At 39.7% G+C, this 144179-nt stretch overlaps 1 protein-coding gene and 1 non-coding gene across 2 annotated transcripts; one reads left to right on the top strand and one right to left on the bottom strand.

Moving 5' to 3' along the window:
- The first annotated feature begins 5364 nt into the window (after positions 1-5364).
- TRNAF-AAA (transfer RNA phenylalanine (anticodon AAA)) lies at positions 5365-5438 on the top strand. Its single transcript has one exon. It is a non-coding gene; the product is annotated as a tRNA-Phe (tRNA).
- Positions 5439-49242: 43804 nt separating this feature from the next.
- Positions 49243-121439, bottom strand: LRRC8C (leucine rich repeat containing 8 VRAC subunit C). Its single transcript, XM_033115399.1, has 3 exons — positions 121185-121439; positions 78488-78629; positions 49243-51707 (listed from the first exon to the last, which is right to left on the bottom strand). Exons 2-3 carry the CDS (start codon positions 78623-78625, stop codon positions 49434-49436), a joined length of 2412 nt encoding a protein of 803 aa, XP_032971290.1. The 5' UTR covers positions 78626-78629; positions 121185-121439; the 3' UTR covers positions 49243-49433.
- Between the last annotated feature and the right edge of the window lie 22740 nt (positions 121440-144179).

The raw sequence follows: 144179 nt of genomic DNA, 5'->3' as shown, positions 1-144179 counted from the left end.
TCCAGGTACAGGAGCCATGCATTTGGTGCCTACAAGACACTGCCCCATAGAACAACTCTACTAAGCATCCAGGACATCCTGCAGTGACCACTACCATATCCCTCCCTAACCAAGGCAATTTGGTGGTGTCCTCTCTGTTTATTATTGAATAAATTAATCCACTGGAGATATAAGTGCTCAATAAATATTTAATAAATGCATAAAATAAGAATGAACAAAGGGGGGCGGCCGGATGGCTCAGTTGGTTAGAACATGAGCTCTCAACGACAAGGTTCCTGGTTCAAGTCCCACGTGGGATGGTGGGCTGCATCCCCTGCAACTAAAGATTGAAAATGGTGACTGGACTTGGAGCTGAGTTGTGCCCTCCATAACTAGACTGAAGGACAACTACTTGGAGCTGATGGGCCCTGGAGAAACACGCTGTCCTCCAATATTTCCCAATTGAAAAAAAAAATTAAAATTACAACAAAAAAATAAACAAATAACTTCAGGTACCTAAAATTCTTCAGCCCGGCCCAGAATGTTGTTCTGAGGGATTGCACCTATCTGATCACATGCATTTTCTTGCAATGACCACATGTTTGCACACATTCTTGCTTAGTCAATTTAACGAGTTTGCTTTCAGTTTATGTGAACTCTACTAGAAAAACACATGTTAAGGATATTAGTAAAATATATTGAAAGGTTGTCTTATAAAATCAGGAAGTATTTTCATTACAATTTTTGCCCTGGTTAAAGGAAAACATTGTTGGACCCATGCAAACCTTGCTTGTGTCCTATCTGCAAGGACGTATCTAAACCACCAATATAGTTGGCTGTCTAGAATCCAGAAATTAGTATTCCTTTCTCTCCTCTACTCAGTGATGTCTAGAAAGAATAATTGCCTCCTTCAGCTGTGTGGCTCAATGTTTGCAAGGTCCAAAATATTTCACTGTTTACCCTGAGAGAATATCTGGGAGAGTTGCTTGTGGATCTTTAGACCCTGGTTAAATATGCCACTTCAGGCTCATGGTCCCCTTACAAATGGAACGTATTCGAGGATATATGAAATCCTTCAGAAATTAGGTGTCCCTATCTTTGTTTAGGCCTAGTATAATCTTTTCTGACTTACTTCCTTTCTTCCTTCCTCCCTTCTTTCTTTCCTTCCCTCCCTCCCTCCTTCCTTCTTTCCTTCCTTATATTTATTAATTTCACAAATATTGAGCACCTACAATGTATAAGGGACTGAATAGGAACGGAGGATTCAGCTGGGAACAAGACTAAGTGACTCATACTTTTATGGAGATTATACACAGGTGACAGAGTGAGGTAATAAACAAAGAAACAAATTAATTAATAAAATATCCTCAGATTATAAGTATCAGAAAGACAGTAAACAGGGTGCTGTGATAGAGAATAACCTGGGAGAAAGCATATGATTCCTTAGCCCTGAAATATTTGTAACTGGGCAATTGTCTGCAGGTGTGAATAACACTGAACTGGTCTTTCAGGGGCAGCTCCTAGCAGAGAAAGCTCAGGTCAGTCTTCCTGGAAAAGGAGGGAAAAGATCACTTAAAATGCCACGGCAATGCTATCAGAGAGAAAGGGATTTCCATTTTGTTGGCCATAGAATGTCCTGTGCATAGCAGTGTGCTAGCACACAGAAAATGCTTCAAAAGTAATAACTGATGGAAAAACCAACGGACATCGTAAAGCATACATTTATGGGACAAGTTCTTTCTTTTGTCCTGGGTACAAGAAAACCCAGCAGTCTTGACTGACATCCAGACACCTTTCCACACATGGCAGACTTTGATGGTGCTGGGCCGGACCTCCTGGGAAGGCACTTCACTTAGTAAGAGTGGCATCTGCTTCAGGGATGCAAGAACTTTCTTCACGGCCTCAAGCAACAGGTCAGACCACAGGAGGACATCTCTTGAAAGTATCAAGACATTGGTGCTGGCTGATTGAATATTTGGGAAAGAATTATCTCTTGGGGTGGGATTGCTGTTTACTAGAAGAAAATGAACACTCTTGGCCCACCCTGGTAAGGGTTCATTAGGAAAACACAATACCCCATTTACTATCTAGTAATTTATTTAAGTGTGTACAGCTGTCTCTTACTCCAATAGACCATAAACTTCTCTTGTGGCGGCTTTAAAATCAGATGGGAAGAAAGGACTAAATCGTATCTTAAAGACAAGAAATATGCATTTTCATAATAAGCATGTGTTTTGAGATTACAGGGGTTAGATCAACAAGGATAGCATTTTCACTCTTCGTAAGACTTTACACTTTTCATGTGCTATTATCATCGTCGTCATGTTATCTGGGTGGCTTTGGGGTGGCTGCTGATTATGGTCAGGCCACCATCCCACCCCTCACCAGAGATCCCTCTCCCCAGCCTCTTTCTTGTTGATTTCTTTAAGCCCCAATGTTTAACACATAGTAAGTAATTGTTGCCTTGAATGTTAACACTAAGAATAAAAAAGTAATGAAAAAAGAAAGCATAGAATACAAGTGTTAATCTTACCTCCCCATACCTGTATTTCGAATATATTTCCCATCAGTAGATATTTTAGCATTTCCAATGTGATATACAACCAGCAGTAGAATAATCATAAGTAATTCAAAAAATTCATTTTAATGCCATTCCAAACAGGGTATATTGGAGACCACAGAGTGGAGAGGCGTAATGTCTTAGAATAGCTCATTTAAATATGTGAACCACAAAGATATCCTACAAGCTGCCTGCAGGTCAGACCTTTATAACTGCTGCCCCTATTCTCCCTCTCCCAACAAAACTGATTTGACCCCAATAGTCTCCAAACCTTCTGTCAGGCCAGGTGCAAGAGGCAGAGACTGAAGAGGCCCTGGAAGTAAATAACCTGCCATGAGAGCCCCATAAGCTTTTCTTCCCCAGGATACGGCATTAGAGAAATGATCTAAGCTAAAACGATTATCGCTGGGCCACTGCCAACAGAGACTATCATATTCCCAGCTTAATAAAAAAAGAAAATGTAAGTTGAATCCAAATGAAATATAATCCTATTTCCTTTTTATCCAAATGATTTCAGTGGACAAAAGATAGGAACTCTGCTGAGAGCAAATTAAATGAGTCCTTGTATTCATCACAGAGGCTTTTATGGCTGTGAGGAGGGTGGCTGGAGAGGGAGGTAAGGACACTCTACCTCCCCAAAGAGAGGGAGGTCAGGGTGAATTAAAGCTCTACTCTACTGATATTCCTCCCCAGGGGAGTGTTCATTCCCTGGAAAATCACTGCTGGAAGCAATGGGGAGTCACAGAAGTTTCTTGAATACGAGAGTGGCATGACCAAAGTAGCATTTAGGAAGCTGAATTTGTCAGTTCTCAATAAATATCTGTTGAGCGAATGAATGTTTCAGATAAAGACCAAGACAGAGATATGAATTTGGCCACTTCTGAATGTGGATTTCAGGAAAGCTCGATGAAGAAAGAAAGATTAGAAAATGATATCCAGTCCATACCATAATTATCACTTTAGGTTTTTTATAGAATTTTACTTACTTATCCTAAAGTTCATGTAACAAAAGTGTTGAACAGATTTGACTAGTGGAGCATGATAAAACTCAATGTGTGATCATCTTTCCTGCTCTGAAGAATTATGATTCACCCATAGGTGACATACGGTCAAGGAGGTGGTCATTTTAAGTCACAAACACAGCGTGAGACCCACATTAGAATACCAGCCCTGCCACTAATGAAAACCCTGAATTTCATTGAATGTCAAATCTCCCTTTCTTCGGCCACACCACATTTCTCCTTTGTTTCTCGCTTCTTGTTAGGCTTACCTGACGGGTTGGAATACAGAGAGAGAAATGGAAAATGGGATCTGGAAATGTTCTTACTTCTGCTGTATCGGCCATAACATGGGTTTGTGCTGAGTTAGACTTATGTTTAAAGGTGACATTCTCTTGAGAGCACTTTTGGGGGGTCTCCTGCTAGGATTCTGGAGATGTACTGATGCCGCTCCTCAGCTGGCTGCCCCGGCCCCCCTCCAAGGACCCACCTACACCAGTGGAGTCCCATTGTCCCTTCTAGTGGTCCTCTCAGGTGGATCCTAAAACTGCCTCAGGATGGCAGATGTCGAGCCTATATGCTCTCGTTGGGAAGACAACTTTTGTCTTGCCACCAGGTGGGGGTGAAGTAATTTCCCAGCCAAAGCTGCTACTTGCCTTGGCTCTACCACCTGCAGCACAGCCTACCAGTTTCTCTATCCTGCATATGTTCTGGGGCAGAAGTTAGCCCTCAGCTCACTGTGACTTCTAAACTCTAGATCACACATGTTAGATTCAAAGTTGCCTTGAGTTGAAGACCCCCAAGGCTTGGTGGGGGAGGGGAGGCGGTGTTAGGCGACCCCTGACCCCTTATTTCCTCATGGGAAGATAGGACTTGAGCTTCTTAGCACAAATTTCTCCAAAGAAATCCTTCTCACCAGAATCTTTCCTCTTGCTTCCCAATCTCCAAAAACCTTTTATACTCTTGAAGTGTGAAAGAAGCCTCTGAATAAATGTCCTAAATTTTTGAAACTGAACCTCAGATTTTCAAAAAAGATTCTTCTTATGGTTTTTCTTCTCATATATACTTTAGTACCTGAGAGCTATAATATCAGTCCCTCTGGAGAAAATGAAAAGCATTTTATTTAATGTCAGGTTACATTCACTTAACAAACTCTAGGTAGGGCATTCTATGAAGTAGCTTCAATTCTCCCACTTACTATTTTTCTCCTTTCAAAGTCTGAAGTTAAAAGAACTTCCAAGGTACCCAGACTGATAAATGATACTACAATCCTTATGGATTGTAATTATTGCCTGACCAGCAGAGGCACTCTGGGTTGTACAGATTTCATAATTTGGAAGCACGCTTTAAGAAAAAGAATACAAAATTAGGAATATGAAATTGGGTATAAAAGCAAATATTATTTGTACTGAGGAAAAAATTGACAACAAATTATAAATTTTAAAATGCTGACTAAGCAATAATCACTCAAACTGAAAAGGAGAGATTCTGTCACAAGGGAAATAGAGCTTGTCGAAGGAATTCATATTAAAATTGGGTAGACAAAATTATAGGTTAGAGAGCTTTATTTTTAGAGATAAGTTTTATATTTTGTACGGTTTCCCAAAAACTAAATTTTAAAAAATGGTTCTTCATTTTAAAAACAAGGACTAGTATTTTATTGTTCTGGACCCATTAAAATTTATATTTGTCAATAATTAAGATAATTTCTATTTTTAAAGAATTTTAGTTTTTACATTCTATTCTGCTTACTCTTGAAATTGAATAGCAATTCATTTTTTGCCCTGTAAAACACTTCATTCTTTTGATATGTCTAAAATAAGTGGTGGCCAGTTAGCTCAGTTGGTTAGAGCATGGTGCTAAAAACACCAAGGTTGCTGGTTTGATCCCCGCATGGGCTACTGTTAGCTGTGCCCTCCTTAAAAATAAATAAATAAAATGAAACAAGCTAGTGTATATAGTTTTTCTATTTAAATTCCATTTAAATTTACCACTTAACAGTTGGTAAAACTGGATTACTATTTTCATGTTGCCTTCAGTAAAATGAACATTCTCAGCACTGTTTAACTATAGCTTTGAATATATGTGTGCATATTTAAAATATATATTTGAATATTTGAATATGGTTTTGAAAATCTTTGAAAATATATCTTTGAATAGTCTAAAAAATAAGTAAAATGCTAATACTAGACATCAAAAATTCAGAAAAAATAATTCTTTTATGAATGAATTGTCTTGTACGTATGCCTTTATAATTTCTTTTGAATTTTGAAATGACTAACAATTCTGAATAAATATTAAAAATTATCTGAAATTAAGGCATACACAGAATAATTAAAATGCATTTTAAAACACCCCGTACATTGCATTAAGCTACTTGATTATGTAATCACATTATTCTTATACTACATACATTGATTTGTTTATAAATATGTAGAATGATTTTGTCACTGGATTGTTTCTTTAGGTTGTTGTGCTCCATTGATGGATAATTTTTCATCTCATTTTGTTTAAAACTGCTGATTTTCTCAGGATATGATATGATCCAATATGTTGAATGTGTAAAATATATACTAAACAAATAGATAGTCACTGTGGAACTGGCACTGGTTTGTGCCCTACAAACACAGGAATTCTGATAAATTCTATTTTGTGTGATTTACATAAAAAAATGTTATGTGTTTATAATTCCATGCATTGCTGATTGAGTATATTTGTGGCAGGATATAACGTCTGTTTTGACTAGGCATCTGCAAGAATAAAATCCTGTGCTTATAATTTTATATATCTGGAGATTGGCAGAATTTTCCACAGACTACCGTCTGGTTTCATACTTTTGAAAACATGTTTCTCCTTCAATACCCACATGCTTCCAATGCCTAGGGCAATAGGTCATGCTCTTATTGCAGCATGACCTCTGGCATTGCAAAAGCGGGCAGTAGGAATATTGCCGGAAGCCATTCCTGCACCAGAATAGCTAACAATAACTCAACTAGACATGAAAGTGACCATATAAATATAACTTTCTTAACCCAAACTCTATGTATCTTCAAATTAACTTCCTCTTAGCTGAATCCCCAACAGCCTATTGTCTAACACCACCTTACAGAAGGGCAAGTGCAACAGAGGGTAAGATGGAGAAGAAGGAGATACAGGTCTTAACTGAGTGTGGCTAACATCTTACACATTTTAAAGAGCATGTGACCATATGGGCACATTGTCTGGGCCCCAGACAGGGCCTTGAAAGGAGCCTGTGCCTGAAAGGGGCCTGGTAGAGTATGAACTTCAAGGGAAACCGGCTCTGCCAAACCAGGGAGGAGCAAGCCCTGTATGGATGAGCCATCTATTCACAGCACATTTACATCTATAGGGTTGGTACACAAACGGGGGTGCTTGTGGGCAAATGTAGGTTGGTGGAAGTCATCACCAGAGTTTAGCAGTTGACTAACCTCCAACAAGAGGAGGAAACTGAGTAGAATTTTCCTAAGTGTTAACTTTTATTCCTCAGCTTCAAGACCTGAGGAAAGTTACCACCCTCAATTAGTGTGTTCATATACCTTAGAAAATGAAGGTATTTTAGTCAACTACAAGAGGGAGACTCATGGAAGGACAGTGAAAGGGGTAGACCACGCTCAAGACACTGGGAAAATTAAAGAGAGCATGGTAAGATACCTTAATTATATTTTAAAGATTTTTTTTTGTACAGTTGTATTCTATAAGGGAATAGTCACAGGAATGATTTCAGCTGGAAGTAACAGAATCCTCAACCAACAGTGACTTAAATAATAAAGACACTGAACTCTTAGAACAAGAAGTCTGAAGGTAGGTGATTTGATAATTCTGCTATTTTGGGACTCTGGGTCTTTGTCTCAATGATTCTCAAAAGATGAGAAGAAAGATGGATTCGTCAAAAGATGGTCACCACAGCTCCACACACCCTTTGTCCAAAGTCAGAAAACAGGGGGGCTGTGAGAGAATGTATGTGCCTTCCTTTTAGCAAGGAGGAGAAAGCTTTTCTAAATGATTTCCCATGAGAATTCCTCTTTAGGCCTCATTGGCCAAAACTGGGCACATGGACACTGCTAGGTGCAAGGGGGAATTGGGAAAGTGGGTGTCTTGCAAGGGAGCATGGGAGTTTTATGATTGGCTTAGTCATGCTTCATGTTTCTGGGCTGGGCATATGGCTTCCCTGAATAAAAATATGGACTCTAACAGAGAGGAACAAAAGGGAAATGGCTATTGGGAGGCAACTAATGACATATACGCAACTGGAACGTTTGGGTTGAACATCAATAAAAATAACCTTTACTTATTAATTATTAAACTAACATGAATTGAGAACATATGTGAATATAAACTATCATTTTTTTTTTTTTATTGGGGAAGGGGAACAGGACTTTTATTGGGAAACAGTGTGTACTTCCAGGATTTTTTCCAAGTCAAGTTTTTGTCCTTTCAATCTTAGTTGTGGAGGGTGCAACTCAGCTCCAGGTCCAGTTGCCCGTTGTTAGTTGCAGGGGGTGCAGCCCACCATCCCTGTGGGAGTCGAACGGGCAACCTTGTGGTTGTGAGGATGCGCTCCAACTAACTGAGCCATCCGGGAGCTCAGTGGCAGCTCAGCTCAAGGAGCCGTGTTCAATCTTAGTTGCAGGGTCTGCAGCCCACCATCCCTTGAGGGAATCAAACTGGCAACCTTGTGGTTGAGAGCCCATACTCCAACCAACTGAGCCATCTGGCCACCCGGGAGCTGAGCGGCAGCTCCTTGACTTCATTCTAATTGCAGAAGGTGCAGCTTGCTGGCCCATGTGGGAATCGAACCAGCAGCCCCATTGCCCAAAGCTCACGCTCTAACCAACTGAGCCACCAACTGAGCCACCGGTCCGCTCCTAAACTATCATTTATTAAGCCGATATTCTGTGCCAGGAACTTGTGCTAGATGTTAGATACCATACATAATCTGTAAGTCTAGCCCTGTAAAATAGATATTATCATTATTTTCAGAGAGATTAGTTTACCTCCCCATTAGCGAAATAAGTAGTTCTACTCTGACTTCTATCACAGAGTCTTTGCCTTTCTTGAACTTCAAATCAATTAAATCATATAGAATGCTCTCTTTTGTTTCTGACTTCTCATGCTCAATATTAGGTCTGTGATTCATTTGTGTTGTTAAGGGGGTAATTCTTTTTTTTTAATTGCTGTGTATTATTCCACTGTGTGAAAATATCACAATTTATTTATACATTGTACCATAGATTGATATTTGAGTTGTTTTCAGTTTGGAGACATTATGAATAAAACTGCTATTAACATTCTTACATGTGTCTTTTGGTGGATAGCATTCCTTTGTTGGGTTTACATGCAGGAGTAGAAGAGGGTACTTTTAGCTTTAATAGTTACTTTCTAAAATATTTCCAAAGTGGTTGTACCAAGGTATACTCCCATCAGCAATCTATCAGAGATCCATCTGCCAACGTTTGGTTTTGTTATATAGAAAATGGTTAAGAGCTTACCAAAAGGAAGAATTGGGAAGGACAAAGGGGATTATTAATGCTGGGGGAAAGAAAGTGGAACAGGTTGAAATTTTTAGCCTGTGGTCAGGATAGGCTTTTTTTTTCTTTTCTTTTTGAGAAGGTGACATTCAAGCAAAGTCATGAAGAAGGTTCGGGACTGAGCAATGCAGGCATATGAGGAAGGTGTTCTAGGCAGATGGAAGAGCAAGTGCAAAGGCTGCTAATGGTGTGTTCAAGTCAAAGTTAACAGGTCAGTGTGGAAGATGTAGAGTGAGCGAGGGGATAAGCAATAATGATACTTTGAGAGAGGCAAGTTGTAATGCAGGGTCTCAGGTCCCGCTCCCCAAACCAGAACGCAGGATATGGTGAGGCCAAAAAGGAACAACAGAGCCATGGATAGAGGTTTCATGCCACTATATTCTCGATGGCAGCTGGTCGAGACATAAAAGCAAACTTCTGTCAATACGCCAACTAGGGGTCTTCCTGCACCAGTCTCGCTGGCGGCCCGGAAGTAAACATCCCCCAGTTCCCATACATGGTGGCACGTTCCCAAGCAAACAATCAAGCGGTCCATCAAATCAGGGATGGAAGGCAATTCCCCATAGTCCATAGTCATTCGCCAGGGCTGTGCATTGGCCTCACAATGTGTGCCTTCTCCTCAGGGCAAGGGCTCCAAGTCCTCCCTAACCTGGGGGTGAGGGACGACCTTGACCTCACCCACATCCTCCACCCAGGACTCAGCAAGCATTTCCTCCTGGGACCACAAGTCCCGCACCGGGCTGTCCCCGCTAGCACTTCCCAGCCCAAACGGCCGCAATGACCTTCGCTCCCTCCAGCCTATGCTGGTTGGCGACCTGTCCACATCTTCCCACCCCTCCATGGGGTCCATCTCCTGAGAACAGTGGCCACCAGGCACCACACACTGTGTGGGGGCCACATGTCCTCCTGCCCAGAGTCAGACACCATTCCTACCTGGCTGGAATCTTGCTTGCCGTACCAGGTGTCCGAGTGGGTGGTGGCCCCAGTGTAAGCTGTCCACAGCTCTAGGAGCCCACGGCAGCAGCAGACCACCAAAAGGAAGGCGATGCCTTCTACGGCCAAGAGGGCGGTGTGCCATCCGGAGGCTCGAGTCTCCCAGGCAGACTGCGCCTCCCGTTCCCGGTGCCGCTCCTCACGGCCTCCCGAAGCACTACAGTCTTGTGTCATGCAGGGTCTCAGCTCCTGCTCCCCGCACCAAAACGCAGTATATGGTGAGGCCAAAAAGGAACAACAACGGAACCTTGGATAGGGGTTTCATGCCATCATATTCTCGATGGCGGCTGGTCGAGACACAAAAGCAAACATCTGCCAGTACCCCAACGAGGGGTCTTCCTGCACTCCAGTCTCACTGGCAGCCGGGTGAGACACAGGAAATAGGATCCACACAATCCACAATCCGCCATCTGTGCTTGTTAACCCCACTTGCTAGCCACAACCCACCCTCTGCTTCTCCGCCAACAAACGGACCCCACCACCGTAGCCACGGCAGTTATATTAGTGGCTAATGGCTAACCGGTAACAGCTGATGGCCACCCAGCCACAGCAGATGGCCATCTGATTACAGCTGATGGCCATCTACTACCCGAGCCAGCACCTTTTCACGCGAGGCCAAGGAGCCTGGAAACTGCTCTCTGGGACTCTGTCCCCACATGAGTAGAGCCAGAGCATGCAGGCAGGGTCTTTTAGGACATGAGAGGACTTTGGCTTTTACTGAGTGAAATGGGGAGCCACAGCAGGGCTTTGAGCAGGTGAGTGACATAATTCGACTTACATTTTAAAAAGGTCATTCTGGTTGCTGGGTGGAGATAGATGGTAGGGTGGGGGCAAGCAGACCAGCTAATAAACTATTGCTGGAGGTGACAGTTGCTTGGACCAGGGTGGTGACAGTGGACATGGTAGGCAATCAATATCTTTATTTTGAATTAATGATACCACTTACTTGTTCCTGAACTTGCTGAGATTAGAGTATGTGTTTGCTTCTGAGATTTAAAAAAAATATTATTTTTATATTTACTTTTTGGTACATAGTTCTGTGAGTTTTAACACACACATAGATTTGTGTGACCACTACCACAATTAGGATATAAAATATTTCCACTACTCCCCATCCCCAAGAAAAATCTCCTGTTGTACCTTTGTAGTCAAACTCTTCCCCAAACCCCAAATCCTGGCAACCACTGATCTGTTCTTCATCAATGGGGGACCTCGGAAGATTCTTAAATAGAGAACACAGAAGATAACAATGCACATCTGGAAGACGGATTTGCTACAGAAGTCGGAGGCTGAGAATCCAGGAAACAGACTATTGCAGCACAACTAAGGATGGGGTGGTAAGGCCAGAGCTAGGGCAGGGGCAACAGAGAAAGCTATTGAGAAGGGAAATTGATAGCACCCGGTGGCTAGAAAGATTTGGGGGTGAGGGAGAGGGAAGAATTAGGCTCTAAAGATTTTCTGATTGTGGTTTCCTTCCTGTGTCCTCTCACAGGGCTGATTGGCCACTGCAGAGTCCCTGAGCCCTCAAAGCCTATTGTGACATCAGCCATGGCCACTAGAGGGCTTCCCACCTCTCCTGGAACCCAGACTGCTTCACACCTAGTGAGGGCAGCACTACTGTTTAAAATCTAAGTCAGGCTAGTGCCTGGAACCTTCATGGGAGCTTGGGTTTAGAACAATTGATCTTCATTGAGGCAGAACCTTGGAAAGGCTCCCACTTGATTGACAACAGCTGGAAACAGGACCTATGATGTAACGACAAATTACAGAGTACAGACATGGGTGCCCAGGCGGCCTGGGGAACAGGAATGCCGGAGGAGAAACAGCTGCCTGCAAAACATCAATAGCAGCAATGGGCTGGTTCTGGTCCCAGGAGACGGAGGTTCCAGAGATTGCAGACATCATTTCCCAGCTTGCAGTGGGTCGCTCAATTGGGCCAGCAATTGTTTATGTTTCTCCTCAGTCCCAGGTTTAAAATGGAAAGTAGATGCCCCTACTCAGCTTGTCCTCTTGCCAGAGCAGGTGTGTGTGTGCGCATGTGTGTAAATGTGTGTATGGGTGTGTGTATACATATAAGTAGTGTGTGTACATGTATGAATGCATATGTGTATGAGCATGAGTGTGTATGAGTAGTGTATGAGTGTGCAAATATGTGAGTGTGTATGGGGGAGTGCATGTGTGTACATGTGGGTGCATATGTGTGAGTATGTGTACATGTATGCATGCTTGTGACACTGCGGCATATATGAGTAGACTTCCATGTGTCTGTGTGTGCCTGCTCTGTAGGGGGAATGTTAATGTTTGTTGCTTGGCTTTGACCCAAAAGAGAAACAAATAATGAGATGAACGGAAGTGAACTGGAGTCTCTGTTTCTACACTAATTAGCCCCCATCAGTTTTGACGGAGAGAAGATACAATTGACACAAATGAGCAAAGGATGAAAATCCCAGGGACCTGGGCTGTGCACAGCTGATGGGAAGCCCCTCAGCAGTCCCCTTGGGTAGGAAAGGCCATCTCAGAAGCCTAGGTGCCTGGATCAGGTACGTGGCTCATTCCTGCCCTTGGACAAAAACCCGTGCATCATTGCATCTGGCCAGCATCTCGTTTGGGCTGGTCTTGTCTTACTAAAGGCCACTTCACTTTTTGATGGGCTGATGGTTACCTACCTCACCCTCCCTGGGGCAGTTTTCTTGTTCTATTTGTTAGGCTGGGCCCCATCCACATTTCTCAGATGTGTGGTCACAGCCCTCTTTCTCAGCAGCTGCTCAGACGGACCTGGCTCAGAACTGTGTCAGCACTTAGTCATGTTGCCTTGTCCTTAGGCTCTCCTTTTGCAACCTGTGAATGGTTGGAAGCAGAATGGTGAAGGCAGCAGCACAGACTATTCTTTGGCTTCGTGAGAGGGAGCTGCTCCTTAATGTCTAGACCTGCACATGTATTGCTGTGTGAGCGGGTGGGAAAAGTGGTGGGAGAAAGTGATGTTAGAGACACCTCAGGCAGGCCTTCACCCATCCGCAATAGCTGGGGTCCCTGTCTCTGGGTTCCTCACAGGCCCAACTCACATGCGCTCCAAAGATACGGGTTCAGTTGAGGGAAGAAGTGTCCCCCAAATTGCAAAGTCTATACCCTGCCCTCAGAAAACAGGGTCACTCCTGGCCTCTCACAATTCTTTGTGAACACTTCCCGGGGCACTATACCCTTCAAACAGCATGGCTCTGAGAACTCTTTATAAACTTCTACATACACAGCGAGTTCTTCTCATGCTTGTATACTTGACTGTGTGTGTGTGTGTGTGTATGTGGGTGGGTGGGGGGGGTTCTTCATCATTTCATTCACATCCTATTAAGTCTAAAGAGCAGAGATTTCTTAGGAAACGATGTTCAAACACTTGTGGTTTGTTGATAGTCTTTAAATATTCCCTGCTTTTGTTTGTCCCTTCAGGATACTAGTGGCCCAGTCCCAGTTTTCTTTCTACTGCGGCTCTTCCTTTCTAGTTGGCTACATTAAACAGCAGTGGGAGTTCTCAGACCGTAGTAAAAACAACAAAAGAAGTCTCTTGAGGACTTGTTTTAAATGCAGATTTCTCAGGTCCCACTCAGATCTACGGAATCAGAACTGTAGTGAAGCACAGGAATTTGCAATTACCGAGCCTTCCCCTGCCCTCCGCTATCCCTCCCCACCCCAAGATCCCAAGTCATGTGGTCCACGGAACACGTAATATAAAACATGGTGCTGAGGGATCCTTGGGTCCATTTTTTTTTTTAAGTTAGGTTTTGAGAGTTCTTATATATTCTAGACTCAGGCCTCTGTTGAATCTGTGATTTGTAAATATTTTCTCCCCGTCTGTAATTTGTCTTTTCATCATTTTTACAAGGTTTTTTTATAGAGCAAAAGTTTCAGTTTTGATGAGGTCCAATTTACAGTTTTTTCCTTTTATGGATCATGCTTTTGGTATCGAGTCTAAGAACTCTGCTTAGTCTTAGGTCACAAAGATATTTTCCTATGTCCTTTTCTAGAATTTTATAGTTTTATGTTTACATGTAGCTCACGAGCCATTTAGAGTTAATTTTTTTCTCCAGTAAAAACTTTTACTTTATTTTTGACAACTCAAATGAATCACATAAAAGGAAACTATGGGCACTTATTAAAATCCAATTACTATTAATAATAATAATAACAATAACAATAACATAACCTCATCTTGTGTTATTTTTTAAGATTTTTATTAAAAATATAGTTAACACAATATTATATTAGTTTCAGGGGTACACCATAGTTATTCAACACTTACATACCTAAAGAAGTGATCACCATGGTAAGTCCAACAACCATCTGACACTGTACTATGCTATCACAATATTATTGACTGTATTCCCTATGCTGTATGTTACATCTCCATGACTTACTTGTTTTATACCTGGAAATTTGAACCTCTTATTCCCCTTCCTCTTTGCCCCCCCCTTTAAATTTATTAATTACAGTTGATATTCAATATTATTTTATATTAATTTCAGGTGTACAGCATAGTGGTGAGACATTTATATAATTTAAGAAGTGATTCCCCTGACTAGTCTAGTACCCACCTGGCACTATATGTAGTTATTACCATATCATTGACTACATTCCCTATGCTTTACATTCCCAAGACTATTTTGTAACTACCAATTTGTACTTCTTAATCCCTTCACCTTTTTCACCCTGGCTCCCAACCCTCCCCATCTATTACCTCAACAAATCTAGTACCTATTTGACACCATACATAGTTATTACAATATTATTGACTACATTCCTTATACTATACCTTACATCCCCATAACTACTTTGTAAAAACCAATTTGTACTTCTTAATCCTTTCCCCTTTTTTCACCCACACCCCCAAGCCTGGGGCCTGCTGGACTCTGATCATGCGAAGGCTGGGCTGCGAAGGCTGGTGTGGGGGGCCGGGGTCCTTCACTCCTCCAGGGGGAACGAAGGAGGCTGAAATATCCCTCCTGATTCTCAACTGCCACACGCAGGTGTGGGGCCCATTATGCATCTCCACCCCTTCTACCAGTCTGGACATGGCTTCTTCTGTATAGTTTTATTTATAGGACTTCTATTCAGCTAATCTTCAGATGGTTCTCCAGGTTGATTGTTCTATAATTTAGTTGTAATTTTAATGCACCCATGGAAGGAAGCAGGCACAGTGTTTATCTACTCCACCATCCTGGATATCTCTAGAGTTAATTTTTATATTAGGTGTGAGGTTTAGGACCAATTATCGCAGCACCATGGAAAAGCTATTTCTCCTCCATTGGATTGCTTTTACTCCATTGTCAAAAATTAATTGGGCATATTTGTGTGGCTCTATATCTGAGTTTTTGACACTGCTGTTATATATTATGCTTTAACATTGGGAAGAGTCACTCTTCCCAGTTATGGTTTTTCAAAATTGTTTTGGCTATCCTAGAGCCTTTCCCTTTCCACACAAATTTATCAATAAGTTTGTCGAGGTCATCAAAGAAAGTTGCTGAGATATTTTTCTTAAATAGGAATTACATTAATATAAGTAATATAAGTTTTAAGAAAAGACTGTTTTTTTCTTTCCTTGCAGCAGAGTTTTTTTTGGAGCAAGGTTTAATCAAAGCAGCTCTAAAGTTTAGCTTGTTAAAGGTTTCCCGCCTGGGATATATTTTTACTTCCAGCCAAAACAACCTCTTTTCTGGTTATATGGAAGAAACTTTATGTAGAAAATCTGGGCAGCTGTAGTTGGTGCAAGATTTGCTAAAAAGAACTTTGTTCCATCACAGAATCCTGGAATCTATCAGACTCAGTGCTTTAAATTGGCTCCTTTAGGACCCATTGTACCTTTTGCGATCTATACACTATTTTTAGGAAAATAAAATAGAAGTGTTTTAAGAGAAGTACGTTGAACTTCTTGAACACTGTGAGCACCAAATATTTCCTGCAGTAAAATTGATTCTCATTTCAACTTTGCAGAGAAGGAAGATTTAATGAACTTGGGGGGGGACTATTGAAAATGCGCCTCTCACCAGCACCATCAGGAGTCATTCTGAGGGCGGGGGAAGAAGTGGTGGTGGTGAAAAAAGGATGGTTTGGTGGAAGGCCTTTCCTCACTGCTCTTCAGTCTCCTTTTGCATTTATTTCATTTTTCGAATCAGTTCAGAAGCCAGCTCTCAACATGAAAGCCTCCTGCGTTTTACTCCTTTTCTTCAGTGTCACCACTTCCTCCTAGTCACGTCCTTTAGTTCTCCAATCTGCTGTCTTGTTTTTACTCAGTGACCCGGATATTTGGCGTGTTAACCTTCACTTCAGTTAACACCAGATGAAGTGAACCCGGTTTCACTTCTGTCCTCATCCAAAGTTGGCCCTCAACCAGTTCAAAAAAATCTCTGAATTCATTCTTGGCCAGTCTAAGCTATCTGTGCCCCTTTCGTGATCTGACTTATACTGGCTTTTGTGATGGGCATCATATCCTCATAGCTGTAAGCATTGTTAACGAAGCATTTGATAAGAGGGCCTACTTACCTGGAGTTTGCCTTCAGTACATGAAAATCTTGACGACTGACGACAGTTTTGTGTATTCCCAGATGCTTTATAATTTATTTAACTCTGAATTTTATAGAGAATCAGAAGATTTGTTGAGAGGGACTAACCCCACATGTGGAATGAGATTTGTATCCAGTTAACTAAACAGTTAATTGTATCAATTAGCATTTAAAAGTTATATCTACACAATAAGCTTCAAGTAGCATCCTGTGTGTTGTAGCTTTAAATGCCTCCGTATTAGGGAATTAGTGACACCCTTAGTCACATCTGGCTAAAGAAACGACATTACCCAAGTTCAAAGAAGACCTCTTCCCCAACTCCTCCCCTCATTATTTTTATTCTATACTGTTTACCCACCCTCTTATATGTCTTCTGCCATGTCACATTGGAATGGTTCCTTCTAGATGCAAACTATAGCTGATGTGGTCATCGAATCCATGTCCCCCAAGAGCTTGCTCCTGAGAGGCAAATCCAGGGCCTGAGAGTTGGAACCTAAGGACAATGAGGATGGAGAGTTGCTGGTTGCTGAGCTAACCTAGCAGCAATATAGTCTCTTCTTAGACCATGAAAGCACCCAGTTAGGTGCCTTGCTTAGAGATTACAGAAGCTTTTAGGGCAGGACTCAGGGCTGTAGAAACAATAACACCCACAGGACTAAGGCATCCACTGTCTGTTCTTCGCTAAATTCACTCCCATCACCAAAGCAAACATCAGCCATACCCCTTCTCCCCCAATAAAACAGCTCCTCTTAGCCACCCCCACCTTCTCCACCCTCTCCCCCTACTTGCTAGAGGAAGAAGGGATCTCCTTTGGTGTGCACAGAGAGTGCTAAGTTTCCCAGGTACAATATTGTGTCCTTCCTTTTCCCAAGCTCCTCCTCTTAATTGCAGAGAGTTCTCAGTTCATGGGGGCTTGCTGTTTTTTCACTGTTTGTTCCTTGCAGAAACTGGCCCAGCTGCTATTTGGAGGATGGTACCTCCCACTGAGATTTGCATGGACTCTGTCCCTATAGGTTGCTGGGATGTTAGTGGTTTATAAATCCCTGGCTGCTTTGTAGGAAGCGAGAAACTTCTAAGACTGAGTATAACCTAAAACAGGTTTTCCTCTGAAATCACCGACACTTCCTGTGTTGCAATAACAAACATCCTCCTACCTGCTGCCGGATATGGGTTTGGCTGTTTAACACCTTCAGGCTCACTCACTAGGGAGGTGGAGCTGGCAGAGTGAGAGTGGGGGTACTACCTTTTCATGCAGGCTCCAAGTACAGAACACTTCGTACAAATCCCTTCCTGCTCCCATAATCTTGGCAGTACAGAGCCACCACTATTCCTCTTTGCTGAGCCCTGCCTGAGCTCAGCACCTCCTTTGCCCTCACTAATTTCCCTCTTCCTTTCAAAATCCAGCTGCCTGTTGAGGCTTCTCTTCCTGCATTTAGAGCCATCTAATCAGCTGGTAATTTACGTTCAATCAGTGCCAGATTCATATCTCCTCTTTCCTCTTTACCATTTGTTTTACACATTAGCTGCCATGTTGTGCTGAATAATAGTCCTTTAACTATGAAGGTATAACCCAGCAGTTCAAAAGAGCATTTGTTCAAAGGTAAGACTTACATCGCAGGCAAGTCCAAATGCCTGGGACCCAGGGAGAGTCTTTTGTGCTCAGTCTTATGCCTAGTGTCAAGTTCTTCAGTTGTCAGTGTGAAATCTAGATTTCTAGAAGCTCTTTGTCATTTAAGTCCAGCCAGGAATTAATTTCCCTGCCAATTGCCTATAAGGGCCATCCAGAATGTTAGGGGTGGGGAAAGGGGGGTGCAGGGCTGCGCAAGGGAGTTCTGTCCTTAAGACCTGAGCTACACCAGTTTGGAGAGACTGCCTGATAACGTTTGAAAAACTGTAGGCCAGTAACAAGATCATGTTTGTGGTTTGTGAGGCTGGCTGAGTTGAGCAGAAGTGAAATCGGGGAGATGAAAAGCGAACAGGTGAGGGTAAAAAGTGAGAAACTGAAGGAGGGGCAGATGGGCTGAGGGTCATTTGTGGCTCATCCATCCGGACTTTCCCCTCGTGCCCATCCGGGGATGCTTTGCTGGACAGGGGATGTGCTCTTAAATGTGACTGATGTTAGTAATCTGTCGGCCTTTCCTCTCTTCTGAGAAAGACTCTCCTGGTGGGATGGGGGCGGGGCTGGGGAACCTGTGACTATCAGCATTGCCCTGCTCCATGACAAAAATTATCGATGGCTGCTTTTACACTAGAAAAGCAGAGTTGAATAGTTGTAACCAAAACCATATGGTCCACAAAGCCTAAAATATCACCTTTCCTGAAACCATTTGCCAGCCCCTAGTCTAGTAGAAATGGTTGAACTCATTTAAGACAGACGGGTGATTTTTTTTCCCTATCATTTCATCTGTAGGTGGCTTCTTTTCCTCTTTACCAATTTTGATCTTCCTTTACAATTTAACATGTATTCTTTGTAATAAAGAATTCAGAACAAAAGAGACGCCTGCTGCCTACTGTCATTTGCCGACATATATCTTCTGTCCTCATGTAGTATCTCTTCCACATTTGTTTTCTTTATAATAAAGATCATTTATTAGAAACAAAAATTAATAGTTTTTTAGTTCATTAACATTTTCTTTTCTTTTTCAGTTTTATTGAGATGTAATTGACATATAACATTGAATTGGCTATAGGCATACAACACAATGGTTTGAGATTATATATATATATATATATATATATATATATATATATATATCTCCACAATAAGTTTAGTTAATATCCATCACCTCTTCCACATGTGTTCTTTTATTGCCCTTAAAATTTTTATGAGATGCATTGCACTCTCAGCTTCCTTTTGCAGGTTATATTCTTTCTTGAATATAACAGTTCTTTATGATTCGCTAAGATAACTCACCAAATGGCTTTCTTTGCAGTCATAATAATTCCTTTCTTCAGGATCACTTCCACTTGTTATCAGAATTTTGTTTTTGAAAGTTACTTATCTCTCACATTTGGATCATTCAATTATGCCAGTGAGTTTTCCGTTTTTTCCAGAAATTTCCAACTGTTATCTTAAGAGTTTTGAGAGCATGTCAGAAGCAGTTGAGATGTCCTTCCTCAACAATTTTGGACTCTCAGATGAGAATCTACTCCACTTCCACCCCCAGTTTGCTGATGGCTCATGTGGGCAAACCATGGCTTTGGCCTCCTTGGCCCTTTGAGCTAACCAAGATTCAATGCTGTTTGAACACTGGGAGTTCTTGCAGGGAAGAAAATATGTCCACAGTTGTGCTGACCCCAGATTGATGCAATTCCAGTGGAAAACAGCAGAAGGCTAGGACCAAGGCCCACAGATGTCCTATATAATGGCTCCTTTCTTTCCTGGTGATTTTACAAACAAACAAACAAACAAACAAATCTGATCTCATGATTGCATCACTCCACCAATGTTCTCCAACCGTATTTATAATAATATCCAAATTCCATATTGTGGCTCAAATGGTCTGATTCCTGCCCCTCTCTCCAATCTCATCTCATATACTTTTATTAATATTTACTTCTTGAAGGCAGAAAACTTTTCCTGTGTCAGACTGCATCTGTCATGTTAAGAACAGTACTTGGCATATACTTTAATAATTATTCATTGAATAAATGAATCCAGACTTGACTTCCAAAGAATACTAAATTCATACAATGGAACCTGTCATGACTAAATTCTTAAGAATAATTCCCTTTTAGAAATTCCACCCCCATATCCCCATCATGCTTTGGGGATGAAAAGCATTAGTTTGATTAATAAGACGATAGCTGAAGAAGTGAAGAACAATGTCATGTCCAGTTCAAACTCCTTGAGGGAATTTGGTTGGGAGAATGGAATTACCCAAGTTGGACTCTACCCAGCACACTAAGCTTAAGTTATTGGGTAAGAGTACATTAGAAAAGTGAATTTTGGCAGCTGACAAAATATTCTCTTTATGTGGAAGTAAGTGGCCTTGGATTTAGTTTCTTTTATAGGCTGGCTTACTTTGGCAGGGGCAGAAGATGATACTTTGAAGGAGCCAGAATTTTGGAACGACAGCAGCAGTACCAGGAAACCTGTGGGTGATTGTAGAACATCCATTTCTCAGCATCCATTAGACTAGGCATGCGATGGACCAAATCTGCTTTTTGTTTTGCCAGTGTTTAGTCTCTTCATTTGGAGACTCACCCAGGACTGTAGCTGACTGTATTCCAAGATTCATGGCTTTGGCACCTGAATCAGATACTTATGGACCAAAAAAAAAAAAGAAAAAAAATATTTATTCTTCTTTCTCTTTCTTACCTCCCCCATTTAACTGTCCCAAATTGTTAGCAAATGAGTCAAATGTTTAATATTTTTTACACAGAGATTGATGTTGGAAACGCCAATACAGTCCATCATGCTGTTTCTCAACTAGTTCATCGTGACATTCTGGGATTTTGAAAAGACATTGTTTTCTGTGTCAAGTCGTCCTAGGGTAGCTCATACCCCTTCGTTCCTTTTTTACAAGATAGATAAAGGACAGGATGATAACACAGCAGGATGAAAGGGACAGAGTATCTGGATGAAGGATGCTTGCATGAACATTGGGAGTGAAGGGTGCAGACGGAGCTGAGGGTAAATGACAGAGAGTGGTAAAAGGCCTCAGTGTCTGAATAGCCCCATATCCTAGCACATCTCTAGAACTGGAAAAGAATTAAAGTACTAGAGGCCTTCTTTTAATGCATTTATATTTTCTGCTAATATGGTCATAAATAATAACCTTTATTTGCCAATCATGGTGTGATTTGGGGGAGACCACGCAAAAATACCTCCCCTTACCAGCCTGGTCTGGTGCCTACAAGCTCTTCACATCCTTTCTTTGCATAAAAGCCTCATTGCTCCCAGACCTTGAGACAATGCTGGTATTTCCCCTGGGAGTGGTGGGAGAGGCGGGCAGGCAGAAGCCATTGCTCTCATACTGGAGAGAGCTCTGGAAAGGCACGAATGGCAATAAAAGACAACTCTTTGTGGGAGCCAGCGAAGTGAGCCAGTAAAGCAGTGGCAACACATGTGAGTTACACAATGGCTATTGCTTCACTTCTCCCCTTTAGATCTCACACAAGAATATCTTATGGCAATTCTAAAGAAAATGAACAGGGAAGGGAATTCTGGGAAATGCAGTTTGGTCTCGCCAAGTTGACACATATCAAGCTACCATTCTAGGTCAGCTGATTCCTGTGGCCTTTCGACACCACACTGCCCTTCTCTAAATGGCATTTTAAGTTACTTGTTCAACGTTTAAACCCATGAAAGGCATTCTTCCGTGTTCGACTTGATTTAAGTATTGATACCACAGACCAACAGCAGGGCTGGCTAGTGTCTAGGAGGAAACATGGAGGAGAAAGACTAGGAGGCTAGCATCTTCTAGAGGAGATTCAATAACAGATTAAATTCGAGCTGCAAAGGGAAAGGGTCCCATCCTTGGGGTGTATATAATAGGGGTTCAGTCATTTTGTTTTTCATGTACTCCTAGACCTCCAAAATCTCCTTCGCACATAGCCAGCCTCAAGGTACAGTTATGCAGTTTCTGTCCTGAACAAAGATGTCCAACCAAGAGGGACGGATGAGAATGTGCTGACATATAGCCCTGCTTCTCTTACCATGCTCAGAGATGCTTCAGTCTTGAGGAAAGAAAACTATGCCATTTAGGAAGTCTGCTTTTATGTTCCTGTATGCTCATGAATTCTCTTCTCTCACCCCTTTCTCTCCTCTCTGGAACTTGATCATTCTTCCCTTTTAAAAGTTTGCAGCATGGAATAATACAAATAGTATAAAAGTTAACACGCATTGCATACTTGGCATGTGTCAGCCATTGTGCTGAGCCCTTTCCATGGGTTATTTATCCAATAAATATTTACTTAGGACTGATTATATATTAGGAAATGTTCCATGTACTGGGGATATAGAATAAAGCAGACAAAAATCACCTGTCTTCATGGAATTTACATTCTAAAGGGAGAGAAAGAGAATTTTATACGTAAAATATATGATGTAGAGAGGATGATAAATCCATTGTAGAAATATAAAATGAGGAGGGTGCCAGGAAGTACTGTTGAGGGTTGAGAGAGGGAGGGTGTGGCTATTTTTAAATAGGGTGGATGACAAAGACTTCACTGGTAACTGAGCCAAAGGATGTATCTGTAAGACAGATAAGATTGTTATCATCATTTCACAGATGAAGAAACTGAGGCTTAGACTATAAAAACTTTTTCTCAAAATAGATCTCTTAGCTATTCATATGCCAGCGTCTGTCTCTCCCAGAAATATTTGCTGTAACTTTCTTCCTAGCTGCAGTGTTCAAAGCACTTGTACACAGTAAGGAATTGTAACACCAAGGGATACGCCAAAGGTGTGAGGAAAAGGGAAGGTGACACTGCTCATAGCTCATACACCTACTTACCTGATCTCCATCTTGCGCTAGAACAAGCCTCCTCAAGATGCTAAGCAGGGTTTTGTGGTTGTAGAACAGACTTAAAAAAAAAGAGAGAGAGAATAAAATTCTTAGTCAATTTTGAAAAATAGACTTTATCTTTAGAGCAGTTTTAGGTTCACAGCAAAACTGAGCGGAAAGTACAGAGTTCCCACATACCCTCTGCTCCACACATGCACAACCTCCCCAACTATTGACATTTGGTTAGACTTTTTATTTACAAGGTTAACTTCTTCCCCATCCTGCTCCTTTCTCGTGAATTAAATCTGGGCTGCAGATGCAAATAATATTGCTCATGGATGCAGAGTTCCCCAGGCACCCCGGGCTGGCCCACCTGTCAGGGGCTTGCCATTTTCCTTTTTATAAATGGAGGACCCAGTGCCTGCAGAGGAGGTCAGAAGGACATTTGGGAAACACAGACAGACAGATGGCCAGGTTCCTGAGTGCTTGCAGGGTCATGAGCTGCTGCAGGTCTGAGGCCATCCCTGTATAGCAGCCCTGTCAACTAAAGCAACCTTCTCTCCGCCAAGGTTATAAATACTTCTCTAGGAATTTCTCAGCCCTGGATTTCCCATTTTGCTTTTTAGTTTCTCATCCTGAGTTGGCTCATTTTGTCCTCCAGTCTTGCCTAAAAATTCCTTATTTAACATTGAACCTTCAATAAATTGTCATCTGCCATGGTGTGCTGAGTCACAGTTTGTCACTCCTCACTGACTCTAAGCTGTCTTTTAAGCTGAAGGGCTTGCCCTGTGGCTAAGAGGAAGCAGTGTTCAGCCAGACACCCACACCCTACGGGCAGAGCCTCTTCTGAGAAGCAGTCTGGGTGGAAGTGTGTCATTGGCCGGGGGTGAAGCACTGGGGGATGGGCAGTGACATCAAGCACAATCTTGCCGGGTTTGAGGGGAGGTCATGCTTGATCTTGACTGTTGAAGGAAAAGGAAATGAAGTCATTGATGAGCTTTCTTTACTTGAGATTCAGGGGCTGAGGTGACACCTGGGTTTGTCTTATTTGGGAGAAGAGTGAGAGCATGCTGTTTCTCTCATTTCGGATCCAGGAATGAGAGGGTATACCGTACGGGGATCTGCCTTTTTGAAGAGGCTGGGAGGTTAAGAAGCCCATCTGCCTCCAAACAAAGGCTTGCCTTCCTCCCCGCAAAGCTTGCTCTGGGAAGGAGCCTAAGGGAGCAGCCCCTCCCAAGGCAGCACGGATGCTTGGCGAATTTTGCTTTCTGCTCAGGACACCCAGGGCCACACTATGACTTTCATGGGCGGTGGTTGTTTTTTTCCTTTATGGGTCCCTGTCATGCAGGGTGTCATGCAGGGTCTCAGCTCCCGCTCCCCACATAAGAATGCAGGACATGTTGAGGCCAAAAAGGAACACCCACGGAGCCATAGGTAGGAGAGTCACACCACTATAGTCTCACTGGAGGCAGGGTTGGAGACACAGGAAGCAGGAGCCACAGTATCCACAACCTGTCGTCCACTTCGCTCTGCCAACCAATCTCACTTGCTAGCTGCAATCCGCTCTTGCTAGCTCAGCCACCATCCGCTTGCTAGCCCCGATTTTCTGCTAGCGTAGCCACAGCAGTTATATTAGTGGCCAATGGCTCACTGGTAACAGCTGATGGGCAACTAGCCACAGCTGATGGCCATCCAATCACAGTTGATGGCCATTTCCTACCCGAGTGAGCACCTCTCCACGTGAGGGCGAGAGCCTGGAAACTGCACTCCTGGCTCTGTCCCCACAGTGCCTTTCTCCATAAAATAAATAAGTAAATAAAAAGTATATTTTATGACTGTGTTGATAATAAAGATGAATATAATCCAGGCTGGAATCATTATTATGTAAGCATTATTACATTCATTTTTCTTCTGATTTTAAAAGAAATTAAAACGTCGTGGGTGTCGTGAGGGAGACCCTGCTCTCTGGGCCATTTGTCGTGCGGGGCGGCCTGCGGGGCCTCTGCTCCCACTCCGCACATAAGAACGCAGGATATGGTGAGGCCAAAAAGGAACACCCACGGAGCCATAGGTAGGGGAGTCACACCACTATAGTCTCACTGGAGGCTGGAGTCACACGACCTGCAACCTGCTGTCCGCTTCTCTGCCTGCCAACCGACCGACTCCACTTGACTCGACTCTCCACCCGACTCCCGACTCCCTTGACTGGACTCACCAGCGCAGCCACAGCAGTTATATCAGTGGCTAATGACTAACTGGTAACAGCTGATGGTCAATTAGTCACAGCTGGTGGCCATCTAATCCCTGAGTCAGCACCTTTCCACATGAGGCCGAGAGCCTGGAAACTGCTCTCTGGGACTCTGTCCCCACAGTGGGCCCCTAAAACTATCATGAACCTTAGGCCCTCCATGCCTAGTGGATAAAATGGCCCTGAGTTCAGCGCTCTCCTCACTTCAGAATGGACCTGGGCCAAGGGGAGAGCACAGAGGATAGCCCAGCTCCCCTGTCCCCCCTCTGCCTGACTGAGGAGTTCTGGCAGGGACTGGGCTAAGAGAACCACACAGAATGGCTGCCTACCTTCTTGGACAGACAGAGGGCACGCTGTAGAAGCAGGATGGTCACTCAGGCGACAGGCTCGCCTAAAAGGACTTATTGCAGGTGACGTGCCCTTAGGCTAAGTCATTCAACCAGGAACAGACACTAGTCATTTCCCCAGGCAAAGGCAGAGAAAGCACTCTGTGAAAACTCAATGTCACAGGCAATCAACCAGTGTCCAAAAAACAATAGAAGTTGGGAGTGATCGTGTAAATTATTCATATTCATTCATTCATTCAACAAATATTTACTGAACATCAACTCTGGTCAGCACGAGGCCTTGGGGGATACAGACATGTTCTGGCTTTCGTGGAATTTACATAAATATTATATACTGTACATTTGAATTCTCCAAGGTATCTGTTCATAGCCTTTGATAAGTTAGGACAAGGGGAAGGGGGAAAAACAATTAAATTGTTAGAAGTCTTGTCACCTCTTACCTGCCAGCAGCCTGCCCGGGTTACGTCACTTGACCCTCCTAACCACCCTATGAAGCGTGAATCATTATTTCTCTTTTACAGATGAGGAAATGGAGGCTCACAGAGGTTAAGAAATACGTCCTTCATCACACACTGCCCAAGTGTGGGCTGGAAAGCAGTTCTCACTCATTCCAAAGCCTGTGACCTTTCCACCTCCCTACTCTGTCTCACTAGTTATGATTTATGTGAAACAGATATTTGATTAACAAGTAGTTATCCTAGTCTGTCTTTACCATGCAAAGTTAACTGTATCCCCCTTTTGAAAAGGTGAGGGTAAATGAGCTCGGAATAAACCAAGTTAGGAAGGATCAGAAAAGAGCCTATATTAGGAATGAACGGAGGGCAGAACCTTCTTAGTCCACGTGAGGGGTGGTGTGGAAAAGTGGGGAGTTGAGATCCCCGATGCCTGGGGAAGACCATCACAGTCAGGTAGGGAAAGGAGGGGTCGCCTGAGTTTGGGGAGATGTGTGTTTTCATTTAATGACCGAACCTCTAAAGTAAGCTATCTGTTAAGGTATGCCCAGACCTTTGGTGAAGGTATGTGCAATGGTGATTCTGAGCAGCAAGTTTCATGTGTGATTGCCTCACCCAGACCCAGACAGCAACTGGGCACAGGGGCCGGGAGAGCATTAGGAGTCTGCTGGGCAGGACAGTTCCACAAACAGAAGTCAAGTTTCAAGGAGCAAACCTAGCTGGGGTCAAACTCCTGGGATGTCCGGACAGAAATGTCAGGTCAGCTGAGTCTCCTTCAGGCGGGCACCAGGATCTGAACACACACAGGTCAGAAGCAGGTGGTTAGCCGACGGGACCTGATGCAGCAATGAATGCCAGTCCTGCAGCACTAACACTTTGCTCTTGACTTGTTTTTGCCACATGCTAAGGGGTGGGTGTGTGTGTGTGTGTGTGTGTGTGTGTGCATGCGTACATCAGCTGGGTTCCAAGCAGTCATAGGAACCAGGAATCTAGCATCTTCTGGATGAACCCTGCTGCCCCCAGAGGCAGGGTTAGACTTACGGTGTTGACCTCTCAAAAATGTGAAATTGCTCATTCGTTTTCCACTGCCTCTGACATAGCAGCATCTACTGATCGCAAATAGTTCAAAAGAAATATACGTAGTTATGATTCTTCACAGGCCTCCTATACTGTCTTTGTTTTTCCTTATATGTATACCGAGACTCACATATAACCCAGTCCTGCCCCACACAGGCTAGTCACACAATAGTAACTCGAACATAATAATCTGCTGCCATCATCTATCTATCTGTCCAACGACTGACCTCTGTTTCCACTTCTAAGCCTAAACCCCATTACCCATCCAAGGCACTTTAGAAATGAAAAATTATGTTTTCTTCTTTCCCCTCTAACTATCTGTGCAAACCGGGAGGAGAAGGAGGGGATGTCATTTTAATTACTTTAATTAGTAAACTTTACTAAACTTTAATTAGTAAAGTTTCCAAGTGCTGAAACAGAAATCATTACTGCCACCAAACACAATTGGAAGTGAAATATATGAGCAGAATTGCCGAGACAGGTCATCAGCGAATTCCAGAAGAGCATCAAGGGAGATTCCAGAGCAGCGAAATCCTCCTGCTGCGATACTAAGGTAGGGGAAGTGACGAATGGGAGAAGGAATGTCTGTGAGCCTCCACGCCACCCAGAGAAGGAGGGACGCCATGAGATACTGGGACTCTCATTCCCCAGGGGAAATACCAGACAGAGACTGATACAGTGGTTCCCCTCCTCCTACCACCAGGTCTCTCTTTTCATGGTTTCAGTTACCTCTGGTCAACCTCAGTCTGAAAATATCAAATGGTAATTCCTGAAATAAACAGTTCATAAGTTTTAAATTGCAGATGCTGTTCTCAGCATGATGAAATTTTGTGCTGTCCTGCTCCATCTGGCCTGGGTCATGAATCATCCCTTTGTCCAGTGTTCCCATGCCATATATGCTGCCTATCAATAGTCACTTAGTAGCTGTCTCAGTTATCACATAATTATGAGAGAGAGAGAGAGAGAAAGAGAGAGAGAGAGACTATATTCACTAACTTTCATTATTGTATATTGTTATAATTGTTCTATTTTACTATTAGTTATTATTGTTAATCTCTTAGTGTATCTAATTTATAAATTAAACTTTATTATACTTACGTATGTATAGGGAAAAACGTAGTATATATATATAGGGTTTGGTGCTATCTGTGGTTTGAGGCATCCAATGGGGTCTTGAAATGTCTCCTCCTCAGATAAGAGGGGACTACTGTACCGGGCCTTTGACCAGACTACACAGAGATGTACCAGACCCCTGGAAGCCAGATCTCTGACGCTGACATGGGAGTCTTTGGATGGGGTACAGTTGTCCCAGGCTGTGGAGTCACTCTCTATCCCTCCGTCCCTCCCTCTCTTCATTCCTTTTATCCTCCATTCCTCCCTTCCTTCTTCATAGTAAGTAGCATATACAGAACATAATTTAATGCTTTAGTTAATAATGAAATTATTAGTTAATAATGAAATTATTATAACTAAAACAAATCTGGAATTTTAAAGTCACCATTAGAAATTATTTTCATTGGAAAAAAATGACATACATTGATATAGAAGTTTGCAGACCATCTGAATTGGTAAAGAAAAGCTCTGATAAATATCTTGAAAGTTGATTATGAGCAATTCTCAACTTAGAGTCACTTTCTTGAGATTTCCCATTTTCTCCTAAAAATCAAAAGCAGAAGAATTTCTGATAAGCTGAAGTTTCTGGTTGATTGGTTTCTGGTTGAGGCTCTCCTTGCACTCTCCTCTCTTCTTTTCCAGATACATCTGGGTTAAAATATTAGGAAGAACCTAACAGATTCTTCCTAATAGAAAACTCCTTCTATTTATATAAACCATCCACATATCTGGCTGCCAGATCCTCTTCATATACATAATTATCTCTGGCTGAAAGCATTTTATCTTGATTAATTAAAGCACTTCTGCTGCTACCAACAGCAGGGAAGAGTTTCTGGAAAGGACTCCAAAGTCACTTAGCCTCTTTAAAAGCTCTACTGTCCACAGGTCTAGACTAGCAAATGCCTGCCACCACTTTAATTATTTTATCTAGTGTAGCAGAAGTGTGGCATTTACATACTGCCAATTATTTCTGTTACAGTTGAACACTACCGACATAATTAACAACCTCAACTTAATAAAAAATGCTTTTCTACTTTAAATGTCATAGATTTTCATTGTAAAAAATTATAAAATACAGAGAAACATGAAGGAGAAAACAAAGATCACCCATAATCACACTACTAAATGATAAACAGCATGAACATGTTGGTGAATATTCCTCAAGTATTTTTTTCCTATTACTACATTAAAAAAATATATATTCAACTCAAATCTTACATTCTAATAAGGATTTGATTTTTTTCCACTAAAAAATAAACCACACACATTTCCCCCATGCAGTTAAGTATTTATATACAACATGATACTTAATATCTGTGCAGTGTTCAGTGGTGCAGATGTATCATAATTTATTTAATAAATCTACTAGGAACCACAGTTAGGTTGTTGTCATTTGAAGGGGTTGAGAACAGGCCTCCCCAAGATGTGCTACTCTGAAGGCAATTGAGACCCTGCAGGCTCAAGAGAAACTCTGCTGCCCCGCTCCCCACTATCATCCTTAACTGTATAGAAGAATTTAAATTAGGGCCTTGCCCATAATAAGAGTTATTACCTGAGATAACATTTTATGACTTATCTATATGATAGGACAAACATCTAATTACTGAATATCTGCTCTTCTTATCCTCCTTCCCTCTGAAACCCCAACATGCCTTGTCCCATACCTTAGCTCAGGATGTCATATATACCTCATTTTACCTGTCTGTCTCTCATGTATGTGAGTCTCTGAATCTCTCATGTATACGTGGTCTCTGGCTTTCTCATGTATGTGGGGTTCCTGTACCTACATATTTAATTAAATTGGGTTATTTTTGTCTTGTTAATCTGCCTCATGTCGATTTAATTTTTGGACCAGCTAAAAGAACCTAATTACTCCCTTATGGCAATTTTCCAGAAATGGAATAGCTGTCTGATAGGGTTTAAACATTTTCAAGTCTTTTGCTAAAATACTGCCAAACTGGCCTCTAGAAAGGATATACCAATTTGTTCTCCTACAGTCTCTTAAGAGAGTGAAAGTTTATCTATAGCCTTAACAATATACAGGCTTCAAAGTAAAACTTTACTAATTTAGTTGTTAAAAAATGGGAACATCAGTTTCATTTGAAACTTCTTCTTTAAATACTAGTGAGGTTGAACACCGTTTTATGTGTCTAATTGGCCATTTGTATGTGGGCCCTAGGGAATGGACTATTAATCCTATCTACTCACTTTCCTACTGTGATGGCTATCTTTCACTTATCGATTTGTGTTGATTTGTAGTTAACTAACTGGTCGTTTCCACTGCCAGATCATTTCCAAAGGTGAATTTCATGGCAATGTTTTTTTTTATGTACTTCCTTTTTGTCACCTTCTCTAAGAAGGTCATGGAAAGTGAACACATGTTGCGTGTTAAAAACTGGCCAAATTACTTTGCTTTCAAATCTATAAGCAATGTGTCTTCAAGTTTACTCATGTCATTACTCTGTTTGATATTTTGCAGTGACTCCTTTGCACCTTTAGAATGGAAGTGTAACTTATTAGGAAAAAAACAATGCAAATGATCCAGCAGCGGATGTTGTCTAGAGCTGTGCTGTTCAATATAGTAGTCACAGTAGATCTTATGTTTTCTTATCACACACACACAAAATAATAATAACTAAAGAGGGCAGGAGCAAACTTTTGGAGGTGATGGAGATGTTTATGGCATAGATTGTGGTGATTATTTCACAGGTAATATATTTACCTCCAAACTCATCAAGTTGTATACATCAATTACGTACAGCTTTATGCATGTTAATCATACCTCAGTAAAGTGGTTTTAAAAGTATACTAGCCACTAGCCATGTGTGGCTATTTCAAGTTAAATTATAAAATTTAAATTAAATTAAAATTTTGGTTCCTCATTTGTTCAATAGCTACATGTAGCTGTGGCTACTATTTTGGACAGCACAGATACAGAACTTTTTCCATCATTGCAGATAGCGCTGGACAGCACCGCTCAATAGATGTAACTTTTTCCAGTCCCTGGATCTGCTTCCTGCCACGTCTCCTAGCCTCTGCTTAGAATGACTTTCTCCTTTTCTTTGGCTAATTCCCACACATAATTCAACATTCAGCTTAAACCTCACTTACTCTGGGGAATATATATATAATTACATATATATTATGTATATATAATTATATATAAAAAATGTATATTTGTTTCTTGTAAAAGTGAGATCACACTGTACTTAGTTTTAATTTTTTCAATTAACACATCATGAGTAAGTTTATATGTCAATAAATTTGTCAGTAGCATTTTTAATGTCTGTCTAGTATTTCGTTGTAAAAACGTATCATTTACAAAAAATTATTTTGTTTTTTTGGAAGCTAGGATTGTTTCCATCTTTTTATTATTATTATTATTATTATTATTCCACTTGTTAATAACACTGTGATGGCTCTCCTTTTGACTAAATGTTTTCCAGGATCTGTAGATCTCAATCTGTTCTCTTCCAAGGCAGAAACAAGTAATGACCTTCAGGGGCGTTCGAATGTGTTAGGACAAGTGGTCATAAACCTGCCCAGGCCAACATAGGACTAATCCAACCACGTTAATGGTCCAGAGTGTTATTCTGAGGTAAGGGGGCCACTGTTACTGGATTCCCTAGAACACATCTGAGGCAAAGCTTACCTGCCAATGCTGCTTTGGGAGGTGCAATGACAGGGTTGAAAAAAAGGAGAGAAAAGGAAAATCAAGGTAGAGAAGGAAGGAACTGAATACTCTTTAACTAGTTGTTACAGCTACGTGATAAAACACAGCTGGTTTCTTGGTGACATGGGACATCTTCTGCAGGGCATATCAAGCCACTGAACCGAGAAATGATCCATAAGAGGAAGGAAATGGCTAGCACCCTTGGGTCTCCTTTCTGTCTTTGGTCCAAGCTCACCCCGCAGGGCAAAAACTTTCACCCCTTCTGGGTCGTATCACCTGGTTCCTCTGGACAAGCCATGTGGGACCATCTTCCACTCACCGGGGCAGTGCTTGCTTTGTGTCTGCAGGTGGCTGGATGAGTGACAGGGTCCCTGGGTGGAGTCAGGGTGAACTCGGGTGAACATGCTCCCACCATGGCAGGCTCACTGGGGTCCTGCCAGAAGCTGAGTCTCACCCCGGGAGTACAGGGAGTACAAACTACACTAAGAAATGGTACCATGGGGTCAGGGTGGGGGGATGTCTGCTAGCTTTCAACCTGTATTTTTCGCAGACGGCCCATTAAAGCTCTTAATTTTGAGAAAAAAGGGATTCTGCAGAACACTGTCCATAGGAAACTTCAAGTCCCATTCTCCCCAGGAGGTAGAACAAGAATGCGGCATTTATAAGAAAGGAAAAAGGAAATTAAGTTCTGCGGCAGGAAAGCTCCACCTTTCCTCTGGGGACAGAAAAAGAGCAAGAGGTCAGACGGGGACGCTTGGCTGGGCCGAGCCACGTCCTCCTCCGCCCGCACCTTTGGTCTCGACCATCAGCCACGTGACTCGGGCAGGCAGCCTGGGCCCGCCCGGGAGCGGGCTTCGGAGAAGATGGGCAGCTACAAACCGCTAACATCCTCCTCTGCTCCGACACCAATGGCACCACCAAATGAGCGGCCAGCACCACAAGGGTCAGGGGCAGAGGGAGGAGGAAAGTTTTGCCCTCAGAAGGACATTCAGAGTTCAGTTTAGCTGAGTGGTTTCCTTTATGACTTTCCAGACTCTGAACAGGGCAAATTTCCCTCAATCATCTGGACTATTAAAAAAAAATAGAAGCAAAGGAAAGGAAAAAAATAAGGTGTGAAAGAAGAGGAAGAGGCAGGGACCAAGGAGAATGACCCTGAGGTCTCCTAATGCCAAGGACTAGTTACAGCAACACAGTCAGGTTTATGAGCCTCGTTATGCACCGCCAAGTGTGCTCTGGGCATTGTCAATCTGCCTACACTGCTCTCGGCAGCCTTTGGTTTTCAGAAAGACCAGATGGTCGTTTTTCTCTTTTTACAAGGATTTGAAAACAGAAAGTCTCAAGCAGACTCTGTAAGGTGATCCAGACTTTGAATGTACCTGAGGATGGGCTTAAATTCCTTCCGGTTCCCACTACCTGAAGGGGAAACTAAAGAGCTCCCTGATGTGGGTGGCCCAGACAGGGCACCTGCAAGCTGATCGACCGTGTCTTTCCATCTTGGCTGCCCATTACAATGGCTCCTGGTCCTTCCCTGCTCCCAAGCCTTCCAAAGACACCATGTTATCTTTCAGGCCTCTGTGCCCACCCCAAACGCTCTTTTCCTCCAGTCCTCTCATTTCTGCCTGTGGGTCATCTGCATCCTCTGAGCTCAGCTTCACCTCTTGAAACTTTTCTTATCATCAGGGGAATCTCACCGTATCTTCCTTGTGCTCATGTGTGATGCGAACAGACTTCTAGGTGAGCTCCTGGGACATATTATAGCCATGAAATATTTGGCTCTTTTCCTATTAGATCACGAACTGTTTAAACACAGAGAATGTTCATTTTTGATCCTTCAGCACCTAGAACAGTGTCTGGTACCCGGAATGTGCTCAGAAAATGCTGGTTGGTGGAGAAGGCACCTGTGTTTCCAGAGTAGTGCATTTATATTCTTGCTATACCACTTAGCTCGTTGCTCAAGGTAACTGCTTACCTATGACTCCCTGGGATGCTCCAGCTCCTTGAGGGCAAAGGTATAGGCTTATTGCATGTAAGACAATGTCTAGCTTATTCTAGGTGTTAAATAAGTGTTGACTTTAAGAAAATGTGCAAAATTCTATATTATTTTTTTATTATCCAGAACTCAGTGATCATGATACTGGCAAATTTTTAAAGTAGAGGCATAGAGCTAGGTGTGTTATATACATCACACCACTACTCATCACAACAGTCCTTTAGATGGGAATACCCAACCATTTTATAGATGAGAAAGCTATGACTCAAGGAGCTAAATGATTTGCTCCAAAACGCACATCAGGTGGTAGAGATGGGATAGATGTAAAATGTGGCTTGAATCCCAAGTCTTGGATCTCATATTACATGGCCTCCTGGATTAAGACGTTATGAGGCAGCAAGAGTTCTGGCTCTAGTCCCCCTGTATATCCAATTACCTGTCAACATTTTAATCAGAAAAAAGGGAACAAGCCATGCTTCCCTAACTCCATCCGGTTTTCATCACAGTCCTCCCTCCCTAAATGCTCCACGATATAGCCAACCATCACTTGGCTGAGTGCCTATGTTATTTCATTGCCTTTTCATTTTACTTTCTTGTTATAAAACCTTAGCTTATATCATAGAGACCTTGAAAATAGCTATGACTTGTGGCTAAGGATTCAGGTAAACGTTTAAGAGTACAGATGGTCTTTACCTTGATAAGAACCAGGACTGGTGATAAACTGTGAGAAGAAATTTGCACTTTAGTCAGCACAGAATTGGGAGTGTTGCCAGCATTAGAATACTTAACATTTTAGTACTTTCTGGAAAGTTGCCAAAATATGTATGTCTTTAAAATAAATAGAGGTCAGAGAGTTTACATTAACTTTTCTAAGGTCATATATCAGGTAAATATATAGTAAGGATTTGAATTCTCTTTGGATTCCAGGGCCTGTGCTGGAAACACAGGTCAGGTTTTAATTATGTTAGGTTTTGAAAGGCAGGCTAAGGCCTATAGACTGTATTAAGAAGACAGTGGTTGGCATAAAAACAGACACATAGATCAATGGAACAGAATAGAGAGCCCAGAAATAAACCCACAACTATATGGTCAATTAACGTGTAACAAAGGAACCAAGAATATACAATGGAGTAAAGATAGTTTCTTCAGTAAATGGTACTGAGAAAACTAAACATATGCATGCAAAAAAAAAAAAAAGAAAAGAAAAAAGAAACTGGGTCACTTTCTTACACCACATACAAAAATAAAATCAAAATGAACTAAAGACTTAAATGTAAGACCCGAAACCATAAAACTCCTAGAAGAAAACATAGGAAGTAAACTGTCTGACATTGCTCTTAGTAATTTTTTTTTTTTTTTTTTGCTATGTCTCCTTGTCCAAGAAAAACAAGGGAGAAAAAAAACCCCACAAAAACAAATGGGACTACATCAAACTAAAATGTTTTTGCTCAGCAAAGCAAACCATTAACAAAATAAAAAGATAACCTACTGAATGGGAGAATATATTCACCAATGATACATCTGATGAGGGGTTAATATCCAAAATTTATAAAGAACTCATACAACTCAAAACCAATAAATAAATAAAAATAAACAATCCAATTAAAAAATGGACAGAGGACCTGAATAGACATTTCTCCAAAGAGGACATACAGATGGCTAACACACATATGAAAAGATACTCAGCATCACTAATCATCAGAGAAATGCAAATAAAAACCACAATGAGATATCACCTCACTCCTGTCAGTTATCGTAAAAAAGTCAACAACAAACAAGTGCTGGCCAGGATGTGGAGAAAAGGGAACCCTCATGCACTATTGGTGGATTGCAAATGAGTATAGCCACTATGGAAAATAGTATGTTCTTCAAAAAAATTAAAAGGAGAACTACCTTAGGACCCAACAATCCTACTGTTGGGTATTTATCTGAAGAAATCCGAAACACTAATTCGAAAAGATACTCGTATATGCATCCCTATGTTCATTTCAGTGCTATTTACAATAGCCAAAATATGGAAGCAACCTAAGTACCCATCAATAGACGATTGGATAAAGAAGAGGTGGTACATATATACAATGGAGTATTACTTAGCCATAAAAACAAATGACAACATGGATGGACTTAGAGGGTATTATGCTAAGTGGAATAGAGGGTATTATGCTAAGTGAAATAAGTCAGACAGAGAAAGACAAATACCCTATAATTTCACTTATATATGGAATCTAAAAATAAACACACAAACAAAACACCACCACAAAAAAACAAAAACAAAAAACCCCACAAAAAATAAATGAACAAACAAAACAGAAACAACTCATAGATACAGAGAACAAACTAATGGTTGTCAAATGGGAGGGAGGTTGGGGGACAGGGTGAAAAAAGGGAAGAGATCAAGAAGTCAAAATTGGCAGTTACAAAATAGTCACGAGCGTGTAAAGCACAGCATAGGGAATATAGTCAATAATATTGTAATAAATATGTATGGTGGCAGGGGGTTACTAGACTTATGGGGGCATCACTACCTAAATTATATAAATGTCTAATCACTATGCTGTACACCTGTAGCTAATATAATGTTGAATATCAACTGTAGTTGAAAAATAAAGAAAAAGTTTAAAAAAAAGGCAGTGGTAAGGTTTTTGAGCAGAGGGGTAATAAGATCAGAGTTATACTTTGGAGAAGTAATCTAGCAATGGAGAAGAGGAGAGAGGAAGATGGAGGCATGAGAGGTTTGTGGGGAAATCTTTTAGGATAGCAGGCTGTTGCCTTCACAATAGTTATGCTTAGATGAGGTTTCCTCTCAGACATATCTCTTAAGCTTGAGATGACAGGAAAGTAGAAATGTGAAGACAAATGGCAGCGAGAGGTAGAGAAGTGCTAACTAGAGGTAGAGATCTGGGAGTTGCTACAGAAAGGCTGCAGACATAGCCCTGAAAGTAAATGAGGTCACTAAAGGCTCAGGTAAGGACATAAAGGGACAGAGGGCTGAGGATTAAACTTGGAGATTTGGCATATTCAGAGGGAAGGAAACAGGTGGAGAATTTTCAAGAAGACAGAAGGAATTAGTCAGAGAGGTGCAGGGCAGAGCAACAGGCTGATTAAACAGTTTAACAGCAGACACTAGAATTCCCCTTGTGAGATGGAAGTGTGCTGAGAAAAACTGGTAAGCTATCAGGGTGAAAGTGGTGAGAGCGAGGAGGTAAAGAGCAGGAGACCAAGAAACGAGAGAAAGTGAAACTGCCCTGCACTGCACGTGAGGAATTTAAGATTGGGGTTATGGAGCTGAGCAAAGATGGGGGCAAGAATAACTCCGTGAACAGGCTAAAGAGCTTGTACCACATGGGGCTTTAAACTAACTTGAATGGCTCTTGTGAATGCTCTGTCTCTCCAAACTTTCATTAAAGTCTCTAAAATTCATAAAAGCCTGATGTGAGTGCTGGGGGAAAACAAAGCACAGAGTAGACTTGTCTTTCAGGTATAGAGGAAGGGCTGAACATGTGGAATGGTGAGGTGATGAGTGGAAGACATTCTATAGAAACAGAGGTTCAGAGCCAGTGAAAACATGAACACACCAGAAACTGTGAAAGCTTGGAGAGGGTACTGGACTTCCAAAGGGCTTTGAATGGGGTGTACAGCCAATGTCATGTAAGTTTTAAGAGACATTCAGACTCCAGCTGACCTTTGTGGTACAACCTTAGGATGGAAGACGTACTATTAAGTCATTATTCTTTCTGAATGAGCTAACTAGGTTGGTGGATTTCGTAAGAGTGAACTTGAGGGAGGGGAGCCCTCAGTGAATTGGTTTGAAGATTTACTAGGCTGGAAGGAGAACACAGATCTTAATGCAGCATTACATAGAGTCAGTTCACATGAGCTGTAATAGGGCAGGCTGCCCAGCTGCGAGTCATTCATTTAAATTGTCTGTGGCAGAACATCTCTGGGACTTTTTGGGTCCCTTTGCTTGTGAGTAATTGTTTCCTAGAAAACTTTTTCTAACCCCCAAGTGCTCTTCCTGATCTAGAAGGATGGGACCTATCAGAGAAGGCTGAAAAGCAAGGGGTGGGAGGTTTCAGAGACCTATTCTTACTGCCTGTCCTCGAGTTGCTCTGAGGGTTTGTCAGGCTCGGGTGGGGTCAGGGAGCTAGAGCCCTGGGCAGACTCCTGAACCTGGATAAGAATGGAAGTGAGGAGCTTGGCTAAGGCACCGCTCAGGCCTCTTTATTTTTCACCACAGACACTGATGCGAGCTTTCCTCTTATTAATTTGTATAAATCACTGACCAGGGGTGTATGGTGTGTGCATGCCTGTATACACATGCATCTCTGCAATTTAGAAAATTTTGGCTGACATTCGAGAAGCATATGATAGTCAAATAAAATTTGTGTGAGAACCTAGTTTAAACCCTGTCAAAAAGTTGATTTTTAAAATGTGATTCAGTAAAATGAAATGACGGCTTTCTTCCAGTAATTTCATAATAGAAGTTCTGTCAGGTTCTCCCAGCTTGCCCAAAGAAATTAGGAACAAAGAAAAGAGGTGACGAAAACACTAGCTTCCTCAATTTTCTGGTTTTCTACAACAATCACTGGACATGCTGAAAGATTGTGTGGAATTTATAAGTGTTAGTTGGCCTCTGTGGATCCTGTATTTCTTATCTACAATTGCTAGTAAATATTAAAGAGTCAGAGAGAGAGAGAGAGAGAGAGACGCTGTCCAATGGTGGAAGAGGTTGGTGTGGATAGTGTGACAGATTGTATGTTTCACAGATGGACACATTTCCTGTTCCGCACATTCTTCTTACAATGGAACATTGACACTCCTCCCATTGAAAGGTGAGGTCTGTGTCCCCTCTCTCCAGCCCCTACATTGGGCAAGATTTACGCTTCCACAAATAGAGTGTGGCAGAAGTGATGTACCTGACTTTCAAGGCCAGCTCATGAAAGGTGATGTAGCGTTCTCTCTGTCTGTAGGAATAGCTGCGTTGGAGCCCTAAGTTATCATGTAAGATCTCTGGCTATCCTGAAGCTGCCATGCTCTGAGGAAGCCCAGGCTGCACGAAGAGGCCCAGCTGAGGTTCCAGCTGACAACCAGCATCCAGTGCCAGACATGGGAGTGAAGAGGCCTCCAAATGGTTCTAGCTCCCGGCCATTGAGTATTTTCAATGAGGTCCCAGACATTGTGGAGCAGAGATGATAAGTGGTGTTCAGCCCAAATTTCTCACCCACGGAATCTGGGAGTGTAATAAAATAGTTGTTTCACCCTGCTAAGTTTTGGGGTGTTTTTTCTTTTCTTTTTTCTTTTTACATGGCACTAGCAATTGGAACAGATATAAGACCAGGAGCCCTGTCCAGTCCCCAAGTCCTCCTGAGCTACTTTGTTGTTGAATTAGAGTTCTTTGGGACACTATTTCAGAACCTCTGGACTAGCCAATCTTCAAGAGCTCTAAATTCAATGTTTCGAATAGAGGTGGCATGTAATGGCTTCATCTAGAAAGAGAAGTATGTTGCCCAGTGTCATGGATTGAATTGTGTCCCCCCAAAAGATGTTGAAGTCCTAACCCCCAGTACCTGTGAGTGTGACCTTATTTGGAAATAGGGTCTTTGAAGATTACCAGGTTAAGATGAGGTCATTAAGGTGGGCCCTAATCCAGTATGAGTGTATCTTTATAAAAGGGGAAATTTGGATGTAGAGATAGATACATATAGGGAGGAGGCCGTACGAACCTGAAGACAGAGATCTGGGGTGAGGCATCTGCAAGCCAAGGATCACCAAAGATTGCCAGTAGTTCACCAAAAGGTAGGAGAGAAACCTGGAACAGATTCTCCCTCACAGACCTCAGATGAACCAGCCCTGCTGACACCTTCATCTAGAACTGTGAGACAATACATTTCTGTTTGTTCTCTTTGTAATCCACCCAGTGTGTGGCAGTCTGTTATAGCAGCCCTAGGAAAATAATACATCCAGGAACCGGTGTGGGTGATGGCCCTTTACAGTTCCAAGGCCCTCAGCTAATAGAGTTAGGCCTCTTGATTGATTCAGCAATATTTTTTCAGAGTCCATGTTGTATAAGTCACAATGGGAAGCACTCTAGGGAGATACAAAGATAAATCAGACTTGGTTTCTGCACTCATTGGGCCTCCAACTCCGGAAGGAGAGATATGATAGTTCCTAAAATAACCATAGTACAAGTGATAAGTGCCCTAAATACAGAGGGAGGTAGAAAGTGTTAGAGAAATTCTAAATAAGTCTTAGACTCCTTAAAAAAAAAAAGTCTAAGAATCTTAATATAAGTAGAGCCAAAATTAGATTTGGATGGACAGAACTGAAGAGAGAAGGGGCAGGTCTACGAATATCTAATACTCTGTGGGTTCCTGTCTAATCAACTCAAGTAACACAGAGAAAGTATAACTCCTTCATTGCCAGGCCAATTTAAAGCATTAGAGTCCCATATAAAATGTTGTGTAATAGATATATATTTTTTACTCCCTGTACATATAAGAAAAAATATTTATGATTCTAAACATTTTAAAACGAGCCAGAATACAACTCTTACAATAGTTTACTATGCTGTAGTCAGTGTTATTAGAATGCCATTATCAGCGCTTACCTAAGGTTTGGAGGCAGCTTTCAGACATTTTTATGCAAGGTCTTGATCAGATTTATAATTAAAGCACTCAATAATTACTAGCAGTTTCTTTCTTTTTAAAATAATTTTTAAAAAATATTTTAGCAGTTTTATATTTAGTTAGGGAAAGCTACCTGAAAATAATTGTCTAGTTGTTTTGCCTACTTGAGATTTATTTTAACATTGTTGTTGGTAGAATTTGCAGGGCAACAAATCAGCTTGAATTTTAGAAAGTGAATTGAACGTCCTTTATCAGGAGGCTCCCTGTTAAGTGTAGGGGTCCAGAATGAGTTTTCCCAGAATGTACCACCCTGGTATGTAGATTATTTCAAGCTGAAAACAATTAAAGACCAACAAACTGAAGAAGAGATTTTTTTTCTCTCTCCCTTACCTGCCTAAGAAATTCAGATAGAAAAATCTGCTTTAGGAAGGGAGGCTTAGCATATTCACTTTAGCCATATATGAATTAAATGTGGCAGACAGGTAGAAACCAAGCAAAGTCCGTTTGTTAAGTTCCCCTCTGTATCCCATTGTTTCTAGGTGGCCAAGCAAGAACTGACCATGTCTGCACTTTCTCATCTACCTGGGAATTGCCTGCTTTTCCTTTGAAATCTCACAGCCCTACTTCCCTGTCCTTAGTCCAGAATGGTATATAAGCTTCAACGGGCCAATAGGTTCTAGGGTCTCACATTCTTATGGAACCCCCTTATGTACACATGTAATAAATTTGGTCATTTCCTTCTCATGTTAATCTGTCTCATGTTAATTTACTAGTTCAACCAGAAGAACTTAGAAGGGTAGAATAAAAATTATTTCTCCAATGCCACATAAGCAAGTAGCACTTCCATTTCCTCTCTCCCCTCAACAAACAAAAGTCTTATGTAATATAAATCAGGTACTTAATCCCTATGTTATTCTTCATATTTTCCATTTGACACCAATTCAGTTTCTTTGAGAGGTTATCCGGACTTAACAAAATATTTATGTAGCTAAATGTTTAGACTGAGTAGTTCTGATTGAAGCTAAATCTCTAGTTTTCAATTTCATAAGTGTGAACTCATTTTAAATCCTTCCTCATAAAGTAAAGGCTGTCAACATCCTGCCTTTGTTTCTGGATGCACAGAACAACTAAATCTGTTAGCATCCTGATATTGTTAAAGCTCAAAATGTGACTACCCAGAAAGTCTGAGTCACACCACCAGAAGCTAGAACCTGGGGAGAGTTAAGAAAAAAATCCTGAATAAATAGTAAGTCCTGAGTAAATGTCAGTGTAGTGCAGGGACTCTGGTCCCACTCTGGGCGGGTGGACACAGAATATGGCGAGGCCAAAAAGGAACAACGGAGCCATAGATAAGGGAGTCATACCACTATATTCTCACTGGTGGCTGGTCGAGACACAAAAGCAAACATCCGCCAGTACCCCAACGAGGGGTCTTCCTGCACCCCAGTCTCGTTGGTGGCCGCGTGAGATGCAGGAAGTAGGATCAACACGATATGCCATTCACAATCCGCTTGCTAACCGCACTTGCTAACTACAATCCGTGCTTGCTAGCGTAGCCACGGCAGTTATATTAGTGGCTAATGGCTAACTGGTTACAGCTGATGGCCAACTAGCCACAGCTGATGGCCACCTACTACCCGAGCCAGCACCTTTCCACGTGAGGTCGAGAGCCTGGAAACTGCTCTCTGGGACTCTGTCCCTACAGTCAGAATAAATTTTTCTTTAACATCACTTAGAGATTATTGATGTACATGGCCTTTCAGGTTTTTGTTGAGATTGTGTCATGCGGGGTCTCTGGTCCCACTCCCCACAGAAGAACGCAGGATATGGTGAGGCCAAAAAGGAACACCAACAGAGCCATGGATAGGGGGTTCATACCACTGTATTCTCGCTGGCGGCTGGGTTGGAGACACAGGAAGCAGGAGCCACACAGTGCGCGATCTGCCACCTGCTTCTCTGCCAACTAACTAACCAACCAACGTAACCACGGCTATTATATTAGTGGCTAATGGCGAACCGGTAACAGCTGATGGCCAACTAGTCACAGCTGATGGCCATCTACTACCCGAGCCAGCACCTTTCCACGTGAGGCTGAGAGCCTGGAAACTGCTCTCTGGGACTCTGTCCCCACAGATTGGCTACATCATAAAGTAGTTTTCAGAAAGCAATTTAAATCACTAAGAAATATAACTTATACATACATTGCAATAGGCACAAATGAAACTCATTAACTATTTCATAAATTTGTGAACATTTATTCCTCATATCTACAATGAATATACCTCCATGTTTTTGCATTTGTTTTTAATTATTGTTGGACCACATCAGCCTGAGATGTTCAAAGTTGTCCAAATGTTACTTTGAATATTATTTTAACAAAATTACTCCACATAGGGTATGTGAAATTATAAGGGAATCCCAAGAATCTTTGCAATACAAATTGAAGAATGTTGTAATTTTTTTCTACACCAAAATTACTGCCAGGAAGTTAACTTTTTTTCCTTAGAACTATAGAGGAGATACAAAATTAAAAACTCACAGATTGCCTCTTTTGTGTCACTTTCCCCAAGATCTGTATTACCTCAGATTACTAACAGGAATTGAACTAAACAGTTTTTTAATGATGATGTCTAGAGTAGCTTGCTGTGAAATAAAATTAGTTCCCTAAAGGATTAAAGAAATAAACTGAAAAGAAAGTCCATCTTCTACTTGTTCCCAAACTTTATAGCAGAAGAATCCATGACTCAAAATAATCAGAATGGCCCTTTGTTTAGATAATACCATTGCCTAATGTTGTGTCTTTTATGCAAAATATTCAAACTTTGAAAATACTGCAACACTTACGGTATGCCTGACCATATAAATGTTTACTTACACCACAATTTGTTCAAATGTTTAAATATGAAATCTAAAATATAATTAATATTCAAAGATTTACACAAATTGTAGCTTATGAACAGCTTTTCACTTTCTTCCTACCTGGGTCTTTAGGATGACATTTAAATTGTGGCAGGGCTATGTAAGTACTCCACTGAGTCTACAACTGACTTGAGTGACTTCCTTCTCCACGTACTTTTCTGCCTACACAAGGGCTTATTTTAGTTTTTGCTAGCCAACAATAATAAACAACTGAATCAATTTATTCAATTTCAGTATTTATCTCAATATTCTGCATAAATGACTGAAAGACGGAACAGCGAAAGGTGACAGTGGACAGAGTCTTACGTGCAAATTGCACTGAAATCACCAGATTTCTCTAATCTATTGCATTTCTCAGCTTTTGTATCCAAAATTTCTCCAACGCGCTCCCCACTGCCTTCTAAGTTGCTGATACACACATTTACAGGGCTGCTCACCACACTCATAACCCTTCATCTTAATAGGTCTTCAAAGGACTATCAGTTAATTACTAGTAAGATAACTGAGCTGTACATGACTATCGAAAATTATGTAAAATCACAATTCAGCTTTTAAGTTACTCACCACAATTTTCTTATGCATAAATGATAGGGTAGGTAGAAGATAGAAATGAGCAGGAGAAACTTAGCCCCGGTTAGAAAGCCCCTTGCTGCAGCTCCTACCTGGCTCACAATGGCTGGCGGCTGCCCTGCAGGACTCCAGGCTTACACATATCTCTAGATCAAAGAGATACGTTGTTAAACGTCAGAGAAGTGGGGAGATACATGCTGTTTGTCAGGATCATCAGCCCAACAGGATTCCAGGTTTTTGCACACCCTTAAGGGTTGTGTATACATATCCCCCCAAATCAAGGGGATGTGTTTACCCAAGCCCCTAAATCCAAGGGGTATGTTTACTCATGCCCCTTAATCAAAGAAATACATTGCTAAGCGCCAGAGGACCAGGCACCTAGGGGGAGGGGGGAGGAGAGATAAGAGAAGGGATGGAGAGGGGGGAGGCAGTTCTACCCATAGAAATAAAAGCCTTCATGCAATGTGAGGCGAAGCTGCTGCCCTCTCTTGGGTCAGGCTCACTCCAGGTCTCCGAGTGTACTCTCTTTTACTAATAAACTTCTGCTGTTCCTGCTGCACAAATTTCTGTTTCTTGATTCAAGACGACAAGAGCCAAGGTGTTTAACATCATTTTCCCGGTAACATAAGTGGCACATAAAGTTTTCTTATAATGGGCTTCCCTAAGCCTGGAGTATACGTGGTTCAGTAGGGGAGGCCTAGCTGTGCAGAACCATTTTGCTTCCTTTAAGTAACCACAATCATTACCACCAAGTATTTACTGCAAGCTGGGCTGGACAGCAATTGTACAATCTGATCTGGCAAATGCACAGAAATTGCACTCCAGATTACATATTAAGGTACTAATTACCCAAATGAAAACTCCAGGGGCACCTTGGGTAAGATGCAGTACAGTGAATTAAGGAAGGAAATAATTAGTAACAATTGCAGAAACTGGCTAAACACAAAGTGAAAGAATGCATGCGGACCATTTCCTGCAGAGTACAGGTAGCCTTAGCAACAGAATACGCAAAACTACAACAGAAACGCAAAAGATAAACATGCTTCTCCAAATGAATAAGAAAGGGACCCATCTCAATTTTAAATTACAAAAATGACTTTATTTAAGTTATTTTCTGTTCCTATGTACTACATAGCCAAATAACATTAAGACATTTGATCATGAATTTGCACGATGACAAATGAACTTTCAAGCTTTTTCTTGACAGTCTTAGAGGTTCTGCCAGCATTTGACACAATCTGAACACATAGAGACAGTGAGAGAAAACAAGTGGCAGAAGGAAAACTGAGTGAGCACATCAGGCTTTGAGTTTCAAACCCGGTAAAAATATTCATGAAAGAGGCAGAATCAGGTGGGAGAAGGAACAGTATTCAGCAGAAAGCAAACTTATATCAAATTAAAAACATGCATAGGAACTGTTATTTAATATGGTCAAGAAATTAAGTTGTTCAAAGTTACATAACCTTTTTCAAGGTCTTCTGATTGAAAATAAAATTCTTGAGGTGGGAGGAGACCCCCTTACCTTTCCTCAAAATGAACTTCAGGATGTTACCATTATCAGTGAATGGCTTGGGAAGATGGAGTAAGAGTGGATCCCTAATTTGGAAGGCTGGTATGAAATTGTATTAGAAACATGTCACTGAGGCATAAAGCTGAAAAATCAGTGGCAGGTCTGGTCAAGACTGTCCAAGTTTTCTTATAACGTGTCTTCTGAATAGACAAGAAAAGATGAGAAAATCTTACAGACCCCTGAGGCATCCTCCTTACTAATAACTACTGTTTTGCTAACTTAAGGTTAGTGTGGAACCCTGCCCTGAGATATTGAGATCCTACCCAAATGTGAACTGCCTGAATAGCATTATCACATTCTGGATTGACAGGAGAATGTGAATTGCATCTTTAGTCTCTAAACACAAATTGAAATTATATTGAAAATTTATCTTATCTACTACTAAGTACTGCTGACAGTTTTCATAAAGATGGATTGATCATGAATGTCCACTGTTTAAATAAATATACCATTACTATTGATCAGATATTTGGTATGAAATTAAAGTAAAATAAACTATTTAAAACTGGACTTTTCTTAGAGTAGAACTAGGGAAATAAATAACAGCAAAACTCTTGGGGGAAATGGAAACAAGAGATATAAAGATTTTGTTTCCTCTTGATATCAGAAACCCTAAGATAGCATATTACAAGAACTTGAACTTTTCTCAAGGAAGATTCCAGGTTGTTTTTAAGCCCCTCCCTACAAAAATGGTTTGAGAAACAGATAAGTAGGCACCCCTAAATAAACAAAATGCTCACAGCAGGGATATTTTCCATGCCTTTCTGAAAAAGGATGCCTCCTAAATTGTTAGAGAACTCATTACAATAGGTACAAGGGACATGTAATAGCCAGGAAAAAGGTGGATGAACAATAAGAAAACTTCATGATTGTAAATAATAGGTTTCATTGCTTCAAGAAACTTTGTATTAAAAATGTTGTATTAACAAAACAAAATGAAAACACGTAACTAGTTTTCTCAGGTGAGTTCCATTGGGATATACTTATATACTCTGTTTCAACCAGACCATAAGCCAGACTGTTCTACACGTAAGCGTTAAAACTGACCAAAAAGCGTACCCGTTATGGGCTTCAAGCAGCCATAGGAGTTATGAATACATATGGTGTTTTTATGTTTACTTAAGCAGTTTCTCATGAATTGTATAGAGGTTGGAGAAATAGAGCTAGCTGTTCTTTTTTTTAGCAAGAGCACTTGTAAAATACAGAAAGGGATTAGGTCAACACCCCTTTTATATGGAGTTGATCTGTTAAAGGACTTTAGAAAAGTCAGCAGTTCATTTACCTGAGTTTCCCATTTAAAGGCTAAATAGTAATTGAACACGTTTTACTTAAGAATGTGAGCAAAAATCTACAATATCAAAAAGGGCCCGAGTCAGAAAATTTAGACTCAAGATAAAGTTTGAGAATTCTGAATTTTTATAAAGTCTAATAGAAACATCTATGAATTTTCCTTTTGTGTTAAAACATAAAGTCATAGAACTGTACTGATTTATTGGATGTTATCTGGGATATAAGTTAAGGGGCAGCCTGTGAAATCATTAAGAAAGCAAATAAAATTCTTTTGGAATTTTGAGTAAATTGTTACAAGTGATAAAAACTAATTATTAGAGACTTCAGTTATAAACCCATATGAGGTTATGAGTTAACACCAGATAAAGACTTCAGCATAAATATGATTTTTGACCTGAATAGATCCCTTTGGAAGGGTGACATAGAAAATAACTATATATTTTATACAGAAAAATAGTGCACCCAGTGTTTTGCCAATAGTTATCTCAGTTTACCTTTCAACAGGGTATTTTTGTCATGCTCAGCTATGGACAATCTTCTAGGTGTTTTGTTTGGTTGGTTGTTTAAATCCGATAGGGCTATGTTTCCAAATACAACATATTGTTCAAAATCAGGATCCTAATAATATTCTGGAATTGGATATTTTATCCTACAAGAAATATAACCATGTTACTATTTTAACATGTTTCAATTCCAGATCAAATAAATCTACTATACAAAATCACCATTCCAATACAGAAATAGTGAAGCACTTTGGTCTACGTGATTGTATTAAATAAATGAAAAGCCTCTCTTTCCCAAACCTTTCACTCCATGATGTACTGTAACATTTAAACCAGAACTGAGGGACACACATCTGCTAAGTAGTTCCTTAGGTGTGCTCCATACAGGACTGAAAGTAGCACTGAGCAACGTCACCAGGATCAAGGAGCCAATTTTAAAAGCAACATTTTGAAACCCCAAATCATCTTCCCACTTTCTCTCCTTGTTCAGTCATTTCTTAGATGAAACTATGGCTTGCAAAATGGTCAATGTAATTTGGTAAATAAAACAAAATCCCATGATCAGTAGCACTGGTCCTAGATTGAGGGCACAAATAGTATTTCATTTTCCTGTTCCAGACAGTTGAATAGCTAGGGAAAAATTTTGCCCAAGACCCATATTATGTTGAATTTTTAGGTAGAAAGATAAATAAAAGCTCTGTTGACCATCAGGCAAAAATTATTCCTAAGTGACCTCCACTTAGCAATTTATTCACACTTAAAAAGAAAAAAGAGGAACAGAACCATTTTACATGAGATACTCATTTTAAGCCAAAGGGAGCAGATGAGTTCCTGTGCTTGCATCACTAGTAATCGCAGCAAGGACAGACTTGAGGGAAATTGATTAATATATAGTATATATATATATATATTTTGTGCAACAGGCAGAATTTGAATAGATTCCACTGCTACACTGCCCAGAGGAACCCATGGGCCTGACGGGCGTGCACCAGCCCTCTAACGGAGTGCTTTAGTAGTGAAATGTTTTTCCATCTAATGTATCTACCTATCAAGATATCAAAGATGATTAAATTACTCAAAACCAGGCTTCTAATTCTATGACTTTTAAATTTAATTACCTATATGAATGAAAATAAATCGAGCTTCTCTAAGGCTGTTCACCAGTACTAGAGAGCTCTATTGAGATTTAAAGGGGGGGAAGCCTCTGTATTTAGTTTTTAAATATTTTTAAAGGTTCGTAAAAATGGAAATCAATTAAATTATAAACCACCAGGTCAAGCACGTCAACTATGGAAGATTATTGTCTTTATTCACTTACAAAATCCTTGCCTAAGGATAACTTTATCTGTCAGGTATATGAAGTAACATAATTTAGGGTTCTGTTGGAGGTGGGGGAAAATTTTAAATAAATAGTCTGTGACAATGCACTTATGTGAATTTACACTTCAGAGTTTTCTATAGAATGAAGGGGTTGGCCAATGGAGAAGGCAGCTGGTATTAAAATAACTGGCACAGATTCCTTGGTATACACACAATGACAACCAAAACAAGGAACTGTACAGGTGTAAACAAGCTAAAAATGACCTTGGCAAAATATCTTTACCTATTAAAAAAACACCAAAAAGCATGCAACTTAAATTCCCTCCCTTTTGCAAGAATGAACTGAAAAAAAATACTAAAACAACAGAAACAAAACAAAACAAAAACATATGGAACCCATCTGTTTCTGTCAGTAGAAAACAATAATAGGTACTTAGGTTCCAGGACAAATAAAACTTTAAAATATTAATATTGAAAAAATACAATTAAATTTTTATTAAAAAATACATACTCCTTACTCAGTTTTTGTGTACATTTTGTTTCGTGTGAAAAGAAAAAAAAAACAAACATAAAATAGGAAAGGCATTAAGACTACCTAATTATTTATACTGTATTTGGTAGAAGCATGTTTCAGTCAAACTTTAAACAAAAATAAGTTATTCTGTTTTCATTTGCTCCCGGATATCAGAAGGCAGAGTTTCAAACAGAGCATCTTCCACAACCAAACCAGTTCTCTTCAGAGCTCGACAGTCACCCAGTTCGGGAGGGAGGATTTCAAAGTGATTGCCTTTAACATCTAAGTAGGAAAGAAATAGTAAATTTCCAATTTTCGGTGAAAGTACTGACAGGCTGTTTTTCCCAATCTTCAGAGTTTTAAGTTTCTTGCAAAAGTAGAGTTCGTCTGGAAGGCTCTCCACTTTGTTACAAGTGATGGAAAAATACTGTAAACTTTGTAGAACTCCGATTTCAGGTGGGATAAATCGAATGTCATTGTAGGATAAGTCCAAGTATCGGATTTTGTTGCATAGGAAGAGGTGGGAAGGCAGCACCTCTATTTTATTGTGACTAAAAGACAGACGCTCCAGGCTGGTGAGTTTCTTTATATGCTCTGGGATATAGGTGATGCTGTTATGCCACAGTTTTAGCACTGTCAACTTTCTCAAGTGCTGGAAGCTAACGATTTCTTCTATAGATTTCAGATTATTTTCCTTGAGGTCCAATTCCTGGAGGCTGAGCAGGCTGAACACAGCATGAGGAATGCGCTCCAGGTCACAGTGGACCAGTTCCAGCTCTGTCAGATTGGTCATCTTCTTTAAATTGTTGAGCATCACCAGCTTGGTGCCATCGTTATGTATGCACATCTTCTGGAGATGGCTGGAAACATCAACCACTGCCTGAGGGATTTTGGAAACGTTGCTTTTGATAGAGAGAATTTTAAGGCTCTTGAGATCCCGCAGAGACTCAAGGGTGACATTTTTTGAAATATCATGACTTAGAGAGCCAACCAGGTAGAGCTCTTCCAGATTCCGGAGTCCGTACATCCAAGGGGGCAGCTCCCTCATATCATCAAACTTGACGCTCAAGACTTTGAGGTTTTCCTTTAGGAAAGAGAGTGCAGCGCTGTGGATTTTGACAGAGCACTGGTGTAGAGAGAGCTCTTGGAGATTGTCTAGCTGTGCAATGGTGGCTGGTATCATTACGTTCTTAATGATCTCAAGTTTTAGAGATTGCAACTCGGTGATTTCAAACACAGTGTCTGGAAGGCCAGAGAGCATGATAAGAGGCAACTCCAGCCGGTTATGGGCATTCGTCTGTAGCTTCTGCCTCAGTTTATCGGGAGTCCACTCATTATTTAAGTTCAGCTGCTTTAATTTGTTTTCACTTACTTCAGACAAGAACACTGCGAATCTCTTGGAATACAGAGGGTCATACTGATCTATCATATGAAGCATAAAAGCAAAGTCATTTTTCACATCCGGAATATCATCAATTCCAGTCTCCTGCCGGACATACTCAAAGGAGTACTCCCTTAGAGACCGGTAGAACAGCCAGTATAAGGTGTAAAGGCACGTCAATCCGTAGATACTTACAAAGCATAGGTAGCAGAAGGAGAGTTTTGAGAACAAGTGCGCCATGGTATGATTGCAAGAAAAGTTTTTATATCCAGTCATGTCCTGAATGTCAACATTACAGTCCACTGTAAACTGGACTTTGGAAACCAGGGCGCTGTTATATGCAATGATGATTAGGAATTTTATAACCTTAAGTACAGTCTGGCGAACATACATAGCATAGAGTATGTCTCCTTCTTCTACATGTAGCCTGAACTTCTTCACCTTCTCAAATAAGGCCTTTGCTTGCTCCCCTTCCTTCTTATCCAGAGCCCCTGCAGTGGATTTATCAACCACAAACTTTTCAGGAATTGACTTTAACGACTGAGAGTTGACCAGGCTGCCTTCTGGACCAGACTGGGTGGTGTTGGACCTGCTCATGTTGTTCTTCCTGTTGTCCTTCTCTTCTGAGTCCTCCCCAGACACTTCCGATAAAGCCCGTGTGGTCCAGGGAGAGTCAAAACACTTCCCCAGGATGGAGATGAAATGTTCTATTTTAGAGCTGGAGCCAGGGAATTTGAACCAAAAGTTGCTGCAGAGCATGAAGACCAGGGTATGGATGAGAACAAGGTAAGGGAAATACTTGGCATACCAGTGGAGGGCACGCTCGTAGCACATCTGGTTTATGAAACTGTACTGCTGAAGGTCCAGGTCTGTCTTCAGGCCTTTCATTTCCACAGTGACGGGGTTAGTCGGAGATGGTTTAGGTGGAGGTAGGGGGGTGGTCCCGGCAACTGCTTGAGAGACATTTGAAACAGAAGAGTGGTTCTGAGAAGTCTGAACTCTTTTCGGAAGGCAAATGATCTTGTCTTGCATGACCTGAAACACAGAAATAATATTTTCAAATTGTATTATTCAAAGAGCTTTCATAATAGCATTAGTGCAAAGAAAGCAGCAATCACATCCAATAAATGTCCATTTCCTTTGTCTGGAGAATACAATGTTTAATTCCAGCACCAAGATTTTATTCTTACACCACATGCTGGAAAAATAAAATATATCACTTTGTTATTCCTGTTTAAATTATGACATAAAACAGCAGTTTTGTTAAGACATAGAACAATTCACAACAAAATAAATATTTAAAGAACAGTCATACATTTAAACAAATTTTCCATTTTTTCTCTCACTGGAGCCTGGGAGAATCAGTCATTAGTCTGGGAAGTACATCCCTTTATCAGGCTCAGTCTCGAACTGGATGGCTCCCAAGATTATATTAGCTTGAGAAGTAAAAGGACTGGAAGGAGGAAATCTGGAAGAAATTCCTGTCTTTATCATTTCCCCTTTTCTTTCTACCCATATCCTGGACTACATGCATAGACGAATGTGAATGGCTTTAATATAATGGGAATTTACTAGGGTTTTATAAAAACCATTTCTTCAGAGAGAGGTGAAAGAATACAGAAGTGTTCAATAGCAAAATAATTATGTTTAAACTTGCTAGCTTTTTACATAAAACATTATGTTGAGAACTTCTATCCCTCTACCAGTACTTCAATTTGCTGAAAAGAATATTAAGCTGTGAAAATGTCCAGCAGTCTCATAAGATTGCAACTTGGGTAAGACAGAATGTATCCTTTTGAAGATTAGTATGAGGCAGAATACACCTTATATAATCCTGTAGGAATCATCCTCAGGAAGAAGTACATGTAAACGGAACTCTTTGAACAATAAGTAAACAGTTCAGAGGAGGAATAATAACCAAGGGATTGACAGCAATAAGATGTGGAACTAACAATGCAGGGAAAGTCTATTTGTACCTTAAAATATCAAATAGCTGGAAATCCCTAGTGTTTAGTGATTCTACAACAGCAAAATGTTTAGTGCTTTTGTAACAGCAAAGCCCTTTATATTGATTAGAGAAGTAGAAACTGAATCTATTGCAAAGTGGACTGCTATGGCCACGAGCTGCTGACATGGGGGATACAGCTCACCAGTCAGAAGCACAAGGCTTGACAATTGAGTGGAGCCCCCAACACTCAGTAGAGCGCCTGATACATAGGAGATCACCAGTAGCTTTTTAATGGGAAAGTAAAGGAATCCAGAACTGACACTAGTACTTCCAGTTTGGAGTTGAATAGGTCGGGGTGTGGACCATACCTCTCTTAGGGATGTAGATAGGGATGGGGATTACAGTGATTTCTGTTGTGTTTAACGTGCAACTAACCCTATTCTAAAAATGCCATGGGTATCAATTTTTTTAATTGTCACCTTACCCTAGTGAGGCAGGCACTCTTATTCCCATTTCACAGATGAGGAGACCAAGAAACAGAAATGTTAAATAACTTGCTAAGGTCATTTAGCGCAGCCCACCTGGACCTCGAACCACATTTCTATTGTATTTTACTGAATTTCTAGGATTAAACCAGAAAGATCCCAATCTGACTTTATCCTAAATTACAAATTACCTTATACAAATTATTCCTGTTTTAGGGAAAGAGCTCACTGCTTCCCATATCCTATGCAGGTAACAGTGGAAAAATGAGGTTAGGGGAAGAGAGAGAAACTCCACCCACCACAAGATTGATAAAAGCTCTGTCCTGGAAGATAAAGCAGGGGCAACTACTTCTTATGTCAATCAAAAGAAAGCAGGGAAGAAGAATAAAAGTGATTACATTCAGAGGGTTCAGCGGCTACAGAGGTGTGAGAATTGAGTAGTGGTTTGCAAACATTTTTATCACTTACCTTTCTCAGGGAAAAAAATGTTGTTTTTTCCCCACTCAGTTTATGTCTGTTTATTTCATAATTATATCCATTAAATACTGTCAATCCCTATGTCAAATACTAGAAAAGTTTAATTCCTTTCCCTTTAAGATAAATATAAAGTTTTAATTTTTATCTCACATCTCAATGGAGCATCCTTCATATATCTTGGGAGTCAATTCTACCATGGAAACTCCAGGAACAGAAACTAGTAGGAGAAGGCCTACACATATGGCAGACTATCTTGAGGGAATATAAAAGAGAGACAACCCTGTTTCCCTGAAAATAAGACCTAGCCAGACAATCAGCTCTAATGTGTCTTTTGGAGCAAAAATTAATATAAGACCTGGTATTATATTAATTATATTATATAATATATTATATAAGACCCGGTCTCATAGCAAAATAAGATCTGGTCTTATACTAATTTTTGCTCCAAAATATGCATTAGAGCTGATTGTCCGGCTAGGTCTTATTCTCAGGGAAACACGGAAGTAAGAAAGTCATTGTTTGTGTCATATTCTAGAAGTTTTCCCATTCGTGGTCTCATTAAATGCTTCGACAATCTTTGAAGTAGGCAGAAGGTGGGGGCTTAAGACCAGCGGGGAAAGGAGTGCTTCCCTGAGCACCTTCTCCAAGAGCGACACCTTGGAGTTAATGTGACATTGTTAGTGGTGGATGAAAATACAGAAGAACCAGTGCGAAAGCAAGATCACTTAGGAGGTAAAAAGGCACCTTATAAAGGTGCTGAATCCCGGCCAAGAAACCAGGCAGGCCCATTACTGTCCCTCTGCCCAGCCCTCCCAGGCTTGCTCCCAGTGGTGGAAGATGTCTGCATGGCTGGAGGTTGGATAGGTTTTAGGTTACACACTGCACCAGGGTGCCCAGCTAAAGGGCACGCATGGGCTGAAATCCTGCTTGGCTCCCCTTTCTCAGCTGTGTGCCCTTGGGGCTATGGCCACACAGTGGGGATGCCTTTTTATATTCTGCACAAAGGCACCTGATCAGCTAGCATCTGCCATGTAAGGGAGACAGGTCCTATTCTCCCCATTCTGTAGAAGAAGAAACGTAACATACCAAAGTTTTGGACAATTAAGCTAATACTTGCCCAAGGTCACACAGCTAGAAAATGATAGAGCAAAATTTAAACCTGTTCTGTTTACAGCCTAGTATTCTTCCACCACTCCACATGGTCTCCTCACTTCACCAAGCTTCTGTTAGTATGCTTTCATAGAGAATGGCCCAGCGTAGGAGAGTAATACACATATGATCTCCAGAAGTTCCTTTCAGCCTTCTAACGCCATATTTCTCTTTCAAATTTCATGAAGGTATCATTTTAAAAACGTGCCTACTTAAATCCTAGGATGGTAAAGACAGTGATCTATCTTCCAGAAACTGTTAACTACTCAGAACTGAGCAGAGAGTAGGAAAAAACCCTGAAATTTAGTCGCGAAGAACAATAGCTGCTCTTGTTGCTGAGAAAACATGTTGTAGGAAGACTCCAGAGAAACGCAGCTCAGAGTAGAATTCCCAAGGAACGTGATGGCAAGTTGTCCGATCTAGGACTATGAAAAAGAATAGGGGAGATGACGGAGTTCAAGAGTAAAGAGGGTGAAGATTTAAACAGTAAAATAGCCACAGGAGAGAGGAAGGAAGTTAACCTCCATGTTTAATAGAAACAGTATTTTGGAACACTACAAGTTTAAGAAGTGGGAGAAGGATCCCTATTTTGAAAGGTATAATAAAAGAGAAGACAAAAAAATAAGACAGACAGGCTTCCAGAAAAAAAAAAAAGTAAAAGAAAAGGTAAAGGGTGTTTTTGTGGTATGTTTGTAAATAACAGCAGTTTGTAAGAACTTGCAAGTTTTTGTGTTACCTCTTCTGCTCTTTTGAGAAGTTTGTCTAATTACACCTACATAGCAGGTCCTCATATAATGCCGTTTCATGCAGTGTCATTTTGTTATATCATTGATGAGATGTCACTGGAACTTAACTCTGTTTATATCAATTGGCCTCTGGTAAAATTGTTTTTTTTACACATCATTTCACGTAAAGTCACAAAACATATAGACGATGTTAAGTGAGAACTTACTGTATCTACCTCACTTCTCTTTACCTTTACCCAGTAATTTGAAGATTAGAGTGTAAACCCAGCATTAAAAAAGGGTTCCAGGCTGCTGGTGCAGGACCAGGCAGAGGGCTTGGGGAAGGCACAGGGAGAAAGCCCCCACCCCATCCCATTCTACAGACCCCTAGGGCTCAGACCGTCCCAGCTCGTATGCACACAGCACAATGAGGAGGATTTCCACCATTTTTTCTAGGGGCAACCCTGCGACTGCTTTTGGAGGAAAAAAGCTTGAGACGAGAGCTACATGGTGTGTTTGTGTAGGAGGAGGGAGAAAAGGAGGGAAAAGAAATTGGGGAGAGAAAAAAATTTAAAAAGCAAAATGAACAAGGGAATCTGATCCAAAATATACAAAGGTGAGAAAGTTACTATCCTAAAAGGGGCTATGAGAATAATTCTTGGATGAAATAATCTATGTTAAGGAAAATCTCTAAGTTAGTTTGGGAATGAGGAGGAGAGGGACACAGAAGAAGGTGAGTCACTGAGAACAAAGGTCACACAAAGCCACGGCAACAAAGATGGTTAAACTGCCTCCTCTATATTGGGAGAAACAGGTTTGGAGGGAGAGGAGGTGAGTCAGTAGAACAGAGAGGGGATAGGATTAAAGGAAATAAGCGACGTGGTGGGGGGCTGGAGTATACACTTATATAATTTCTATTTTGAGATGTAAATATCTTTCAATCTTCCCCAAACCTTTGGTAAAATCTGCTAAACACACACACTCACACACACACACACACACACCCCTTTTATTAAGGAATTTTCTAGAAATTACAGCAAAAAGGGGCTAAATTTCATTCTTGTATCAAACCGTACAGACAGGGACAGTTTGCCTGGGATAGTAAACATCTATAATCTAAACTGTTTCCATGGAAGCAGGAAATGGGACCATGAGAACCTAATCCTTCCAGGAGTCTGCCAGAATTTGGGAAGGGCTGTGGCCTGGAGTTTGACCCAGTGTACCCTAGATCCTAACGAGCAGCTGACATCTAGGTGACAGAACTGTGTAAAATGCTCCCCTAGTTTTTACAATTAAAGTCCTTGGAGGAATAAAAATATACATATAAATTTGTTCCATGACTATGCTAATATATCTAGGTAACATTTCTGGAAAAGAAACCAAAGGGTTGCAGGGATTAGAAAATTGGGCTCACTAAAATTTGGATTCATGAATTCTCATTTGTCAATTACTTTGACATAACACAAGAGATGTTTTTGGAAAAAAAGGAACACAGCTTCCTTAATTCTAAGGTCAATGAGATAACTGAATTTCTTGCTTTTGCTTTCTACAGGGAAATGTTTTCAAGAGAAAATGAAAAATCAAGCTCATCAAAATACCTTAAACTCATCGAAATCAGGCTCTGAAATGCTGCTCACATCCAGGAAAAGAAATATTTAAAATTGTAATTGTCAAATTTATACAAGCAAAAGATGCATTTTTAAATGAAGTATGTACATAATTTCTTTGAATTATCTTGCATAGTCAGTGCAAAATTAGGGCCTTTCACGATTAGTAAGTAACTTTCACGATTTTAAGTCATTAATATTCATGATCTTTGCATGATGTATCTTTGATGATGGTTACTTGATTTTCAGTCATTTGTTAGAATCATATTACCCATTATTACAATGTAAAAATAATATCTACTTAATTTAGGCAGTTTCCAGAAAAGCACTGCGGTATTTGCTTGAATGAGACACCAGAGAGCTGAGGTTAAAGTAAAACAAAACAAGAACAAAACCAAACCACTCAGCTTCAGAAAAACTGCTTGAAATAACAAAGAAAGAATGACACAAGTAAGGGCCAGCTGACCTATTACATGCCAGGGATAGAAATGACATGGATGCGGGTGGGGTAGGACATGTAGAACCTAAGTGCTGTGTCTCAGGGGACCATTTTGGAGGATCTACTATAGGTCATCTATTATGTTAGGGATACCAAGATAAGCCCTTCAAGGTCAAGCACGAGAAAAGACAACTACATTGGCAATTAGTGTGACAAATGCTCAAATTCAGACTTGTCTTTCACAGTGAACTTTATAATCAACGTATCTTGAAAGAAAACAAACCTTGGTGGTACTTTTATTGGAATTACACATTTATAAATTAATTAATACGAAGAACTGACATCTTTATGGTGTTGATTCTTCCTCTCCACAATGTTTCTAATTTTGTGTTTTATAGCTTTCCTTACATAGGTGTTGAACATTTATTGTTAAGTTATGCCTAAGTATTTTATTTTTTTTGCTATCATAAATCTATTTTTCTTGAAAAACACTTTTTAACACAGAAGGTAGAGTCCTCCCTTAATCTTTCCTGATTCCCATGCCGTTCCTTAGTAAGTTCTAACGAGTCTGGAGTATCTCTTCCAGATATGTATCTGTACATTTACAAAGTATATATGACATATAAACACATGAAACCTTACTATATGTACTGTTCATTCACCTTGATATTTTCATTTTCACAGTATGTCTTGGAGACCCTAACATATTGGCACATAGGGATCTACTTCATTCTAAGGACCACAGAATTACACAGTGTGGACGTGCCATAATTTATTAATCAAATTGCCATGATGATGTGCAGTTAGGCATTTTCTCTATTAAAACCAGTGCCAGTCTCAAAAAGTTACATGCTGTCCAATTTTACATGGCATTCTGTAAAATAGAACAGAGAACAGATCAGCCGTTGACAGAGGTGCACTGCAAAGGCTCAGGACCAGGGAATTCCTCGGGGTGTTGAGATTCTTCTGTATGATGTGATCATGGTGGTTACAAGAATTTACATATGTCTTAAAACTCAAATATATATCTTGTTTTGATAAAGAGTGCATTCTTGAAGATGGAGGGTTAAATGCTCTCTGATATTAACAGGGCTTCAACAGCTTTTCTCTGGTTTTTCGTATCATGTTTAATCTCTTAGGTATCTGTTTTATGGATTCAAAAACAAAAACAAAAACAAATCACCTCTTTCTTTTTACAAATGAATTTAATCCATTACATTATTTTGCCCACTCATATTTAAATATTTATTAATATTTAACTTTATTTCTGTATTTTTAATTTTTATAAATATCTTTCCTTCCCTTTTCCTGCCTCCTGTTGTATTGATAATATTTTCCATATTTTCTATTTCCCATCCCACTCAGCTCATTAGGAAGGTGTAAACTGTATTTCTATAATAGAGGTTATCTGTAATTTCTTAAAACATACACACTTTGAGATTTTCAGTATCCTTACTTCCCATGTTTTAAGTACCTACTGAACTACCCTATTTTGTTGTTCCCAGAGTTTGTTTTAGCTTTCTTTTGAAACATCCATTTTTTATTTTTTTTTGGATAATCTATATGTGATTGTTTATATATTTATTAAATCATGTGCTCAGCAGTTTTCTTAGATCCTGTATGTTCTTCCTGGGCTCATTTTCCTTTTGGTTGAAGTATATTCCTTAATTATTCTTTTAATGTGGATAGAAAACTCATATACCTGTATGTTTGAACATGTTTATATTGCGTTGTCTTGAATAGTAATAGTTTAGTAAGTTATAAAATTCTCTAATTTCCCTTCAGCACTTTATTATTCCATTCGTTTCTGATTACTAGTAGCCTTTCTTTTGCTGCTTTTAGGATGTCTTTAACCTTGGCCATTCTAATTATAATGTGTCTTGGCATGGGCCTGTTTTGGTTCATTTGTTTGGGACTCTCTTCTGCTTCCTGGACTTGTATATCTATTTCCTTCACCAGGCTAGGACAGTTTTCAGTTTTTATTTCTTCAAATAGGTTCTCAATCCCTTGCTTTCTCTCTTCTCCTCTGATACCCCTATGATGCAAGTATTGTTATGCTTCATGCTATCCCAGAGATCTCTTATTAATCTGTCCTCAGTTTTTGGATTCTTTTTTCTTTTTGCTGTTGTGATTGGGTGTTTTTTCCTACCTTGTCTTCCAAATCATTGATTCGATCCTCTGTTTCATCTAATCTGCTGGTGATTCCTTTTAGTGCATTCTTCATTTCAGTTATCCTATTCTTCAATTCTGACTGGTTCTTTTTCATGGTTTCTATGTCCTTTTTTATGCTTGCTATCTCTTTGTTGAAGTTCTCACTAAGTTCCTTGAGCACTATTTTAACCATTGTTTTGAACTCTGTCTCCGGTAGGTTGCTTGCCTCCATTTTGTTTTGTTCTGTTTCTGGAGTTTTCTCTTGTTCTTTCATTTGAGATGTATTCCTTTGTTTCCTCATTTTGGCTGCCTCTCTGTTTCTATATATTAGGTAGATCTGCTATGTCTTCCAGTCTTGGCTGGGTGGCCTTATGTAATAGGTGCCCTGGCAGTCTCCCTGGTCACCTGCTTTAGGTGCTCTAGGAGTGTCCCTTGTGTGAGTTGTGTGTGCCCTCCTATTATAGTTGAGCCTTGATTGCTACTGGTACATCAGTGGATAGGATTGACCCTCTCAGGCTATTTGGCTGTGGGGTTTGACCATGTCCACAGGTTACAGGATGCTGTGTGGGGGGCCTGCCCCAGTGAATGGGATTCACCCCAGTGGGCTCTTGTGACTATTGAGACCACCCTTTGAGTATGCCACTTGTGGGGCTAATTGGGTAGTGTTCTGCTGTGGTCTGAAGCCAACCTCCAAATATGTTCATTCTGGTGACCAGTGCAGGCCCAGGTCATCCACTGTCTGTGACTGGCCAGGGACTATCTGGTAGGAACTACAAAGTGATCCACAGTTGTTTGCTGCCTGTGCTAACCCTGGAGGCATGTGGGAGAGGCCACACTGCGAACTGAGGATGGTTTCCACCAGTACCGGGCCTGGGGTAGCACTACGAAAAGCAGGATACCCTGAGGCCTGCTGCCACCTGCCCTCTCCCTTAAGGATCAGCGCCTGATAAAGCCTCACGCAGTACATGACTTAAATGAGGAAGGGTCTCAGGCATCACTAGAGTGGGAAGAATTGTGGTCAACAGGTTAATGTAGACTCTGGTTTTGTGCCAGTGCTGAGCCTGGAGCTACTCAGCAAAAGTTGTAGAGCACACCGAGGCCAGCTGCTGCGTGCCTGGGTCCTGCGACTCTGACAGTTTTTTTTCAAGAAAGAGTGCAGGGCAAGCGGGGCTGGCTGCTCTTGGAGAAAATGTCGCAGGTGTTGGGCAAATTGGGTTGGGTGGGGTCTCAGTGAGTCAGCATGGTGGAACAGTAGAGCTCACCAGGCCAATCGATTCAGATTTGGCCAGAGGGAGCTGGCTCAACACAGGAAAGATGGCACCTGCCTGCCGGCTGCAAGGGAGAATGACCACAGACCAGGAAAATGGCAACCATCCTCCAGCCCTTAACTGGAAGCCACACATCTCAGTCTGCCCCTTGTATGCCTCTGATGTCCCCCGAGTTATTGTCCCTCTGCTGGAGCCCAAGGTGAGTGCCTGCGAGTGAGAGAGTCTGTAAACAGGCAGTTTAAGAGGATGTTTGGGTTTCCCGCAGCCTTCTGTCCCACCCGGATGGTCAGAATCCCCACTGTTTTTCACAGCCAGATATTGTGGAGGCTCCTCTTCCCGGTGCCAGCTGGGGAGGCTGGTGTGGGGTTGAGGTCTCTTGCTTCTCCGGGGAGAACCTCTGTGGCTGGTTCTCAACTGCGACATGGAGGTTTGGGGCCTGCCCACTTCTCGTCTCCACCCTTCCTACCAGTCTCGAGGTGACTTCTTTTTATCCTTAGTTATAAACAAAAGCCAGACTTCAGATGGTTCTCCAGGTTGACTGTTCTATAATTTAGTTGTATATTTAATGCGTTCACAGGAGAAAGCAGGCACAGTATTTATCTACTCCGCCATCTTGGATTTCTCTTGAGTTTCTTCTTTAGTGGGCAACCTATGTTTCTCTATGGTAGCTTTCAAGATTTTACCTTTAATCCCAGATCTATAGTTTCACTTTATTTTAAATGTATGTGGACTAATCCTGCTCAATATCTGTAGTAAGTATACAAATTTGGAAAATTTTAGAAGAATCTCTTTAAATATTGCTTCAAAAGTTGCTCCACTATTTCTTCCACTTTGCTCTGCAGTTCCTATTAAACGTATGTTAGAGCTTTTCATTCAATCTTCCATGGGTGTTGAGTGTGTGTGTCCTTTTAAATCCCTGTCTTTCTGCTAAGCTCTAGGTAAGCTCAGAACTCTTATCTAATTCATTAGTTCTTTCTGCAACTGAATGCAGTCTAGTTATTCTACCTGTTGATATTTTTATATTCAGTGACTTTTTTATTTCTAAGATTTCTGAATTTTTTATAACCAATCTTTGACCATTCCACATATATTTATATTAAATTGTTCATTTCAAAACTTACTTTCATCTCAAGTGAATCGTTTCAACTGCTAGTTTTGTTGACAGCCTTTCTTAGCATAATTTTCTTCACGTGTTCTGGGTGTTAGGCTTGTTCTGAGAAGATTTCCCACCATCTCTCACACACTCTTTTGTGGTTTCCAGCACTCAACCTTCAGCCCGCCCAGTCCACCATTACGTTTTATCATAGTATTCTGATGATCCACCATAATGTCAGAATCTCACAGATCCAGTCAGGGAGACAGTAGGCAGGTGACTCAGTTCTTGGTTGGGAGGCACCCCAGATGCACAGTTTCCTCTGAGGCAACAGATCCAGTGTAAAGGTAATTGCCATTCTTTTCAGCTTCCTTTTGGGAGTGAGCGCCTCTGGCTTCAAACAGTGACCAGGCTCCAGTCTCTTATCTTGCCCAGTGCATTTTTAGTTCGCTTTACTGGCAGGAGCTGAGCTCCTGGCTGCTACTGCCTACTTTTGGATGAAAGCCCAGCAGTTGCTAAGCCTCACTCAGTATTTCATTTGTGCTCTAGAGAAATCTGTATCTTGTTTTTGAGCCCATGTACACATTTTTATCTCTTTTTATACTTTATCTATTATGACTATATCCGTTGAACAGAGGGAGTATTTTGAAGTGTAACACTTGCTTTACTATCTTTTCCAAGAGAGTGTGGATGTGTGTGTTTTAATATAAAAATTAGTCTCAAGACAAACATTATGAAGAATCAGCATTCCTTGTGTAGTGACCCAAACAAGTAAACCTGTAATGCCAAATTCCACTCCCCACCAAAAACAGGGGAAGGGAGCTTACACATCTTCCTCTAACAGCGTATAATACTTATTTTCCTACAACCTCAGCAATTAAGTCCATTGTTCTTTTTTTATGAACTATAACCCAAAAATTATTTCTCCAGTTTAGACTTTAAATCATAATTATGACTATATTATCATTGAATGAAGTGAGAAAATTGGCTGTGTATGATAAAACAGCTGATACCATTCCAATACGTTAACTTGTGATCCAGTGGTATTCCTTAGAGTGTGGCTTATTCTTCAGACAGTGCTTTCACTTGGGTATGGCAAGTTTGATTAAAACAGGTAGATTGGAGCCATAGAAAGGCATGTAGGCCAATACAAAGGTGATTAACTTTATCCTTTACCTTCCTTCCACCCCACAGATTCAAATACATCTTGTTCCAAAGGGTTCTATCCTGAAGCTGATAATCCAGATTTGCCCCCAATCTCATAGAACAAAACAAGTTATTTCTGCTGACCTAAGAATGATCTAGCAAGAACTAGATTCCAAAGACGTACTCCCTAGGGTTTGTTCATCAATACTAGGGACAGACTACCCTTCATCACTTAAAACTAACTGAACATCTGTTATATGCTAAGCATAATAGGAAAATCAAGGAGGCATAACCAATTGCTCACTGTTCTAAAAGCACTTAGAATCTTGGTGGAAAGACATAAATAGACATGTTAAAAGTCAAACAGGAGTGCTAACAAGGAAGTGTTTGCACCAGTGAATGGTCTGATAAGTACAATGAGAGCTTGGGCTTGGAGTGAGCAGAGAAGGCTTCATGCAGTAGGAGCAACTTCATTTGGGCCTTGAAGCTACTTGACTTGGACAGTTCATTGGGGAAATGTAAGGTCAGAACCTTCTGGGTTCCGGAGAAAGGAACAAAGGGCTGCATTTTGGAAGAGCAAAGGAAAAAATTAAAAATATGAACTGTCACTCCTCCTCCCTGAGGTAGACCCATGTTTCCTGGGAAAAGAGATGGAGCTACAAAGGAAGGGAATTAACTTTCACGTCACTAAGTTATCAGTTAATGTACAAACTTAATTAATCATAGTCTCCCAGAAGCAACATGCTGGGAAATAAGGAAAGCAACTATCCTCAAGAGATGTGAGATTTATTCTCGTCAGTGATAGGATTAATTCTGAAAACGCAGATTTTGTTTCAAGGCTGTGTACTAAAAATATTTGAAATACAAAAAAAAAAAAAAAAAGATAATAATAATGGTGAGAAAGACCAGGAACTGAAAGGCAGAGAAGATAGTTGCAAAGGGGTGAACATCTAAATGCTTTCATTTTCAGAAAATGTCTTAATCACGTCTTGCTATTCTCTAATACTTGTGTATTTGGGGGCATTCACCACTGGAGCATGCAAATAGACATGCATGAATACCACAAACACAGTATAACTCTCTTCAGCACAAACAAGGTCCTTGTCTCCAGGGGCAATGGAAAAGCATAACTGCAAGGGTGTGGCATCATCATTTCCTGCCTGCTGTGCTCATGGCATCTTCCTTCTTTTTAATGATGTCTGAAACTTAAAGATGGACAGGAAGTAACACACTGTATGCAGGAAGTTTAGACCTAGATAGTAGAGAGAGAGAGAGAGAGAGAGAGAGAGAGAGAGAGAGAGAGAATCGGTCTAAAGTAAATTGCCAACTTTGAAAGTATTTATAAATCCAAGGCCTGGGTAAAAAGTCTGTTTTTATTGGTTGCTCATTGGTTGCTCATAGCAACAGGAAAAGGAGAAGGAAAAAAAAATCATACTCTGGCACCACTGAGGAATGGAATTGATGGCCAAGGAACTGGCAGGATGAACTGATTAAAACTTGACTTTTTGAAGTTATGAATTCTCTTGATGGTAAGGTATAACATTAGTACACTTGCTATAGGGTTTGTCTGTACATGATTAAAAACCAGAAACAAAAAAATCTCCTCGAGTTAAGCATCATCAGAAATGTCTATGCCTGAGGAACATTAAATGCCATTATTCTGATAGAGGAATTAAACATTGAAAAACTTACAGCATATTTCTTAAATTATTATTATACAGAACAAGAATACACACTTAAACAGAACTGGAGCAATTTTTGAAGTCCTGATTCTCTTTATCTTAGCACCTAAGAAAATACAGTATAATTGTCTATTTTCTTATCATTTTACCTCCTAGACCAGGAAGCTCCTTAAAGGTAGGCTCCATCCTTGTTGACATTGCATGGTACAAAGTACGTATGCAGTAAATATGAGATGAATAAATACTGTGCCCCCACCACCCAAAGGAAAACAAACCACAACAATAGCAAGTACACACATTTATAAAATCAGATGCCAGTGAACATCTGGAAATATTTGGCTTCTAGTTACTTTCCTTTAAGATGAAACAATTCATTTCCCACATCCTCCAAATTGTCAAATGATGTCAGCCCAGTGATTCCTAAAGACAGAGCTAAGTGCTGACTCATTTAAGATACACAAGGAGTGCCAGATTTGGGAAGCGCTATCCATTTACTCCTAAGTAAGACAGAAACCAATCACAGTTACATTAGGATCATGTCTACATTTTGATATCACTGAGTAAAGGCAATTCTACTACCACTGTAATATAGACACACTAATTTTCCATGGGTAAGGATTATTACACATACTATGAGTGTTAAGTCTTGTCACCCTTGGTGAGCCTGAGACTTTCTAACTATCAAGGATGCTTTCATTTCCTATATCTTAGTTGTATCTACATTGTATTTTCTTCCCCTTCTTGAGGAAAACTGCTCCAGGACACAAAAGGAATTAGGAAAAAAAAAAAAATGAGGGAGTGAATGAGATTCAAACTGTTTTCATTTTGCTTCATGGCACCCTTCCATAAACCAAGTGGACTAGTGAATTCTTTGACCTATGGCAATTTAAGATTTAAGTGGAAAGCATCTATTTCAAAGTCAAATCCATGTGAGAAAATTTGGTGGATTTATAAAAACTATGGATAAACATTAGGAGTTCACAGTTTATGATTCATAAGAGAAACAATTTGTTACAGTTGTTTGAAAATTTGAAATATTTATAAGAATGCTCTTGAAATAATGAAGGAAAAGCTCTTTTTGAAGCAATCCCCAGAAACTGAACTCTTATTTCTGTACTCCACTGAGTTATCTCTGGACATCCTGCAGTTCACTGATAGATCTGTGAGCAGGAGTAAGATGAAAGAAATTGGAAGAGCCCAAGAAAAACATAAATCCTCTGGACTACCCACACAAAGTGCACACATAGCACAAAGATACAGAATTCTAAACACTGGCAGCATCCAAACAAACAAACAAACAAAAAAACTGTGGTAAGTGGGTATTGTTAAAAATGATCATTTATTTTAGAAATTTACTATAATAATCAAAAAACAGTTTGCTATAGTACTCAGCAATGAATTATGTCAACTGCCAGGCTGGGGCCCAATCTACGTGAAAAATAGGTGGCACCCTTTAAGAGAGAGAATAACTGTACCTTGTTGTGACATCATTGAAGGTTTGCAGGTAAGGCAAGAATCATGGCAATTCTCAGTCATTTATATGTGCTGGATGGATGGCAGGACAATTAATTTTTTCAGTCATACGCTTTTTGGATATTAAGCTATCTGGAACCCAGAAATACCATTAATTTGGATAAGAAAAGTTCCACACATTCCAGGCAAATAGATCTTTTACCATATAGGGTGAATTTCAGTTACAGATTTTTCCTTTTCTCTGACTCATCCAGATGGATCATCTCTGGGTAGAACTCCACACTCCTTCTTGCTCCTGACTTCTTTCTAGTAGGAAGAGGGCCAGTAGAGATGGTAACATCACAGGAAAAGTATTGAAACTGGTGTTCATAGGGGTTAAGGCTCCGAGTTCAAGTGGTAGGGGCTCTCCCTTGGGATTGGTCCGTTGGACTCTTTTTAGAACTTCTCCTGGGAGTCATCACTTCAAAGGTGTCTTCCTTGGAACTGATGCGATATGGGTCTGAAGCTAGTTGGAAGTGGATCATGTACTAGGAGGCCTGAGGAGGACAGCTCAGACAAACTCTCCCTTGGCTTTAGGGAGAATCACTCATCTCCTCCCCTCTTCCCCTTCCCTTTCCTCTCCTCCCTCTGTCTGACTCTTCATGTCTGGGTTCTCCTTTTCTTGTTCTGGGCAGGCATAGATTCAAGTGCAGGGAAAGAGGATAAGAAGACTTCGTGTGCTGTCCCTCCACCCCCTTCTGGTCCAGGTCACACGGGTCTTCAGTGCTTAGCAAATTGCTTCCAAAAAGGAAGATCGGTAACTTATCTGAGATCTGGCCTAGCTCACCAGGAGATTGATAGTGAGGTTTGGTTTGGGGCCAGAGCTTAGCTTTCACTCAATGTCCTTTTGCCTGACCTTGTCCTCTGTCTATGCAGGTTCTGCAGAGACAACTGGGATAAAGAGGCAGACAATTATGGGAAGGAAGAATTGGGGCGTTGGTCCTTCATCTTAGACCTCCTTCCATCTGTTTGCCAGAGATGCAACTAATCACATTTATGACTATATTGGAAATGCCCCAAATGAAGACCATGCATTTGAAGTCTGTATCTATATTTAAAGAGAGATTCTGGCACCATTTTGGGGGACCATTTTTTTCCCCACAATAAATCTGTGAAATGGAAATGACGCCTATCCTGCTCATTTAATCAAACTGAGGCTCAGGAAACATCCATCTGTTTTACCTACAATCATATGAGAGAGTCATATTCTCTCTTTGAAGTTTTGGGGAAAGATTTAACTTTTCTCTTTAAATTTATTTGACCTAGCTGAAATTATAAAAATCAACCCAGGTTTTGCATTTCCAGTGGTCATATGAGATCTCTTACAAGGTAAAATGATGATGTAGTTGATGACCTGCTTGATAGACTAAAGATTTGTGGCTGATAGTGCAGAATTTCTAAAGATATAAAATTAAGTGACTAATCAATATATTCATGCACAAAAGTAATACAGAAGGTAAAATTTCTACAACGGTTTCTCATCATGCATTAAGCATTTTCTGAGTCCAATATCTAACATGTACATTTTAATAGTCAACATCAACATTCTAAAACATAAGGTAACACATTTGAACTTCAGGTTACATGGCCTAAGCTTTAGGTATCAGTGCAAAGAATCTCACACCAGCTTTGAAGGACTAATATACCTAGAGTAGGGAGATGTCAACTCAATGTATAACATTGTCAGTTAGTACAGTTTACTTTTTAGGAAAGTTAATGTTTTGAATTTGCTATTACATGATGAAAAGTCACTATGTACATTTAAAAGCCTTTATTCCTTTATTCTTAGAAAGAGGAAGTGCTGTTACATCAAAAAAGCTGAAAGCCTTTATTTGCTAGAAGCTTCCAAGCAGACATTTATTACATTTTACTTTGCCTCACAAGTCTTACCTTTATAATACACCATAACGTTTTTTTTTCAGGAATATAATTTAAACCATTCTATATAGAATATTAAGAAACGATTTCCCCAGGTGGACTTAACTGTTTTTCCTCTTTTTTAGCCATTGAAATATCTGGTCATTGCAATATGACACCACACACACACACACACACACACACACACACACAAACATACACACACACTGCAGCAATTATCTTACGTTTTAGAAGAATATATATGAATGTCTGTCTACAGTTTAAACATCTTCAGGACCAAGAGCCAGTTTGTGTTGTCAGAACAGCAGAATGCCTATAACATAGCATACGGAATAAATGGGTACAATGAATGAATGAATGTGTCATTTTTCCTCTCCAACTATTTCTTAAGTTTCTTTGGAACACAGATGGAATTTAAATTACTTTGGATTCCCCATAAGACTTAACACAGTGCTAGGAACCTAGTCAACATTCAATAAATATGCACCAATTTATTTGCAGTTAAACAGAACACTTCTCCCTATCTCGGATATACACAAACAGAAGCTAGGTATTAATCAGTCAAGAATGCTATAAAAGAGATTTTTATAAAGAATGGGAACATAGTCACTCTAAATTCTCTCCCACTTTTGAAATTCTGTTATTTTTGTATTTTTAAAGAATTTTACTAGTGCAGGACTACAACCATCATAGATTAGAATAAACCAATATCACGAAAATATCAACATTATTCAAGAACACTGAACTCCAATGAATTTTTAAAAAATCCCTGAAAGACTAAAGTATATTAGTTAATGAAGATAAGCAAGTCCTCAAAAGTTCATTTGAAAATTTGTTGTGTGGAATGAAGGAACCATTCTCCCACAAAATAATATGGAGGTTTTCAGACTCTCAAAGCAGCTCAGAAAATCCAATCCATGGGTACAAGGATAAGTACTAGTACTAACACTAACATTAAGTAATAGAACTTAATCAGCACCAGTAATGTGGTTTACTTTGGGATGCTGGCAACGGACTTCTCCACACAACATCTGTATAAATGGGCAATCATCTGGATAAGGAAAACCTGGTTTTCACCATAACATTCAACTAAAATTTCATTAAAAAACAACCACATACGGCGAAAACATAACTAAGACTTACTTCTGTAAAATATACTCAATTGGTCTCACTCAAAAAACTGTAACTTGTTTTGACCAAGGTGCCTCGATTTCTATAGTTTCTTATGTTTCTTTGCCGTAGCAGCATGATTTCTTTTTCTACACAAATCACAGCTATAGTTAATTTTCCGACGTAAGAATGCACATCACCATGTTCAAATCAGGATTTGCTGATCTCTTATTAGCATACTACTGCAGTACATTCTCAAAGGACTTTTCTCCCAAGTTTATTGCTCAAACATAAGGCCCTGTCTCATTTCTTTGGCACTGGATTTATGCTAATTATTCTAATAATGATGACCTGCAGAAGGCCCGTGGTTAATCTCTGATTCTACTAAAGAAAGATCATATGCTACTGGCTGCTCTTCATACTTTTGCGGGGAGATCTGGTTTTTATTACCTCCTCATTAATTACTCCACGCAGAGCTTTCCTCCATTGGTTTTACGATGCAGTTTTAAATTGTATGCTCATATAATTATTTTTATTATTAAGACAATGAATTCTTAGAGATGCCTAAGCACGTTAATGCATTCACTCAACACATTTCTTGTGTTAGGTCTAAAACACGCAGGTGGGTACAAAGATGAATGAGACACAAATCCTGCCTTTAGCAGCTTGACGTCCTGTAAGGGCAATGAGACATGCTCTTACCACTTTCTGCCACTCTGCAGCTAGATAAGCGTCAACAAAGAGGTAAATACTAATTGCTTTGGAGGTTCATAAGGTCCCAGGTTCCAAACACTGTGGGATTAAATTCTTTATCCGACCTCTGACAAGTCAGATTTTCAGCTGGAAGCATAAATCCAAAACACCCGGCATTTGTGCTCAATTTAGGTCAATACTGATGGCAAACGCTACAAAGTGGATCCAGGCAAGAGAAGACTGAAAGGGGCTACTCTCGCCCATGCTCCTTCTGTACCTGCCACACTGGCCTCTTCGTTTCCTTTGCCTGGAATGTTCTTTCTCCAGTATACCTACATACCTCTCTCTCACAGTTCCTTTAGTTCTGTTCAAATGTCACCTTTCCAGAGAGAACTTCTTTGACCACCTTATTTAAATAAAGTAGGACCTCCGTCATGCTCTCTCCTTACATTGCTTTATTTTTCTCAAAGCACTTATATCTGACTTGGATGGTTTTGGTGTGGTTGACAGAATTTAGATGCTGCCAGTGTTCTCAGTGAAACGGGAAAGAGACTTCGAGAGAAATCAAGTGACGGCAGAAGAGGAAAAGTGAGTGTTTGCCTGGTAAGATTAGAGGACTGGGGAAGACCTCCAAGTTCAGGGCCGTGATTAGAAATACAAGATCATCTCCTCTGTATCATAGCAAACCTACTTAAAAGAGACCTTTAAATACAGGTTTTGGTGATTTGCGTCCCACGATCAATAACGGAGACTAAATATATAGTGAATCTCATTTTGCTTCTTATAGGAAAAGAAACAAACAAACAAAACAAAAACCCAGTACTCTGTCAGGGCTTTGTTATTTGAGGAAGAAGATGTATTACTGAACAATCAATAGGCAACATGAGCATAACAATCCATAACAGTGAGATAAAAGGAAATTCTCCTTATTTGCTGACTGGCATTGGGCGGCATAGATGAGCTAAGAAAAGCATTTAGATTCACGCCCTGTGCTGAAGCCAGAGGGTGAGGTGAAAGGAACTCATATATTATTTTTGTGGCCAGGGATTCAATGCACATTAAATTGTCATGGTGATAGACGACAAGAAGTAAGTTCTAGGGAAGATAAAAAGTATCAGTTTGAATAAACCACCATAACAAGGAAGTCCTAACGAAGGCATATTTTTTTGTTACTAGATGTAACAGGGATTTTGAAATAGTGCTTTTTCCCTTATAGCATCCACCATTATCCCTACAGAGATGAGGAAGGCTGTTCTTTAACATTATTTTCACCATTAATTGACTTTTGTTTTATATTCCCCAAAGATCCAAGTAGAATGGTGACAGGTAGGAACATAGAAACTTGATAAAACATAGATGAGGTCTTCATTTTAAGCCTACCATTAGGGCTATCTGCTATTTCATCAGTATTCTTAAACAACAGGCTAATCTAAGTAAGAATTTCTGAGCCTCTATCTATAAATCCACATTTGGCAAAAGAAAAACATCTATTAGAAGTCCAGATAGTATGGGACAGCATGGAAGAGGGAGACAGAAGCAAGAATTCAGGACACATGATCAAAAACGAACTCTGAAATTACCCTGGAGTCTACTATTTACCACCAGAAGGCCATTTGCCATGGAGTTGACACTGATGGTTCTAAATCAGAGAAGCAGAAGTTAACTTCAGTATGTACCAAAAATGAAAGTGGTGATCAACTCCAACCAACAAGCTCAGATGTCCCAAACTCTTCTCCACTGTGACCCTGCTGGCCACTTTGTTCCTGGGGATTAGGTTAAGTTTGCAAGAATTTTTTTGTAGGTGATTTCAAGCCATTGAAATCACTCTCTTGGCTCCCCTGCTCCCCCTGCTTCCTTAATTCAGAAAGCAGGAAATGTTTTTCCTGCCCAACAGTCACTGAGCGGTCCCTCAGGGCTTCCAGGGGGCTTGTATCTTCCAGTTCCTGTTTCTGGTTTCTAAACTGCTAACTCTATATTTGGTAGCCGCCTGCCTGTGGGCTGTTTTGGATTTGGCCATTATAGGATAACCTGGAGTCACTGAGCAGAGATCTAAAGCAATCTTATTTTTCCAGGAAGCAACATGCTGACCTTTCAGGATTTGGTCTATTTTATTGAGTGTGTTGAGCTTTTGAATAGAGTTGTTTTTATAGCGCAGAGTTGGATGTTTACACTATTGGTCCTTGAGGGTGTATGACTGTACAGGAATAGGATACTACATACACTCTCCTGGTTTACAATGAGTTTATATTTGTTTTTTATGTGGGCTGATGTAATCTAAGGAATGTTCTTTATGCATGCTCTTATTCCATGGAAGCCTTGAAAATAGCTACTTGCTCAGAAATGAACAATATTTGCCAGAGAAGTCAGATAAGAGCACAGACTACTAATTCTTTTACATCAGTGCAAGAAAGAATCAACACCCTACTGCTAGATAATAACTTCTACTTTCCCCCAGTATTTTCAAAGCTACATAGGGTTAAACCTGCATGAACACAATATTTTAGGAGCACACATAACTATTATTTGCCATGAAAAGAAGTGACTTACAAAACAGTCAAAAAGCTACTGGATTATCATTTTTATCACCAATGAGTGATCTTCTCACCCTCTTAGATTTTGCTTTGTTCTGTTTTTGAACTCTAAGAGTTAACTCTTTTTGTGAATAAGACCAGAGAGAATGCATTTTCATTTTATAAAGGGAAATTCAAGGCATGAAAACATATATTAACCATTATATCACCTTGGAAATGGAAAAGGAACTTGAGCTTCACAGAGAACCTTTGTTTATGAAGTTATCAGTCGATTGAGTCAATTTCAGAGGATTATCATAGCAGAGTTAAGATAAGAACTTCAATCCTCCCCCTAAGGAACATTACTTTCGTTACATGGATGCTGGATGGTTTTACTTTCTTTAGTAATGTACATCGTATTTTATTTCCTGTTTCTTTAATGTTTACGATAGGTTGAAAGTTATTCTTTTTTTTATAGCAGGTACGTAGTGAATAATCTTTCAAAAAATTTAACTGTAAATAAGAAAATTCACTCTTTTAACGTTCTATTTTCCCTTTTAGTCACTTTGTGTTTGTTTTTATACTTAAAATCCTGTTTTAGAAGCCACCAGATGGCCACACAATTTGTGCAACTATAATGGTTCGTAATATTCCATAGCAGTGTGCAGAGGAATGAAAGACATGCTGGAGAAATCAACCTGAGACTTGAACCCTTGTGGCCTCCCTCTTGGTTTTCGGACAAGTCACTGAAGCTGCTATTCTTCAGACTTCTCATCTGAAAAATGGGACTAACCTATCTCCACAGGTTAGTTATGGGAGCTAAAGTACATACAGATTCTAGCACAGGCTCCCTTACCAGTGCCACTCAATGGAAATGCTATTTTTAGCTTTCTGGATAGGACAATTTTTGTCATGTGTGGAAATGTCCCATCCATTGCAGGATGCCCCCTAAAATGCCATCTGTGCCAATCAATGAGGGCTTTGTGACATGATCATACTACATCTGTTTACACTGATTGTTTTCCATTCCTCTTTTAAAAATATGTATTTTGATTTTGTATACTTATTCTTTGAGACTTAGCTCAATTTTTACTGCCTCAAGCCCTGAACTTCCAGTAGCTGAGATGATAACATCATATTTAATGCCCTTGAAGCCTACCACCATTAAGGCGCTTACATACTGAATGGCATTGCTTATGTATTTCTACAGTCTTTAGAGTATTCGCAATCTGATGGCAGGGGCTGTACTGTATTTCTCTTTCAGTGGCCAGCACCCCACACAATGCCTGATATGTCACTGGTGCTCAGAGTCATTTGCTGAATTAAATGGTCCACCCCATATGAATTCTGAGCCTCGTAGCCTTCGGATCCTGAAGCAATATTCCTTTGGGGTATCTCACTCTTTTTAGAATCTTGACATCTCAGACTACACTTCCTGTACCCAGTCAACTGGCATCCATTTTCTTTTTAAAGGCTGCAGGGAGAAAATAGGTGTCTGTGTGAAGGGACCAGGTTAGGTCACCTACCGGAGAAGCGGGCACTGAACGTGGGAGGTGGTGGTGGTGGTGGTGCTGGGTGGGGTACTAAGTGGGAAGAGCCGAGAGCTGCTGTACAGCAGAGGCACACGATGGGGCTGTGGTCCTGGAAGATGATTCTGACCAAGGTACAGGAAAAGAGCCTTCAATTGTGCTTGAATTCCCTCCTGCATTCACTGAGGACACATCTCCTAAATGACGTTCATTATAAATATTTCCATAGGTACACACTGTCATTTTCATTCGTTTTGTTCCAAGTGAACTGCAAGTTCTTAAAGATTTTCTGTGAGGTTTCTCTTATCTGCATTTCATCCTGCCATGGACTATGTAAACAAGAGAAACGATTCCTGTGTTTGCGAAGCAGATCCTGCGGTAGTGCTGGGTGCTATGGCCCCGTAATAAAGTAGGGCAGATGTACAGCCTTCCTGCTGATCTACAGAGGGTGCCAAAAAAATGTATATACATTTTAAGAGGGAAAACACTGTATTAAAATTGTAATACTCAACATATACCGATAACAAACGATGAGTACAAGTCATGTGTATACAATTTTTTGGCACCCTCGGTTTGTCACCTCCTTCAACTATTTCCCAAACTGGCCATTCCAAATCTCTGCCCTTCTCCTCAAGGACCCACTCCACTACCTTCCTTGTTGCCACATCCTGCTGCCTCTCTTACCATCACAACTCTGAGCAGACGTGTCACTTTCTACTTCACAGAAGCTGTAAGGCATACACTCCCATCTTTCTGTGCCTCTCTCTTCCCTTCTCCCCCATACATTGCATCTGTAGCCACCATTCTCATGTTGGTGGAAGATGCTCCCTCCATCCAAATCAAGGATAATCGCTCCACATAGATCCATCACCTCCTGCTTCCTGAAGATGACTATCCTTCACTTCCCTAAACTGCTGGGTCTTATATTCAACTGCTTACTTAACATCTCTACTTGGATACATAACACATATCTCACACTTAACACGCTCAAAAACTTTTCCCAGTTGCTTAGACCTAATGTAAAGAGTCATTCTTGACTTCTGTTTTTCTCTCATACCTCACATTCAATATTTCAACAAATCTTAGTGGTTTTCTACAAACTATATCCAGAGCCACTGCTTCCATCCTAGTCCAAGCCATCTGACTTGCCTGGATATTTGCACTAGCCTTCTAAATAGTCCCCCTGCTCTGTCCTTGCTCCTACACTGCATTTTCAGCAGCTAGAGTGGTCTTAAAACCTAGGTCACATAATGACAACCCTCTCCTCAAAGTCCTCCAAACATGTCCCATCTCACTCAGAGCAAAGCCAAACCTTTACAATGGGCTACAAAGGCCCCACCTCCTGTGGCATCTCTCAGGACTCCTTCTCCACTCCTGCCCTCACTCACGCTACAGCAGCACACCGGCCTCCTGGCTTTTCCTTCAACATGCCAGGGATGCCCCTGCGTTAGGCCTGTAACATCACCAGGGGTCTTTCTAGGTTCACCTCCACATTCAGACTTACAAGGTTATCATATAACTCATTTGGCACCAGAATCACTTAGAAAGCCACAGGCCTGGAGTCAGCTTGCCAGCAAGGCAGCCTCAGGCTTTCCCCGTTTGGGGGAGATCGTCACACTGCCTGTGTAGTGTTCTACACTACTGCCCAGGAGCTAGTCTCCCCACAAGACGATCCTCCCTGGATTGTCTCAGGTGCAAGGAAAAGAGAGCCACTGCAGGGGAATTCTGCATTTACTGGGCCTGAAAGCCCTGTGCTCCAAAGGAGCCAATATCTCTTGTGACTCAATAGATACCGTATTTCCCCGAAAGGAAGACCTAGCCGCACAATCAGCTCTAATGTGTCTTTTGGAGCAAAAATTAATATAAGACCTGGTATTATATATTATATTATATTACATTACATTATTATATTATATTATATTATACCTGGTCTCATATTATAGTAAAATAAGACCGGGTATTATATCTCGTTTTATAGTAAAATAAGATTGGCTATTTATTATATTAACTATATTATATATTGTTATATTATGTTATATTATATTATATTATATATTATAAAGACCTGGTCTTATATTGTAGTATATTAATTTTTGCTCCAAAAGACGCATTAGAGCTGATGCCTGGCTAGGTCTTATTTTTGGGGAAACACGGTACATCTTCCATGTGTCAAAGGAAGTAACACATGCTCAGTTACAAGTGTCACCACAATCACAGAAACCCCACAGTATGGCTTCCTACCGAGCATTTATCATTCCCTAGTCCAAATGCATTGACCAGACAGCAGTCATTTATACCTTAAGCTGTGTTGCCTAGTGACACTGTAACATTCTACCTTTATTAGGTCTCCAGGGAAACAGAGCTAGAAAGTTCAGAAAGTCAAATTCTCCTCCTGAAGGAGAACGGTCCTGTGAATGCTCTATGTGTCCGTTGCTCTTGCTGTTCCCTCTGCCTGGAAGGCTCCTCCCCGGACATCTGCATGGCTTGTTCCTGCTCCTCCTTCAATTCCTTGGTCAAAGTTCCCTTCCCAGTGAGGCCTTCCTTGGCCTCCTCATTCGAGAATTACAACTCCTGACCTCAGCTGCTGGGACCTCCGATCATCCTCGTATGTTTATTTCTTTTCCATTGGTCTTACTACCTTCTAATACACATAATTGACTAAATTTTCCTTATTTTGCTTGTTTTTCCCATAGGCAAGGACATTTATCTATTTTTTTCCTCCTGCATTGGTACTTCTTGGTACCTAGAACAGTGCCTGGCACACAGTAGGTTCTTCAACCAATATTTGTTTTATTTATGAATGAATTTATGCCCTTTCTCTCTTTCAAACTCGAGTTTTTCATTGGCATCCTTTTGGGGGGATGGGGAATGGGGAAGCGCAAATTTTTTTCATCTGACAAACAAAAGGCAGCATGGTGTTAGGGATTGAGAACAGGGAACTGGGGGCCAAATTGTGTGGATTTGAATAAGAGCTTTGCTACCCCAGGCACCTCAACAGTAATTAGGGATAATAATACTACCTCCATCTTAGGTTCACCATGAGAACGAAATGAGTTAAAACATGTGTAACGTGTTCAGAAGAGTGCCTGACACATAGTGTTAGTTAGTTATTAAAATCAACCTGAAAAAGCCCTTTATTTCTACTCTGTAACCACTTCTAGCTATTTCTCTCTCCCAAGCTCCTCCTCCTCTCAGCGGATTTACTTGAAAGTTACACCTACCCCCCCAAACTTCTACTTTCACTTCCATTCACTTTTCCCACTGAAACTAAGACTTCTAATGACCTAGTTGCTACTTTTCTCTTCTTAGTCCATGAGTTAGTTGTAGCCCCTGCCATCCTTAACCGTACCTGCCTTTGATTTCTGAGCCCCTCCTTTCTCCTGGTTTCCACTGGTTCTTACAGCGGCCCCTCTTCTTCAGCAGTGCCGCCTTTTCCCTTTATTACTCTTTAATATTATTCCTAACATCATCTCACTGGGTGATTCCACATTCTCCTTGGGTGATTCCATTCACAGGCACGGCCTCAACTCTCACGCTGATGACACAATGAGAGCCAGCCCTACGGACAGTTTCCCAAAGATGCCATGTTCTTTTTCACGTTCATGACTTAGACATTCTGTCCTCTAACTGGCACCTCTCCCCACCCTCATCTCCCTCTCTCTGACTCACTTCAGCTGGTTCTCCAAATTTTAATACAACCATCCCCTTTTATCATGTTCCCAAGCAAGTGTCCCCCCACCCCCTGCACTCCCTTAGTGCTTTAGGGGGATGCTTTCTCATAGTATAACCCAACCTTTTCTGATTGCTGGTTTATTTACTTTTCCCCTAGAAATGAACTGCTTATAGACATATATGTCCCCAAAGTATGGTGCCCAGCACACAGTAGGTACACAAAAAAAATCTCTGGATTTAATGTATGAATATATAGCACCTATGTAGAATAAATTTTGATTGCGTTACACTTTAATTCCAAACTAAATAATGGGTAAAATAATAATATCTCATCAAAATGTTCTTCCAGAAAATCTTATTAGGGGTTAGTTTAAGAGGTAAGGAAAAGAAAGTTCCATTTTGGCAATATAAATGGCACTGTGTATACACATGGTATATTTTACTATAAAGCCAACTTTGAAAGATAAGGGACTCCCTTTGATGTTAGTGACATCAAATATTACGTGATTCCAGTCGACTGCTGTTTGTGCTCAGTGAAACCTTATGAGCACCAAATCCATCTTACTAGGAAAGTTCAGTAAATCAGTGTTTCAGGTTCCCTGCCATGATTATAAACACCATACACAAATAAAGAAGAGCAACTAATATTTACTTGGTTGGAAATCACCCAGCCAACTCTGTTAAGAGGTTTCAATGGCTGTCTTGCTCTGGCTCCCATTCTGACTGGAGTCTAGCACCTACCTGTAAAGTACATCCGAACACACCGATCATCAGCATGGCCACTGACAGGTAGTCGGTAAACACATCCCACCACGGCTTCAGCACCCGGAAGGCAGGCTGCTGCTCAGAGAACTGCCGGAATTCTGTCACTGGAATCATGTTTCTGAGAAAGGAGAGGTTACTCGTGAGTTAACTGATGTTCATGCACGACATACTCCACTGTTAACATCATTCGAAATGCTGCTTCAACCCGCCAGAAACAGTGGTCTGAGTTAGATAGACCAGGAGCTGTCCCGGCACCTCTGTGTATGCATAAGCCACTGACTAAGACAGGTGTAACATGGGACCCTACCTGAAGAACACAAGTGCCTTTACTAATGATTGTCCGATAAGCAGGCTCCATGTGGCTCCACGTGGACCAGAGACAGACCCTGGCCAGAGCCGTCTCCGAGGCCGTTATTTCTTGGACTCTTCCCTTCCCCTAAACAGAACATGAGGATGCCAGTAACAGCATCCTTTGAGATGTTTTGCTATTAATCTTACCATCTTGGATTATTGCTTTAAATGATTTTTAAGTGTAATCTCAGCATTGGTTTGTGTTAATAGTCTACTGAGCTCTATTTGTGAAGCATTTTGTTTGCTCCCTGGGGAAAGCAGATGCCTTTGCCACATGGTTCTTGTCCTGGAAGAGGGAAGATTTCATTGGTGGTGGGGGTAGGGTTAGGGAGGGCTTCATTTTTCTTGTCCCCTCTTTTTTGGTCCCTGTACTTTTGACTTCATTTCTTTTCTCTATTTCCTTTACTCTTCATATTTCACCGTGAATCTCAAACTTATACCGATCTTCTCCTGTGGGAAATCAGTTGGCCCCCAAACACCTTCTCTACTTAAATGACAGAAGATAAATGAATAGGGTGCATCTGGCTCTGGGAAAAGGGAAACGTGGTGCCTCCTTTTCTTACTCTGCATTCTCTTTCCTTACAGCTCAGGCCCGCTGCCATCAGGACTCGAGGGTAATCATCCTGTTCCTGTGAGAAGGAACATTGTTTCCTTATCTTAGGGCAACGAATAAGGATGGAAAATGAGGGTTAATAAGAATATTTCTCTCCCTTTTGCCATCTTTGGATCCAATAATCTAGCTCTCCATATTTGTCCTTGTTATTAAAAAGTCTAACCAAACGGCAGGGGAAAAGCTACATTTTGTGCTTATTCTCCCAAGCCTTGTTTCCTAGATCTTCCTTCCCTAACACAGAATTAAAGGCTGTACAATAAACAGCGCAAACAAAAGCAAAAACAATCCTTTGAATTCACAGGTGGTTATCTTTGGATCATCATTTTGTCTTGCTGTTTTATCTGACTTTTTCTCAGGCAGTAATTGTCTTTCTTTACACAATATTGAAAATTAAACTGCTTGGCTCTGCTCTCACCTATAACCATCTGTGCAGCACCTGATCTGATTTTCTTATTGTACCAAATCACAACTTTCTTAACTTCATTCTGCTACTACCACTAGGATGCAAGCTTCTTGAAGGTAGAACCTATGTAATGCACACGTGTGTTCTCAAAACATATGTTATAGTCAAGCCACACAAGCTAAATATCTGTATATTCCTAGTGTCACTAAAATTTCATACGAGTTCAAACTTTGATTTTTCTGACATTTCATGACCTCTTTTCTTCTCAATGAATCATTACAACCTCACTGCCCCAAATGTTTTCTAGTCAGTTGTTCTAGCAGCAGTCACAGGCAGGCACTAACTCATCTTAATTTCTAAGTTAGCTTTTCAGAAGCTATTGTCTTATTCTATTTTGCATCCCCATCACTTATCACGATGCTTGGCAAGCAAGAAGCCCGGAAAAACAGTCTGTTGGATAAATGAATGAGTAATTCAGATGCTGTTTCATGGAGTAATGCTTGTCCAAATCAGATGTGGGCTGACCCTATTCAGTAACTGTGCTCTAGTCTATATTCTTTGACAGATTTGGTTGCTGAGTACTTCATGGTAAGTTCCTGGGAAGCTTGGAGGGACCCAGGCTTGTTTTTTGAATTGGAGAACGATTTCAGGAATAAAAGGCACTACAGTAGAGCAGTGGTTCTCAAACTTTTTGATCTCAGGACTCCTTTGCACTCTAAAATGCAGTGAGGAGGACCTCAGAATATTTTTTACGTGGGCTATCCCTACCAATATTTACCATATTAGAAATTAAGGACAAGAAATTTTTATTGAATTTATTTGGGTAATATTTGTTAGTAAGATTATCTTTAAAATATATATATATTTTAAAGATAATCTTACTAACAAATATATATATATAATATATATATAATATAGATACACATACACATTCATTTAAAAATAATAAATCCTTACATGTTAACATAAATTATACTATGAAAAATAACAATATTCTCCACAATAACAAAAAATTAGTGAAAATAATGGCATTGTTTTACATTTTTGCAAATCTCTTAACATTGGTCTTAAAAGAAGATAGCTAGATCCTTATATCTGCTTCTGCACTCAATCTGTTACAATATGTTGTTTTGATTGAAATTTATGAATCAAACAGACACGTGATTGCAAAAGGGAGGAGTATCTTCACAGCCTTTTCATATAATTGTGGATATTAATTTTTGATAATATATCAAACTGACTTGGTTAGCTGCAACATGGAATCTGAAAACTATATCAATGAACTTTTCAAACTCCATGATATTAAAACACATTCGTCTATCTTGCACTTACAATGGATCTTTTACCCATGCATGATTTTGTAATAACATCATGCATTGGTCATCTGGAAAATATTGGATCACTGAGTTATGCAGCTCGTCCAAATGTTGACAAATTGTATTTAAAAATCACATTCATTAATGTTGCCACTACTTTTATCGGAAAAGTTTTTAAGTTATGGGAAGCTGTCAAACTCATGGTGGTGAACACAAGTTTTCCAAAATTCTAATCATCATTTGAAAGTCTGAATTTCATTTCTGGCAGCTAATATTATCAGTTGTTTTTCTTAAAGTGTCAGGCTCACTTCATTCATTTTGAAAAAAAATATCTTCCACACACTCAAGTCTGAATAATCAGTTGTTGTATTCAAGTAAAAATGGTGTAATATGATAAAGGAGTCAACTCAACTTTCAACTCAAATAAAGGCTTTTGCTTGAGACACCCATTGTACTTTGAAAGTTAGCAGAAGTACTTTATGTGTTCTTCCCCCCATTACACCGTGTAGTAATACAATATGCAGCCAAGGGTTGCGTTGTTAAAATAATAATTTTATTGCTTCAATGAGGACATCTGATGAAACTGGCAATTTTTTTAAAAAGTTGTGTGTGCCAATGAAGAATACAAGCTCATCAGTGAAAAAGGCAAAAAACATCTCAGCATTAAAAAACAGTTTTGACCTTATGGACCCCCTAAAAAGGCTTAGGTTAAAGCACACTTTGAGAACCACTGAGGGAGAGGCTCAATGTTCCTTTCTTTATCTATGGCTCTCCTTGAGAAAGCAAAACCTGAGCACTCATCATAGGTGAGGTGCCCCAAGAACTTTGCTACGTTGCCTTTCCAGGCAGCATTCTCTTAGTATAGAAAATAAAGACAAACTAAGACTCTAAGAAACTTAAGTACTACCAGTATCTATGCTTCCGAATACTGGCATAGTCTCGGAAGATGACATAGCCTTTTAGTGTTATAACTCAACTCTTAATGCACTTAATCTCTTTTGGGTAAGTGTGTGTGTATGTTTGCATCTGTATGTACATGCTCATATATGTATGTACATATATACTACATATGAGTGTATGTAGATAGATGTCTAAGATACACACAGATGTATAATACACACAGACTTTATTGTTTTAACATATTACAAAGCTCAAAGCCAATATCTAATACAATATTAATATTTAGAATTATTTTTGATGCAAAAAGTGTTGGGGGAGGTAAAGGAGGAGTTCATTAAAAAACTCCAAAACTGAAAAGAGGGTGGATGGACCTTTGGCTTTCTTAATTGAAAAATTTTTTAGTATTCTTCTTTCACAAATTTCAGCACCTCTGAAAGTCATGCATTACAGTGACAACTGTACGTAATTTCTTTTTCCTTATCATTATAGTTTCCAAGTGATTTGTAACCATTTCAAGAGTTATCATTTTAAGCTGAAGGAGCCACTTCTGAACAAACTGCTAGGTTTAAATAGTTTTTTTTCCCCTGAAGATCAATCAGCATAATTTCATTTCAATTTATTTATTTATTTATTTTTAGAAATGGAAATAATTATCTTTATACTTCTTCCAACTCCAATTTTTAACTTGTTATATAAGATTTTAGCTTGGCTAATTAAATAATGTCATTGGAAATATGGTATTTCAAATTCAATCATGAGATTCTGGTATCCTAATTAAAAATGCATAAAGTTTTACATTATCTCTGCTTCTGTGTTCTTTTGCAGAAATCCATGTGCATTTCCTTTATTAAAAATACTTATTATTAAAAGTAATTTTATTGGCTCCATTAGCCACAAACCTTTACCTCTCAAAAATATCATATTACATAATCCTTTGGTAAAGAATATTGCAAACTTAGTTGCAAAATCAGAGTTTATTTCTTTCATCTATTTACGTCTTCCTGAAACAAACTGTCTTTCATTCCTTCTCAGGAAAATTTTAATATCTTCTTTTCTAGAATTAATTACACAGAACAGATTCTACTCTATTAGCCTATGACACTACAAATATCAAACTTATTACTTTGATTTAAACATGACTGCTAACACAGTTCTTCTATGGCTATCCAGTGGGGACGGCTAACATTTGCTTTGTTTTACCTTTTTTCTGGCATCACCTTTAGACAGTATAATTATTTACCATTCAAGGAAACAAGGGTCAATTCCAAAAGATAATAAGTACCACATGGTGAGTAGCCCCTTACAAAGATGAATTAAAAAATTAAATAATTCCTGAGCACGTGAAATATGAGTTCTACAGAAAAGAAACCCACATATATTATTAATTTATGTTGGTAAATCTAAGTCAATTCTCAGCCCTCACCTTATTTGCTCTGTCAGCAGCATTGGCATAATATAATAATTCTGTACTTTACTTTCAGGATGCCAGAGCCTTTAGGTTTTCTTCCTACTTCCTGGCTGTTCCTTCTTTAACTCCTTTGCTGTTTCTCCTCTTCTCCCTTATCTGTCTTTGGATTGCCCAGTGCTTAGTCTTTTGTCCTTTCTTTTCCCCAATTCATTCACTCACCTGGTGACTGCATCTAGTCACAATACTTTAATTAGAATGTATACTAAACACAAATTCTTATCAGTATCCAGACTCATGGACCCAACTGCCTACTTGACATCTCCTTGTGGATATCCACTAGACACATGAAATTGAGTATGTCCCAAACCAACTCCAGTTCCATTTCCTTATCCCCACCTTCCCCATCCCCAGGAAAGCCCTTCTCCTTTTGCAATTTTCCTATCTCAGTTGATGGCAACTCCATCTTTTCAGTTGCTTAGGTTTAAAATTTTGGAATCATGTCTGACTGCTTTGGCTCTTACACCCAAAATCCAATCTGTCAACAAATACTTGTTACGTTCCTTAACGTACTGTCTGTCTTCTACAAGAATTTTACGTTTCATGAAGGCGGGGAATTTTTTTTTTCAGTTCTATTTTGCACAGTGATATATTCCAACTACCATGAAAATAATGCTTGGCATATAGCAGAACACAGTATTTGCTGAATAAATAGTGAAGACGTAGTAATTATAATGAAGAAAGGGGGAAGTGCAATGGCCTTTAGTTAGAAATAGGCCTTGCAAAGGCGAAGTGTGTGTCCAAGTAAAGGCAAGGGAGGGCAGCCCGCAGAGCAGGGCCAGCGCATGAGCGCATCTGGGGCCAGTATGGAGAAAGAGTGCAAAAAAGGAAGAGCCCAGAAATGCCATGATTTATTTATGGCTTCTTCTCAGTTGTACCCAATGGCTCCATAAATCAAAATAAATAAAGTCATCAGGATGTGCTCAAAACATCAATTATAAAACAAACTATTTTTCCTCTAGCAGTGCAATGATGGAAATAAAAAAACAGGAGAAAAAGCCAAATTTTCCAATTACATAAAAATGGTATCTTTCTCTCTTGGGAGAGCATGACTCTAGATTGTGTATTATTGTGTAGCTGGGGTACACATGTCAAACTTTTCTATAAAAATCCACTGAAAGAAGACCGCAATTATATGGCTCTATGGAAATATATTTCTTTAAAAGAAAATTATAAATGGGTTATAAAATGTTAGAACCTGAAAAGCACTTCAAAGGCCATCCCGTCCATAACTCTCATTCAAGGAGTGGCAAACGTGAGCCAAGTGAGATTAAGTGACTTGCTCAGAAACACAGCTAATGGTGAGCCAGGACTTCTCACCAAATCTTAACTCTTCACTCTATTGCTCTTAGTTAATATTATATCATGTTGATTCGATTGTAAAGAATCTAAAATATACTAAGAAATAAATAGTTTAAATAGAATCTCCCCTATATTCAATTTCTCTTTTCATGTTCATATTTGACAAAACAAAATTTAAAAAATAACTATTATTAATCCATTTAAATGATTTTTAAGCTACAGTGCTCTTAAAGCCTCATAAATGAGAACTTTAGACTCAGAAGGAACAGTAAGAAGCAAGTTAAACTTGCAATCCAATCAACGGATTCTTCTGTATTATCTCCTTAGATATTTCCATGATATTATATGTTAAATTAATGACCCTATCACATTATTTGGAAAATATTCAAATTGAGCCTAGCATGTTTTTCTAAGGGTGACGGTGATGGGGAGCCAAGATAACTCCTACCTAGCAATTCTCATTCTCTCTTAATCAAGGAAGATATTAAACCTCTTTCTCATTACACTTTTCACATATTTAAAGACAAATCCCTTTAATTACTCAAGGATTTTGCTTTACTTGATAGTTTCCACAGTTATGTTTATCGTAGTTATAAGCTTTTGAATCCACTAAAAATTTGTTATACAGTATGGTCAGTAGCTGATTTTTCTCTTTCATTGCATAGATTACTTTCATTTACCCAGGCACTTGCTAAAAATAATTATGAGACTGTAAGATATGTCAGCTACTGTGCTAGATCCTGGGGGAATGAAAGTGAACAGACAAGGTACCTGCCCTCACCCATGTGTACTCTCATGGGAGAATGTGCTTTACAGAAATTCCGATACAAGCATGAATTATAACTGATCCTCTTTGTACATGTGATTATTGTTTCCTGTTTAAATGGTGCATTTAAAGAGGTTGTTGTTTTTCACTGAGAACAGGGTTTATATCTTGTTTATCTCTGCATCTTCTAGAAAATGGCACCATGCTTTAGAAGAGACCCTCAGTAAATATTTGCTAAATTGAATTAGGCCTAAATATACACACACACACTCACACACAGAGACACACACACAATGAAGCACTTTGTAGTAAAGCTCAAACTCTTCTACTATGTTGTTACCCTCGGTAATAAAGTTTGACGCTGCAATAAATAAGAGTGATCATTACCACAGAGCTTCACATTGTAAATAACGATTATTCAAAAAACATCCACTGCTGAAGAGAATGCTTGTGAAGAGGAAAAGAGTTAGGAATAATTTATAACTTCAAAGTTAAAGATCACTGAAATTTTAATGCACAATGTTCTGTCACCAGTTATAAAGAGGATGTCTTGATCAGTGACATCTTATGTCTCAGCTTGTACCCAACGGCCAAATTTTGTGACTCCTTGTCAGAATTACCTTGTTAAGAAACAAGTGACAGAAAACAGACCCAAATATAAAAGTCCTGTTTACAATATAATGGTTTAAAATACTGCACTTATAAATCTTGGTGAGAGCTTGGTGAGATTTTATTTCTTTGGGATTTTTGTCAAAGAGCTTCAGCTACATCTGTATGACACCAATAATTATTTAATGCTTATTCTGCACATTTTCAGTCGATTTAAATTCAGAAATATTTTCTGAAATGAGGCCAAATTGTGACTGAATAGTCTTTTAAAAACTGACCAGAAAAGATTATCACCAAATGTTACTCATTCCCTCCCTCGTCTCTATTATTCTGAATATACTTAAAGTCTGGCTGACAAATAATGGCTTCAGCTCTCTGCATCCCACTGGATTTCTTGGTCTCCTCTTCATTCCATGTTGTTTCCATCTCCTTTAAGCTGGGTACAATCTTCCGGGAGGTAGGGTATACTCTTACCACCCCCCCACCAAAGGATCCTAAATCCTTGAAAAGACTATGTTTTTCCTCAAATTCTCGATATCATTCAAATGTAATTTAGACAAGGTTTCAGTTCTTACCAGTCTCAACATCCAAAAACTAAGTCTAGGATTCAATTAAGGAAATCTGTAATGACTGTTTTTGAAGACTATCTATCTCTTTCTCCAATGGACACAAAGCAATTGAGGATTAACTCCAATCCAGTTTTCTTCCTTGAGCAAAGAAAGCCCAATAGTTCTAAGCAGCAGACATGCCAAGAACATACATTGAGGGTCAGAAAAATCCAGACAAAACAAGTGCGAAAAGTCTACAAGTGCAGGAAGGCTCCTTTCTCCTGGATGATGGGATCCAAGGAGAGGAAAGTGGAGAAGACAGGAAGATTCCTGCCCTCCAGAAAATTCAAACTAATGTTTCTTGTTTTTTTTTTTACCTTCTGGAGTTTAGAGTGGTCTGAAAAGGCAGGCGTCACCTTCTACTTCATATTGCTAGCTCTAGGGCCTAAAATACTCAATAGTTTGTTGAGTTAAATTCCTAATAATTCTAAGGAGGGAAACTTGCCTTTTATGTTCCAACAGGAAGTTTGGTGTTTTTTACAAAAACCTTTTCATAAACATTGATAGACTGGTACTTATAAAAACAGAAAATCAACCAAAAATGTGACAGGGAAGCTAACACAACTTGTTACCCAAACTTTCCCACTAAGCTTTTTATTTTTAATGGGATACAATTTAAAATTTTCAGCTGTGTTAAATACAACAACTAGGAAACAAAGTAACACTGTTCAGGAAACAAGAGATTAGTGTATATTAAAAGACAATGGATTTATAGTATAATCTTTTTATTGTCTTTTTAAATTAAACTCTATTAAAAACTTCTCTTTTAAGATCAGGGACCATTGAAAGGTTCTTAAGGAGAAAAACTAACTGGTGAATAATTCTCTTTGGGGCTTTTCAAGAAGGTAACTCAAGAAGTCAGCTCTTGGTTTGTTTTTCCTGTTGGATATGTTCAATAAAATCCATGATGGAAAGAAGAAGTTTGGGCCTTCAAGCGGCCAGGGAAAAATAACCCCTCAACTCTGCAGGAGGAAATCAACAACTACCAGACTTTTATTGTCAGAATATTAAAACTGATGTGAATGCACCTGGAAATTAGAATACTTGGTTTTTGTCCATCCAGCCAATAGATATTTAATGCAAGGCTTTGTGGCTACGAGAAAAATATTTGCTGGGTTCAGCTCTAAACACAACATATCGATTCAATGGCCATTTTTTCCAAGTTAGAGATTATATGAGTTCCCTCTTCCAATTCTTATTTCTCACAGCAAAGCTAAATAAAATCTAATGTGAAGATACTTGATATTTCTATTGTCTCAGATTCTAGAAGCTGAGGGAAGGCATAGAAAGGTTTCTTTATAAGAAGGCTCTAGGAAAATATGGTCAAAGGCTACTTGCCTCTCAAACCTAAATTGTGCCAAAAATCTAAATGAAAGACATGCTTGGAAAATATGAATCATTCATTAAAATACACCTGTTTCTGAAGACATGTTATTTGGTTAACAAAAAAAAAAACACAAAAAACAAGAACAAAAACTTCTCCCTACCCCCAAAGGAAATAGTGAAACTAGGTGATATACATTTACAAGGGTCAAGTGATATTTGTGGCTCTTGAAAAATCACTACAAAGGAGATATAAGCAATTGTAGCAGGGCCTGTGGTTGCTAATCCTGTAACTGGAATGTTCTAATCCTCCTTGGCTTTGCAGACTCCTATGTATTCTACAGAGGGCTGGGGCTCCAGCACCACTCGCTCGGGATCTGACTACCTGACTAGGTCAAATCCAGCACCGCAGGCTCTCAGAGCGCTGTGGGTCTTCCTTGATGGCCCCTGTTACAGACACCATTTCCCACTTATTTGTGTGATGCTTGGACTAATGTTGGCCTCCATTGTTTTCCCAGTACCTAACAGTCCTTGGCACCTACCTCAACATATATTCATCAAATAAATGATTAATTAAAAACAAAGTTACCAAAACAGTGTAAGTGCAAGACCTCAGACTTATTCATTTGACTACTTGGACAGCAAAAAGAAAATAGAGGGAAAAAAATTGAAGTCTATCGGTTAATTTGGAATAAGACCCAACACAGTACTATCTTTATAGACAAAGTGATAGTATTTTGAAATAGTTTATTTGCAGTTGCTATTATTATTAAGAAAGATGGCTTGGGGCCAGATCAAGTCTTCCTGAGAAAACTGTCTCAAAAATATTGAGAGCCCTGCCAAATGCATTTTTAAAAATGGTTGAAAGACCTAGAAAACAAGATATTGAAGCCCAGCAGTACATCAACTTGTTCGGTGACACCTAGTTACCTAAAGATGGTTTCAGAAGTGGTTTTGTTCAGTAACTTCATTTCTGGGATGAAAAGGTGGATTGGGGATGCTTGAAAGGAGCAAAACTAGTTTAAGAGTTGTTAAATTGGGAGGTTTAAGTATTATCACAAATACTAAAAAAAAAAAAATATGTAGAAAGGTCATAGGAATTTATTTAAAACCTTAGCCTTAGTAGGAAAGAGTTAAGGAAGAAACAGAAAAAAAACTTACTTTTAAAAATCAAACATTTCAAAACTGAGAGATCTTTGGAAGCTCTGAAGTAAAGCAGGACTTAGGAAAGAGTGGATGATCTTTTGGGTGGCTCAGGGCCAAGGGAACAGACAAGGTTGTTGGAACAACTGTGGGGATTTGTTTGTTTTTATTTGTTCTGTAATCTTTTTTTTTTTAACTTTTATTTATTTTAAGTGTTTTTCCAGGACCCATCAGCTCCAAGTCATGTAGTTGTTTCAATCTAGTTGTGGAGGGCGCAGCTCACAGTGGCCCATGAGGGGATCGAACCGGCAACCTTGTAGTTAAGAGAAGCCTACTCTAACCAACTGAGCTAACTGGCCGCCCCCTATTTGTTCTGTAATCTTGATCCTGTGTTTTTGATCCTATTTTCAGATGACCAATGTTAAAAACTTAATAGATCACTGTTTTAGGGACCTGAAGTATGGTTACACAGACATAAATTAAAATTGTTTCTGCAAAAACAAAATAAATGTCCAGTCAACAAAGAAACAGAAATTGGTTTTCTCCTATTCGATGTCCTTAGATACAAACAGGATCAGTGCTGGGATTCTTTTGGGAAAGAAGTGGGATTTGGGGAAATGAGGTGGAGAAAGCCATAGGACTTTGATTTATGCTTGGTCCCTTCTGGAGGCTGAGAGAGGGATAAATTATCATTAGAGATCGCTACTCCAGAAGCACAAATTTTCTCAAGGATAAATGCAGTATCTCTGAAATCTTTGTATCTCTAGCATCTACCACAGTACCTAGCAGCTTTACTCATTCTTTCTCCAAGTACTAGAGTAGCTTTTATCTACCAGATACCGAGTTCACTAATGTGGATATACCAATGAGTAAGAGAGACACAACCCGTTTTTATGAACCTCACATTATGGTGGAAAGACAGATAGTAAATAATTACACACAACCGTTTAATTAACACAATTGTGATAGGGATGACAAAGTGGAAGTTTAGGAAACTCTGATAGTATACTGAAGTACCTGAGCGACTGGGGGTTTAGGAAGTGATGGCTGCATGGAAATATGAAGTATAGGTAGGAATAGTTGTCTAAAGTTGGGGGCCAGAACATTCAAGGCAGGGTGGCTTTTTGTTCCCCTTTTAAGATGGATCATTTTGCCCTCTATCACTCATAAATTTTTTGTTTTTCTTTATTTTGCATAAGGTTGGACCTCATATTTTTTATCTCTGGAGACATAGGGTTGGGGTAGTTCCAAGCTGGTCCAGATTCCATGAGGCAAAGAGGGCAACAAGTTACATGTTTTTAGGTGGAAAGGGCAAAAAGTCACCAAGACGCACCAACAGTCTTTTTCTAAGGTATGTGTGAAAATTTCCCCAAAGTAACCTTGTTGCAGAAGCACAGAGATTACAGCAGCTTCCCTTTGTTCCCTGCTGCTAAACTGCCTTCTAAACACTGAACCAACCTCCACTACACCTCCTGGATTATCCTCCACACTGATGCCTCAACTCTAATTAATTCAGTGTAAAGATGCCCCAAAGTTCTGGCCAAGTAGCCCATAGTTGGTATAGAATTCACAAAATTCTTGTCATAAGTAGTGAACATTGTTCTAGAATCTCAGTCATCGTCAGTGAGGGGGCTGCTCGGTCATTTCCTGGGACTGAACACAAGTAGCATCGATGAGGCTGTCCTCCGCCCCTGCATCGGTCCACACATGTGCCAGCCTGCAGTGCAATCCCCTCCGAATTCTTGTAGAATGCCTCCTTAGGGATTGACTTCCTAGTTACAGGAAATTCAGTCTTTGGTCAGAGGATAGATAGTCTCCTTTAGTCTGTTTTTAAATTTCTTTCTTCACTCCCTTTGATACATCCTTCTTTCTTCCTCCTTGCCTCCCTCCTTCCGCTGTCCTTTGAACATTTGTTATCTAACTACTATGTGGTAAATACTGGGGATACAAGATAAATAAAAACGCTATAGTCAAATATGTTGACAACAGAACTGTAAACAAGGAGACTCAAAATATGTTATCCTTTCTTTTTGCTCCTCAGCTCTCCATACGATTCAAAACGAAACGGTTTGTGTGAGCCAGACCAGCACTGGGAAAGATGCATGCCAACTAGCTATCTAACCCCGCAGGTGGTTTGCCAAGCGACAGAGGACAGAGATATCAAACCCAGCATGAGAATGCCCTGTGATGAAGTAAATATGAAAGCAGAAATAAACAGGTAACTTAACTTTCACAATCTGAACTCAGAAACAGAATAGATTGGGAGAGATTTTTTGATAAATCCCCTGCTATATACAACACTTGCAACTTGCTATTCAAAATGCAAGAACCAAATAGATATGAATAATAAGAGATACTATTAGAAGCACTATTTATTCAACATTTCCATCCATTATTTCTTTTTTAAATTGACATATAACACTGTAACAGTTTTAGATATAGAACATGATGATTTGATACGTGTACATATTGTGAAATGATTACCAGAATAAGTTTAGTTAATATCCATCACCACACAGTTACAATTTTTTTTTTCTTGTGATGAGAACTTTTAAGATCTGCTCTTTTAGTAACTTTGAAATATACACTAGAATATTGTTAACTAGTCACCATGGTGTACATTACGTTTCTGGGACTTATTTATCTCATAAATGTTTGTACCTTTTGACCACCATACTCATTTCACATACACAACACACAACACACACACAGACACACCCTCTAGTAACCAGCAATCTGTTCTCTGTATCTATGAGTTCAGCTTTTTTTTAGATTCTACATATAATTGAAATCATATAATATTTGTCTTTCTCTGTGTCACTTATTTCATTTAGCATAATGCATTCATGTTGCATAAAGTCTATCCACGTTGTTGCAAATGGAAGGATTTCTATCTTATTTATGGCTGAGTAATATTTATATACTATATCACATTAGCTTTATCTAATCATCCATTGGTGAACACTTAGGTTGCTTCCATATTTTTAGCTATTGTAAATAATGCTACAATGAAGATGGGGGGTGCAGGTATCTTTTTGAGTGTTTTCATTTCCTTCAGATAAATACCCAGAAGTGGAAATTCTGGGTCATATGGTACTTCTATTTTTAATTTTTTGAGGAACCTCCAGACTGTTTTCCATAGTGGCTGCACCAAATAAATTGCCATCAACAGTGTACAAGAGTTCCTTTTTTCCCACATCCTCACCAACGCTTGCTATTTCTTGTCTTTTTAATAATAACCATTCCATTAGTGTGAGGTGATATCTCATTATGGTTTTGATTTGCATTTGCCTCATGATTAGTGATGTTTAGCATCTTTTCATGTAGTAGCTGGCCATCTGTATGTCTTCTTTATTCAGATCCCCTGCCATTTTTTAATCAGATTTTTTTTCTATTTAGTTGTATGAGTTCTTCATATATTTTGGATATTAACCCCTTATTAGATATATGATTCACAAATATTTTCTCTCATTCTGTGGGTTAACTTTTCATCTTGTTGATGGCTGCCTTTGCTGTACAGCTTTTTGGTTTGATATAGTCCCACTTGTTTATTTTGCTTTTGTTGACTTTGCTTTGGTGTCAAATTCAAAAAATCATTACCAAGACTGATGTCAAGAATCTGACCCCCTACATTTTCTTCTAGGAGTTGTATGGTTTCACATCTTAAGTTCAAGTCTTTAATACATTTTTAATTGATTTTTGTGTATGGTGTAAGACAGCAATCCAGTTTCATTCATTTGCATATAGCTGTCCAGTTTCCGCAACACCATTTATTGAAAAGACAACCCCTTCCCCATTGTATATTCACCCATTATTCATTCTTTTTAAAAAGCTTTTTAAAATTAAATTTATTGGGGTGACATTTGTTAATAACCTTATATAAGTTTCAGGTGCACAAGTCTATAATACATCATCTGTACATTGCATTGTGTGTTCCCCACCCAAAGTGTAGTCTCCTTACATCACCACATATTTGACCCTCTTGACCTTCTTCTTTCTCCTTTCATCCCACTCTGGTAACCACCCTCTGTTGTCTGTGTCTATGAGTTTGTTTGTTTTGGTTGTTTGTTTGTTGCTTTCTGTTTTGTATCTCACATATGAGTGAAGTCAGATGGTTCTTGTCCTTTTCTGTCTGACTTATTTCATTTAGCATGATAAATTCAAGATTGATCCATGTTGTCACAAATGGCTGAGTAGTATTCCATTGTATGTAAGTATGACATCTTCTTTATCCAATCATCCATCAAAGGACATTTAGGTTGTTTCCATGTCTTGGCCACTGTGGATAATGCTGCAGTGAACATCGGGGTACATATATCTTTACAAATAAATATTTTCAAATTTTGGGGATAGGTACCTAGAAGAGTAATTGTTAGGTCACATGGTAACTATTCTTAATTTTTTGACATTCAATATTATTTTATATTAATTTCATGTGTATAGCATAGAGATTATACATTTATATAAGTTATGAAATGATCCTGTGACTAGTTTAGTACCCATCTGGCACTATATATAGTTATTACCATATTATTGACTATCTTCCCTATGTTTTACTTTACATCCCCACAACTATTTTGTAACTACCAATTTGTATTTCTTAATCCCTTCACCTTTTTTACCCTGTCCCCCAACCTCATCCCATCTATCACCCCAAAAAATCTAGTACCCATCTGACACCATACATAGTTATTAGAAAATTACTGACTATATTCTTTATGCTATACTCTACATCTCCATAACTACTTTGTAACAACCAATTTGTACTTCTTAACTCTTTCCTCTTTTTTCACCCCACCCTCCCATCCCACAACCATCAAACTGTTTTCTGCACTTATGACTTTGTTTCTGTTTTGTTTATTTTGTTCTTCAGATTCCACATATAAGTGAAATTGTATTGCGTCTGTCTTTCTGTCTGACATACTCCACTCAGCACAATATCTTCCAGGTCCATCCATGCCACCGCTGATGGCAAGAAAGCATTCCCTTCCATGGCCGAGCAATATTTCATTGTATATATGTATCACCTCCCCTTTTCCATTCATCCATCGACAGACACCCACGCTGCCGCCACATCTTGGCCATTGTAAACAATGCTGCAATGAACATATGGATGCACATGTCCTCTCAAAGTAGCATTTTGGATTTCTTTGGATAAAAACCCAGAAGTGGGATTATTGGGTCCTTCTTTGTCTCTTGTTATAGCCTTTGTTTTGAAGTCTATTTTGGTATAAGTATTGCTACCTCAGCTTTTTTTTTTTTCATTTCTACTTTTCATGAAAGATCTTTTTCCATCCTTTTACCTTCAATCTGTGTGTTTCTTTCAATCTGAAGTGATTCTCTTGTAGGCAGCATATATAAGGATTTTGTTTTCTTATCCATTCAGTCCTATGTCCTTTGATTGGAGCATTTAATCCATTTACATAGAAAATAATTGTTGATAGATATGTAGCTATTGCCGTTTTATTATTCACAATTTTGATCTTTTTTTTTCCATCTTAAAGAAGTCCCTCTAACATTCCTTGCAATACTGGTTTGGTTATGATGAACTCCTTTAGCGTTTTCTTATCTGGGAAGCTATCTGTCCTTCAATTTTAAATGATAGCCTTACTGGGTAGAGTACCCTTGGTTGTAGGTTGTTGCTTTTCATCATGTTAAACACTTTGTGCCAGTCCCTTCTGGCCTGTAAAATTTCTATTGAGAAATCATCTGACAATCTTATGGGAGCTCCCTTATAAGTTACTAGTTGCTTTTCTCTTGCTGCTTTTAGGATTCTCTCTTTGTCTTTAACCTTTGCCATTTTAATTATAACGTGTCTTGGTGTTGGCCTGTTTGGGTTCATCTTGTTTGAGACTCACTGCACTTCCTGGGCTTGTATGTCTATTTCCTTCACCAGGTTAGGAAAGTTTTCAGTCATTATTTCTTTAAATAGGTTCTCAATCCCTTGTTTTCTCTCTTCTCCTTTTGGTACCCCTATGGTATGAATGTTGATAAGCTTGATGTTGTCTCAGAGATCTCTTAAGCAATCCTCATTTTTTTTAATTCTTTGTTCTTTTTGCTGTTACGATTGGGTGTTTTCTGTTACCTTGTCTTCCAAATTGCTGATTTGATCCTCTGCTTCATCTAGTCTGCTGGTGATTCCTTTTTGTGCTTTCTTCATTTCAGTTATTGTATTCTTCACTTCTGATTGGTTCTTTTTCATGGATTTTATGTCCTTTTTTGTGCTTGCAGTCTCTTTGTTGAGGTTCTCACTAAGTTCCTTGAGCATCCAAACCATTGTTTTGAACTCTGTATCTGGTAGGTCACTTACCTCCATTTCATTTAGTTCTTTTTCTGGAGTTTTCTCCTGTTCTTTCATTTGGGATGTATTTCTTTGTTTCCTCATTTTGGCTGCCTTTGTGTTTCTTTCTATGTATTAGGTAGATCTGATACACCCTCCAGTCTTGGCCAGGTCGTCTTACGTAGTAGATGCCTTGTGAGGCCCAGTGGCACAGTCTTCTTGGTCACCTGAGCTAGGTGCTCCAGGAGTGTTCCTTGTGTGGGTTGTGTGTGCCCTCCTGTTGTAAGAGAGCTTTGATTACTATTGGCATGTCAGTGGGTGAGACTGACCCTCAGGCTGATTGGCTGTGGGGTTTGGCCAAGTCCACAGCTTAAAGGCTGCTGTGCAGGGGGCTTAACACACTGATTGGGATTTGCCACAGTGGGCTTGGTGCCTGTTGAGACCTCCCCCACTTTGTGTGTGCCGCTTGTGGGGCTAATTGGGAAGTGCTCTGCTGTGGTCTGAGGCCAACCTCCATGTATGTTGGTTCTGGGGCCTCTTGCGAAGGGCTCCAGTGCAGGCCCAGGTCACCCCCTGCCTGTGACCAGCCAGGGACTATCTGTTAGGAGCTACAAAGTGATCCATAGTTGTTTGCTGCCTGTGCTAAACCTGGAAGGTGTGCGGGAGAGGCCACACTGTGAACTGAGGATATCTGCCACCAGTACTGGACCTAGGGTAGGTCTGCAAAAAGCCAGGACACTCCAAGGCCTGGCGCCACCTGCTGGCTGCCTGTATAGCTCAGCTGCTAATAGAGCCTCATGTGTTACATGAGTTGGATGAGGTGGGATTTCAGGGAGTCACTAGAGTGGAAGGAGTTGTGTTCATCAGGTTAATGTAGATTTTGGTTTGGTGCCAATGCTGAGCCTGGAGTTAGTCACCCAAAGTCTTAGAGCACACCAAAGCCAGTCATAGTCTACCTGGGACCACCATACTCTGATAGTTTTACAAGAAAGAGTGTAATACAGGTGGGGCTGGCTGCTCACAGAATCAGTTGGATAGGGCAGGTTCCCCATGAGTCAGCAGGGTGGAGCAGTAGAGCTCACCAGGCCAATCACATTCAGATTTGGACGTGGTGGGGGCAGGCTCCACACAGGAAAGATGGTGCCTGCCTGCCAGCTGTACGTGAGGACCCCACACAGGGAAAATGGCAACAGCCCTCACCTGAAGCTACTCACCTTAGTCTGCCCCCTCTGTATGCCTCTGATTCCCCCCTCCCTGAGTAACTGTCTCCACGCCAGAGCCCTAGGTGAGTGTCTGCAAGTGAATGAGTCTGCACCTGGTTCCCTTAAGAGGGCATCTGGGTTTCCTGCTGCTTGCCATCCCATCCAGATGGTGGGAATCCCCACTGTTTTTCACAGCTAGATGATATAGGGGCTCCTCTTCACAGCACTAGTAGTTCAGGCCAGGGTGGCGGGGAGGGGTCTGGTGTTGGGCTAGAGTCCCTTGCTCCTCTGGGGGAATGTCCACAGCCAAGATATCCCTCCTGATTTTCAACTGCCACAGGGAGGTTTCTGGGCAGCCTGTTTTATATCTCTGCCCCTCCTACCAGTCTTGGTGTGTCTTCTTTTTTATATCCTTAGGTATAAAACTTCTGTTCAACTAGCCTTCAGATGGTTCTCCAAGTTGATTGTTCTATAATTTAGTTGTTATTTTAATGTGTTCACAGAAGGAAGAAGGCAGTGTTTATCTACTCTGCCATTTCGGATCTTTCCCATCCATTACTTCTTAAACTGGTATTTTTTTTTTCTGGTGAGAAAGGTCCATAGTGCTTTTCTAATCCTCAGTGGGATTTGTAATCCCCCCAAATACTTAACCACTACACCAACAGTACATCAGCTATTATGACTAAAGAAAAGCAGAAAACATCTGTGTAAAGAAAGTAGCTCAGGAATTAAACTAGAAAAAATCATGAGAACGTGACTGAATCAACATAAGGATATAACAGCATTAAAGGTATCAACTTCAAAGAGAAAATGAAATTATTTGGGTTGCCCTAGTAACACCAAGATAAAAATGTGCAAGTGAGAATGTGGGATTTGACATTAAGAAAACCTTCTTCAGCACTAAGGTTTCCCACATCATGGAATGAGCTTTCCCATGGCAACAGGCAAAAAACATGTAAATGGATTAAGGAAAGAAAATATCCAAGAGAGTGGAAGCACAGTAATAAGGACTAAGCTGAGCTAATAAATATTCTGTACCTTTCTTTTCTTTAATTCACAGAATTAAATTGGGGGGGAGGGGACGGATGGTGGAAGCAAACGGTCTGCAATAAAATGAGACTTTCTTCAGTGACATATGATTTTAAATGATTTTAAAAGTTCAGCTTTTACATTATTCTACCCACTCACTTTTTTCCAAATGGGGTAGAACTCCCACCCATTCTAGAGCCCTGGTTTTATTACTAGAAAAGGCAAAAGAAAAAACCAAACATAAGAGATTACATTTTTTCATGCCCAATCTCTACTTTTTTTGGAAGCGAGATACGTCCCTAGTAATTAAGGCAAGAACAGACATTCATATTAATACAGGACTAGGGTATTAAAGAATGACTCTAGTAGTATAGTGGTTGGGGGCACAGCACTGAAGTGAAAGTGCCTCAGTCTGAATCCTGGCTCTGCCACTTGTGAGCTGGGTGACCATGAGCAGGTTACCAAGTCCTTCTGTTTCCTCATCTTTAAAATGGGGAAAAGGGTAGTATCTTCCTTCAGAGTTGTGAAGTGTGTAAGAAGTAACTGTGGCAAACACTACTTGCAGTACTAAGTAGGAAATTAGCACTCAACATATGACAGCTACTATCAGCCAACCCAACAATCAAATTAGATAAGTGTAAAATGGAGTTTACTATCAAGAATAAGAATTCCTTGGTGCTTGTAGCCTTCACTTTTAACTTGAGGTATCACACTAAAATATAATTCTTTATAAAAACAGAAGAAACAAACTTTGAAAGAATCATTTTTTTAAATGGGAAAGGAAAGGTATAACAACGAACATTTAATATCATTGTGCCTATTAATTGGCAGCCATTAAATATGTTATCTGTTTGTTTGTTTGTTTCCTTCCACATTAAACCCATGATGTAGGTATTATCTTGGCTCTACAGTACAGCAAATGTGCAAAGAGAGATTAAATAATTTCTCCAAGGTTATAAAGCCTATGAATGACATAGCAAAACTTCCCACTTAAGCCTGTCAGATTCCAATGTCCAAGCTCATTGCACTTCATGAGAGAAATTATTTTAGTGTCCAACAACCTCCTGTATGGGAGATTCAGCCTTGTCACCCATTGGCAAAAACACCTATTTGGGGAGGCAGCGATCTGAGGACTGAATTGAGGGCAAATTTGAGATTTGCATACTCTAGCCTAAAATCTGGCACTGAGAGAGGAGTACAGTCTGAGGAAAGATTTTTTTAAAGGTTAGAAAGGACTCGGTTTCTCTCCATTAGGGAATGACTGATATGGGACTTACTCTTCGTTGTAAGTAGCTAGTAAAACAGAATTTTACCAGAGCCACAGGAGGTCTTTAAGTTATACTCTGCATTATACCTATTTTTTGTTTGATGCTAAGCCCTTGGGTGGAGAATGCAATCCCCAAACTTTACACTGTTCCAATCTCCTTTAGGGGGATATGAATGTGATTTCCAGGAACTCAATGCAGTAAAACAGCAGAACCTTCTGTACTGAGAATTTGAATACCGGGAAACTACTGGGAAACGTACAAGAAATTAAAATAGAAGGACAGTGACTACTTACTTCCTTTTCATTGTTCTTGTTCAAATTAATTTGGTCAAGACAACTATTAACCACCTCTTGCCTCTAGAAAGTTATTAGAATCTCCCTTCCCTGACGTTTCAACACGATGTTTTGCTTCATTGCAGTTATGCCCATAAAGAGGGTTAGTTTTTCTTCAAAAAAAAATAAAAAAGAAAGAAAAAAATCGTTCAAATGTTCAACGCTTTTTTAAAATTATGACTCTACATTTCTGCTTTCCCCACCCAGGTCCCAAATGTTTCCAGAGGCAGTGGATAAAAAATGCTTTAGGTGAAATTTATGTAAAAAATTCCTAAGGGTACCTAAAGTCTCTGTCCAATCCATAGGGCTACAGCCTTAGTTCTGCCAACTAATTCTTGATGGTAACACACACCCAAACATATGGGACCACTCTGAAGTTGTAGCTCTCTTAGGGGGATCTGACTTACGATGTGATTTCACATCAACCTGAATCCCAGGGCTCATGTTCCCTTAGCTTCAATTTTCTTAATATCTCAAATATGAAGATACCTCTGTTACAGCTCTGCCTTCTATTTTTACCTCTATTTCTTCATCCCACTCTCTAAGTTTCTCCTTTTCTACTTTTCCCCAATATAAGTAACTCATGATCTACCTGATGTGTCAATGTAGGGCTTGAAGAGAGGGAGATGAAACCAAGATTTTTGACTGAAAAACAGAAGGATGGAAGTGCCACTTAATATAAAGGGAGAGGGAAGCTACCGATAGAGCAGGTTTGAGGAAGGGGAGATGAATTTGGTTACAGACATGTCAAATCTGAGATGTCTGTTAGACATCCAAGTGGAGAGGCTCCATAAACAGCTGGCTATATTAGGCTAAAATTAGGAAAAAGATCTGGCGCAGAGATTCAAATTTGGGAGTCACCTGGGTATCGGAAGTGGTTACAGTCATCGGACAGGATGAAATCACTTCGGAAGTATATATAGAGAAGAAAACTACCGAAGGACGTCCTGCAGCAAGGAGTATTTTCCAATCAGATGTAGAACTGAATCACTCTCTCACTATTCAGAGTTTCTGTGTAAATATCATGGTATCAGAGACACGTTCTCTGGTCACCCTATTTAAAATATTAATAGTAACTTGCCACCACCAGTAACCCATCACCTCAGCATTCCCTTTTTCATTCTCCTAAGTTACTTTTCTCGAAGCATTATCTTTATCAGATGTACTACATATGTGCTTGTATTTTTGTCTGTCTCACATTATAAGGCAAGTTCCATAAGAAACAGGGACTTTGTTTTCTTCAATCCTATCTCCCAGTCCTCGGAACGGTGCCTGGCACACAAAAAGTACTCAATAAATAGTTGCTGAATGAGTGAATGAAAAATGAGGTATGCTTTTTGTGAAATTCTCCCAGTTGTGAAAAATGTATAACAGAAATATTTCTATGAATACCAGAGCTTAGAGTTAGGTGCATGTAGCTTTGGGGAAGGAACCACCAGATTTATTTTGCAACACAATGCGTTTTCTCATGATACTCGCATTCTGCTTAGAGGTACAGGGGAAGCAAAGAAAGCATAAAAGACTACCTGAGAGACTTATGTGGTGGTCGAAAAGGAAAATCTTCATTCTTTGCTCTGTTTAAGAAGTTGGGAGAAGGGAGAAAGGAGTGGAAAAAGAGGTATTTTTGGCCTGATTTATTTGAACGCTGGGCTCCTTTATAATAATATTAGCAGTATCGTGTTCTTTTCTCTTACTCCCATTGCCTGCCTCAGTCACCTTCAAGGGACCTACCATAGAATAAGTTAAAGACCACAAGAAGGAAAGGACAGGTGTTTACTAAGCAACAGCAATGCAATAGTGATCATTGATGGTTTGGGTCAAGATACTCAATGGCAAATGAGCAGTAATGCACAACACAGAAAAAATGGGTGAGTGAGGACTGTGAGAAGTGATGGTGAATCAGAAGTGAAACAAATCAGCAATACTGTCATTCTTAAAACAAAACAAAACAATATGATACTGAATTTGTGGTATTTAAAGGGTCATAAAGTTAATCATTTGCTACCACTAGCATTATTCAGGCCCCTTACTAAAGTTTGAGTCTCTATCTTTTAAGAGGAGGGTGGAAAAATATTAGATAGACACTTATTTAAGAGCAATCAATTCTACCTTCAAAAACATATCCAGATTTAACCATTTCTGACCATCTCTATTGCTATTACCCTGGCCCATGCCATCATCATCTCTCAACTAGGTGACTGTAATAGCCTCATACATCACAGGTCTCCCTGCTTCCACCATTGACCCACATAGATTAGTCTCACCTGAGCAGCCAGAATGATCCTATGAAATTATTGGGTTTCTCCTCTGCTCAAAACCAGGTAATAACTCTCCATCTCAATCCGAGAAAAAGCCCGACTCTTTATAAAAATCCCACGAGGCCCTATGCAATCTGCATTCTCCCGATCCCCGAGACCCACGTTGTAGCCCTCTCCTTTCTTCTCCAGCTACACTGGTTGTCTTGTAGTTCCTTGAACATCTGGTTCACTCCTGCCTCAGGGCTTTGCATTTGCAATACCTGCTGCTGGAATTCTCCTCTCTCTAATACTCTGTTTCCTCAAAAATAAGACCTACCCTGTTTCCCCAAAATAAGACCTAGCTGGATAATCAGCTCTAAAGCCTTTTGGTAAAAATTAATATAAGACTGTATATTATATCATATTATATTATATTATATTATATTATATTGTATTGTATTGTATTATATTATATTATATTATATTATATTATATTATATTATATTATATTATATTATATTATAGTAAAGACCATGTCTTATATTATAGTAAAATAAGACTGATCTTATATTAAGTTTTGCTCCAAAAGATGCATTAGAGCTGATTGTCCGGCTAGGTCTTATTTTTGGAGAAACACGGTAGCCGGACAATCAGCTCTAATGCATCTTTTGGAGCAAAAATTAATATAAGACCCGGTCTTATTTTACTATAAGACCGGGTCTTTATAATATATAATATAATATAATATAATATAATATAATATAATATAATATAATATAATATATAATAAATATACAGTCTTATATTAATTTTTGCTCCAAAAGATGCATTAGAGCTGATTGTCTGGCTAGGCCTTATTTTCGGGGAAACATGGTATCTGCATGATTCAATCCCTGGTCTTCTTCAGGAGTTACTGAAACTTATCCAGATTCCAACCAATTTTCACCATCTGTCTCACTACCACTCTGGTCCAAGCTTTCACGAGCCCTTGCTTGGATAACATGGTAAAGTCGATGTAATATTATAATCCCACCCCCGAAACAACACTCCCTTTCCTCCTGCCCTGCTTTATTTTTCTCCATAGCATTTAGCACTTTTGAACATTTTACTTATTTTAGTTACTTATGTATTTCCCTTCTGTCTTCTCCCACTTGAACGTAAGTCCCAGGAAGGCAGGAATTTCTGCTTGATTTGGACACTCTTTTGTCCCTGCTGTCCAAGAGAGTGCCTGGTCCATATTTGCCATTCAATAGATATTTATTGAATGAAAGAGTAAGTAGGAGAAACATAATCTACACAGAAATGTTGAGAGAAGCAAAGGAATATATAAGATAAGTGAAGAGCCTCTAAGTATCTGAAAATACTGACATACCAAACAAAATGCTTCAACGTCATATATAAAAACAGACTTCACACAACTGCATGAGAAATTAAGGATATACAGGAAGAACTTGTTAAATGACTGAATAGAAGGTTCTAGAACAAAACTTGTGGGTTGGTTTTGTCATGGAGATATGAAAAATAGGACAGTAGATTATGTTTTGAGGTAAGATTAGCTCTCTTAAGGCCAGTGCTAAATGAGAAAGCACCCTGCCTCTCTGCTCAGAACCTAAGATGAGTATTTCTCCAGGAGTCAACATCATTTACTGAAACAGCAGAAAGTACCATGTGTTTCCAAAGGGAGAACACATGGACAGATATTAAATTATGAAGTGCCAATTGGAAAACCTACTGACAGAATCTGGGCTGAGCCAGTCTCTCGAGATTTATTAGAACATCTTGAAGGAAACGGAACCCAGGGCGAGTAAAATGGTGGCTCTTACCATTGGCTGCACATTGGAATCAGCTGGAAAGCTTTAAAAATACTAATACTTGGGTCCAGTTAGATCAGAATGCTTGGGGTGGGACTGAGCATTCAGTTTCTTTTTGTGAGGTTGAGACCTACGAGGTTGGACACTTAAGTTCGTGGACTCATCCTAGAAAAAGTGCTACATACCTCATTACCGAATATCACTACGGTCACCTTCGAAGTACTCCCCTTAGGAAGCTATGCACCAACACCAGCGCCTAGTCCACCCTTCAAAGCAATTTTGGAACTCTTTTTCTGGAACAGCCATCAGAGCTGTCATCGTATTACCCTTGATGTCCTGAAATGTCATCAGAATGTCTTCCTTTAATATTCCTTTATCTTCGGGTAAAGAAAGAAGTCATTGGGGGCCAGATCAAGTGAGTAGGGAGTGTGTTGCAATAGTTATTTGTTGACTGGCTAAAATCTCCCTCACAGACAGTGCCTTTTGAGCTGATGCATTGTCGTGATGCAAGAGCCATGAAGTGTTGGCGAAAAGTTCAGGTTCGTCTAACTTTTTCACGCAGCCTCTTCAGCACTTCCAAATAGTAAACTTGGTTAACTGTTTGTCCAGTTGATACAAATTGATAATGAATAATCCCTCTGATATCAAAAAAGGGTTAGCAACATCACTGCAACAAGTTCACAAACTTAATTGTTGGAACTCATATTTTCCTAGAAACATCTTATTTCCTCTGCTTGTGATAAAAAGACAACCTAAGCACCAGATGAGATGTTAAGGTAAAACCAGAGCTTCATCAGGGCCTACCAAAGTACGGCTCACCTACTTAAAATGCTTTCTGTACTCCATGAATTTATAGATTAATAAATACCATGTTTCCCCCAAAATAAAACCTACCCGGATAATTAGCTCTAATGTGTCTTTTGGAGCAAAAATTAATCTAAGACCTGGTATTATTATATTATATTATATATTATATTACATTACATTAGACCCGGTCTTATATTATATTAAAATAAGACCAGGTCTTATGTTAAGTTTTGTTCCAAAAGATGCATTAAATCTGATTGTCCGACTAGGTCTTATTTTTGGGGAAACACGATATAAGGAATAGGTTAATCACACATTTAGTTTATATGTACCTCAGATCCTACCTCTGCCCAGATCAACACATCCAGACAGACAGGCTCTCTGACGCAGCCTACCCTCCAGTGGGAAGAACATGCTGCTAGGCTAACATGTTAAAGGGTCTCAGACTATAAAGTGCAGTGTTCTATTTTGAAAGCCTGTGGCTGGGGATTTTCATATGCAGTCCAAGATCAACACACTCCTTACCTGCTCTGTTCACTCCTTCACTCCCCTGGGTTATTTATATACCCATCTGTCTCCCCTCCCCCACTCCAAATTCTGTATGGGCAGAGGCTGCATTGCTCATTTTGGCACTACTAGCCTCTGACATAGTTGCCTGAGCAGTAATGGTTTTACATGACAAAGAGCTCCACAGGTATAGCTATAATTACCCCCTCCAGAACATTTTCTGAAGGTAGAAGATACTCTGATTATTAGAACTGTCCTGTGTTTCCCCGAAAATAAGACTTAGCCGGACAATCAGCTCTAATGCGTCATTTGAAGCAAAAATTCATATAAGACCCAGTCTTATATTATATTTATTATATTATTATATATATTATATTATAATTATACTGTATTGTATTATATTATATATTATATTACATTACATTATATTATAGACTCGGTCTTATATTATAGTAAAATAAGACCAGGTCTTATATTAAGTTTTGCTCCAAAAGACACATTAGAGCTAATTGTCCGGCTAGGTCTTATTTTCGGGGAAACATGGTCGTTCTGGTGGGGTCGGTGTTTCATTTTAGAATATCAGTCTTACCTAGCAAAGATCTCTGTCTGGATAAAGGAAAACCCATCTCGATAGGAGCACGAGTTCAGGCTTACTTCGTACCTGGATGGTGTCAGTCGTTTCGCATGTATCCTATTATTTAATCCCCCAACACCCCTAGGCTCTAAAACTACTAGCCTACTCTTACAAAAGAAACTGAGACTTCAGAAGGTTCAGTCTCCTGCCTGGGTTACCCAGCAGCAGGTACCGGAGCCTGAACACAACCCAGGTAATCTGCTGTGAGAGCCAATTATTCTAAGTCACTAAACCTAGCATTCCATGGACAACAGAAACAACAACTAGAGACTGAATTCCTTCTTGATTCAATGTGGGAATTAGCAAGAAAGAGTGTTTTCCTTTACAGAATGATTTCTTAAAAACTGGGAGTGATACGCGTTAAAATGTCCTATTAACTTACATTACATCAGAGATAACTTTCTTTTATATTTATATTATACTCAGAGTGGGATATATTCTCAGAGATGTTTTCTTTTAAGTTTCTGCTTGCTTTTCCACTGGCAGTGCCACCTAACTCTTTGGCTTTAAATCTCTTAGCTCTTCAGTCTCTTGGTCAAGCAGTTAATGAGTTTAAACAATTTAAAGGGTTAAATCGACTTCATCCAAGAACTAAGGAAGAGTACAGATAGTCCATTTTCCTGTTGGAAAAGTATCCACTTTCAGCACACTGTGCATTCATAATTTTAATAAACATTTTATAGTTTATCACTTGATGAAAGATGATATACCAACTGCTTAGTTTTAGAAAGATGAGGATTTGTTTAATCTTGTTCATAGGAGATTCCAATATAAAAATCGTAATTGTGCTTAGGTATAATCTTTCTAAAAAAGAGGACATAGCTGTCTATTTTAAAAATATTATTTCTGCTACCTTCCCCACTTTCATTAAATAAATCCCTTGGATGGAGTATGAGATGTTGAGAGATGGGGAATGACTATTTTAAAACGGTATGGAGGTTAAAAATTTTCTAACTCATTTTCAGATTATATTCTAAAAACAAACATATTCTAAAACAGGCTTCATTCCAGGTTTCCAAGCAAACACACCCAAATAGATTAATTATTATATCAGAGTCTTAGACTGTTTTCAAATGCTATACTTACACTGCTTATGATGTCACACAAATCATTTTGATTCAGTTTGAATATGTCAACAGGAAGAGGTCTGGCAAAACATAAAAATTCTAAGCAAACTAATTCTGAGACTCAAGCAATTCCATTACCAGAAATGTTAGTGAAACCAAACAGTGTGGCCAAAGAACATCAAGGAACACCACTGTTTTCAAGATCTGTGGTTTCCTCATATAAGGGACCTATTCTGCTCTTATTTGCATGTGGCACAAGGGGAGTTTTGGAAAACATGGTATATTTCAATTGAAAGAAAAATCTCAATACAGCTGAGTAAAGGTAAAGATGCTTTTACTCATACGCTGACATTCCTGAGATCCTCTATAAATACATCGGCTGCTTCACATTAATAGCACACCTTACTGCCTCACCTAAAACATTTTTAGTTCTGAGTATAAAATAGTCTAACGCGATATGGCCCTATGTGCACAGCTCCAGCTTGGGTCTAAAATCCTTTTTCACCTCCATTGAAGAGTAGGTCCCCAGAAAATTTTGCAGAATCATACCATCATCATACTAAGTATCTTGCTTTTAACCCACAATGGCCACTGCTGAGTGAGTCACTATCACACATAGGTAGGCCACTCCTAACGATAGGTTATGCACTTACTTAGGCCATGGACGTGACGCTAATTGCATTTTAATACAAAATTCAAGGTTATTTATGGAAATCTCTTCTCTATGAAGTGATTACAGTTGTTTTGTACATTTAGGGTGATACGAACTCCTTAGTCCAAAACAGTATATGCCAACATTAAAACTAATAAAAATACTTCTGGTAATACCTTATATGTATATGTTACCTCACTGAACATCTGCATTCCCAGAATTCTAAGTTTAGTCATAAGTAACCACATAAACCTAAAAAATAAAAATAAAAGCGAGTCACTTCTACTCACCATTTTGTTCAACATAATGCGGGGCTTGCAATGCAAATTTTACAGCCAGAAAGACTGAGGTTTGAAATCTAGCTCTGTGCCAACCTATTTAAATTATACACACTTAGAAAAGTACTTGGCAATAAATGATAATTATTAGTTTCACTATTTAATTAATATTAGGTAGGCTTCCCTCTTGGGAAGCTTCTGGATTCTGAAAAATCCCATTCCCTGTATGTTCCTCTATATTTACTGTTTATGAAAAGTGCCTAAAAAAACCCCCACTTAAAGCTCTTTGGAGGTCTTCAATAATTTTTTAAGAGTGCAAAGGCCCTGAGACCAAGAAGTTGGCTAATGGCTTCTCTACACTGCAGCCAGAGTGATCCTTTGAAATTCAAGTGAGACTATGATCCTCATTTGTTCAGAACCCTCTAAAGGCTCCTCATCTCACTCAGAATAGAGGTGGACACTCCTTGAGTCTACAAACCCTGTCATAATAACTACTGCTGTCCCCTCACTCAGTGCCCTCTGCCGACGTGGCCTTCTTGCGGCTCCTCCCTCATGCTTGGGACATATCTTTATGTTTGCTGTTCCCTATGCTTGCATCTCACTTTCCTTACCTATGGACCACGGCCTGCACTCCTCCAGGTCTTTGCTTTATAAGACTTATTTTTAATTGTTTCCCTTTCTAGATATTTAAATACTTGCAAATGTTTTCCCTGTTCTTTTCCTCATCTTTGCCATGTGTATATTTGTTGACCCTACCCCCTCTGCCAGAGAGTAAATCCTCAGCAACAGTGGCTGCTTTGTAAGCTTCTCAAAGGATGGCGTATCTGGTGGTGCTTTACACCCAATACGGTCTTGAATTAAAAACATATGGCTGGGAGTTATCTGGCTAAACCTTCAGGCAAGACCCGAGTCACCCCATGGCAGAGAGCCCCAACTCTATTCTAGTTTTAAAATCTCCCAAAGACCCAGCCTCTATGAAAATTTGTGGAAAGGCTGATAACTTGATGTCAGAAAATTTTTCATTTTAAACCCTTATGCTTCAAGTTAAACTTTTCTCTCTTTTCAGAAGAGATATACCATCACTCTTCATACTTAGTTGGAGATCCCTTCATACCCCTGGAAGTAATTATTACATTTCTCCTTGTCTTTTTCTTAGCAGAAACATTCCAGTTCTTTCCATTTGTTCCCCACAGATTCAGTTTTTCAATGTCCTGACCTTCTTTGTGATGGTCTTCTATCTCTTCCAAGTTTTCCGTCTTCCTACGAGTTTACGTAGTCTTAAAATTAAACTATGAGTAAGCACGGCATGATAAGATCCCTAGAGCCTGCTTTTCTTTTACTGTGTCCCAGTGCATGCTTTTAAACTATATTAACACAGTGCCTTATGAAAGTTGTCTCAAATCAATTTGTATGATATAACTTGCAACCTTCTCCCAGAAAGAAACAAATGTTCCTGATATAACACTTATGTAATTGATTCTCATGAACTTTAATGACATTAAGAAACTGGGAAATTAGTTACCACCCACGCAGCTGACCAACTGTCAATCAAGAGTTTAGTGGCTTTTAACGAAATATTTTCTTTTGACATGGAATCTAATGCTTTTCTAACCATTCTCTTTTACTATAAAATGTCATTACCCTACCAAGAGCAAATCTTTGAATTAGCTTACTAGAGAGCTTTTCTTTTACAGGAAATTCATTATAAAACTTTGATACATGCTAACAACAAAGTTGTCTTTTTGTTTTGTTTTGTTTAATGCAGGGATCAGTAAACTGTTCTATAAAGGGAGAGATAGTAACTATTTAGGCCTTACAGGTCACAGCTGGTCAATGTTGCATATTCTTTTAAAAATTTCTAAACAACCCTTCAAAAGTGTAAAAACCAATCTCAGCAAGTGGGCCATACAAAACCAGGTTGCAGACCCAAACTATTCGGCCACAGCTTGCCAGTTCCTGTTGTAATGGTTCTTAGAGGTCCAATAGGGAGTTGCTCAACTCAAAAGAAACAGAGCTACTGGCAGTCTTTGGGTCAAGGAATTTCATGGCATTTATGTTATTGAGATCATTTGTGTTTCTCTTCTGAGCCTTGGATTTTTTGCTGTTTTATGGCTATTTGAGCATTGAAGTCAAGGTCTAATGACCATCTATAACAGGGGTGTCCAAACTTTTTTCAACGTTTGTTACCAAGGGCCATATGCGGTAAAATGCACACACAGCCGGGCCACTCACTCGAGGTGACGTACGTATTGCCTCACCTGGTTTATTTAAGTAAACTAAATATAGTTTTGGAATTTGCTGCGGGCCAATTAACAATGGATTGCGGGCCGCAGTTTGGACATCCCTGATCTAAAAGAACTCTTATTCTGCTGGGCATAAGATGACTTACCATCTAAGTTGAAAGCATGGAGAGAAGTTTGGGCCCTAAGAATTGGTTAAACTTGGGTTTGGAGTTAAAACAGAACTCCCTCCCAGGATGAGATTAGAGAGAAATTTAAATTAAATTTATTGGGGTGACATTGGTTAGTAAATTTATACAGGTTTCAAGTGTGCATTTCTATGATTCATCTATATATTGCACGTGTATTCACCACCCAAAGTCAAATCTTCTACCATCGCTGTATATTTGACACCCTTTACCATTTTCTACCTCCACCCATCCACTTACCCTCGGTAACCACTAAACTGTTGTCTGTTTCTATGAGTTAGAGAGGAATTTTGATAACTGAGTGACATAAGGCACCCCCAAAAAGGGAAGTCAAGTGCAGAACCCAAAGTTTCTGTTCCATGTCTTAAGTTTGAGAACTTCCATGGCCAGTGTTTTGTATTTGACACATTCCATGGCTAATGTCCATTATATTACTAAGAAACCACCAAAGTCCTTAAAAGAAAAGTTTAGGATGCGTAAGTATGCATTATTAAAGAAAAAAAGTAAAACTTGGAAATGAAGCACAGGGAGGGCAAAAATGCCCTTTTACTGTAATACTGAAGAATTGTTTAACTGGTCCATTCAAGAAATGCCCCACAAAAAAAAGAGGAAAATAATGCACAAAAGGGAAGTTTGGAGTAAATGGGGTGGTATCCAGGTCACTAAGGATAAGGAACCAAAAAATATGCAGATAGCTATCTGGTCAGCCGTCAGTAGCCCTTTCTGTATTTCTTAACTAGAACTTTTCATCCAAAGAGGTTTAGTGTAGTGCTTTAAGAATACTTTGCAAACTACAGTTAAATTATATAAAACTCAATGTTCCATTGATATTCCTGATGATGATGAATACTTGGGCAAGTTAAACTATTTTGCTAAATTTCATTAAAAAGACAGTTAAATGTCTTAGCCCTGAATTTGTACTAGTTTAGGAGATGATGCAAAAATTATACCTCATTTAAGCCATATGACTCAACGATTCCACTACTATAGATATATATCCAAGAGAAATGAAAACGTGTCCACAAAACTTGTATACGCATGTTCATAGAAGCATTATTCCTCATAGCCCCAAACTGGAAACAACACAAATGCCCACCAATTGATGAACAGATAACGAAAATATGGTATATCCATACAATGGAATAGTATCTGGCAATGAAAAGGAATGGCATGGTAATACGTGCTATAACATGGAGGAACCTCGGATATGCTAAGGGAAAAAAGCAAGTCACAAAAGACCACATAATGTATAATACCAGTTACATGAAATGTCCAGAATAGGCAAATCTATAAAGACAGAATATAGATTAGTGGCTGCCTAGAGCTTTGGAGAAGTTGGAGATATTGTGGGGAGTGATAACTAATGGATACAGGCTTCTTTTTAGGGTGATGAAAATGTTTCAAAGTTAGATTATGGTAATGGTCTCACAATTCTATAGCAAATACACCACAAACCACTTAATTGTATACTTTAAACAAATCAATGCTATAGTATGTAAATTATATCTAAATAAAGCTGTTAAAATGTACTTTAGTTCATGCATGACTAATCTGTGCTCTGATGCGATGCCTATTTAATTCGAAGTTACTAAATTCCTTGTTTTTGTTTCATGTCAGATCATTATTTACACTAAGAATTTAAGTCTTTGTAGACATGTTTAACATTGAATTATAACTAGTTATATACCTAGACTGTTTTTTTAATGGTTGTTATAAATTTCAGGCACTGCTGCAGTAATGTGAAACCACGGTATGTCATATTTCTCTGATTGGTTTTTAATATGAAGAGTGATACATTATTGTTAAGTAGCAATGTAAATTATAATTTAAGATAGTTAATTTTAAGACCTGGGACTAATATTAAAATTAACTACTAATGAATAATCTTCGGCAAAATACTACCATATGAGAACTTTAACCTATGTATTATATATTATACATAAACATAATTGATTCTTCATAACATTCAAATAATAAGACTATAACTATTGTCTTATGACATGCCTTAAAAATTAATTTTATCTTAAAAACTAAAGTTTAACATTCTAAACACCGTCATCTGCCATTGTTGAGCTTATGTGATTTGTGATGAGTAATACATACTGAGATAAAATTACTTACTTTTAAAAGTAGCTTAATAGAATAGATACTGGTAACTCAGAAAGAAAAATTATTTTTATAAGGCCTTTACTCAATATGAAGCTGTAAAATTATTTACTTACCATATGTTCTACCCAGATGATAAAAGTTATTTTTTGCCTCATCCAACCCCAATGTGTTCTTTCAGAAGGGGCAAATAGCTGTCTTGCTTCTTTGCTGCTTTTGATATTTCAAAATTATAAATAACTGAAAGCAAAAAGCAGGTTAATAAGAGAGATTCTTGGCCTCTAAAGAAATTGAAATTCTGAGATTTCTTATGTATCTTCTGATTTAGTTGTTACTAGTTAATAAGCCAGCCATCCATTATGACCTTCTTTTATTGATGTGCATCTATATTCTTATCTGACATTTGAACATGTTGCTTTAAGATTATGTTCCAAACTTGGAACAATAAAAAATAGGAGCAATTTTTTTATATTCAAAACATGTTTGATACACACTAGACAGTCTCTAAGTAGCACCAAAGGTTCTGCTCCCTCTTCTATAATTCAGGATGTGGCTCTCACAAGTAAAAGGGATGTTAGAAATAATTAGTTTTAATGGATTTGTTCCTAATTCCTTAATTAGATCAACAGTAGGCTGTTCTGTTTACTGCAATGACATTTATGGGGGAAACCGTCAAGTTAAAAAAAAGTTAACATGCAGAATGTTATTAATCTGATTATATTATTAGATACCCTTTCAGGATAAGTAAAATCATCTTCACGTTCCTGTAACAAGGGCCAAGTGAAATACACGTCTAAAATTTTTTCGCAAAATTTAAATAGCAGCATGTCAATTAAAGATTAGTGTGGCATGTATTTTTAGTTGTTGCTTTGTAGATTCCTTAGGATGTGTGTGTCATGTACTGTTGAGTCTATTCCGACTTGTGGAGACCCCATAAATGAGTGATGTCCACAGGGTCCTGTCCTCAACAGCCCTGCTCAGCTTCAGTAGACTCAGCCTATGGCTTCTGTTATGAAGTCAATCCATCTCATCTTTGGTCTTCCTCTTTTCCTGCTGCCTTTTTCTCCAGCAGTATTGTCTTTTCCAAAGAATCTTGCCTTCTCATGATGTGCTCTAAGCAGGACAGCTTCAGTTTTGTCATTTTTGCCTTCAGCAAAGTTTCAGACTTAATTTTCTCTGGGACCCACCTGGTCGTCTTTCTGGTGGTCCAGAGCAGAGCTCTCCTCCAGCATCATATTTCAAATGAATCAGTGTTTTTCCTGTCAGAGTCCTTCACTGTCCTTACGATGTGGAATCATAATTGCTAATCACAAGGTTTGTAAGAAGAGATATTTTTACTTCTTCCTTTCCAGTATTTATGTCTTTATTTATTTATTTTTTTCATCCTTATTGCACTCACTAGTCTCCTACATAATGCTGAATGGGGATAAGACTTGTCCATGGAGACCAGCTAAAGAGCCACCCAGTTAACTGTCAACTAACTGGTAGTCACGAGTCTAGTGATATTGAAACCACTTTTTATCTAGTCTAACAATGATATCTAACCATCCATTATTCTGACAAAATGTCCTAGCAGGAATGAATTTTTGAACTCACCTACCAGAAATCTTTCTTCTTATATGTAAGGGTAAAATAAAACTTGAACATATGTTCGTAAATGATTTGTCCAAAAAGTTTTTTCTAACAGTCTATTCAGTCTACTAGTTATCCATCACCATCTCCTTAGGAATAATTTTACTTTTGCCCTAATGGTACATCGTTAATTTTTCTCCATCATGCATTTCATTCATTTATTCATTCAACAAATATTTACTGATCCCTTCTACATACTAATTATTGTTGTAAATATTAGTGATACAGAAATGAACACAACAAAACAAACAAAAATCTAGTGTATTTGCATGCTGGGTTTATTTATTTTTTTTCAAGATACGACCCTATACTTTCCTTAAATGAATTTCATTACTTAGTTTTGACTATTTCCTTTATTTTTCATTTCATTTCATTTCTTTTCTTTTCGACAAAGCTCATTTCCAATCCTTACTTCAACACCATGCTGTTCTATCCACCATGGAGCCACTTCTAGAAATATCAGATATGCGTTTTCTATTATGCCACCTAGAACCTTAGATAAGATGCTTCAACATTCAACTCAGATCCAAACTCTAGACACACCTCCAGCTGCTGGCTCCGCAACTTTAAACTAATTTCTGGTTGTAGGGATCCACCTAATTGTGCATTAACTAGAAAGTTGTATGTGCAGGATAGTATTTATTAACTTTACTGATAAGAACACTATCCTGGACCTTGCTAATGTCAAGGGAGATAATACAAATTAGCCTGACAGTGTTTTCCTAATGAAGCTATTCTCATAGTTATTTTTTTAAAATCCAGGAGTTATTAGCTAAATAATTTTCTACAGTATTCTTGCAGAAGTGAGATTTATAACTTATATCTTTCCTATTTATAAAAAGATATTTGAAATTTTTATTAATTTTCATATATTTCTAAGACATTTGAGAAAGACTAGTTAGTAATTTTTATTGATTTGGCAAGTTCTTTAGATACACAGGGGGAACTCACAAGACCCATGAAAACCCATGAGTTTTCATATACTTAGTTTATTTAGCGACTAGGATTTATTTTGACGTCCTGACTTCGTATTTTATATAATACTTGCTCCTAATTTCCAATCACATATAGAAATATTTTCATGGACATATTTAATGACTCTATTGAAGGATAACTTCTGATTACATAATCATATTTCATTACCAGAATTTAAAATAGTAGAAAGGGAAATGGATACACTCCAAGATGGTAGGTTAGAAACGTTACTATAAAATATATCATTAATATTTATTCCACAACTATTTCTTAAGTAGACATGTCCCAGGCATTGCGCAGGTGCTGTGGATACAGAAATGAACAAAACAGAGATGGCCTATATGGTCTCTGCGCTCATGGAAATTTCAGTACAGATCCAAAAATCAAACAAAGAGGAAAGATGCTGAAAAACAAAGATATTTCTGAAAGTTTGAGGACAAAGGAAAGGGAAAAGTATAATATGGTTAAAGTAAAAACTGGAGGAAAAGTTGAGTTGTTTGGGGGGAAAGGAGCAAGCAAGGGCCAAGGTATAAAGAAGCCAAACTCCTCTAACTCCTACAGCTCCCAAGATTAGACTTCCGAAGCCCAGGCTTATGCTCCCTAGGGAACTGAAGCAGGAACCGAACATGAAAAAGCTAAGAAAGACTTAAGAAGCCCCACCCTCCCCAAATATCTACTTATGAGCTGAAATCTCTTCCATAGGGAACATAGTGTTTCATAATTATAAATAAATGGCTTAAAATACAAATGCTCTAATAAGGACAAACAAATTTATACTCATATGTAATTGAGCAGTAGCAAGAATTAATGGCTAATATCAGAGCCTTCCCAGAATAACTGAAGTAAATAAAGGATGTTAAACATTTAAAGTTTGGGGAGGGCTTCCTATCCTGGAAACAGAAGAATGCAAGTAGACAACTTTTTGAATTTAATAATTTTGCCAAGGTGCAATTGGGACAACTAGAAGCCTTATATTTTTTTCATATGTATTTCAGTTTAAGAGCCAATAAAATATGCTTTTTTAAAAAATAAAGGCAAAAAAAGCAATCTAATTCCAGAGAATTTACTTAAGGTATCATATGCATTCATACAAATTATACACACACACACACACACACACACACACACACACACACACGCACTATTTATGTCTTTTGTGGCTCCTTTTTGAGTTTCAGACATAATATATAATCATGCTACCCCATGTCTTCTCAGTAGGGGGGCAATCTTGCCCCATCAAAAACTGGTTCTTGAGGGCAAGGTAAAAAAATCTTAAATAGTGGTTTGTAGCAGGCCCAAAAGCCACCCTGCATAAAAGATATCCAGTATATCTATGGTATTATAATTTACCTAAAAAAGACTTGGGGAGGGGCGGTAATGATGAAAGAAAGGTTGAGAAACATTTCTCTATGAGCTCTATTATATTCTCTCCAGTGTTTCAAACCCTGGGAGAGTTTTGGTTTAGCCAAAGGAACTTTCCTCTTTGCTCTACCTTCCCACCCTTCTCCAATGTGGGAATAGCCTTGGTTCTTCTGACTCCTTAGAAACGTTCTTTAAAGGACATACAGTTCTGGATTCTTTGACTCAAAATACTTCAGCTATCTGGGACACTTTCAGCTACTTCCCCAAGCTTTAAAACATTTTACTTAATATTGATTTTTGAATTTTGCCAATTCTCTCTTTTCTTTTCTGAACTCTATCCATTTTTCTGAACCCATATCACCATTTCTCTACCAACTGCCATTCATAGTTAGAACCACCATCGACTATAAAACCATATTTTAAAAGGACACCTATCCAACACCAGAAAATGATCCTAAAGTCCTCCTAGAAGGTGTGACAATATGTTATATTTTTATGTAGATAGCTCGTGTTATTTTTTTTGTTGCATGCCTGATATTGGAAAAGAGTTCAGTCACTCTCTACCATTAATACTTCGGAAATTGTCAGTACATTCCTGCCAAACTATCTACTTGAAGCAAAGCTCTGAGATTACCTCTTGCCCTTCTGTGCCAGTCCTGGGAGCACATGAGAGGAGTTAATGTACTAAGCATTCAAGACCACACTAGTTTCTCTTGTCCATCTTGATCCCACAGTCTCTCTCCTATGTCTACAGTCCAGGAACGAGCAATACCTAGCAGGCCTCAGTCACACAGTACTACAGTCATGCTTCATCTCCTTTACTTTTTCTTCCACCTCTCATATTGTGGTGAGACTGCTGGTTTTTTTCTCTGTGTTAATTCTTTCAAGAAGGTCACCTCTGGTAGGAGCCTCCATGCTGTGCCACGACTAGTCCTACTTCCAACCAAAGGGGTTTGAAATCCTCCTTGTTTATTATCTCAACCTTCTTTCTAAGATAGGTACTCCTCTCCTCCAGTAAATCTTGTTCCTAATTAAAGAAATCCACCTGGACTGTTACCCCATCTGAAATGCCAAACTACTCAAACACTGTTGACGTGCTCAATATACCTACTAAGGAGCTTATTGTACCACCATGGGAGCAATTTATTAATGAAACATCTCTTTCTTACATGGTACCTAATGGCCAAGACTTTGTTTAAGAACTATGGCCTTCCAGTAAATATAATGCCAGTGAAATGTGTGGAGAAGGCTGGGACAAACAAGTCCCAAAATAAAGAGGAAGGTGCCACTAACAATCATGCAACAGAGTCAAATAATTGGGTGTCTTCCCTGATTACTGTAAGATTCTCTCTCAGAATATCTGACTCATCTTTCATTCAGGAAATAGAAACCACTTAGGTTTTATAAACAAGGCAAAAAATGTAAAGAAATAGAAAATGTCCCTGTTCTCAAAATCTTCACAGTCTTTCATAGTATATTACTTGGGCAAATAACTAAAAAGTGTGTTTTTTTAAAAAAAAATTATTTTAAAAAGCATTAGGGGTGCATGTTGTCTGAATTATAAGTGAACAAAGGATTTAAAATGGAAGGTTCATGAGCTCAGGAAGGATGCAGCATTTAGGCTGAGCCCTGAAGGAGACACAGAATTTCAGCTGGTACAGTTTTGTTTAAGAGTGAGGTGTGTGGAGGGGAGACACTGGGTTTGTCATGGTGCCTTCCCTGAGTGATAAGCAAAGCTGAGAAATCAGTAGAGGTAGAAAACAGGAAATGTTTTTGCCAAAACATACAAATTCCAACCAACTGAAACATAGCTAGTAAAATTCTAAAAAATGTGCAGAATGGAACAACGGAAAAACTACATAAGGTGAGTACATGTTTATAAGTCAGGACTACAAAAAAAGGATGTGATTCAAAAGTTAAAGATGTTAAAAACTGGATTAGACCTTTGTATAGCCATATAAAGAGTGAATCACGGACAGCACTGACTAATCACTATATGCACATAAAACATACAGAAAGTGAAAAAGTGTATAAATTTTAATCAGTGCTGGAATACAAGGGTGTTAATCCCTCCCATTTACTAAGCACCTACTAGGTGACAGGAGCTGCCCTTTGTATGCATTGTTATATGTAATTGGACAATGATCTAGCCAGGTAGGCTTTAGGAACCCCATTATATATGAGGAAACTGGGGCTCAGGGAAATTGAATAATGAGAATTAGTTGGCACTCCTACTGTACAGTAGAGTCAGGATTTGATACCAGCTTTCCTGTTTGGAAGTTACAAAATAGCCACGGGGATATAACCCCATGCCAATCTAGAATGATTTATATTTTAAGATAAATTAAATGGATTCAAGGATACCTCCATAGTAATGTCACCCTCACTGGTTGCAATATGGTTTCCTGAGTGATCCAGGGCTGGAGATACAGCTGCACTCCAGGGTAGAAAGTCTTTGGGAGTGTGATGTATGTAGCCCATGAGGCGATCATCTTCATGTGGATGAGAACAGCTGATGAGCAGAAGTGAAACGTCCACTAGGTTAAGCTTTTAATCAGTCATTTAATAGAGATCAGTGGCAAGAACAGCGGTTTGGGAAACAGATGGCCCTGATTTCAAATTTGAATTCTGCTATACGTATACCAGTTACATGAAAAATGCTGGACACGTGACTTCACTTCTTTGACCTCAGTTTTTTCATAACGTCATAATGTAAGTTAACAGTAAACGTATGTAGGAAAAAAAGAGGGAGCTTTTGATAATGGAGAAGTACATCATTCAGGCTAAAAAGGTTTGGCCTCATTCAGGTGTTAATTTAACTGAATGATCTTGGGCAAGTCACAAACTCTGAGCCTCTTTCTTGTTTTAAAATTTTTGTTGTTGTTCAGTTACAGTTGATGTTCAGTATTATTTTATATTAGTTCAGGTGTACAGCATAGTGGTTAGACATTTATATAATTTATGTGCTGATCCCCCTAATTAGTCCAGTACCCACCTGGCCCAACTATACACAGTTGTTGCAACATTACTGATTATATTCTCTATGCTGTACTTTACATCCCAGTAACTGTTTTGTAACTACCAATTTGTATATCTCAATCCATTCACTTTTTTTCACCCACTGAGGCTCTTTCTTGGTGAAATGTGGATGGCATCATTTACCTTTAGGGTGTGTTGTAAGATTCTGAGATAATGCGTGTCAGGTACCTAGAGCAGCTAGACTATATTATAGTAATGTACTATATTTAAATCATTAATACCATGCTTGACAAAATATGTATAAGTTTCCATCCCATTTCTTTTTAAACTTGGGCTTTATTATAATGTTATTGGTGACTATCACTTAAAAATACTACTACTACAACTTAAAAATACACTACTAAAAATCATAACAATTTGGTAAAAATTGGGTACCTTAGAAGTTAAAAATATTGCTAACTTTGTATTCTTTTGGAAAGATAAACTTTGTATAAGTGTAAAATTATTCATTCTTTTCTTACAGTCCCCATACATGTTTTTTTGCTAAACGTGTTCCCTTCTAAAAACATATTTCTTTAAGTAAAGTGCTCAGTTAATCTGAGAAATAAGACATTAGTACCATTAACAAAGGCTTCGGTAATTCTATTCATAAGAAAATTGTTAAACATGCTATCTGATAGGTCTGTTGGATTAGTGGGCCCTATTTGTGGTCAATATCTATTATCTGAACCATGGAAAATATCCATCCTTGCAAAGCTACTTCCCATCTCCCCCCAACCCCTTAAAAGCAAACAAACAATGTAACCTAGAAAATGAGTTTAATCAAAACCAATCAGGGTTACACCCTTGGTCTTTCCTATTTAAACAAGTCACCAAAAAATGCAACAAAAAATGCAAACATCACCGATTATAGTTGTATACATCTAATCTGTTATCTATGTCCACACATCCAACACAAGGTTTATGAATCTGAACAAATTTGTGAAGTTCAGCTTTCCTTTTGGGTTTACACAAGTCATTTAAAAAATAGAATGTACACACCTATAAAGCTGATTGGCCTTGGCGATTTTGCAGTGTTGTTCCCACTTCCCACTTTCTCATTTGGTGGCCTTTTTAATGACTTATCCATGAAGAAGGCTCAAGTATGCCTTAGAGAACTACTACATACCTGTCAGGAATTGTGACCGTTGCTTAAGGCTACATTTCCTACATTACTGAGGGCTGGTAAGAAGTGTGTGATTAACATGGGACTGCCATTTCCTGTACCTATTCCTCCTCTATAAGGCTGCGTTAAATGGGGTCATTCAAACCTCCCTCTGCCCCAATGTCAGCACTCCCACAAAGATTGATTGACTCTCATTTTTTATTTTTAGGGGTATGGGGGACATGAAAGTGTTTCCTAACTGGTTTGCTGGGAGTTTAAAATGCTTTAAACGAATCTGAAACCAAGTGAATTTGGCCCCAACACTCAAACATCCGTCCTGGGATGGGGGCTAGGTGTCGGTGTTTTGAAAGAACTAGAATCCGATATACACAGGACGGCATGGGGTGGGGGAGGGAAGAATTGGCTGAGGGAGAAAGGAAAGGAATTAGCGTCTACAGAGCACATCCTAAGGTTCCTGAGTTGCTCATGCCATCCCTAACCACCTCCTTGCTGGGAACCAGTTGGAAAGGGAAAGACTGGCGAGCCTGGGTTTGGGTCCAAGGCAGTGGTCCTGGCCTCACACGCCGGCCTAGACACCTGGCTTGTGGGGCCCGCGCAATCCGGCTCGACCCTCTCTTCCCTCGGGTCCTGCAAGGAAGCGGCATCGTGCTCTCGGTCCCTTCGGAGACCTTCAAATTCCTCTCCCCAAAGTGCTAACTTCAGGGGCTCGGGGATAGCAAGGGGAGAGCAGACCAGAAGAGACAGGCCCTGGGGTCTCGGGAATTTTTTGGGCTGTAAAGAACGACGACCGTCCCCGGCGGTGGCCCCGTTTTCTCCTTGTCCCCCCCTCCCCCAAGTCCGCAGAACCTGCCGCGGCCGCGCTGCGCTTGGCGCCAGGCGGCTGACCCGCGCCCGGACGCAAGGGTGGGTGGGGTAGGTGTTGGCGGGTCCCTGAGCCCTAGCAGCGAATGGCTCCAGGGACCACACACTGGGTAGGCGACTACACTCAGCCCGCCGGAGAGCCGGGAGAAGGCAGGGACGCGAGCGAGGCGGGGCGAGTCCTGGCTCCAGCGCACCTAGCGGACCGAGCCCGCCATCCTCTGTGGGCCACCCCTCTCCATCCCTCCGCGGTCCCCGCCCTTACCTCTGGGCGCGAGGGTGCCGGCTGCGGAGGGTGCTGGGGAGCTCCGAGCTGTCTCTCGTCCGGGATCAGAGGCGGCCAGCGACAGCAGGGTCACCCGCGGAGCCGCTGCTCATGGTTTGTCGCGCCCAGAGCTCTGCGGCCGCGGCCACGGCGGCGCCTTCCTCCTAGTCCTCTTCGCGGGCTCCGAGCCGGGACGCAGCTAACGCCTTGGCCCCGCAGCCCTCCTCCCCTCCGCCTCCCCGGCGCAGACGGAGCCGCCTCCAGCGCCGCCCCGCGCGCAGCCGGGCCAGCGGCAGCCAGCGCCGCCCAGCGCCCGGCCCCGGGGTCGCCGCCGCCGCCCGCCAGCCCACCCCGCGATCCCCGTCCCGCTGTGACGCAGGCCGCGTGCCCGGGCACTTCCTCCCCTGCAGAGAGCACCCGGCGCCGGGACCAGCCGGCGAGGGCTGCCGCCCGCCGCTGGGGACTTTCTTAAGGCCGTGAAAAAAAATCCTCCCACTGCTTCCCGGCTGGGCCACTGCGGCCTCTGATCCGCCCACCCGGCGTCTCCGCAGTGGGGAATCGACCGGGTCTCGTACCTTCCCTACCGTCCCTAACTATGCGCGGAAAACCCGAGGCGTCTCTGCGCGCAGCGTTTGATCCGCTATCGCAGCCTTCTCGCGGGTAAGTTAGATTGGGGGAAGCTACCGCTAAAGATAGCCCTTGTGGGAATTCCCGGGATGGACTGGGGTTACTGTAGAGATAATCCCGCCTCCTTATTTCCCTACCCCCCTAAAAACAGAAGAGTGGGAGGGGTCGTGGGACCCATTGAGGTAGACACAGAAGGAAGAAGGCAAAAGCCAATTTCTCGGGACCTGAAGCCCATCAGCCCTTTGACACACGAGTTTCCTCTCTGGCAGGAACCCCCGTGTTCCCGGACGCTGACAGCCGGCTCCCTGATCTCTCAGCAGCAGGTTCTCGGGATGCTGAAATTGAATGCGCCGCCTACAATTTCATGCCGTGCAAAAAGGATGTGCATGACTGTGCACATCAAAACCACCTGTTGTTTAAGAGTATGGGGGAGGCGTTCGCCATTATTTATTGATCTGAACCATGCTTTTCTTCTCCCCATCCCCCTACCCAATTTTAGGCTGAAAAAGCAAACTGCCTTCTTGAAAGCTGACAGCTATCTATACGGAAAATCTTCTGCCCGGTGGAAAAAAAAAACAACAAACGCACAGACAAGGTTACTAAGTAACATAAAGTCTTCTGGGATGCCTTATCAATACCATCTATTCTACGAGCACCAAAAACTAAACTGTTGCTCTAACTTGGCAGTCAGGAAATGACCGATGTTCGTGAATAGAGCAATTAATGGACAGCTAATCGTCTTTCGCTAGTTGGTTTGTTCTTCTACAACAAACCTTAAGAAAGCAGGCACCTCCTATTACCCCATTTCTATTTTCAAGCTAAATTGAAAATTTGTCCAAAAGTTATGCTCTTCGGCTTTTAACTGCTTTCCCCCTATTTTCCCCGCTAGTGGCAAATTCCTTACACTTTTCCAATTCCAGTACTGTTGTTGGATTTCCTTCCCAGAAGACAATCTTGAACCCTCTTAGGCCTTGGGGGATGATTATAACACCAGCCTTAACCTAGATCAAGACTGTAATCTAGGGTGGGGACTTCCTCCTAGATAGAAGGTGGAAAAATTTGTAGAGTGTTCGTAGGGAAAAGGCAGAAGCTGACTTTAAGAATTTGCTAAAAGAATTTGAGTACCTTGCAAGCCAGCAGGTACTATCTAAGGTAGCCTCATCTCTTAAATATATTTAAACCCTCAATGAGACAAGTACTAAGGGCACATACCTCCTGTGGCGGGCCTTATTCTGCAAATGCTTTCTGAGTGCACCTCTATCCTTCTTGTACCGCTGGCACCTGACCTCAAGCTTAGGCAACCCTGTAATGCTCCCTCACTACCCACTGTCAAGGAACCATTCAAGCCTAGACTTTGGACTCAGGTGAACCAGAAATAAATCCCTACTCTTCCTGTGTAAATGTAAGGAAGTAACTGCTACTCTTTTTCTTCCATCATCAGTGATATAACTATAGTATTATAGGGTACTATGAGAATTAGATAACATGCTTCAAGCAGCAAGAACAATGCCAAGAACTTTATAAGTAGTTAATAAAGGTAGTTGTCATGTACGCTCATGAGTCCTCATAGCCCTGAAATCAAAAGGACTTTGAACAGCAACAATGTTTGGAAACGGGATAAAAGCCCCACAAGTTAAGTCTCCTCACTCTCCCCCTCCACTGGCTTAATTGCAGTGCTTTTGTCTACTCTGCTTTCTAATAGGGTGAACTGGACAGTTCTACATGCAGTCAATTGATTCATATACACACTACAGTCTGAGAGGCACGAAGTCTGAAAACCAATGTGTTATACTGCTTAGTTCACCTCTTTACTTTTTATCTTTTAATTTCATAGCATGTAAACCTTAAGTCTAGTCACCTCACCTCAGTAAACCTAACTCAAATCAACTACTATAGTTATCAGTAAAACACCAGGAGAATCACCAATTAGCCTACTTCTGTGAATGCTGGACCTTGAGTGTCTCAAAGAAGTATAAGGCTTATTCCCTGACTTCAAGGTATTCACAGAGCATGGGAGAGAGCATGGGTCACAATAAACCATTTCAAACTAAATGTGGTTGAAGTTCAGAGAAAGGAGAGGGCACTGTGGGTTAGGTGAACTGTGTATACAGAGCCACCACCTTGAACTTTCACTTAATAGCCAATTCTTTAGGCCAAAGTTTGACATTCTAGATGGGCTTCCAGAGTGAGTTCGCACACTTAGACTCCACAGTGTTACAAGTTAACCATGTACTAGCGGACAATAGGGAGCAGAACTAGATCTTTCCGAGCAATGCAGGGCCCTGGTAAGTGATTTGGAATGATACAGATCTGGGCTCAAATCTGGGGTCGAATACTCAGTAGCTATGTGACTGAGCTTCTTAATCTTTGAACCACCTGTCTATTGGAACATCAGTACCTACTTTTTAAGGTTCTAGTGAGATTTAGAAAAAAGTGCAACTTCTCTAGTGGGTCGTATGGCAATAGTATTTATAGTACGTTGGTTTGTTGTTAGCTAAAAGAAAATGCAAGCTGGGCTATATCATTCCTTGAAGGCATATTTCAAAAGTTGCCTTCTCTGTGAAATTTCTGCAGGCTCCTGACAGTTCTCCCTTCCTCGTGCTCCCACAGCACTTACTATTTATACTTACTTTGGTGTGCTGCTATTCATCCATATCTATCTATCTATCTATCTATCTATCTATCTATCTATCTATCTATCTATCTATCTATCTAGATATCTGTCTAGATATCTAGATAGATAGATATCTATCTATTTATATATTTTTTAATTGGGGCAGGGGTACAGGACTTTATTGGGGAACAGTGTGTACTTCCAGGACTTTTTTCCAAGTCAAGTTGTTGTCCTTTCAATCTTAGTTGTGGAGGGTGCCGTTCAGCTTCAAGTTGTTGTCCTTTCAGTCTTAGTTGTGGAGGGTGCAGCTCAGCTCCAGGTCCAGTTGCCGTTGCTAGTTGCAGGGAGCACAGCCCACCATCCCTTGCGGGACTGGAGGAATTGAAGTGGCAACCTTGTGGTTGAGAGCCCACTGGCCCATGTGGGAATTGAACCGGCAGCCTTCAGAGTTAGGAGCATGGAGCTCTAACCACCTGAGCCACCGGGCCGGCCCCTATATATATATATTTTTTACTCCGTCTTTATTCATCTCAATGCTGACACCTAGCATAGAGTCTGGTATTAAATATGCAAAGAACAAGTTTTAAAGTGTTTCTATTTCTTGTACTGGTTCAGACTTTCAGTGTAACTTGTATTAAATGGAAGGCTCTAGAACCTGAACCCTTTAGCTCAAAGAGTACACTAAAATATTATGTACATGTATCTGCTTAAACCTTGAATGTTTCAATGCTGGGCTTGTTCTTGAAACAACCTGCTATTCTTGTTTTGTTTTGTATTTGATGCCGGTTGATCCTGCCTAGTAATAGTGAAAGTAAAATCTAAATTCTAAACCAAAACCACCAGCATTTTCTGTTCGCCGTGTGCACATCGGCTCCCCAGACCATTTCTGAGCTTTGTGGGAAGGATGCGGAGCTAAGAGAAAACACTGTTGTTTTAAGTTTCTGTTGTTCATAACTGTTGCAACCATTAGCACTTTCTGAATTAAGAGCCACAAGATAAAACACACTTTTAGCAACAGTTTGGAAATCCTTGACTCTATGCCATTAAAAATGGTAGAACAGGGAGAGTTAAACCTCTCCTAGAAAAACGTCCTGTGAGACGGTTGCCCAAGAGGTAATGTGGTAAATGTGGTATTGACCCTAAAATGGCAGTTGAATTTGTGCCAGAGGAGAGGGTGGTGGTGCTAAGAACCTAAAAATAGGATACTATAAAACTTTGGGTCAAATTCTTCCAAAATCAGCTCTTTATATTTTAAACCCCTCAACACACACACACACACACACACACACACACACACACACACACACACACACGATAGAAGTGGCCAGTCCTATTAACTTGTGAGATATTCTTTGGAAATAATAACGGATAAGCACTTACTAGGTACATCCTCTGTACCAAGTAAATACTAACTTTATACGTGGGGTCTCATTTAATCACCATAGCTATCCCCTAGGTAGGCCATGTTATTTTCTCCTAGTGACAGAGGAAAGAGAGCCATATTCTAATCATGTAACTGCCAAAGGTCAGGTGACCAGTGAGTGGAAGAATTAGGATTTGGACCCAGGCAAGTCTAATTTTAGAGTTCTCATGCTTAACCTCTACTTAATCACATGGAAAATGTATGTTTATTTTTAAATTGAATCCATCAAGTATATTCGATAAGATTAATGATGTACTTTTTTAGTAGTTTTTGAAATTGCATTCATTTGGGCTTTCCCCAACAGTATACTTACATCCTAAACATGCCTACGTGAGGTGATGTTACAGCTTACTCTTTAATTGAAAAGCCTTTTATGATTGAAAGCAAACTTCTTAATGAAAGATCATAAAGTGTCTGTGGCTCTGAGTTTAGGCAATATGAACTATAACAGGCAGACAGCCTCATTCTAAGAATTATTGTTTACATGAGCCAGTGATAAATAAGTAACTTTCACATGGTAGATATGCAGTATACGTTTAAAGTAAAAAATGAGTTTGACATTTTCAGCACTGATTTTTTTTTGGTACCCAAATATCAGTAGTATAACTGCATTACTAAATAAAATTTGCTTGCTACTAAAATTTACATACAGCCACGGATCTAAAAACTTTCATGTATTAACTCATTAATTAAATCCACAAATGACTTAGCTCTAGTCCTGAACTGAATTATTCTAAAGATAATGAAATACCCTTAAGGGCTTTAGAACTTGCTTATTTATTAAATATATATATATATATATATATATATATATATATATATATATATATAAATACACATATATATATCTCCTAAGAAAAGTAACTCATTTTTCACAGGACTCAAATTTTCAGCCTTTTCTTGACACCAAATTGTATATAGAATGTACCATAGAATATCTCAGATTCAGTTAAACATTAACTTGCTTCAAATTTCAGTGACATCAGCCCTGACAAAGCACATAATTTCAAGCCTAAGCAATTGCTTTTTTCCTTTGACTAAGAAACTGCTCTCTCTCTCTTTGGAGCATAAAGATCTATGGCTCAAGAAACTTTATCAGAGCAGTGAAATTGAAGATGATGCTCTTATTACTTACATAAACATGACTCTCTCTTTGGAAAAGTATCATGGATGGTGCTTTGCGTACTTAGAAAATGCTATAACCATGCCCAGACGTGCTCTTCTCAAATATCCTACCCATACTGACACAAGATCCATTTTCGTGAGCCTTTTCGGAATTCACTTATTAATTTCCTAAATTTACTCAAGTTGTTTACCTCTCTGGGAAAAACAACAACAACAATAAGAAAGCCTGGATTGTTTGCTTTCTGGCTATCAGTGATAGCGATCATTAAATTGTCACTTTTACAAATATTAGTGACACAGTCATGAAGTGGGATTAATGAGACCTGTATTCCAGGCGTGACTCTGCCATAGACTAACTTTGTGACTTGCAACAAGTTTCTTAATATCTTTGGATCCTTAGTCTCCTTATCTGAAATGAAGGCAATGAAATAGGTGGTTTCTTAGGACTTGTTCAGTGCTAAAACTTTTCACATCGATCTTAAAATGATACATATTTATCTTGCCTAGATTTCAGTCAGTAATGGATATAATGTACCAAAATGTAATCAAGGAAGCAGGAAGCTGTTACCTGTGGGATATCTATCTAGAGCAGGACGGACTAGTCAGGCAACATCTTCCCAAAGCGCCTTCGTCTTCCACCACCCATTGCCAGTGAGACAGCACCTTTCATGGACCAAAGCATTTCCAAGCTGCTTTCTGTAGAACTCTACCCTTTGAGTACTCTACGAAATAGGGGTCTGTGGTCAAATTCATTTGGGGAATACTATTTCGCTCTTGGAGATGCACAATGTATATTAACAAGCTTAGGGCTCTGAGGAGTCCTGCTGTAAAGATACTTGTTAACTTTCCTGAACCTAACATTTGTCTAACTTCATTTGATCATGGAACTATTTCCTTTGTCACATCTGTTAACATTCCAGGAAGAATAAAATCTCTCAGAATAGAATTCCTGAATTGTTATTCTAGAGTTAAAGACTACAGAACCTTTATAAGACTTTTTTTCTTTGGAAAGATGGGCCCTATTCACTCATTTAATGAATGCCTACCAAGAGAAGACCTTTTGGAAGACGTTTTCTGCAGCTATTCTCCTTACAAACATCAGCCGTAATAGAGTGCCTGTCATCTTTAATAGGACAAAGAGCACTCATTCTCACTGGTAATAGTGTAGACCTATTTTTTTTTTCCACACTGAAGAATATTCCCTTGTCTTTACATAGTTTTGTTAGCCTCTGGATTCTTTTACACCCTTTTAGAAATAGTTAAAACTAGTGTAAGCAAACACATACCTTCAAAGGGCAGGCATAGGATAGATAGTTTAATGACTGTTGGGGGACATTTGTCCATGTGTCTCTGGGATTTCTGCACGTGTTGTGAGCAAGGCACTGTACATCTTGCGAGCAAGATGCTCTTTCTTTCAGACTAAATTTTCAAGGATATTTATATAGTGAACAGCCTTGGAAAATGAAGTCAATATTTCCCTCTGGAGCAAAGGGCAAGCATACTTACTGTCCAGTATAATAGTGTTTCTCTCCAGGGAAAAGCACGGGCATACTTACACACATTAACAAAAGATTCACATTCCCTAAGTTCATGGTTCCTCTCTGTAACACAACCTACTGTTACTGTGGTAGGGCTCCAGGAACAGACACAAAAATGCCGATACACTGACTAGTGCTATTGCTGTGAGTAATAAACTTTCATTTATCTTTGACTCAGGAGTTTCATGTCTTCTTGCAGCATCCAAGAAACTGTTTTTTAGCTTGCCAGGAATAAAGTCTTAGACTTTTCACAGTTTTTGATAATCACTGGCTTTTTTTCTCCCTGTGAAGTAAACATTAGTAGAAAAACTTTATATCTTGAGGTGTTCTCCCTCCCTAAATCATCCCTGGTCTTATCAATATTCTCTCCTATGAGTGCTTCTCTAGGCCTGTTGTAGTATTTATACGCATCCATACCTGTTTCTGAGGAATATTCAATGGAGGGCTACTAGAAGTGATACAGTCTGATTATAGAATATCAAAGAAAGGCATCATGACATGAACAATTTCTGTCCAGCATGATAATATTTCATTAAAATGGTTATAAAATATTTTATGTTCTTGCTTGTTTTTTTAAAGGAATTTAAAAATTAATCCTCAATGAAAACAAAGTACCATCTTACAGTAAAGAATGGATATGTGGGGGGCGGGGTGGGTGACATACTTCTGAGTAAGTGTACTGATTGCTTTCGAGAGCAATGTAGAAAGAGGAAAAGACTAGAGTTCAGATAAGATAAATTGCTTCACGTCACCAAAGGGAGAATCATTTTACCACAAAATGAAAACAACTGTGGTTGTATTTAGGAAACGGCAAAAAATCCAGATTTCTTGAATGTCAGCAATATTCTTCAGCTTGTAAAATGCTCCCAAAAACAACTATTTACATCTGATCTGATATAATTTCATATTAACTGTTGATTTCATTGGCTAAACCAAAACTCAAAATTATGCTTTCTGCGATAATGCTATTGATCCATTGCTTTCAAACAAACATTTTCTGATTGAAACATTTTCAGGGACATTAGAATATAATAACAATAATAGGTTTGGGAGCAACCTGGTCTGGGAATTTAAGAGGAAGGCTGATGACTTGTGACAGTGATTTAAATGGCATAGTAGGGTAATAACATTTGTTGAATACTTTATTCCAGGCATGGTTTAAATCATTTTACATGTATTGTTTCATTTAACCCATGTAACAACACTACGAAGTAGGTACCATTACTGTCCCCGTTTCACAGATGGGGAGCCTGAGGCACAGATCAGTAATGTGACTTGCTCAAGGTCATGCTGCTAGTAAGTATAATAACAGAGCCAGGAACGGAGTCCAGGTGATCTGACTCCAAAGCCTACACTCTTACCACTACCTTTCTGCCTTATGACTTCAGAATTTTAAAAACTGCTGGAAAATGTAATTTCCTGCCGGCCCCAGAATGCTCAAGAGAAATAAATGTCGATTTCCTTGCTTCTTTGGAGTTTTATCTCCAGATTATTATCTTCCTAGATACAATGTTTTGTTTTTCATTTCTCTATAAGGAATATATTTCAGGACCATTAGGAGAAATTATGTCTGTTATCAGCCCATGTGGACAGAGATGGGAAATATTGTGTAGCCCATACTGAGTAGAGAGAGCCTCCAGTTATGGACACTCTAATCAAATTTCCACTTTGAAAGGTTCCACATAAGTTGTGATGTATATCAGACTCGTAACATAAGATGCATTTGAAAACTCACTGAATCTAAAACAAACACACAATAATGTTGAGTGTTTGTGTTTAAGTCTGTATCCAGAGAAGGAGGAAAAAGCGACAATATTTTGAATGTTATCAGTTCTTTACTAGGGCAGGCTTTAATTTTTCATAATCAGGAGTGGTGTTACTACCAGCCCCCAAACCACCCACAACTGCCAGTCCTCAGATGGCACATTATGACCTTGTCTAGACTAATAATCACATCACAATGCTTTTTCCTCAAATCAGACTGGCAGTTTAGCCCATCCAATCTCCCAAACCGCATAGAGGTAGGGGATAGTGGGGGCTTTTGAGGACTTTAAGGGGAAAGGCATTTTTTAAATCTTGGCTAACTGTTACTTAGCATGACGGGGAACTCATGTAATATACAGCATTTGTAGATTGCTGCCCAGCGTCTGAAACTCCAAAATGATTTGTGAAAACTATTGGTTAGGAAGGTTTCATGTAAAACTCTCTGTGATGTTAGATCTGTTCAGTGTTCTCAAGATGAGTGGTGTGGTACAAATTTCAGATGCAAGAGCAAGATGCACTGCTATGTCCCCTGCCACCATTTTCATATGAAAAATGAAAGAATGATCACGGTCTTTGCTGAACAAATTTTGTGGAGATTAGAGGGTATTTTTCTCCCTTCCTGTCAAGGCCTTGAAGAATCAAGAGTTGACTGGCTTTCTTCCTTCCTGTTTCTCAAGTCTAGAGTGAATCTAGAGGTTTGAGAAACAAGTGTGAATCCATCTCCTGATCTTTGTGAGACCTCAAGTAACTGCACAGAAGTAGTGTTAGTCCTTAACTAAAACGATTTACATTTATCTGGATTTTCGTTGCGTGCTTTTATAACTTATCATAACTGAATGCCTCTAGACCCAATGTGTTTTGGCAAAATTACCTTCCTAAATGTTGCAGTTGTTTACTGAGGGGACATACTAAACAAATTTGCACATGCCTTTCGTGGCTTTTGAACATGTCTTCATACCACCTTCTAATTTCTCTCACTTCCCTTTTCTCATGTCTCCATTCTCCTTCAACTTCCATCAGTCTTTAAATGTCCTATTCAAAAACTATCTCCATAAAGTTTTTCTAACACTTTCATTTCTGTAAACTCTTATGGCACTTAATCATCTTTTTATCCATAACTGTGAGAATTTGGATAAGTTACTTAACTTCTCAGAGTCTCAGTCTCTTCATAGATAAATAGGGATAATTATAGTACTTAATGGTGTGGTTATAAGGATTAGATAATTTAATACATGTGCCTTAGTACAGCACCTGATACATTGTAAACATGAGATAAATGTTAATTTGTATTAATATTCAACAGCTAATTCCATCTTCTCTTTTTCAACACTTTACATTTTTTTCTTGTTTCCCACATAGTGGGGGTTCAAAAATTATTGCTGACTTAATTATTTTAATATAATGTCAAAGGAGGAGTTTTTCCTTCAGGATTTTGTTTAATGATATTAACAAACATGAAGAGTTGCCAATTTCCAGCTTTCTTAAAAGTTAACATCTTGTAGCTTGATATATAGTAATTTTTTAAAAGTAAACGTAACAAGTTCTTATTGCCTGAATAAACTATATAACTTTTTACTATTTCATTTCTATTTCAATTTACCATATCACCCATAATACCTTAAAATAATTATTTCTCCCCACCAAAATTTAAACCCACAAAATTATTTTTTGAAAAATCCTTATCTAAAATATCATATTGCAGAACAGAAGGATTTCATATTGCAGATATAAATGATTTACTGTTTTATTTACTATTATGGAAAAAAACTTTTTCTGAGAATTTTGAAATATTATTTTTATGTTTTACTAAAATCTGCATGTGGGAAGAAATAGCTAGTTTTAATACATCGATATCACAGGTTCTCTTTTACACATGATTTACCCAGAGGTACATTCCACATCCTCCCGGCGCCTTCATGAATTTGTGATCCTCAAGGGGAGGGAGGGCCTTGTACTCAAAAGGGAACACATTTCAAAAAGCTGTTTGAAAGGTAATAATTGACAATATGCATTTTAAAACAGGAAAAGTTCTTCCATTTGAAGACAAGGGGAGACAACATTTTTGTTCAGAAGAACCAATGGGAATATGGCATGACAGTCAGGACAGGGGTCCTAAAGTTTGTTCAAGAGGTAAAATATTAAGATCTTTAATGTTAGTTGAGTTTTTAATGTTTAGAATACAAAGTTCTGTTACTCACAGAGAAGCCACTTTATCAATATTACTTGGATATCTTTAGAAAGCAGTTTAATTCTAGAAGTAGTTTTAACTTCTTGACCCGTTGTGTAGTATTTCATGTACTGGAGACAAAACTTTAAATGCTAAGTTGAAATCTTTCTTCAAAATCTCTCTCAGCTCCTACCTTTCCGTTTCCACTTCTGTTCCCCTACTTTAGCTCTCACCCCTTTGTGGCTATACAGTGCTACTGCCGTCTTCCCACTCTTTCCCTGTCTTAGTTTCATCCATACCACCCTCCATGCAATTCTCTTATTTATGTTCCAAAAGGACGACTCTCAGCACATATATTATGAATGGCTGGCCAATAGTTGCTGCTCAATAAATGATAATTTCCATTTGCTTTATGTGACTCTCCACTGCCCGAAGGATAAAGCTTAGACTTAAAAGCCCAGATGATTCATAAACAATAATAGGAGACTGGTATAATGGTATAAGGAAAAATATCTTTGGTCTTGGTCCCTGGTTCCTGGTCAGAGCTCCTACAACCTTTGGAACTTCCTGAGTGATGAGAGATCTTTGTTAAGCTAATGAGGTGACTCTTGTGGGCCTCTAGATAGTGTCAGGATGGCGGCTGGACATCCGAAAGACCAACCACGTGATTAGAGTGTTAGAATTTTGGTCCAGACTGACCTTCCCAGGGAAAGAGGGTTGCAGGGCTGGAGATTGAGTTCAGTCATGTGGCCGATGATTTCATCAACCATGTCTATGTAATGAAACCCCAATAAAAACTTTGGATACCAAGGCTCAGTGGAGCTTCCTGATTGGTGAACTCATAGGTGTGCCTGTAGGGTAATAGCCTTGAATCCATGGGAAGAGGATACAGAAGCTCTGCATTCTCTCCCAGGCTTGGCCCTAGGCATCTCATTTGGCTGCTTTTAAGTCATATCCTTCATAATAAAGTGTGATCATAAGTACAGCACTTTCTTGAGCTCTCTGAGTCATTCTAGTGACTTTATCAAATCTGAGCGAGTCGTGGAAGTTTAGAACTTATATCCATTTGGGCAGAAGTGTTGGTGGCCTCGGGACCTCCCAAGACTTGAGGCTTGCATCTGCAGTAAGGGCAATCCTATGGAGCACTTTGCCTTTAACCGTGGAGTTTGCAACAACTCTGGGTAGTCAGTGTCAGAACTGGGTTGGGGTAGAAACAGAACAGAGACAGTTTAACTAGCTATTACTGGAATCTACAGAAATAGAGGAAGTCACGAGTGCATGATTTTGTGTATCAGAGCTGTAAAAGACAGACTAATTTACTGTAGGTCTCCTCAGGGCCGCAAAATGACAATACTGCTTTCTGTAATTTGGCTTACGTACAACCTGTTGGGATGGCCTCATGCTAAAGAATCATGCCTGTGAGTCATTTGAAGACAAGAAGAGAACAAATATTTTGACTAGCCTAGGACAAGGCATTTGGAATACATTGTGATCAATGATCATAATTCCAGGAGGTTCTACCAATGGTTTATTTTGGCAGATGATAATATAAGTGTCCTTCTCCACTTAGTTTCTCTGGAAAACATTCCACCTAGGCAAGGCAACTAATCCTGGCTAAAGAGTTACAAGTCAATGGGTATGTTATGTGAAAAGATTTGGAATCCTCAGCAGCAGTCCTGAGAAGAATCCAGCTGCTAGTGCTGGTGATACTGGTTATGGGAGTAGGGAGGACTTCACCTGTTTATGATTGCCCACCAAGCGATCTGTTCTCCAGTTTTGGCAGGAAAACATAGCAACAGAGGGAAAGAAAATAGAAGCCGCAAGGCCCTGAGTACCTGTTGCCTACCAGGCTTGGCATAACTTAAGTGCTTTAACTTACGTTAGCTTCTTTCATCCTCATAACCTCCCTGAAGAGTAGGTATTGTCATTCTGTTTTACAGACACTCAAACTGTGGCTGTGAGTTCCCTGAGGCCTCATAGCTAATAGTTAGAGAACAAGCATTAGCATTCGGGGCTGTCCGATTCCAAATTTAAACTCTACACTCAACTTGACTAGTGAGCATCCAGCTTTGGGGCTCGCTCTGGCATGCCCAAGTCACACTCTGGGTTAGGAAAACAGAGAAAGGTTATCTTTTCCCCTTGACTTTGGGCAGGGGGTGGTCATGTGAATCAGCGCTCAACTTAGAGTAGAGTAAGTTCCTGAACCAATTTTTCCCAGAAGTCAGAGATTGCCACCGGCAAGATAATACTGAAATCCTTTTGCAGCCTTTTCTCTCAGCATTCTCTCTCTTTTTTTAAGGCAAATTGGTGCTAATTCTGGGGCAGGCGGGCAACAAGTAATCATCACAGCCTCCTAGAGACATCCTTGGTACAGCTGCCCGGGGCACACTTGGCTGTGTTTACAAAGCCTCTCCCCACTCCCCTGAATTAACGTCATCTAGTTTTTAGTAGCCAGCAGTGAGTTTTCCAGCAAAAATCCTTTATAGTGCATCTCACTGTCTACCAGTAGGTCGCCTAGAAAGTTCAAACTATGCTGAAACCACATTGGGAGGATGAGGCTGGGGGTCCTGCATTACTAAGTGCTTATTTGTCAGTAGTAGGTTGGCTTTTCCTAGCATGGTTGGTCAAGGACCTAACACTCTAGGACCTGGAGTGTAGGTGCCCAGTCCCCTGGTGGTGGAGACTCAAAGTAGTAGGACAAGCCATGCTGATCTTCGTAGTGTCACCTGGCCACCAGCAGGGTGGGCAGCCTAGGACAACATCTCACCTGTCTACCATTTTGAACAGCTGTGGAATGGAGCCTGGGCTGCAGACAGAGTGCAGCCACTCTCTAGATAACATCTCGAGCTGAACACACTCTCCCTCCCGATTCCTAAAGTTTCATGGCAGTTGATTTCCCATGGAAACAGCAGAAATCTGTTTTAATCATCGAGGCATTTTTAGTTTCCTAATTTGTATGGGAACCTGGAGATGCAGACATATGGTACATTCATTATCCCAGAAAGCTGTAGCTGAAAGAAAAATAGTTAAAGCCAGTCTTAAAACTGGAAACCTTCAGCATATGTCTTCAAATTACTTTCCTTAATCTCAGAGACTGTCAAAAATGCTGCCAAAAAAATTGTTTCTGTTTCAGCTCAGCAATGCTAGCCGAATTTGCATTTGAACCTTGGTGTGTGCTTCCCCCACAGCACAATGCAGCAGCTGGCCAGCTCTGGTGGTTGGATAGGGAGTCCTTCTTTCCTCCTGAACCAGATTGAGGGAGTTAAATGAGCACTAGCTGAATTCAAATCCTCACCTCATATTTACCAGTCCTGTGACTTTGGCTTAACCCTGAGCTTCTTTGGGCCTCATTATCTTTATCTGAAAATTTCACTCGAATCATTCATTGAGCATCTATTTGTGAGAGGCACTTTTCTAAAGACTGAGAAGATAGCAGTGAATAAAATAGGATCCCTGTCTTTGGAGAGTTAAGGTCTTATGTGCAGGAGATAAACAATAAAACAAATGAGTAGAAGGCATAATATGTTTACTGGGGATAAGGGTTACAGAGAAAAATAATGCAAGGAAAGGGAGTATTTGGGAAGGGCAATTACAAATTTAAAATACACTGGTGAAGGAAATCCTCATTAGCAAAGAGGCAGGTGAGGAAAGGCCTGAAAGAGGGGTAAGAGTGAGCCGTGCAAGTATCGGAGGAAGAATATTTTGAGTGGAGGCCCCAAAGTTGGAGACTACTTGCTGTTTTGAAGAGTAGCAGGAAATCCGACGTGACTGGAGTCCATGAATATGGGGTTTTGGGGGTACCAAAGAGAATTTGAATGTTGTCACTCTCATATTGGGTGAGGGTATGGACTGGGGAGTGGCATTTAGTGGTGAGAACTGGTTAAATACTAGCTCATACATTATTTTGAAGGTAGAGCTGCCAGGGCTGACAGATTGGATGAAAGACTAAGAGGAGTGAAAGATTACTCCAAGGTTTTTAGCCTGGTTACCAAGAAAAATGGGGTGTGCATTTTCTGAGATGGGGAACAGTATAAGAGGAACAGGGGGGGAGGAATGGCAAATCTGAAATTCAGTTTTGAACATGTTAAGTTTCAGGTGCCAATTAGAAATCCAAATGGATATAATGAAAACACATTACTTATCAAACAACAATACTTACCAAATGAAATAAATTTAAAAGAATGACTGTTTTTGTTTTCAAGAAAAATGAAATCTCTGTTGAGGCTACGTGATGAGAAGCCAAGGTGATTAAGAAGTAAAAAACTCTATGCTTTCCTAGAATTAACATTATTATTGTAATTATTATTATTAATATTCTCTCTTTGCAGTCATTTAGCTAATGGAATTTCAAAGGCTCACAAATTTAAGGGCAAAGAAAGGTCTCGTCACTGGAACATACAATAAAGAAACACACATCCACCTGCCCATTTCCTTGGTCCTTTTGGGAAAGGTACACAGTGCTCTGGTCTGAATTAGGGCCTCCCACTCCCCCGCCCCCAGCTCCTACGTTGAAATCCTAATGTCCAGTGTAACGGTGTGAGGAGGTGGAGCCTTTGGGAGGTGATTAGGTCCTAAGAGTGGAGCCTTCATGAATGAGATTAATGTGCTTATGAAAGCAACCCTGGGAGCTCCCTGCCCCTACCACCTTGTGAGGACACCGTAAAAAGTCAGCAGTCTGCAACCAGGACGAAGTCCTTCAGCAGACCCCAACCATGCTCATGCCATGATCTCACGCTTCCCAGCCTCCAGAACTGTAGGAAATAAATGTTTGTTGTTCGTAAGCCATCCTGTCCATGGTATTTTGCCATAGCAGACTGAATGACCTAAGATGCTCAGGCTAGAGTTGGAAAGAGGGTATTTATGAGTAAGGTTGTAGAGAAGATCATGGGGAAGAGAAGGCCTATGCTCTGCTCACATTAGTGTCAAGAAGCTTTCTGGCAGGAGGTCTTCTAGGAAACGCATAGGAAACGAAAACTATCTCGAAAACCGTAGAGTTCTTAGTCACAGAATAAATGGGACCTTAACTTACATTTCAGTTTATTAAAATGAATTCACGTACTTTTGCTGACACCATCAAGTTTCTAATTACAAAATTTCTCCCTGACTCCAGAATATTAATGTTGGCACTCAATGGGGAGGGTGACTATAAGCAATACTGTTCTAAGCACTTTAAATGTATTAATTTATTTAATCCTTATAACAGTCCTACGATTCTTGTAATAAACCTATAACAGGCTTGGCCTGTAAAAAAACTCCCCCCAAGCCATAAAAATCCCAGGCTATCTGAGAGTAAAATGGTGGTTACCAGAGAATGGGCATTGAAGGGATAAGATTGATGACATTTAAGAGTACAAATTTGTAATGAGTAGTAAATAAGCCATAGAGATCTAATATACAAGTATAATGAATATATAGACAATAACTTTGTACTTTAACTGTGTAATGTGATAAATACCACTACAATGGTAATCATATTATAATATATAAATGAATCAAAGTAACATGCTGTAGACCTTAAAGGTACACAATCTTACATGTTAAATTTACTCAATAAATAATAGTAAAAAAAATAATATGTATAATAAGTTTGAATCTCAGCTCTGTCACTTGCTAGTTAGGAAACTTTATGAGACTCAGTTTTCTAATATGTAAAATATGAATAATAATGACTCACTTCATAAAATTATTGTGCAAATGAACTTGAGGTAATATGTGAAATGTATATGGAACAGTACTTGGCACATAGTAAGCTTGCAATAAACATTACTATTATTATTGGTGACAAATGGTAATTTTACAAATCTTGAGGAAAAAAAGGTTACAAAAATTCTATGGCAAGGAGGCCACAGGAGTAGAATCTCTTCTTCTGGCTATTAATAAGCTATTAGTATTAATTACAGTTTCAGCTTCAAGAGCCACAATTTCCCTGTCCATATATTAGGAAGTTTGGAGACTATACTAACCTTCAAGGCATTGGAGAACTTTTTCTAGAGTATTTAAATCAAGAAGTTAGTTATTCCAACATAATGAACATTTGTAAAGTAATTTTCAAATAGGTAATACATGCACATGATACAAAATTAAAAGAAAATACAAAGATATGCAGAGAAAAGAGTATATAGTATTACCAGTTTTTCCGTGCATCCACCAGAGATATTCTGTGAAATTGCAAGTTCTCTCTCTCTCTCTCTCTCTCTCTCTCTCTCTCTCACTCACACACACACACACACACACACACACTAGCTTTCAAATACTCAGAAATATATCCAATAGGAGTCGATTGTTTTTACTAAGATACTCCAAAGCCCCAAGCCTTTTAAAGACTTGGGGCAAGAGTTCTAGTTCAGGGGTATTGATTAAGTTTCTCCAGGGACACTTTCTTACAGACCCACAATAGCTATTGACTCTGTTAGTGATCCTCTCCCCAAAGGCCCCAGAGAGGTGTCAGTAATCAGATATAAGGAGTGAGAAGTGAGCTCAAGTAAGAAGAGAGCTCAAGGAAAGGAAGGTGAAGCTGACGAGTACCTCCTGGGCGACAGCTATGACTATAAAAATTTTAAATGTACTGTCTTAATTTTCCCAGTCACTCTGGGAGATGGTTATTATCCTCTCCCATTTTGTAGATGAGAAAACTGAGGTATAGAAAGGTTAAGTGACTTGCCCAAGGTAACACACCTAAAAAGTTGAGAAGGCAGGATTCACACAAGTCTAGCCGATATCAAATTCTTAAGCCCAGGGTTCTTTCACTTTAGGGAAAGGCCGAGGGTATCAGGTATCCAGGGGGGTGGAGAATGGCTGAATTGCCTGTTATAAATGCTCTAAGAAGGGACGGGAGGTGAAATCAGAAAAACTAACAATTACAACATCAAAAACAACACCCAATAGGCAGAGGCCATAGTCAACAATTCTTCTCTGTCTCAGTATCTTTTTGGACATGTGGACTCTTGACCACAACACGTTTTAAATGTTCACAGAGGTCAGTCTAAGACAAGCACACAGATGTTAATGTTTTGTTGGGGAAGGCAGGCGTTCTGCCCCCATGCTGCATTAGTCTGTCCCCAGAATCCTTACCTCCATGGCTAAGTGGAAATCAATTATAATCACGTAAGCACCTAACTAAGGTTTTTGTAAATGAAAATTCCTGAATAAAAAGATTAGATTCAGTTCTGGTGGTGTTACTGACCTCATCAGTTCAGGCTGCTATAACAAAATAGCACAGACTGGGTGGCTTAAACAATAGATATTTCTCATCGTTCCAGAGGCTGGAAGTCCAGGATCAAGGTTTCCTCTGCTTTGGTTCTTGGTGAGGGCCCTCTTCTTGGTGTATAGACGTCTTGCCATCACAAAATGAGAAGGAGAGGAAGAGGAGAGACAGAAAGCGCTAGACTCCTCTCCCTTTTATAAGGAAACTAATCCCAGCGTGGAGGCTCCATCCTCATGACCTCACCTAAACCTAATTACCTCCCAAGGCCCCAGCTTCTAATAACATCACATTGGGGTTTAGAGTTTTACCAAGCATTTTGGGGGGACAAATATTCAGTCTGTAACACTCACAAAATAATGTCTGCATACAAAGTTTAGCAGTTAGCAAAGCAAGGTCACATAAATCACCTCATTTGCACCTCAGGGTTGTTATCAGTAAGTTAGCTATTTTTATTTTCCCTGTTTTACAGATGAGGAAGCTGAGTTGAGAAGGCTTCAGTGATTTCCCCAAGGTCACACAACTTGTAAGTGGCAGGGGTGGAGTGCAAATTCTGGTTTTCTAATTCCAAAGCCGGGTTCTTTCAGCCGCATCAGGAGCCAGGTTATCCTGCCTCTAGTGTTAACAACAGCAGTAGCAAAACAGGCAGAACAATTGAGGTTCATTTAGTGCTTTACTGTGTGCCAGTCTCTTTGGAAACATTATCTCTTGGTGAAGGTGCTATTCTATTTTACGTCCCTGAGAAAACCTAAAATTATCAGGGTTACGTCACTTTCCAAGATCACACAGCTACATAGGACATGACAGAACAATATTTGAACTAGGTCTGGCTGAACCTAGAGATTATGTTCTTATTAAAACCTCTGCTCTAGTGGCCTTTGAAATCCTCTTTGAAAAGCAGTATGTAAGATAAAAATATTCTGTTAGACATTTATTGAGATTTTAGTCAGCAATGGCTTTCTTGCCCTTTAAAAGCATTAGTGTCCTACAATGTACTCTATTGAAAATCCAATTTTTTAAGCACGCAGATGGAGGACAGATGTTTCTTTATGCTCTGAAAAGTCCACTCTATGCAGCTGACCATAATGAGATTGCATCTTGTTCTGAATGTTTCAGAAAAAATGGTGTCGGGCAGATCATTCCAAATGAAAGCCAAATCAAAGGACTTACTGCATAGATTTGACAAAAACAACAGGATGTTTTGCAGTGCTTTGGGTGGGAACTTTGCATTTTAGAGTTCATGCTGAACCACACAGACATTTTCAGAGGCGCTCTACCCTAAAATTCGGCCTGAAGTCAAGGAATTGCATGATTGAGACTTACTGCGTTTCCCCGAAAATAAGACTTAGCCAGACAATCAGTTCTAATGCGTCGTTTGGAGCAAAAATTAATATAAGACCCGGTATTATATTATGTTATATTATACCCGGCATTATATTATATTATATTATATTATATTATATTATATTATATTATATTATATTATATTATATTATATTATTAGACCCAGTCTTATATTAATTTTTGCTCCAAAAGTCGCATTAGAGCTGATTGTCCAGCTAGGTCTTATTTTTGGGAAAACACAGTATGTGATAGGGTGGGGGTGCTACAGGTTTGGACAGTGCAATGCTGAACTCTATTTCGATGTGATACAGAAATACAGGTAGAATAAAGGCCCTAAGGCCATGGAGAGTGAGTAGACACTTGGCTGTGCCTTCAGTGGGACTGCACAGATAAACAGACACTCTCTGTGAGTCTAGCAGTTGTACTTAAGTGTCTGAGCATATTGTAAATGCCCCATTGAGAAGAGGGATTAGAACTGTGAAATAGTATTTCACAGCCTTTGTTGTGTTTTGAAGTCATGATTGCAACCTGTGAAAAAGTTTTTAGGGTCAACACACAAGTGTCCTTTTACGTTTTGACAGATTTGATTTCCAGGTTAAAAGGTTCATTTGTATTCTACAGAGAATCATAGCATCATAGAGCCTAAAATTGGCCATATAGTCACCTAGTTCACTGTTCCTCATTTTATTGAAGAGGAAACCGAAGTGGGTTCTCTGAGGGTTAGTGACTTTCTGGAGTCAAACTTAGCACAACTGGGAGAGCATTCCCAGAAGACCTAAAGGGTCCTAGTTCAAGGTGGTGTTTTCAGATTTGGTTGAATTTTTGAATAGTATCTAAGAATACAGACTCTGAAATCAGGTCTAGGTTCTAAACCAGATTTTGATTACTAACTAGGTGTGTTTTGGTAAAACATTTAACTTCCTTATGCCTCAGTTTTCTCATCTGTAGGATGGGCATAAGATTTTCATCCTTTACACAAGTAGTAATCATCATACCCATTATACCCTTACATAATATACCCTTACATAATATCCCCAAAGTTCTACTTCCTTATGCCATTTGTTTCCTTGCCCATAAGCATTCAGTGACTTCTCATTGTTTTAACAGTCTGTCCACAAAGTACCCACCAATAGTTTCTGGCACACACACTTGCCTTTAGGCTTTCTGGTTGACTCACTGGTCCCAGGACAGAGTTTGCCAATGTCTGGCATTCAGCCTTTCATTCATTCTGCACCTACAATGTGCTAGTTGAATGCTAATTGAAGGGGATAAAAAAGATTTGGTTCCTGTCATCATTTTAGTGAGGAGAAAATCTGTAAAGAAACTCACTACATTGTTATAAGGGTTAGGAATGAAAGCACCCAACTCCAACTTGGGGAAAGGAAGGTGTTTGGAGGAGGTGTTAGAGACAAATGACATTTCATCTTAGTCTTGAAGAATGAATGGAGGTTTGATAGATGATAGATAGGTAGATAGATGATAGATAGACTTCCATATTTATATGGAAGGAAGGGACTACTGATTGAGGGAACAGCCTGGGCAAAAGCATGGAGATTGGGAAGGCCTGGCACGGAGGACTACCATGCAGTTCCATATGGTGGGCCTGCAGGAATGCACGTGGAAAGTCCAGCACTGGCCAGAGGGTTTGGGTTCTGGCCAATAGAAAACTACTGGGGTCAGGTCACATTGTTGCTTTGTTAAACCCCACTGGGCACAAAAGAGCAAGAAAATGAACCTTTCCCGTGAGTCACATGTAAATGACTGGTGAAGTCTCTTTCTCAATGGACCAAGTGAGTCTTGGGGGAATCTTTTGTACCTGTGACGGTGAAAAGTCAACATGGTTATATTTCTGCCACTGGCATCATTCCAGTTATGTGGCATTGGATTTCATTTTTTTCAAGGTTCTTCTATCTAGTTAAAAGAGACAACACCTCTTCTTTTAAATCACATTTACTGACTACGGGAGAACAGACGAGGGTGTGACTGTGATGTACAGTCTCAAAGAAAACTCTTACTGCCTTGTTCTCAGCAGTGCCCTGAGGGGTGATGGAAAAATGCTTGTTAACAGTGGGGAACCCAACATGTCATCCTTTGCACCCTGACTTGGCAACCTGATTGCTTCCAGGGAGATGTGGGTGCTGCTCAGGACATGGTCTGTTTATTCAACTATCTTTTGGCTGTCCCTCCTCTTCATATTAGGAGCGAGAAAAGAGAGAGGAAAAGAAAGGGCCTGTGGGTTCCTGATGGACTGGATACTCCTTTTTCTGGGCCGCTGTCCTTTCCTCATTCAGAGTAGACCCATCCCCTTCACATGTCAGTCAACTGGATGCTCAGATATTTATGGAGAATCTCAAGCCAGGTGCTGAGACGTCAGGTAGATGTGGATGCTGTCCACATCAGGTTTACAGTCTAGTCAGGAACACAGACATTACACAAGTAGTAATCACCACAGTGATGGATTCTTCAAAGTAGAGTGCAGGTTGCCATGACAATGCACAATGGGGGAACCTAAACCTGGACCTGGTCAGGGAGGTGCTACCCTGAGGAAGTGGCCATTTAACCTGAGAATTGGATGGACAGGAGTTAGCTAAACAAAGGAAGCAAGGAAGAGCCTTCCAGGCAGACAGAAATACATGTGCAAAGACGAGGTGGGAAAGGGTATGTTTTAAAGGATTTTCTAGCATCTTTGGAGGAAAATTTTTGAGAGCTAACATGTAGTAAACAGCTGCCATGGCCAGACATGATGCTAAGCATTTTACATTATCTCATGGACTCCTTCTGTGAGTTTCCATTTGGGCAGGGCCCTTTGTTTTGTCCCCATTGGTCCCACTGTCTCCTCCATAGCTAAGGCAGTAACTGGGGAGGAGCAGGCACTCAATATTTGTAGAATAGAGTTTACATTTTACAGAAGAGGAAACTGGGCTCAGAGACATCAGGTTACTCCAGGGTTACTGGTGGAGATAGGACCAATAACCCAGGATGAAGCTGAGTGCCTTCCCGGCAGCCAGCTGATAGTCCAGCTCTGTCTAGGACAATGGTTTTCCTTTCTCTTCTTCCAGACACAGCAGAGCCCATGTTGAGGCCTGGAGCAGTCCTGAACTGGGCACCAGAACACAGGCTAGGTGCACAGCTCACAGCTCCAGGACAGCCCCTGTGGGTCAGCTGAGCCCGGTAGGTGCACAGTTGGCCCCT

This window comes from Rhinolophus ferrumequinum, chromosome 9, assembly GCF_004115265.2.
Source record: "Rhinolophus ferrumequinum isolate MPI-CBG mRhiFer1 chromosome 9, mRhiFer1_v1.p, whole genome shotgun sequence".
In the NCBI taxonomy this organism is placed as follows: Eukaryota; Metazoa; Chordata; class Mammalia; order Chiroptera; family Rhinolophidae; genus Rhinolophus; species Rhinolophus ferrumequinum.
This window is presented reverse-complemented; position numbering and strand designations above follow the sequence as displayed.

Bases quoted from the DNA above. Each gene is read 5' to 3' on its own strand.
- LRRC8C (XM_033115399.1), bottom strand. From the start codon at position 78,625: ATGATTCCAGTGACAGAATTCCGGCAGTTCTCTGAGCAGCAGCCTGCC. The intron at 51,708-78,487 runs GTAGGTGCTAGA...TCTGTGTTTCAG, and splicing joins TGTTCGGATGTACTTTACAG to GTCATGCAAGACAAGATCAT.